At 28.4% G+C, this 144179-nt stretch overlaps 3 protein-coding genes across 7 annotated transcripts; 2 read left to right on the top strand and 1 right to left on the bottom strand.

Moving 5' to 3' along the window:
• Positions 1 to 13629: 13629 nt before the first annotated feature.
• On the top strand, positions 13630 to 42898 carry LOC129957132 (integrator complex subunit 6-like). Of its 2 annotated transcripts, none has more exons than XM_056069297.1 (15): positions 13630 to 13695; positions 16067 to 16144; positions 16612 to 16851; positions 20925 to 21108; positions 23016 to 23147; positions 27929 to 28164; positions 29246 to 29398; positions 31277 to 31409; positions 34213 to 34307; positions 35880 to 35990; positions 36221 to 36566; positions 37942 to 38078; positions 38488 to 38746; positions 39258 to 39503; positions 42595 to 42898. In XM_056069297.1, the coding sequence occupies exons 2-15, from the start codon at positions 16106 to 16108 to the stop codon at positions 42789 to 42791; spliced, it is 2508 nt and encodes an 835-aa protein (XP_055925272.1). In that variant the 5' UTR covers positions 13630 to 13695; positions 16067 to 16105; the 3' UTR covers positions 42792 to 42898. The 2 variants fall into 2 exon arrangements, with proteins under 2 accessions (XP_055925272.1, XP_055925271.1); XM_056069296.1 differs by lacking the exon at positions 13630 to 13695 and adding an exon at positions 15080 to 15308.
• Positions 42899 to 63488: 20590 nt separating this feature from the next.
• On the bottom strand, positions 63489 to 73022 carry LOC129957115 (ER membrane protein complex subunit 7-like). The gene is made up of 4 exons (XM_056069267.1): positions 72771 to 73022; positions 69914 to 70172; positions 65956 to 66036; positions 63489 to 63667 (listed from the first exon to the last, which is right to left on the bottom strand). Exons 1-4 carry the CDS (start codon positions 72950 to 72952, stop codon positions 63545 to 63547), a joined length of 645 nt encoding a protein of 214 aa, XP_055925242.1. The 5' UTR covers positions 72953 to 73022; the 3' UTR covers positions 63489 to 63544.
• A 393-nt stretch (positions 73023 to 73415) lies between these two features.
• Positions 73416 to 119928, top strand: LOC129957128 (ribonucleoside-diphosphate reductase large subunit-like). Of its 4 annotated transcripts, none has more exons than XM_056069288.1 (19): positions 73416 to 73532; positions 78568 to 78627; positions 83583 to 83668; positions 84363 to 84540; positions 88143 to 88243; positions 88762 to 88821; positions 88914 to 88953; positions 90730 to 90892; positions 93765 to 93906; positions 94943 to 95026; positions 95754 to 95995; positions 98387 to 98588; positions 99514 to 99663; positions 102073 to 102294; positions 107436 to 107512; positions 113813 to 113948; positions 114411 to 114506; positions 115509 to 115697; positions 119586 to 119928. In XM_056069288.1, exons 1-19 carry the CDS (start codon positions 73514 to 73516, stop codon positions 119760 to 119762), a joined length of 2424 nt encoding a protein of 807 aa, XP_055925263.1. In that variant the 5' UTR covers positions 73416 to 73513; the 3' UTR covers positions 119763 to 119928. The 4 variants fall into 4 exon arrangements, with proteins under 4 accessions (XP_055925263.1, XP_055925264.1, XP_055925265.1 ...); XM_056069289.1 differs by having other exon boundaries at positions 73445 to 73532; positions 78568 to 78632; XM_056069290.1 differs by lacking the exon at positions 73416 to 73532 and having other exon boundaries at positions 78568 to 78698.
• The last annotated feature ends 24251 nt before the right edge of the window (positions 119929 to 144179 follow it).

Here is a 144179-nt window from a genome sequence, read left to right as displayed (position 1 = left end):
AATATAAGTTATTTTGCCTTGCAAAGTCTGGAAGCCAGCCTGTCTTTGTTTGGTATAAGCGAGTTCATAAATTGAAATTTTTAATTAATGTTGCCTTGATTCTTCATAAATTCAGCATTAATATTGATCATGTATATATTTATACTTAATAAGTTCTTGAAAACCAAAGAAAAAAAATTTTAATTGAAAAAGAAAAGATTATAAAATATATCGTATTTCTTTTTCTGAACATACTAGAATGCTGTACAATATTTTACAGTCATGCTCCAGATTTACCATTTTCTTGTTTTTCTGCAGTTTCTTCATTCCAAATCTTTTTATTTATTTTCATGTTGATGTTTTGAATTGAAGCAAACTTTTATGCAGAATGTTTGCTTATTCTTCAGCTTGCATCAAAATACATCACATTTTAGATTAAACTTTTAAAAGAGAAGTACAGGGAAAAAAACCCAATCATTTTATTCAATAAAAGGGGAAGACAGGGCTGTTTATAAGTGTGATTTATGACAATATTTTTTCCTCTTATAAATTCTTTTTCATAGTCATTTATTGTTAAGGTTTTTAAATAGTATTTGAAAATGTATTCTTATTTATTTATAATTTTTTTTAAGCTTTGCAACTTAATTGAATTTATAATAGGAATTATTCTGTTGCTTTATATTTAATGTTTATGCTTGAATGATTTATATTAACTCCCTTTTTTCAGTTCTCAGCAATACAATTTCTGTAAAAAAATAAAAAAAAATTATAAAATTACAATTCCTTGGTACTTCATGTTCATTTGATAACAGCTTCAAAATGATAAAAACGTTGAATTTTGATTGTAAGAATTTTATATGGGTTATTATTAATGGCAATCAAGATTCTAAAGAAACAATTTTTATCTATCAATATTTGAACTGACACTATTTTATTGTGCATTCTATAGAGAATTTATAAAATTACTTCACAAATTATCTTATCTGAAATCAAGAATGAATCAATTTATGTAGTATGCTTCCAATCTTATATTAAGTGTGAACCCCTATCTATCAAGATTCTCTATATATTAATCTTCTTTGCTTTCTTCTGAAATCTTGGATTTTCCAAAAAAAAAAATGTTTCTTCATAATAGGTAAAATTTCTATACATAAAAAAATGCATTAAAAAGTATGCCTGTCTTTGCAATAAAAAAATAATGAACAATTTGTTCTGTTTATTTATTTTTTTGCCAAAATTTATATGCGTCGAATTTTTTCATGGAATCTTTATGTTCGATATATACTGTAATTACAAGCGAACTACTCCCGACTTGCTAAATGTGTTAGGGATGACCTGAATGACCAGCCTCCACAACAATAAATTGGGTTCTCTTCTCTGGTGGACACAAAATAGCTGCCATGCATCCAGCATACTTAAAAGGGACATTCCATCATTGGTTGTACCTTTGCATGATCCTCTACAGAAGAATCAAGAATCTGCTGAGTTATACAGCAACTTCTCAGCCCCATATTGGAGGTACCCCCCCCCCTCCCCCCTCTCTGTTGGAGTATGGAGGTTCAACTGCATTTTTGCATTATTTTTGCCTTCTCTTTACTGAAGTAATAACTTAAAGTTTACAAAAAATTTTAAATTATTTTCTAAGCATTCATGTGAAAACATGTCATTTGCAAAGCATCTTATACTTAACAGATAGCTACTAATAAGTTTTCTCAAGTCTATTCATTGAAGTAAACTGGTTGAAATAAACATCTTTGCATATGCTCAACTTTATTGTAATGTGCAAATTATAATATCAGCTGATTATTACGTACTTATTTATTTTTTTTCATAACTCACAAATGCACAATACTTCCATTTTTGTTGACACTCTAAGCGATTCTTGAATTGTAACAATCTTAACTGAGATTCTTTAACTATTTTTAGATGGTTTTTGTTTTAAGACTGAGAAAGGGACTTCTTTCTATAAAATATTACTTAAAAATCAGACAATATAATCTTAATAATGTTGTTCCATGTTCTGTTAAAGCAAGAATTCTAATTTTATAAGCTTTTTGTAAAATTGTATTGAAAATAATGTATGAAAAGTTATTATCATTATGAAAAATTGCTAATTTAATTCATATTTTGATTTTATTAAAATTATGTGAAATATATAAAGTCAGCATACAATTTAGCAATTCATTTGAGAATATTCTAAAATAGTAACAAAAGATATTGATCTATTTGGAGTGCTTTTCCCCCCTCCTCCAATAGAATTTCTTTGCTTTTATTGTATTAGATTTAACTACTAGTGAGTGTATATGTGCAGTTTACATATTTCTGTTAAAAATTATTGCTGATATTTATTTTATCTTGTGTAATATGTGTTTCAGTTCTTTTCAAGTTCGGTTTTTCATTTTTTTTTTTTTTTTTTGATGGTGTCAGATATTTAAGTACTTAATTTCTGGATTATTGCATTCATTTTCAGAGCTGGAAAAATAATTCTAGTGCAGTTTTCATTAAATCATGCAGCTTTATGACCATAAAGAAATTCACTTGTTGCAGCATATCACTAAAATTTCCTTCATTTTGCAAACAGTTATATTTAATCTACTTCATTTTTTTTTTCATTGACTGCAGTATAGTCAGTCTGGTCAATGAAAAATCAATTGACATTATATGAAACAAAACAACATGAATGTTCAAACAATCCTTTTGCCTTCTCAGTATGCATTAGCATATAAAATGTAAAAATCTGTAAAGATCTCATTAAAGATACTTTTTAACAATTCAGTGTGTCTTCCTTATGTTTACCTTTCTTTTGTGTATTTGTTAGCTGTATAATTAAATTATTCGTGAGGCATTTCTTTATTTTAAAGCAAAACTAAACGTTTATTAGATATTAAAAACATACTCATAAACTTAATAATTTGCATTTCACAGATTTTTTCGCAATTTGCATTTCACAGTATTATTATTTTTAATTCCAAAACATCTGACTGCTGTCATTCCGTTAGATGCCGTAGGCATTCTTTCTCTAATAACAATAAATATGAATCAGTATTGTTTTTGCTTGTTACAGATAAAATATGATCTGATTCGGGCATCCTGGAGTGTCAATTGTCTTCAATTAAACTAAATATTAGCATACATTATGTATACAGTGAGAATCAAAAGAAAGTAAACACCCATGATTGCTTTAGAAAATGTGTTATTTCAAATATATTATTGACTTATAAAATAAATTAAATAATATTATATATATATATAATATTATTTAAGAAGAATCGAATAACTTGTAAACGTTAAAATAAAATAAAATTTATAGAGAAATAACTCAACTTGAACTTAAGATCATCCAATTTTAGGTGTCAAAAAAAAAAAAAGTAAACATTCATAACTCTGCCTCCTACAAATGTTTGAATTTTATAGATATCAGCGCTTTTTTCTTAGAGGATCTTGATATAAGTTAAAGTCTTATATTTTGACTGAATTTATATGCATTTCTAGAAAAATCTTAAGAGATTTCGCGATGGGGAAACAAGCTGCACTAGAAACAAGAAAATTGATAGTAAACTTGAAGGGAAATGCTGAATCCTTACGTGAAATAGGAGCCACTGCACAATGAAGAACATTCTTGACAAATATTTTAAGTATAGATAGATAAATGATTTTCAGAAAACAGGAAAACTATGACTTCTTACTGATACAGAAGTGAGAGCAATTGTACGAAAGGCTAATCCAGCTGCAAGCACTGCTAAAATATCTCAAAACATCTTGCAAAGATCAGAGAAGTGTAAGCACTGTAAGAAGGACTCTTCATGAATGGGTTACTTGGCACGATTGCACGTAAGAAATCATTCATCATGAAGTCGAGTCAGAAAAAACGTCTGCTATATTTGCCAAAAAGTGCCTTAGTAAGGATTTAGATTTTTGGAATAATATTTTGTTTAATGATGAGAAAAATAATTTAATTGGCACACAGAAACTCGCAAAAATATGGAGCCCAAAGAATGAAAAATCCGGTAATAAGTATTCAGTTAAACATGGGGTGGAGGTCTGTTATGATCTGGGGATGTATAACGGCAGCAGGAGTCGGTAATTCAATATTTGTCGAATCCACAATGAACAAAATGGACTACCTAAATATTTTAAAAGATAATGTTGCCCCTAGTGTTGTGAATTTGGGATTGTCACGAACTTGGAACTTCCAACATGATAACGGTCCCAAACACACATCAACGATTGTGAAAGAATTGTTATTCTGTCTTGTTGAGAAGACTTTGGACCACCCTCCACAGTCACCATATCTGAATTCCACTGAAAATTTATGGGCATATCTTGAGAAAAATGGACGCCAAAGAATCATTTTTAATAAAAAAAAAAGAGTTGAAACAAATTGTCATAGAAGATTGGCAAAAAAAACTTACAAAACAATCTGATTACATTTATCCCTAGACGATTAAAGGCGGTGATAAAATCTAAAGGACTGCAGACAAAATATTAATGTTTTACCGCTTTCATTGCTTTTGTCGGTACTAGTATTATCTGTTTACGTTTTTTTTATGCTTTTCTGTGTTAGTTGAATTATTATTATCATTATTATTTTGCATTTCGATTTAATTAAACTTTTAAAAGTTGCTGCATCCTACATAAATAAGTTAATAATTGTAAATATCTACTTTATATTACAAGTCAATACTATATTAGAAATAAAACCTTTTCTTTATCAATCATGAAAGTTTACTTTCTTTTGACTCTCACTGTTTGTGTGTGTATATCTCTCTCTATATATATGTATCCCCTGCCGATCCCGCCAATTTATCTATATACTTATAATAAAGCTCAATGTGTGTGTGTGTGTGTTGGTGCTCTACAGGCCAGGTCATTTGACATACAGCTATCAAATTTGGTACATGTATACCTTAGAGGTCGGGAATGTGCACCTGGGATCTCTTTTTTTGAAATTTTAATTAGAATTTTAATTATTAATTAAAAACTAACTTTCCCGCCAAAAAAATCTTCCATTTTCCCCACCGCCAACTTTTCCGCCAAAAAAATCTTCCATTTTCCGCACCGCCAAATGAGTAAGGCTTCAGTTTTTTTTTTTTTCTCCCAACAGTAATGAGGCTAGGGTTAAAATTTTTCGGCGCATTATTTCAAACGATTCTGTTTATTTTCTTAATGTTTTATGCATTTAAAATTAAACATTGTTAATTAATCCATGTTTCAGATTCATTCTGAAGTACTTTTGATTTAAAATAACACAGAATAAAGGAAATTAAAAATGTCTAATGTACATAGCGCCAACTGGCGTAGAAAAATTCACGTATTTGCGTTAACGTAACTGGTGAAGAAAATTCACGCATGAGCATTGTGTTCTGATTGTTGACATGGCAACCAACGGATGATTTTTAGGTTAGTTGCATGCTTTTGTAAGTAAATTGTATTTATGTTAGTTATATATTTTTTGTATATGCTTATAGTTTTAAGTACATCTTTTTTAAGTAGTTTTTTTTAACCTGTTTTCGACCGATTATTTTAAACGATTCATTTTATTTTCTTAGTGTTTGATGCATTTAAAATTAAACATTGCTAATGAATCGATCTGTTCATGATGAATCTGAGAAATTTTTGTTGACAAATTCTTGAGATATTACATAAATTAAGAAAGATATTCTTTAGTGCCCATAAAGTTTAAACGCTCAGTGACTCTATTATCAGTAATCATATTATTAAAAAAAAATACTTTGTTTCAGTAAAAAATATTTTTACATTAATTGCAGATTAATCATTTACACTTTAATTTAAAGCATAATTTCTACGAGGGGTAACAGAAAATTAGAGAGATACATATCACGTTATGACTGAAGGCCTTTATAATATTATGAGTGAATTATATGACTATCAAAATTTGAAGTTTTAAAATATTTTGCTGAAGAATCTATTAAAGTTGGAATTGCGTAAAATATTTAATGGTACGACCGGAGTTTAACCCCCTGCTTGGCAAAATTTTTAAAAATCGCCACCAATGGTCTTGCGAAATGCTCAAAAGCAAAGGAGCAGATGTTCAATTATAGTGCTTAATAAAGATTGCCAGCTTTGGCGCGTTATCGCAACTTGGCGAAGCAGGGGGTTAAACTCCGGTTCAACCTATTTAATTATTAAAATTTAAACGAGCATTAAGATTGGCGAACCGGCTGGTTGCCAAAGGCGGCTAGTATTATATATATAAATCGGTGAGAAGGTCTCCTCCAACTTTCTCGGGTACTCTCTAATAAAGGCGTTACCCCCCCCCCCTTCCGCATAAAATTGTGAACCTTGGGTAAGGCTGCATATGCCTTGCAATAGCATTATTGAACAATAATTACTGAATATTGAGCTTGGATGTGAATTCGACATTTTTACTGAATCTATCGTATAATTATTGGCGATTAATTCCTAGCATTTAGCAACAGACAAAGGAATTTGTGTTTAAGATATTTGTTACCAACCGATTGAAATCAAAAGTTGGCTTAGAAATACATTTGTAAAATCACTTATCAAACATACAATCGTATACAAATTGCAAAATCACATAACGAATTTCATATATTTAAGTTATTGCGCTTGTGTGCCTGTGAAAGAGCAGACCGACAGAAAATCAATCTCTTGATAGTAATAAATATGAAAAATATCTACACTTCAGATGTTAAATTTGTGAACCAAATGTTGCCTATCTGGCTATGTTCATTTTGTCATTACCGTGTTAACTTGCATTCGGACAGACAGATTTCTTCTGAATGAATTTCGCTCAAAATTTGATAAAAATCTGTACATTTTGTGTAAAGATCGCATTTTAGTTGTCTAGTTACAAAGCGTTTTTTTACTTGTTTTTGTTATATACAAAACTAATGCGAAAAATATGTTTTTCAAATTCGAGGAGTTCAAAAACACGGAGATTCGTCAAAATCTTGAATTCGAATGTTTTAATAATGGGAACGCTTTTTCTGTGCTTAGTCTGCGAAAAAGTAAAAAAACAGTTCTGTCAATCCTACATGAAATGTCTTATTTGAAACTTATGGGAAGGGAGACAGGCAACGATCTGATGTTATAGGATTCGGTAATCACGATTTTTAAATCAGTGATGAATTTTCAATAAAATTCCTCACTGATTTAAAAAAATTCTTAGATGTTGTGATACAGGCATAAAAATCTGGTCATATGTTATATAATAACTAGTAATTGTTTCTTTTAGAACTTGCTTAGATGATTTATAATAGCAAATGGTCTCCGTCCTTGTCGTGAAAGGCGGACGATGATGGAGAAGACTTTACCTCTCTCCACTTGGAACTTCATTGACCAGACATTCAAATGACACGAATGAATTACGAAATCTTTAAAAAAATATCAAATAAACTTTATTCGAAATTCAACGCAAAGAAAAATGCAACTTACATAGTTAAGATCCAAACGAGAATTATCTAAAAAAAATGATTAAATGAACAGAAACACAAGACACCCGTGCCTGAAAAACGTGAAGGATACAGTTACAATCATAGTTGCATTATAATTCATATATGACGAAAAACAGTGGTGGTTTTCTGCACAGGCGATTGAGACGGTTGTTTCGTACCTTGAGATTTATAGGGGCTTCAAAATCTATTTCGGCGTACATCACAGAGCTAAGTCGGCGGTTTTCCCTTCAACCTAAACATAAAATTTTCTTCCCTTACTTTTTCTTTGGGGAAAAAAAAAAAGTGAATAACAAGAGCCAAATGGAATGTTGGAAGGAATAAACATTGACGGAGTGAAAAAAAAAAAAAAAAACGTATCACTAAATAATTCCGAAATTCACGTTATTCAGGATGTTTCTAAGATACAAGTATGACAAAAAAGAAACAATTATTATTAAATCAACAATCTAAATATTCTTTAAACCAAATTTGCAAATTAAAAAAAAATTAGTTTTCAAATCATAAGAGGACAATGTATTAATAGAATTAGATTATACAGAAATAAAAAAATAAATAAAAACGAATCATGGACTCATTTTATCAACAGCCTAAAGAATTTCCAGGGCAGTTTAGGTTTGAGAACTTTGAATCATTTGATATCAAAACACGATAAGAGAATAGACTTATTTAGTCAACGACGATGTCGAGTATACATCTGCCTTACCACTGTTGTCGAATTACCACAGAGCTGCGTAATTTACAAAATGGAAGAGCTTATTTACACCACGTTGATTCGTTAAATGAAGTTATATCTTTTGTTCTAAAAAGTTCGTTGAACGTTCTAAAGTTACATTTATCTAATTACCTCTGTATTCAATCAATATTTGGTTATGGTCAGAATTTTCTAGGAATGCAGAACTCCACATTTAATTTCTAAAGTCGCAAAATTTAGCTTTTTTAGAAATTACTGAGGAAGTATTAAATGTAATTTGGAATATAATTCTAGATAGGCTTTCAAGCCCTAACGGAATCTATCACAAAATGTTTCAATTAAAATTCAGAAATTCTTCAAAAAACCTTTTTTTTTTTCCTTTGTCCTTTCTGGTATTATTCATATATAAAACCGAAATATTGAACATTTTTACTTGATGTTACCAATTTCAGGGCATACTTCACGAATTAAATGCGGGGAGAGCCTTAGTATCTAGGCACTTCTACTCAGTTTAAGATAGCTAGTAGCAGAGGGAAAAACATAAGTAATATACTATTGATGCATCAGTTGAGTAGAAAAAAATATTGCTTAAAATAGCGCTTAAGGTGAAAATCGAAGCAGTTCTTGAGATGCTATTTAAATTTCGAATGATGCTATGGAGGTTAAAGTAACAAAGTCTATTTAGTAGTAGAGTAAGGAAAGGTGTCATTTTCCATTGCAGTGGGCATAGTTAATTTATTCCTTGATTGTGGGAATTTCATGAGCTTTGAGTTGATTAAAAAAACTTCTTGACAGTTCTTTGAAGAAATCAGCGAACTTTGGAGTTTAAAGATCTCTGTGTAAAATAGCATTTCGGATTAAAAAGAAAAGAAAAAGGGGGAGCATTCGTCAATGCGTACAAACATCAAAACTTTTCTATATTGCTTTGGCAGAAGTTAGTTTAGTGGTTTTATTTTTAAATAAAGCACTTACAGTATTTTAAGACTTATTACAATATGCAATATAATGTTCAGAAATATTACTGATATTTCATGGTCCCGCATTCCTCTTCGAATTCAAGCCTCTACTAAAAATTAACTGCCCGGTGGATACCAGCTTGTCTATAATTTTCTAAATTCCCTTTCATATCTCCCTTGACTGAATGCATCCCTACTGCAATGTTTTGATATTTGTAATCATAAATTATCAAAACGAAATTTTTTAACTCGTGGGAGCTTAGTTGATTGACGTCTGAGGGATGTACGAGAGAATCAGTTTTTCCTCACACACGTCGGGGCAAAGAAATGTATCATTGATCAGAACTGATAATGATAGATATTTTAAGGTCAAGAAAGGAAAACCTAAAATGCTGAAAACGGAGGTCAGCAATCGCACTCCTTCGGGACCAAACGTTCTCCCACCGGTGTGTTATGGAAGTTTGGAGAGAGGGTACAAGCTCAAGTGTCGTCCTTGTCATCTGACCGCTGTTCAAAATTACGAGGGCCATCCCAAAATAGACCTAGTGCTGCTTTAAAACGGGACGTTAATATAACTAAATTAAACTAAACTAGTCTTTGCTGTTAAGAACTTTCTTAACAATGAGAATTGTTTCGATTTAGTTAATAGCAAATTTAAAATCTTCAAAAATGCTTGGTTATAATATTATCAATTGTTCTCACAGCCATTTAGAGAGTTTTCCTGAAAATTCTGGCGTACTTACTTGTATTCGATTATGAATGGACAAAACTAATGATTTCACCAGGACATAAAACTCATGACGGAACCAATACCATAGCAAATGGGACACAGATACAATAACATTCGGAGCAAAAGAAGCTTTTAATACGGAACAAAATGAGTATTTCGTTTTTTCTTTATTGTTCTCATTTGCAATTTTTAATTAAGCTGATGGAGGTTTATAAGAGAGTTATTCCATTTCTTCTCAATGAAAGAAAATACTTTATAAAATTTATTAAGGAAAAGCTTTTAAAAAAATTTAAAGCCCATAGCCTACGCACAGCCATTTGCACTGTTCCTCTGAAAATAGATCTGCAATATTAGAGGAGTACAAGGAAAATCACTGAACATAGACATACAAAAATGGAAGCCCAATATCAGGGCAGATGGAATATTCCATTGATTGCAGATTATTATTGAAATCTACAGAGACACTGACTGCATTAACAAAATTCATCCAATAATGTCAAACAAAAGAAGCTTCCGGAGTGGAACAAAACAACTTTTTCCTTTTGTTTGTTGTGATTTGATTCTCCTTATTTGTCCTTTTTGATAAAACTCCTGTAGATTTACAGGAGTTGCCGTGTCTTTACCATTGAGTTAAATCATTCTGTATAATTTATTAAGGAAAATATTTTTTAATTTAAAGGCAAAACTTTAAATTTAATTTAATGTATTAACTTAAATCACACTACCATCATAACTTGCAAAAAGAGCTTTTCTTGTGTATGTCCGACCACTCCGATACCACTGAACAAAGCAGTATTGACAGAATACAAACAAGAGCTGATGGGAAAAAGCTCGTCATGTTAGTTTTCAGCACAAGAAATATACATAAAACCAATTAAACAGTGCGGCGGAAAAATTTGTGTTGATTTATGTGAAATACTTATTCAGAATTATATAAATATTTTCTTTTGAACCAAAATTTACATTAACAATCTTTATTAAATTCATTCAAGAGATGTATAAAAACTAATTATTTTATAAAACAAAATATTGCGTAGCAAATCTCCAAAAGGGAAAAACGGATGTCTTACACGACTTTCTTTTTTTTTTTTAATTTTGAGGAAAGTAGTGAGAGCCTTAATAGCATATAGTCAATGTGGATCCCACTATAAATATTGATTTAAGAAGAGAACACACGCACACACATATGCAATTGCGGATTTCGACAACTTGAGGCCACAGGCGCTAAATTATTCTGAGCTCCCCCCCCACCCCTCTAGATAAATTGCACAAAATAATTTTTTTGATAATATAAAACGATAACGTGATAGAGATTTATTTATAACGTAATAGTTATTATTTATTAGAAATCTATTTTGCTCTGTTTGCCAAACTAGTAACTAATTTTTCTAAAATAATCGCTTTTAAAAGATTCCCTGGAATTTAATTTATTAAAAAGAGGAAGAGTTAATGTGTATCAAGATTACATGATTAATGAACGAATATTTTGCTGATTTATTCCATCACCATAGTCATTGTTTTAATGACCATGTGGTAAAGAGTAAAATCCCATTAATTCTGATAATCGAAATTGTTATAACAAACTGCTTTGAAATTCAACTCAAGCTGAATTTCTATTTCTTATTATAAATTTCACTACAGTCAAATAGAATGAATGCTCTTTTTTATTTTATTATGAACATTTATTAATAGTTTATACTTGCTGAACTTGCTTAAAAAATAATAAATTTATAAATAAAAATTTATACAAAAAAGCTTAATATAATAAAATAAGAATTTTGCTCGCCTCTTTTAAAGCAGCTCTTACTGTGCAAGTTGCAGTATTTTTTCAGCTTCTCATAACTACTTGGATTGGAGGAAAAAAAAAAAAAAGCGTCTTTGTTCTTACCCGCGTCTTGAACCGTTGGTAACAGTTAGGGATAATTGACTTTCTCTGACATAAATTTATGAGAGTCAGCTTACTTTTACTCTTTTTTTCACAAGATGTGGAGACATTATCAAATTATGTGCCCCAGTGAATAAAAAAGAAATCCCTCAACCTCAGCATCGTTTACTCTCAATGCTTTTGAACATTATTAAAAAAAAAAAAAGATTTTATTCGCCACGTGCGCACATTTTACTTAGGAGAACGAACACTCAGGAAAGTCAGAACTATATATTTTTTCTAGCGTTACATAGCATTGAATTATAATTTTTTAAAATTAACTAAAATAAAGAATTAAATTTTGCAACATAATAAAATAACAAAAATAAAAAGCATATTTTTAACGGCAACAAAAGCAACAACTGATGATTGTACAGCACAGAAAAGGTTAAATTACTCTTTTAATTAAAGGATTGATTAAAAGAGTTATATAATTATCAACTCTTTCGTTTTAATAAATGTTAGTATTCCCATAACTGAGTTCACTTTAATAAAAATTCCACCATTTAGTTGATAGTAATTCTTTCGATAATAAATACTATTCACATGATTTTTTTTTTCCCAAAATAATGAAATTTTCAGAACATATGTGTTGATGAAAGTCATTGCACGAAATGTATTTTTTCATTGCTTTTTTTTCTATGTTGGAAATAAATCCTAAGAATGTCGCAAGATTTTATTTTTGTTGCTTCATTAAGTATGTTTTTAGAAAATTTCAACTGCGATAATTCAAACAGTTATATATCCCTTATTTATTATGGAAATTTTTTAAAGTAAGAATTCACAAATGATTTTTTTCATTTAAAAATATTAAATTAAATACAAAAATTCATTTTTTATTTATTATTTTTATTATAAATTATGTTTAGTTTTTAAAAATTAACATATACAGAAAATAATAGAATGAATTCACATTGAATCATTCAAAAATGGCAGTGAATAAATATTTCTGATAGTTGAGAAAAGTATTTTCTGTTTTTAAATACTGCATTTGTTTGTCTCTACACATAAAAAAATGGCCGCATATTTAAAAACTAACATCTTCAAAAATGCAGCAACAAAAATATCTCGTGAGAGTAAAATGCTTTAATGGAAATATAGACTGCAGGTTACGAAAATACACAGAAATCTCTACAAAACCATGTCATTCCCTAGGCCTAAGGTCAAGTGTGAGGTCAATATTATACCCTTTTATCGGTGCACGGAATGGCATAAAAATTTCTTTTGAAAGGGGGCTCTCTTTTTTTCTTTCCTTTTTTCTTATCTTATGTTAGTTGAGAATTGTTGACTAAAATCAATTAGCCAACAAAAAGAGGGGGGGGGGAGGATCTCATGGATTTGAAAGCAAATTTGAAATAAATAAATTCTATGCGATATTCTGAAATTTGACAGAAAATTCATTTTAATTATAATGTATTCGAATACACTATCTTTGTAAATTAAATAAATAAAACACAGTTGATTATTTATTCGCGTAAAAAAATCATTTAGATCGTCCAGGTATATTCCTCAGTTAATAATATTCAAATCATATAATTTTGCCAATCATATTGAAATTTATTTGGAACAAATGTTTTTGATATTTTGAGGGTTTTTTTTTTGTCCAATATTTTATAGTTTTTTTTTTATATTTTAGAAATTTTTCGCATATCAGTACTTTTGAAATTATTTATTTTTGGTTTTTCTATTCTTAATTATCCTTCCCCCCCCCATGTTTTGTTTGACTTCATTTTCATTGACTTTCTTTTCATTCTTTTCTTCTTCTTCTTTTATTTTTTCTGAGTAAAGAAGGAAAAAAAATTGTATGCAAGACTGCTATGAAAAAATATAAAAATTCTGTAAATTCAGAACTACGAAATAGATTTTGAGGCCCCCCAGATCTGAAGTCACGAGACGACTGCCTCCAATGTCTGTCGGAAATCCGCCACTGTATATATGACTTTGCTATTTACATAACGGACTGAATTTATTATGAGGTAAATAAAATTAGACTTGAAACATTAACTTTCTTTCTTCATTTTCTTTATTCCAATTCTGGTCTTCTTACTGTGGTGCAACTTGTTCTCAGAAAGTTAGCATTCGAATGTTTGAAATATAAAGGGGAATTGTTTGTTTGTTTTTTTAAAGAAAACACGGTGACGTCGCCGTATCTCTTGAGTTGTTCTCAATTCAAAGAAAAGAAATATTTATTGATTTGTCTTACCTCTATAAAAAATTCCAACATTTAATAAAAAAAGTTAAATTTGTTTGAATATTTTATCTAATCGAGTTTCCTTTAAATCCATTTTTTGGTAGCTGTTAACTTGCATAATATGCCCCATTCTTTCATAAAAGCTCAACGGGAACAATCTAGTCGGATGTGCTCTAGATATCGTACTGCGCAGCCTCCTCCAAGCAATTGTGTCTATTTCCATGAATACGTATTACCACATGATATAAGTTATCTTTTTATATGTAGATAATTTGGAAATAGATTCCAACATGCGAATATTCTCTGCTACCGAGAATTTATGTTTTTGTCCATGGATACTTCATTATGGTTGAATTAAATTCCGACTTACGAGCATTTTCTGCCATCGGAAACAATTAATAAAAAACAATTGAAACTATTTTACGAATACTAATTTTTTCCATAACTATTTTACTAAACTTTTATTTAAAAATTTAATTTGCAAGCCCTCAACATAAAGACATAATTAAATAATGTTGAATGAATCAGAAAAATGGTTTTCATTTCCTAAATGTGGTCATTTATTAACATTCAATAGAAATACTTAAGTAGGATAAAGGATTGTTAATTATTTTAAAATAGATAAAAAAATTATCTCGGTTTTAAATATAATTCAATAATACATATTAAATATAATATCAGAACATTTATAAGTTTCTATCATATTAAAATAATAAATGTTCCTTATTTCAAAATACTAATTTAAGCGGTTTAAAAGCTCTAATACAAACATATTCCATTTTTCCTTTCTTATTATAATTATATTTCATTTTCGAATTTTGTATCACGAAGTGAGGCCAAAATTTTCAAATATTAACTTCATACAAACAAAAGATATTCGCACGCATTCAGACAGGCGAAAAAAATATAAATTATTGCGTATAATTTAGCTTCAGACAAGAATGTTTAAAAATATTACTAAATAACTCAATGAAAAATTAACTATTATAATCTTTATCTTAACCTGTATCTAATTTATCTAATATTCTTCAAATGAATTTAGGTTATCTACCTTTCACTAAGCAGAGCGCCAACTCCATAAACATGTGTAGCCAAGTAACAGCTAAATTTGGCGCTTTTGGCGAATTCTTCAATAGAGCAACCATAGTTTGCTCGAACATCGAAGTGAAACGCAAGGAGCCGTTTTGGCCTCAGTCAGTGTTGTTAGGATTATGTAAAGAGAGTGTGTATTATTTTTCGTCGCTGTTTTAGAAACTTTTACGTTTTTTGTTGATCGATAAAATGACTATAATATTATTTTTGATAGACACTAGTGCTTCTATGAATCAGAGAACTTACTTGGGAGCCAGACCAACTTTGTTAGATGTTGCTAAAGACGCAGTTGAAAAATTTATAAAGGTTGTGTATAAATTGCCCGACTCATTATCTCTCATACTCTTCGTTATTGAAGTCTTCTCCCCTCCTTTTCCCTTTGTGATGTGGATGGCTGGGCTCTGCGCTTCCCTTGATTTAAGGCTTTTTTTTAAAAATTATTTTCTCTCTTAAAAAAAAAAAAAGAAACTTGTTTCGAAGTGATACTATTTATTCTGAAGAGATTTTGAATGCAGGTGTCTTATTAGCGAGTAAAATATAAAATTTTCTAAAAATAATATTTTGTGTAGGTTTTGTGTATTTCAAGTATTATATGAAAGAATAATCATGATTTATGTATAAAAGGATAAATAGTTCCAAGTTTTTATTAAAATTTTTATTAATTGAAAAAATAAAATAATTTGCTTTTCTTTCTTTTATGTGGATTTATTTTCTTTTTTGTTCCAAGTAGTATCTTGAAATTTACATTAATCCCCTTATTCATCATTATAGCTCTGGTCCATTGTAAAGTATGGACAAAGAATAATATTGTATTTAAATTTTAAGTAATATTCATTTGATATTTCTAAAAAATATGGTAATTAAAAAATCCCATTTATTTGAAGAAGATCAAATTTCTGTATTTTGAAAAAAATCATCAATAAATTATAGGTTTAACAATATAAAAAAACAGATTTTAAGAATTGGTAAATTATATTAATCTGTATTTCTAGATATATTTTTTTGAGTTAAATGTACATGATATATATATATATAGTACATTAATAAATCTGTTTTTTTAACAGATTAGGCAAAGAGACTCGGCCAGTAGAGGAGATAGATACATGCTTTTAACGTTTGAAGAGCCTCCAGGAAACATAAAAGTAAGAAAATTAGAATTATTTTTATTCATTTCTAGTTTACCTTCTAAAATTTCAATTAGTTAATTTTTAGCAGACTACCTTATCTCTCCCTTCTGATGTATTAATGTTGCTACATGAATATAATTGAAATTATAATGCTATCTAATTGTTTCTGCAATTAGTATTTTGCTTGGAATGATAATAAAATTATAATAAAAGAAGTCTTAGAACATTTATGCTAGTAGGCCTTGTCAAAAATATGGCTAATCTTAGCTTTTTTAGCAATGAATGGGAAACTAATGGAGCCTTCTCAATATGCTCGAGCTTGTTAATTACTAGAATATTCCTAACAGAAAAATTCCAAGAGTTTTTGTTTAAATATTTAATAGCAATTTTAGTAACTAGTGTCAATCAAGTATATATATATATATATATATATATATATAATATAATATAATTTTAATAGGATTTGTCTATTTTGTACTTAGGCTGGATGGAAGGAGAGTTTAGCTACTTTCATGACAGAACTGAAGAATCTACAGGCTGTGGGCATGAGCACTCTTGGAGCAGCCCTTAAATCTGCACTCGATCTCCTCAACATCAATCGCATGCAGACAGGTATAGATACCTATGGCCAGGGCAGGTGCCCTTTTTATCTAGAACCTTCCATTATTATACTTATCACTGATGGAGGACGACTCACTACCACATTAGGAGTGCAGGATGAGGTAAGAGAAACAAAAATATGATGTTCTGCAAATTTTTCAGGGCTTTTATTTTTATAGTAGTCATCAAATATGCTATCAGAATTGTGAAATAGTGAAAATATATTTCCTATGAATTGTTCTTGTAGATTATTATAATAAAGAGAAGTATCAATCATCTTTTAGTTTACAGCTTTTGTATCAGGACTTCATACTTGTGTATTAACTCATTCTAGCAATCTTTTGACAATTTTATCAGCAACATGTTGTTAATGCATTAAAAGTTTACCAGTAGATGCAATTCAAACAAAAGCAATTAACGTTTGTACATGGCATATAGTTAATATACAAGTACTGCTGTATATTTTTGTTTCATTATATTTAATAGAAAATGAATTATTGGATGAATGTTTTTATCTTTGCCTTTTTTATCATAAACAAATCTTTGAAAAAATTAAATAAAAATTATTGGAATTTCAGACAATAACATCTTGAAAAGATTATCAATTGTGTGTATGATGTAACAAATCAATTTTGTTTTCTCTTAAATTTGTATAAAATAATGTGTATAGAATATCAAGATTTTTTAATGCTTAACAATTTATTATATAATCTCAGTAAAATTTTATTAATATTAGAAACTTCAAAATTAAATTAACTAAAAGATAAAATTTCATTCTTATTGGGTTTCTTTTTCAGTTTTAATTAGAAAATCATTAAAAAAAAATTTATTATATACATTTATATATGTATATATATATATATATAGAGAGAGAGAAATAAAAGAAAAAATAATGATTTCTTTCAAATTCCTTTGATCAACTCAAAAATAAATAGAAAAAAAAAATGCTTCAAATTGATTATGCTTTGATTTCAAAATTTGGCTAATGGTTGAAATCTGTTTAAAAGCTTGGGAGTGCATATTCATTTAAATAAATAAATTAAAAAAAAGAGGGGGAATGCAGCATGACTGTTTAATAAGCAGTGTACTGGCCACTGATAGTTAAAAAATAAATAAATTAGATCTTAAATATTTGAAAAGATTGTGTTATTATTTGACAATTTATGCATTAGTTATCATATTATCATACAATGTATTGTGCTTACGAATTATCAGTTAGAAATATAGCTTTACATTCAATGGAATACAATAATATTATTCGTTTCCATATTTATTTTATAGATCATTGAATAAAAATAGCACTGTATTTTTGTTTTCCAATTTTATAATCTATACTTTAATGAAAGTTTTCTTAATTTTTATTCTCTATAAATGAATATTTTTAACATTAGTTTACTGTTGGTTCATGACAAATCACTTTTAATATTGGGATTCTCATTATAAATTGTATTAACAGGTTTGCCATACCACTGGAAAAACACAGGGAATTTTTAGTTTCTTAGTTTTTTTTTCCCATTTAAAAAATGCTGATATCTAAAGATTGCAAGAATGAAAGGTCATAGTTGAATGAAATACCATTCGGGATTGTCTAACATAGAAACATGCATCTTTTTCTCTATAGATCCTTTCGGTTTCGATTTGTGAGCAGTTGGAATGCAGATAATCAGCATGTGGGAGATTTTTGTTACTCCATATTTCTCTGACAGGATTAGCAACATTCAATCTGGGAATCAGTGCTGTGATATTTAGTCTACCAAACTTAAGTTTATTGAATGGTTTGTTTATTATTTTTAAAATTGTGAGCTGATTCAAAGTAGATTAGAGGATATTTTTAAATCAATGAGCTGCTAAAAATCTGTATGCGATTTGAATTGGACAGATAAAATTAAATCCAATCCTGAGTTTGCTGAATGGGTTCGAGAAATTTCACTAAATCGATTTTTTTTGCATACTGCTTGCTTTGTAAAAAGATTATAAGCCTAAATAATATGGGAAAACAGGCACTTATTATTAGTCATGTCAAAAGAGGAAAGCATAAACTCCTGCCAGTTCGAAAGAGTCATCATTGATGTTGGACTTAGTATGACACATCAAATTTAATGTCTGAAAATAAGCTATTTTCAAACTTTTTAGTTCAAGAGCAATAATTTAAAGCTAAATTTTTATGGGCATTAAAACTTGTTGCACCACATTTGTCCTTTAATTCATTCAATGATATATCGTAACTGTTTCCACATATGTTCACTGAAAGTGAAATAGCTAAAAAAGGTATGTTGGACCATACAAAAACGTTGTACCTTATTTTTTATGGATAGGTCCATTTGCTCCATGAAACTGATGGCTGAAAAATCTGTAAAAGTTGATTCCCAAATGCTTAAATTGGCAAAAATGAATAAATAAAAACTTTTTGCTTTAATGTTTTTTGTTAAGCATCCATTAAATGATTTGTATCATGTATTTGTCTTGTTAAATTCTAGATAATAAAGATTTTTTTTTCTGTAAGCATATTAAAAGAAGGTATATATTTACAATTATTTCAAATAACGTAAAATAATTGATTTTTTTCCTTGCTTTTTCCACTCTTTAAAACCATATTCCATGCACATGAGTGCTATTTGCACATTTTTTTGCATCTTGAATATATGCACAGGAAAAACATAGGGATTTTTTTTCTTCCAGATTTGAATGGCTACCTTGATTAAGTATATCAAACTTCAGCTGTGTTTGAGAAATTACATTTTGCTTTATAATATTTACATATTTAACTAAAGTTACTTGAGCTGTGCTATAGTAAGCAATTTGTTTTCCTAATGCAGCTTAATTATGCATTCCATTTTCTTTTTCCTCAAATTTTTAAAAACAGTTTTTTTGGTTGTTATGAAGCTTATTAACTCACTATTAATTCTACTGAATTTGTGCTTATTATTTAATATCATATCATTACTCGCAGAATGAGTTTTTGGAGTTGTGGTAGATAGGGCATGTACTTTTATTTGCATGTAGAAAAGAGAATTGTTGCTTAGTGAAACTTTTAACAGTTGATTGCATACTTGCCATTGTATTTCCGGTCTATTTGGATAGTATAGAAAATTTTATTCCTTAAGTTTTTTTAGAACCACCATGTATTGCTGATATCCATAATTTTATTTATAAAAGATGGTACAGAAGTTTTTAAGTAATATATTTTGGTATTTTTCTTATGTTAACTGTCACTATTCATGCCAAGCATGCAAGCCTAAAATAAAATATTTTTGACTTTCACTGTTATTTTTTTTAAAACTTCATTTTACACTTAGTACATGTATAAAAATATGTTATATAAACTAAATGCCTTTAGCAACCAGCTGGCTTGCTGGGAGCATTGGTTATATTTAGTTTCAGTGGAATCATTTAGATAAAACTTTTTGTTCATGATTTTGCTGTATTTTTGTACATTGAAGTCATATAAGCTCTGCTCAGTGTGTACATGAACCTTTCTAATGTAGATCATTCTCTTCACATCGTAACTGTATTAAAAACCTGAAGATCCTCTTCATCTATGTACTAAATTTCATGAAATTATAATGTCATTGCTTTTGTCTTATAAACAGAATTCGTTTTTAGCATTCAATAATAGAATAAAATACGATAGAATATACTATAAAATAATATAGAATATACAATAAAATTATTGAAACAATGAAAACAATTTAATCGAGTAATGTAATCTATTGTTGGAAAGTAAGCAAAAAATTAAAAATTGTCGAAGTTCTGGAAAAATTTACATGATTTTTAAATTGGTATAATTCAAAAGGCAACATTAAAAAAAAATTTTTTTGAAGCAGTGTAAATTTTATTTTTGTGTATTATTATTATTTTGAAAATTATCATGGGGGAAACAAAATTCAGCTTAATTTTTAATTATTTAAAATTTCAGGAAACTCCCTTGAAGGTGCACATTGTTACCTTCCAAAATATATATGTGCAAAATTCGATTGCTGTAATCAAATAGTCTGCTCTGTAAAATGCCAATTCACATACATACATTAATCTTTATTATTAATGGAAATGAATTTTAAATTTTTTTTTTAAATCAGTGCTAATGATTATTTCAAATTAAATAACATATTCTTTAATAATCTTATATATCTTAGAAATGGAAAAGCTGTTTTAAGTTAATATCCTTATATTTTGTTTACATTATTTATTTATATAGTTGAATCTTCCAATGCATTCTTCTGTCCCTGGTTCAGAGTTAACAAAGGAACCATTTCGTTGGGACCAGCGTCTGTTTTCATTGGTGCTGAGATTAACTGGAATCCCGCCAGCCGATAGGGAACCCAGCACTGTGGTGCCCTCAGACCATTCCCCCGTTGATGTCATGTGCGAAGTCACAGGAGGTAAGAAGTAATAACTCGTTTGTATATTTTGTGTATTCAATTCACTTACTTTTTTTATTCTTTCAAGATATGTTAATACACACAGTACTTCAAAATATATCTTAACGAACTTTAAAAGATTGAAATTGTTCTCATTTTAATGCACATGAAATTTAAAAATTGATTCCAGGATATAATTTTTTTAATGTGTATTTTCTATTAACTTGGTGGCTGTTTGTCAAGTACAAATGCAGATAAGTTTTCTGTTCATTTTTAGTTGGCTAGTTACAGGTAAAATCAAAAACATCTTTGTATATTAATTTAGATGAAAGAACTGTAAAGTTTTATTTCCCCTTCTTTTCAAACTATATTCAGCCTAAATTGAATGTTTGCTTATTCCAGCCTTGTGCTATTCCACTCTTTGAAGAATTTGAACAAAGTTTCTACACATGTAGTACTTAAAATGATTAATTCTCTTATTAAAAAGAAATTGTCTCACTCTCCCATAGAAGGTAGAAATCCTGCACTTCGTAAAAACTTCTCAAATTTTATTTTGATAAACTCGGGGCATGGAAAAATATTTTATCGGTTTCTTAAAATATTCCTTGGGAAAATGGTGAAATGCACATCTATTATATTATGGAACAGAAAAGTGAAGCAGATTTTGACTTGGTTTTATTTTGAGAATTCTGTCAATGGTAAAAGATGAATATGGGGAAATAAATACTATTGTGGTATTTATTATCTTTATAGTGCTTAAATGTAAAACAGAAATGGCATTTAAAGTATATGGAAATTATTCATATAACTCTTGCAAAGCTTACCATTCAGCAGAAAGAGAGAAAAAAAAATGAGATAGCCTTGATACATGAAACATAGAATTTTGCATCTGCCTTCATTTGTAAACTTTTGGAGAAGTCTCTTCTCAACTATATAATTGCCTGGAATGTGAATAGATTAGATTATCTGGAAATTGGCCAAACAAAATCTTTTTTGCTGCAAGTTGTTCTTGTTAATTGTAGGTTACTACAAGATGAAGAATGTGAATCTATTATCAAAAAGTTGTTAATAGAATTAAACAACTTTTTGAAGTGACTTGCAATTCAGTAGAATGTTAAAAATTTGAAATATCCCCAATTCAATTTTTTATAAAATATTTAAAAGATCAGAAATTAAAAAAAAAAAAAAATGAGAAAATAATTTAAGAATTTTGGCGATATTCCCGGACCTGATTTGAAAGGGAATTGTCTTAAAATATTGAATTTGAAAAACTTATACAAGGTGCACAGCATTATTAAAAGTTCTTAAAAACTGCAATGTTTTTAATGTTATTATAGAGTCTTGAGTGTTTTTCTCATCCAGATGCTTATGTTTCTTTCTGAAGATAAAAAATAAACAGAATCCTTGCCCCCCCCTCCTTTCGTTAGATCTGCAGAATTATGTTTTTTTTTTCGGTGTCTCCGATCTTTCATCTCTAGCACAATGAAAAAGAATTTGGATTCTGCTAGAGTAGAGATTGGACAGTAGATTTTCCCTCAGTTTAGGAAAATGTTGACTATGTGGAGGAAACGTATCTTTTCTTTTTTAAGTGAATCTTTCAATTCCTTTTGATTATCTAGGTTTGGGAAAAAATATTGTTCCTTTTGAGTGATAATTTTATGTATTTCTGGAATGTCTGTGCAAAATGCATGAAATTTTGAATTGTATTCTCTTAGAAATGCTTTTTAATTTTTAAATAATATATAGTATAAAAATAATATAAAATTATATAAAAATATTTTAAATTTTAAAGTAATTCTTAATATTTTTATATTTTCCATATCTTCTGTTGTTACTTGAAATTAGAAATTAACTATTTAATCAGTCAATTAATATTACCTATCAAAAAGGTATTTTTAATATAAATTTTTGTTATTAAACTTTTATAGGACGCTCTTATGCAGTTATTTCGCAAAGGATGTTAATGCAGTGTTTAGAATCTCTTGTACAAAAACTTCAAGGTGGTGTGGTGATAAACTTTGAAAAAATAGGTCCTGATCCTCCTCCTGTTAATGGTGAAGGTAAGTTCATTTTTAGATAGATTCCTATAGATAGACTACCTATTACAATTGTTCTCATAACAAAATTTCAGGAAAATTTCTGCTGTTCTTCACCGATTAGGGTCTCTAGAACCCAAAACCACCTTTCATTCAAAAGTTATATATATTCTTTTTAACTTGATTTTTATTACTAATTAGTCTCTCTCTCTCTGTTTATATATATATATATATATATATGTGTGTGTGTGTGTGTGTGTGTGTTTAATGGTATTTTAAACTCTTAATTTAAACCAAATTAATTTCCAAAGCTTTATCTTAATTTAGCCCATAGTAATTTCATTCTCTTATTTCCTGATACAATTCCACTTTCTGTTTAATTAATTCAACTGAAGCCGTGTTAAAATACGTATCAAATGAAAGTGATCCCTTCGGAGTCTTTGTCAAAGGTCACCATGTGTATTGAATTGGCGTGTGGTCGGAAGTCTCCTGTTATATAACACTAGAGATCATTTGTTTCATTCCCGCTTCTTTACTTCTGCTTTTGTGCCACACTGTGCCTTCTTGTAAGTATTTGTGCCTGCCTCCTGAGAGAGAATAAAACAAAATTAAAAATACAAATTCTCTTCACTGCTTCGAACCTGCATTCTGCTTCAACCAAAATAATGTTATATAATATGCATATAACACTTTGCTCATGTTATTTTGTGAATTTGGATTTTAACTGGCTTGGAATATTTTGTTAGAGATGTAAAAACATTTGAGTTTATAAATGGTCTATCTAGCACAAAGAGGGTGGAAATGGTGGGACTCAAATTTTTATTTCACTATAGCTTTTTTAATATTGAAGATTGAAAAATAAATTAACCAAATTAGTGCCTCATTAAGACGAGCAACTTTTGTACTTAAAGATTTTAATAACTATTAGAAGTTAGGGACTGAAAAGTTATTTTCAAGCTCTAATTTTGATTCATCAACATCATAACATCAACAATTTATTTTGCCAGTTTGAAAAAAAAATGAAATAAAACTTTTCTTTTATTTCCATAGTTTGACATTGTATAAATGCACATGGAATAAAAATAAAAAGCTTTTGTAAATTTAATTAGATAAAAATAAGGGAGGAGAAAGATTTAATAGCAACATTATGTAAAATTAATAAGCTTAATTTCCAGAAGTTGCATTTTTTTATATGTATTTATTTTTTCAATAAACCTCCTTAGCTTTTAGTTTTTAAATTTTTAGCTTTTGTTAATTTGGTCTTTTGGTTTGGTATCTGCCGCATTACTGAGAGAAAAAAATATTGTAATAATAAAAGACTACTATTATAGCTTTAACCTAAGTATGGGTGTTTTTATTAACTGACCAATAGTAATTAATCACCAAAAAAAAAAAAAAATTCGCAAAGATATGATAGTCTATTGACTATGACATGTAGTTGACAAGTTTGCCAATGGCATGCAGTTAATACAAAAGAATATATATTTTTTAAAACTGAAGATGCATTTCTTTTTGTTTCAATTAATAGTTTTAATTCGAATATTTAAATACACCCAAGATAAGATCTTAGTTCCAATATTAATTAAGGAAAGCAGGCGATTTCCCTTCCCCCTCCAATATAAAGGAAAAATCAAATAATAAATTTGTACTTTTTATCATAAAATGTTATTGTTTGCATTTAGTTGGAAAAAAAAAAATATTTGCAAGCATTATTTCTCCATATGTGTTTAAAATACAGAGATAAACTTTTAGTTCTTGCAGACTAAAACAAAATTTTGGTATTTGTTAAAAACTTCAAAACTTTTCAATAATATAAACTTTGTAATAAGCCTAGATTTATATATTTTGTTTATAATATTTATACTTAGATATTTATTTTTCAATAAGTACTGAATTATTCAATAGCAATATAAACATTACAATGGCTGCTTCTACATGTAATATTTCATTTTTACTTTTCATAAACGAAGCAACATTATGTATTACAATAGTCAAAAAATTGAAACTCTTTTGATAAAATTCTTCACTTCAGATTTTCCTGAGTCTGAAAAACATATTTTGGCATTATGGCTATCTGTGAGTCTGTAACAGAGATAGCTCAAAAACGTTTTAAGGAATGCAATTTCAAATGAATTTCAATTTATTTGGCATTAGTGAATGATATTCAAGAAATTCACAGCTTTATTGAAGATCCACAATGTTATGCAGAAAGGAGGAGGAGGCATTAATTGGAGAGCATGAGAGGATGTTTCTGGCAGATCATTTCCATTGTTTATTTGTCTAGGGATCGAAAGCAATTTGAAAATAGGGTACTTGTTGGTTGTAATGCCAACCAAAAAAACAAGAAAAAATGTCTCCAATTTGGCGATTTTCATATTCAAACTATATAGCATCGAATTTGCATGTTCAAAATTTTTCATAGTAAATAATAATGATTTTTGTATATTTTTTATAATTTGACAATTTTTTCTTGGTGTTTTTTGGTCGCCTTAAACCCAAATTGTTACAAAAATAGTTATTTAAATAAAAAGGAATCTATCTTTGTTGAGAGGAATTTTTTGGATAAATGCATAATTTCCCTCTCCAATATTTGCTTGTATAAAATACATTTCTAAATATATTTTTAACTTATATATAATGATATCTCTTAATTTAAATCTTTTAATTTCCTGTTTTTTTTTTTAAATCTTAAGTTAGCCCTTGTTGTTTTCATTCTAAATGTTCTCTTACTTCTTGATCTAAATCCTCTTTTTATTCAAATATTTCTAACACATGCTCTAAAAAAATTACTGAGTTTAGAATTTCCCACGTCATGAGTGAAGGGATAAAATTCCCTAACCCCTAAGGTATTCTTTTAAAGATATGCGAGATTTCCTTTCCAACATTTGTCAAAGAAATCCTTATGAAAATCTCATAATCTAATCATTGAAGGGAAAAAATTTTTTTGTGTCTCTGCTCTTGTGTTCTGGTGTAAACAAATATGTTGCCTTTCATCCCTTTATATAAGTAGGCGTTACCCCAACTGGCGTAGAAAATTCACGCATTTGTGTTACCATAACTGGTGTTGAAAATTCAAGCATGCGCATTGTGTTCTGATTGTTGACAACTATTTTCAACCGATGCGAACTTGATTTAAATTATTTTTAGGTTAGTTATATGCTTTTGTAATTAAATTGAATTTGTTAGTCATATATTTTTTTGTTTATGCTTATAGTTTTAAGTACATCGCTTTTTAAGTAGTTTTTTAACCTGTTTTCGACCGATTATTTTAATCAATTCTGTTTATTTTCTTAGTGTTTGATGCATTTAAAACTAAACATTGTTAATTAATCGATCTGTTCATGATGAATCTGAGAAATTTTTGTTGACTAATTCTTGAGATATTACATAAATTAAGAAAGATATTCTTCAGTGCCTATAAGGTTTAAATGCTCAGTGACTGTTTTCAGCAATCATTTTATAAAAAAAAATGCTTTGTTTTAGTAAAAAATATTATTATATTAATTGCAGATTAATCATTTCCACTTTAATTTAAAGCATAAATTCTACAGGAACTAACAGAAAATTAGAGAGATACATATTACGTTATGACTGAAGGCCTTTATAATATTATGAGTGAATTTATATGACTGTCAAAATTTGAAGTTTTAAAATATTTTGATAAAGAAGCTATTAAAGTAGGAATTGCATAAAATATTTAATTATTTAAATTTTAATGAGCATTAAGATTGGCAAACCGGCTGGTCGCCAAAAGCGTCTAGTATAAAATAAAGATGGAAATGAGAATCTTATTTCATGATTTGTCCAAAGAAAGTAAATTATCGTAATATTAACATTGGCAAAAGCATATGATTGATTAGCGATGAAACAATGAAAATAAGTTGAAGATAATTATGATGATAACAATTGTTAAAAATTGCATTTCAAAATAAATTAAAAAAAAAATTTATATGAAGAGGAAAACTTGTAAAGAAAAGAAATTAGTATTATTATATGGATGAATTTCATGATCATGTAAAAAATATTTTTTGGGTGAATATTTTCACGAGATATAATTGAAAAACATAAAACTGTTTCATAGTATTTAATTAACTTTTGAACTTGGAAACCTGTTAGTTTTCTTTGGCTTGTTTTGAAGGGTATGCCTACCAGATTTCATCAAGGATGATCAAAAACTATAGCTTTGTATTAGAGAGGCAAACAGCAATTTTTTTTATATAAAAATTGCTACATTAATAGTTTTAGTGAATTGATAAATGCTTGTTTATACATTATTTTAGTTTTCTATTTTGGCTTATTTAGCATTATTTATTTTCTTCTTTATCTGTTCATTTCCCTATAGTTCTTATCTCTTAAATAAATTGGTGAAATTTTAATTTGTTAAAGTTTATTAACATCAGTAGGGATATAACATTAATCTTTTATAATCGAATATTGCTAAAGCAGTTCTCTAGCAATACTTTATAATTTTTTAGATTTTCTTCGCATATCCATAAAGTAGTTAACAGTTTTTTTTAATTAAAATTATTAGTGAGTTCTTATATTAAAATAGATGAACTGTTTAAATTTGAAATTTCCCTTATATTCTCATTGATTTTATTTTCTGTTAAAAGTTCAAAGTAATGGTCTTGGAAAATAATCTGAAGCACATAATATAATTATTATAATTTTATTATGTGCTTCACTTATAATTCATTATAATTTTTTAAAATAATTTTTTAGAAAGCTTTCTTGTAAGTCTTTACATGATCTGTTATTTTTCAATAAATAAAATTTAATTCTTAATTTTAATTATTTTTATCTAGAAGTTTCAGCTCCAGAAGAAAGGAGCAGCCATAAGCCTGCTTCTCCTAGTCTGCATCCTACTCAGCCCAACCTGAACAATGGCACAGCAAGTCCTCCATTATATCCACCAAATAATAACACATGGCAATCGTGTCGCAAACTTATTTATGTGCAAAGGTCAGCCCAGAAAGGATACACTGTTGGACATTGGCCAATACCTGAATCATTCTGGCCAGATCCAGGAAGTCCAGCTTTAGTAAATTTTATTTCATTTTTTAAAAACTAATAAGAGTGTTCTTAATACATAAAAAAATGACTATATTCTAAATCAAATATGTTTGTCTATTGATATTAATAAATTAATTCTAACAAATTTCTATCATAATAATTATTACTTTTTGCATTTTTAAAAATTTTCTATTTTAAATTTTAAAAAAAAGTAGCTGAGGTCTATCATTTGAAACATAGTATTTATACATCTTGTCATAGCTATGCTTTCCTCATTATCCTTCATTTTTTAGAACAATATTATTTTTTAAAATTAATTTATTATTTAGTTTATCATACATTAGTTATAAGCACAGAGCAATTCAGTATATTTGACATCTCATTTAATATTTGACTAAGTTAAGCTGCATTTCAAGATTGATTTAATTTTATATAAATTAGGTGGTTTGATTTAACATTTATTTGATGTAATATCTGGTATATTTTCTTTGTTATTTTATTATTTTTAAAATCAAGAAATAAGAATATAATTTTAATGTAAATCAAAGCAAATAGTTGTAAAATAATCAATTGTAAATTGATAACAAATAAAAAAATTTTTTAAGGGAATAACTATTTCTTGTTAGAAGCAATTGAATTATTTTTAAGTATTAAATTTCTATTATTGAGAAATATTTTTAATTAGAAAAGAGTTCATAAATTTTTGTGCATTTTGTTTGATTTTCAACAATTGCCCAGTTTTAACATTTTTCTAAATTAAAAAGGCTGAGGTTAATTTATGTGCAACTATAATTGTTTTTAACAAAATCTCATAAAGGAAATTTTAATATTAGCATGATTTAATTTGTTTTATAAGTCTTTTTGATAATTTTGAGTATAAATTCATTTTTCATTTCTATTTAAGTAAAATCATAAATCTAATTGGTATAATGTACTTATTTCATTGCATTGCCTATTTTTAGTTGAAGCTTCTATAATCAAGTTAAAACCTGACAATTTAGATTAATATAATTTTTAACTGTATTTTTTTCTTTGAATTATCTCAATGTTAGACAATAAATTCTGCTAATTTGAATGAAAAATAAATTAATTTATTTTTCTTCCAATAGCCTCCAAGAACAGCCCATCCAATAGTGAAATTCAATTGTGCAAACAGTGAACCAATGGTTATAGATAACCTTCCATTTGATAAATATGAGCTAGAACCCAGTCCTCTCACACAGTTCATTCTTTCTCGCAAGCAGCCAACGATTGCATGGCAGGTGAGAGATGATTTCAATTTTTAAGTTATTACAGAATCGTTGTCTTAGAGAAATTGAAGTATTAATAATAAACATCCGTTTTCCATATAAAGTAACAAAGCATGATAATATAAATATTTTTAATATCATATAGAATTGAACAAGCTATTTAAAATTTGAAAAGAATAAATTTGTAAATAATAACTGAAATATTCAATTAAATGATGTAAAATTGCTACAATACTGAATATATCAATGTAACAAACAAGCTGCATATTGAAATTTGCAGTGTCATTGTATGTTTGTAATGTGTATATGTCATAAAAAATTAATCAAAGGTTTTTTAATATATATGTGCTTGAAATACATAAAATTGCATGCATATTATAGAATATATATAAAATGTTCTTGCATTGACTAGTTTTAATTTTTATTTAAATAATATGCAATATTTTATGAAAAAAATTGAAATTTGGATTAAATTAAAAAAGAACATTTAAGTTATAACTATGACAATAAAAATTAATAAATTCAATAATAAAGATAATTTTTAAATGTATATGCACATGCATATATTTAATTAATGAAGCATGTTTTTCAAACAGAATAATATTCATCTATATCCTGGATTTTCCATTTATATCTTACATTAAAATCCTTTTGTTCTTTTGGATTATTCTGATATTTCTGGAGTTTTAAATTGTTGAAAGTTTTGTTTTCACTGAAATCTGTAGATGGTTAGTTATGTTTTGTGGTATCTTTTGCGAAAAATCTTTTAAATCAATATCAGTATTATGAAGAATTTGCTAGCCTTGTCTATTGAAAATTTTAAGTAATGTTATTTCAACATTATTAATGTAGCATAATGTGTGTGGCATTTTCCTTTTTTTTTTTTTTTTTTTTGAATACCGTATATGTAAATGTTGTATACATTCCACTAAAATTGATTGTGCTTTCAAGCTTCAAATGTTCTTTTATCATAAAGACATTAAATTATCATATTCTTAAGACTATAAGCTAAAATCAAATGGGCATAATTTTTGCATCGAATTGTAAAGTGGAATGTATATGTATTTATATTATTAACTGAATCAGAATAATTTCATATTCTCTATACAAATTATGTTACCTACTTAGATAGTGAAGAAAGGTGAACAGTTAGAGTTTAAAAAATTTTCAGAGCGTTTTTAAATTTAATTTTTTGAATTCAATCGCATTTTTTTTTTTTTCAAATTGTATATTTTATTCTATTGCAATATTCAGTAATTTGTTAAAAAATACCAATCAATTTAGTGAAAGAAATTGTTTATGATATGTAGCAAGAGAATAAAATATCATCAGACATATTGTTTTAGGCTAGAGTGTTTCTTTAGTAATATTATTATTAAATTAACTATGTTTGTAGATATTGTACATATTTTTTAATTGAAGTAGATGTGTATTCTTTCAAACACCAATTTTCTTTGACACATGATATTGAGATTTCATTCATCTTCAAATTTCTCTAATAAAGAACTGCAACTGTTTTTAGGTAAAGTCTGCATAGTGAATTATGAAATTTTAATTTTGAAAATTTGAACTTGAGGTTTTTTTTTTTTTTTTTTTTTTTTTTTTTTTTTTTTAGAAAGCAGTAAATGATACAGAAAAATACATAAGTTTGTACTCTATGTATAAAACTAAAAAATCCTTAGTCAGTAATTGTATAGACGCATAATTACATTTTATTAATTCTTTTATGATAAAGATGCATACAACTTAAAGTAGATTTATCCAACATAATATGCTGCATTATCTGGTCCTTTTCTCATTAAAATTTTGAGGAAGACAGAAAAAGGAACAATTTTATAACTTAATAATAAATATTAAATAATAATTATTATAATCATTTTCATGCTTCAGGTTTTTGTGAGCAACAGTTACAAGAACAGTGAAGTGGATTATCCATTTGGTTACTTGAAGGCCAGTACAAGTCTCACATGTGTCAATTTGTTTGTCATGCCTTATAATTATCCAGTTTTATTACCTTTACTAGGTATGTATTATGAGACTTGATTTACAATTGTTTAAAATAGATTTTAATATTGTAATTTCTTTTGCTTGCTTTTAATTTCATTCTACCTCAACTAACAATTTTCAAAAGCAAAAGGAAGTATTTTTATTTTATATAAATTTAAAATCTAACCTATCGAAAGAACTCAGTTTGCTGTAAATTAAGATTATACTGTTAGTATAAAGAATTACCTTGGGTAAAAGGTTTAAAAAAAATTTGTGAATAGAATTTAACATATTTGTTATTTATTATACATTTTCTTTGTAAAATACTGTTGGGAATTAAATGTAGTATTTAATAATGTTGGTAATTAAATGTATTCACCATTTTATCTGTATTTATTTCTAAATATTTAATTTTTTAGATATATTTTATTTATTTTTTGTACTGGATTTGTATTTATTTTTTGTACTGGATTTGTATTTATTTTTTGTACTTGCATATTTATTATCTAAAAATTAATTATCTAATGTATTTTGTTATGTGTGCATGATGTTTAATTAGTTGTATGTCCAAAAAAAATAAAAATGTTTGGGTAAAAAAAGAACTCTTACATGTAAATAATAACATTGGAATACCTACCAAAGTAGACAATGGAAGGGTTGTCTCAACCTTTAACATCCAGCATCGTTTTTGCTCTTTCTAACAAGTCCATGTGTATTCTGAAATTTCTAAAAAAATTTCAATTATATTACAATACCTATTAATGAGATTTGGAGATAAAGTGTTTCTTTTAAAACATCTTATTTTTGAGGTAAAAGATTATATAAGAACAAATATTTATTTGAAATGAATATTTATAAATATTTTTGATATTGACTTCACTGTTACAATATCAAACATATATATGTACATTATACATAATATAATTATAAAAAGTATTAAGTTTTCCTAATTTTTCAGTTAGTTTTTTTAAATCACTGTACAGTTACTTTAATATTCATTTTTTAAAAAAATTACTGGAATCAAAGTTTTAAATTAACTGGATGTAGCAAGTTAATTTGGTAGCTTTATTAAAAAAAAAAAAATGGTAATAATTGGAGTTGTAAGATCAGTAAAAAGAGTGAGCAATATGAAATTTGTTACTTTTTTTGCTAAGTGCATTCAGAAACAAGATACAGAAATGAAGCAGATGATTGTTTTTATAATATTTAGTGCATGGTGATTTTACTGACTATTCAGCAGTTGCTGCTCATTTCATCTGTATTTTAAGCTGTCTAGCAATTAAGTGAATCCTATGCTGACACATGGGATTTATTTCTACCAGATTTACTTTATTCTATAGAAATGGTTATTTGAAGGTATTTTTTTATAAATGTATAAAATTTCATCTTTAATGTTGCCATATTCAATTTTGGTACTTGAATTTATGAAATTTCTTATTACACTTGAGACCAGATTTTTGAATAGACAAATATTTTAGGAGAGATCCCATGATTTAGAGATTTTTTGCTATGTCCAATGTTATCTTAATTTTTTATTATTATTTCCCTTCATTTAATTTACACATCAAGCATATTCAAGTTAATCAGATTTCAGCATTTTATCTGCATTGTTATTATTGTAATTTTTTTAATGTTTTTATTTTTGCTTGCTTTTCAGTGTAACTGAATGTTTTTGTACCTTACTGCTTAATTCATAAGTCAACAGCTCTGGCAAATTTCATATTTGAAGATAGATTGAAAATGTGTTTTGTAGTTCTGTATTTTTTATAAATTTAAAATTGTATTAAAAATTTTTTTTCCTTGAGTTATTCTTGAATCCATTTCACTTGAAAGTATCAGGCGATTAAGTACTTTGTTATTCCTGTTTGTCATAATATTTGTTGCTAAGAAATTGTTTACATAAACATAAAGTCAATAAAAAATACCTAGTTTTATCTTATGATTTATCAATATTCAGTAGATACTTTTACCAGATTTTTTTATGCCCTTATTGAGCCTGATATTTGGTGTAATGTTCAGCATATTCTTGCAAGCTTGCGATGTTTTTAATTTCTGCTTAACATGGTATCCTATTCTGAATGGCCTTTAATATGCCAGAGGCAATGTACTTATAGAATTTTTCAGTGAGAAAATTGCACCCCTTAGCAATCTATCCATAAAAACTAAATCTTAAATTTGTAGCCTAAAAGATATTTCATCATTCAGAAATTTAAGGAATTTGTATCTGGTAGAGATCTAAAATCTAAAGTTTAAAAACTTAAATCTACAAATGTTCTTTTTGGCAAATTCAAATTTTCATTGATACTATATTGAATTAGCTGCTGTTAAATTTTAAACGAAGAAATTGAGTAAATATTTCCTTGCAATTTGGCTTAGCTGATCAGATACTATTTGACATTCTGCTATGGGTTTGTTCTTACCCTGGCCATCAGGTCTTTTTTCCTTTTGCTGTTGCAGAACTAATTGATTATTTTAATTGTTTTTGTTTATTATGTGTGTCCATAATTTTGGAATCCAATTTTTAAAATTTCTTATTGAATTTTAATTCCCATATTACATTAATGATTGTATTAATGATCTTATCTTCTAATCCCCCACCCTATATATATTTAAAAATATTCTTAATTAAAAAAAAATATATATTCATAAATATTCTTTTAAGAACTCCTACAAAAAAAAAAAAAAATGTAGCATATTTATTTATAACTATAGATACTAAACATTTTAAGGTAGTTTAACTGTAGGTACAATAACTGCAAATAACATTTTATTCATGGGTAATGCTCTATTTATAAATAAGGTACCTGCAAATAATACTACTTTTTAAAATTATTTTTTAGATGATTTGTTCAAAGTACACAGATGCAAAGCTACTAGGGAATGGAAACAACAGTTTGATAATTATTTAAAAAATATGCCATTGTATTATGCAGCAGTGAGTATTGCATTGATTTTATTGCATTGGTTAGTAGAGGTTTCAAACTAATGTAATAGGATTTATTGATCTGTTTTAAATAGAAAGGAATATTTAAATCTGAGCTTAACTGCATACAAGTTTATACCTCATAATGAAAAAAAAAAAAAAAAAAATGTAATAAAAAGCATCATTTTTATCAAATAACTATTCCTCTCTTTTCTTTATAGCAATGGGAGGACTTCTTTCTCTCTAAATATCATTATATAGTATAATGTAATTTATTTTTTAAAATGCATGTTTTAATTAAATCATTCAATCTACAATCATTCAGATCTATTTATTATATTAGTGTGCTGAAGTATAAATTAGTCTGTCTATTCTACTGGTTACTTTTTTTAAAAAAAAATTTAGTTATGTATTCATATAGCTTTAAAATTTTGCCAACCAAATGTTTATATGAATTTAACTAAATATTTTCATATATTTAGAATCCTAAAGATGTTTATCACTTTAAAAGTGTATAGTCAGAATTGTTGTCGAGATAAGTTACTTTTGTTTAGGTATGTCTGTAGCTAGTTCCACTAAACAGAGTTTTATTTTTTTATATTCAAGTTATCAATGATTGTAAAAGGCTATATATAAGGCTATATCATGATAAAATAGCTGTTAGAAATTGCAGTATTTTACCATTTAATTTTAGTACTACTTTCAAAATTTCATTTAAAATCACCACTTACTATTCAATTAAAAATTTCTCAATTATTTTGGAAAAGTTTCCTCAATGCTGTATATATAAGAAAGCAAATTTAATTGTGAGAGCTAAGAAAATTAAATTTACAAGAGTAATAATTAATTTTTAATCTTAAACTTGTATGCATTTTCTTGCTTATTAGGGAACTAGTTTGTATGATTAGTATACTGAAAAGTACTCCTTCCTCAAAAAAAGTTGCAACCATTGAAATAGTGATCAGCATTCCCTTGTGCAATGAATTCTAAGGAAAAGATTCTTTTAATATTATTTCCATAACAGGTTCTGTATTGTGCATCACATATGTTCCTTTTGGCCAAGAGATAGATTTATGGTCCACATATATTGCACAAATGACATCAAGAGAAAAGGAGATTGGCATACAAATATAGTGTCAATTCCAGGATTTTTAAAACCTTAGAAAATACAATCTGATGGGTAATATTTCTTTTAACATTATTTCTTGATGATTATTAATACCATTTTTTTGTTGCTATTTTAAAATTAAAATAAAGAAATCTGAATACAATAGTAAAAAGCATGTAAATATGCTGTAATTGACAAATATAAAAATACACATGTCATGGGAAAAACAAAGTGAAATGTTTTTAGCTTTGGGAAATAAGCAGTTGGTACCATCAAAAATGCTGATCACTGTACACAGCAGAGTACTTGTTTCAAAAAGTGTTTATTTTATACAAATAAAGCATTATTATTGTTTGTTTTATTATTTTGGAAACTGTAACATCATCATTTACGATATTTATTTACAGAAGACATTTCAATTTATGTGTATATGTAATCATTTTTTTATATTTATCTTTATAAAAATTACTTTCCAGCCCTTGAAGCGAGCGCTGCAAAGAATGGGTGCACCTAATCTTGTACCAGACACGATGGAAAACTGTCTTAGCTATAGTGTCCTTAATTATTTAAAGAGGCTAAAAAATCAGGTCAGCATGACTCTTTCTCCTTTTTAATTCTATTTCATGGAACTCAGCTTCGCATTTTCTTGTCTTCAGTCAGTGAAAATCCTTTTCACTGCTTCTTTGTTGGGCTGGGATCCTTTCGTATTTGTTCCCAAAAACGAATATTTTTAACAGTCTTAATTTTGAGTATTGCATGTTTCTTTCCTTTTTTCCAAAGCGATTCTAATGATGACATTTTATATCTATTCTTTTAGGCTAAAACTGAGTTCGAAAAACTTATCTCAACTGTGGGAACCAAAAAGAACATGTCTGAAGGGATTCGCGTGAATCCCGCGCCGCAGCGGCCTTTTGGCCCAGCCACTAAACTCACCGAAATGAATCTGACTCCTCACTTAGTAATGAATGACAGATTTGCCGCCTTGAAAAATGATCTTAATGATTTTAACCTCTTTGTTTTATTCGTTAAAGACAAAGAAATTAAACATGAAAGTTATCGTAATGCATATGATATTCCTCGGAATAGCATTCTGGATCAATTAGCCAGGATGAGATCTAACTATCTACAGTGTTCACTGAGCCACACACGACTGCAAGATGAAGGTTAGCTTGATTTATTTTGATAACAACGGTTTCCTCTAAGAAAATAAAACCATTTTTCAGCTAAAATGGTCCTATTTGAAACCCATGAATCTTTTTTTTAGTAAGAATGGTTCCAAATTAATGTTTAAATTTCAGTTATGAGACACTTGGCGATTGTATTAATTTTATCCAGATAGTATATTAATTAGCTGTTGAAATTCTAGACTTAGTAATTAATCTTGGATGTAGGGATTAAAAAAAAATGTTTAGAATCCATCTTAGAACATTTTTTTGAGGGGAGGACTTAAAACATTTTAGAAAGTTTTTTGTAATATTTCAAAGTCTAATGGTGATTTATGGTATATAAAATTGTTTTTGAATTCCATTTGTTCTTTCTCATTTTCAATTAAATATTAAGATTTTTTCTTGCAAGCAAACTTACTTTCTGAAATTTTTTTAGGATCAGATAATATTTTTGACAAATGCTATTATATTTGATGAGTTTGAAGCATAATACCCTCCCCATTATCCTTAGGAGAGTTAAATCTAATTTATTAAAAAAAAAATCAAACGTTTTTTCTTTAAATATTTTTGATTTGATTACTGTTAATAAGTTATCAGCTACTGGAAATTTATATCAGTGATTTTTTCCCCCCTTAAAAGTCAGTCTTTTCTTAATAAGAAAACATGAATTTGCTGAATGATGCAATATATTTTGCAGATCTTTTGTTTGATACATCTATTGCTTGATATGAAATTGTTGAATTATTTTTTTTTATCCTTAGCAGAGACAAGTGTTGTAGGTAAAAATTTAGTTGATGAAGTTAATACTGAAATGTGAAAATATACATTTTTTGTAATGTTTATATATTTGAAAGTATTACTTTATAATGTAATGTCAAATGTGTCATGTAACATAAATTCTTTAAAACAGTATGTAAATAAATCAGAAAAAAACTTAAGATTCCCCAAGTTTTTTTTTTGTTTTTTTTGATAGGTGGAGACATGTTTTGTGAACCATTCTTATGTTAAAAGATTTATGGTACTTTTAATTCCTCAACTGCATTGAGAATCATTGATAGCAATTTATATTTTCCTAAAAATTATACGTAAATAAAACTGTTAAATACATGAAGCCTGTTTTGTTGAAATGTATAATAAATCTAATGTTCCTGATAATCCAATTTCACATTCAAAGATAATTGTTTGGAAATTTATTTATAATCAAGTTCATATGTAAGCCAGTTTTAAGATTCTATTCTTAAAAATCTATTAGAAAATGCAGTTAATTTTGTCAGTTTACTTTTGCTCTTCATTGAAAACTGGAATGTATTTTTCTCTTTCCATAAATGTATCAATTTAAAATTTTTGATTCATGCAAAGCTTTTTCTCGTAGATCAAATTCACAGCCTACCGGTTGGACAGATGGGTAACTATCAAGAGTACTTAAAGCGTTTCACTCCTCCATTGAGGGAAATAGAATCTATACCTGTTCGACAACATATGTTTGGAAATCCATTCAAAATAGACAAGGTGAGCAATTGAAACATTTCAAACATCCCTTGAAATAAACATAGTGATTTTTATTGTACGTTATTCCTTTATCATTAAACTATAAATATATGTATTATATAAAATAATATACAAATAAGAGATAAAAATTAAAAAATATGTATATAACAAAAATTGCAAATAAAAGTAAAAACAGAAGGTAAGCCAAAGAAAAGAAGAAACAAAATTGATGAGCAAATTAATGCATTTTTTCAAGTTTTGCATTTTGTTTCGACTTTTAATAGTAATTTACTATTTATATAAATAGTAATGATTCCTTGGATGTTGCAGGTATGAATTGGCATATACTAACCTTCTTTAAGAAAAAAAATCTATAAATATCAATATAAACTTTAAAATATGGCATTTCAAAGAAAATTTATATTTTCAGAGGATGATGGTAGATGAGGCTGACATTGATCTTGTGGGTGGAGGTAGCAGCTCTCCTATGAGGGGTCAAAAGCGTATGTTAGATTCTCCTGTAGGTTCTCCCAGAACAAAACGGAAACCTGGACCCCTTCCCAAAGACTTTCCTGTCTGGAGACCTCAAAGTCCTATTCCGTTATCCCCTGCTTTGCCACTCAGTCCTACGAGTGACACTGATGATGAGTTATATATAATTGAGAAGGAAAGACAAGCCCCCACCCTTAGTAAGTTATGCATTTGGCTTATATTTTTAGCTTGCAATGTTTTATATTTGACAAAAGTGCACTTCAATTTTTTTCTAGAAGCATTGTTTATGATCTGAGAGCAATAAGATTTAGAGTCAAGACATAAACTCAGCTTTATGCATTTATTTATTGAATTCAGCAATCTAAAAATCATATAATTATCTGCTACTTAATGATGTATAGAAGCTGTTTTATCATGATTATAAAATTAAAAAGGATCTTTTAACTTTTATTATACAGTTACTCTAAATACTATGTCTAAATTCTTATTATATGCATTTATGCTGAAAATAATCAGATTACTATATATGGTATATTACTATATTGTGTATAGTATTAAGAAATTCATTAGAAAGAATGTAAAAAGGACTATTATTTGTTTCTGCCTTTAATTCTTTATGAGATAGATTAGAAAATTAATACAATTTATTTTGAGTGCTGTACAAATTTTTAACTTGCTTTGTAAACATTTTTTTCTTCCTTCCTTCAGCTCATGTTGATGATGGTCTCTTTAACTGGAACAGCAGCTCTGATATGCAGGGCATGAATCATATGAATTCTAGAAATGCCACAAATCATGTTGACTTGTGGGATAATCAAGAGACAGAACTCGAAATGCCCCCCCTTGTCCTAAATTGTTCAAATGAAATGAAATTTTTGCAGGACTCGGGCTGTAGAGCTGAAGTAATTCGCATTCGAAGTGCCTTTTTTAAAGAAGTACGAAAACCCGGGAGGAGTATGTAGAAATTCATTTTATTTCACCCTTTTTTTGTCTAATATTTAATGAAAAAAAGACTAGATATTTAGTATTGTAAATATGTGAAATGACTTATGCATTAGAATAGAAATCATTTATTTGATTAAATATTAAGGAATATTTTATTTTCTTTATTTAAGTATAAGTGTTGTTCATAACTAAGAAATTTGTAATTTTATTTTAATAAATATATTAAAGGAGAGTATCTTAAATTGTGGTTTGCACCTCTTTTAGAGAATTTGTGAAATCTCTTCTGAAGTGATCATATGCTTCTGGTTTTATATAAAATATGAGAGTTGGAATTTTAACTGCAGCAACTCTACTTACAGATAATACAAGACATACATGTTACTAAGTTTTTCTGTCCTTCAATGTAGTCATCAGTATCATTGTTAACCTGTTGCCAATGCTGTGGAAATTTTAGGATACCTATAACAGTCCCTATTCTGTTGGTGTTTTGAATGAAATGATCTACTGCCTGAAGAATCTCTGCTTCAGTTCTGAAGTGAATGCCACTAAGTGGTTCCTTCATCTTAGGAATCAAGTCAAAGTTTGAGGAGTATGATATAACACTTCCCAACCCCATTGATTGACTAAACCAACCACAGCTTTTCCTGTGTATGGCTGAACATTGTCATGCAATATGATAATTCTGCAGAAAATGTCGAAGCTTTTTTCTCAAAGCTTGTCTCAGCTTGTGCTACTTTTCATCTTCTTGGTGACATGTAATGATGACATTATTTCATCGATGCTTCAGTTGTTGCTCATAAGATTTGGCCCTTCTCCTCCAGTGTAATGATATGGCACAAGACTTTCATTCCCTCTCCTAGCACTCCAAATGGATATGAGAGGTATTGTATTGTAGCTATTTTTGTCAAATCGTACGGGACCCATCATGAAGCAATTTTTCTCATGCCTTCAGAATGTGCTTCACATTTTGAAGACATCTAATCCTGTTTCCGAGGCCAGTTCATGCATCTTATAGCAGTGATCACTGTCAATTAGGGCACAACAACATCCACTCCATCTTCACCTGGCCAACATGTCTGCCATATTTCGGTGTCTTTCACTGAAGGCCTTTAACCACCTTGCCACTTGTTCTGTAAGACAATGCAGATTTCCCTCAAGCCTCCTGAAGACCTTGATGGCACAGTCATGCTGTGTGATCTCTGGCACATTCAATCTTTATCTAACTTTGTTGTTCTTGTTTAAAAAAATTGTGAGAACACTACATTAGACCACAAATGTACACAAGGTTCAGTTCTTATCATTCGATAAGCTCATGATGTAGGAAGATAGACTTTTTCCTCTGAAGTAAGATAGGTATGTAACTAATGTGTGGTGTAAGCAACATTATTTGGTTTCATTGTGTGGTATTTCTACAGCAGTGTTGCCACTATTAAAATTCCAGCCCTCATATATATTAATACAAAAATTATTTTGATTAATGAATATTTTCTTAACAATTTTTATTGGATACATTGTGGGTAGTTGGTGAATCGTCAGCTTTCATCTGTAAAATTGTGTTTTATCAAAAAGGTGGCCTATATTAAAAATATTACAGTTAAATATCAGTACATAGTTGGAATATTCTTCGTTTATTAGGCAATATTCTTGAAATATACATTTGCAAGCAAGATTTCAACATTTTAGAAACAATTGCCATTTTTAGCTGGGTAATTATCTAGTAATTTTTAACTATTCATTAATATATTTTCCTTAATAGTAGATGATTAATATTCCTTTTTCTCTAGATAACTCTGTAAACATATGTATGTTTTTCGTTTAAGAAGTATTTGCTTAATCTGAAGAATAGAATCTGAATCTATATTTTTGCATTAATTACTCAAAATGCAAAGAATAATTGTGTATTTAAATGTGTGAGTCCTACTTATTTAAATAGAATAGAATCCAATAATTTAAGGAGATAAAAGTTGCAAATTGTTTGATATAGAAATTGTACAAATGTAGAAAGTGTTTGGTATTAAGTATGCAATTTAAATTTTTTGGCTTTTTATTAAAAAAAATGCCAAATTTGTTACTGAATAAAAAACAATACTGCATGTTTAAAATTATTTATTCGTTGCTGCTTAATTTATTGAAATTAAACATTCAGCAAGCATTTAATATATTTTTTGACAGTTTTTAAAAATTTGATAAGAATTAATAGGTGTATTATCTTTCAAATGTATAAAAGATTAAAACACCAGCCTGAGGCATGAAAAACAGTCTTGCGAATAAATTTGCCTTTTAATATATTTGCAAATTTTGCAGGTATAATCATGAAACTTTGTGTGCTTATGGATGAGTATTAAAGGAATATTTTACTCATTGATTTTTAGGTATCATATAAAAATCTTAATAGTCTGGAAACAAGTGTTTTCAAGCAATTGCTGACTTTATTTAATGATACTTTTTCAACTGAAAATATAATGCTTAATTGCAATATTTAAATAAATGCTTTTTCCATTATGCTAGGACATTGTGTATAATCATTTTTTTTAAAGGGCGTGCTTAAAATAATACGGATAAAATCTTTTATCCAAATTATTTGTACTTCTTGCATATATTATGGTTCTGATTTCTTAATCTGAATAACAATTTTTGTTTTTTATATCTTTAATAACAGTAAATTTTTTTCATGTTAAATCAGTAATGTATTTTGTATTTCTTTTTTTACAAATGATTCCATGTACTGAAATGTGAGAATTTATTAATGAATGTAGGAGAATGTATAGTGTAGAAATCTTGCATCTTGTAGAAATTTCTATGCTTACATATCTTGTATTCTTGGAGCTTGACATGTTTATGAATTCTAAATTTCACAAATGAAAATTTCATGATTATATTTAAAATTTATATAATATTCATTAATAGTTTCTAAATTAATTTTGATTAAAAAGTGAAATCACAATTTTTTGACTGTCAATTCCCCACTTTTTAAAAAGTAAATAATCATTTTGCAAATTCAAATACAAATGTATTAGGATATTATTTTCTTATTAGAAAATGAATAAAAATTACATGAAATTTATATTTTTAACCATGCTATCTTCCCTTCTTTTTACAGATTTTCGTCAACTCTTTAAGCAGTTGAAAGCTGTTGAAGGTAACCTAGACTTTCAAATGTATATGGTTCGAGAGGTGATAAATGAAGCGCTTAGGTTTAAAAGAAAGTATCTTATTAAGTTGCTAGAAGATTTCCAACAAAGGCTGTTGCAGAATAATAGGATAGCACACATTGAACCTCCAACTTATTCTAGGTAGTGCAAAGAACAACAAAAAACCCTTTTTTTATACCTGTAATTTTATGTATGAAATTTTGCACAGTTTTAATGTATAGTGGCTTTTTTAAAAACTGATTATGTAGTGTATCCACCTTTTGTTCTATTTTTAGCTGACTGGTTGATACCAGGTACAGTTCTTAGAGATTGGTAACAAACTTTTATTTTTCGGAAACTTGTGGAATTTCTTAGTGTACATAAAAACATCTGCAAAATAGCAAGAAAAAATCATCATTTGGTGAGACTGAATGTTTTTGTAAATAGTTCAGACTTGTGATATGCATTTTTCATTGTTTTTCTAAAAGAATCAATATTCTAGTTAAAAAAAATATATTTTTAAAGTAAAAAGTGGTGGGAGATAGATGTTGGGAAATGCTACGTCTCATATTATAAACAAGTGTCTTTTGTGTTCCACTGAGATTCTTGCATATTTGAGAAATGATTCAACATTTTTATATCCATTGCATTAAAAAAATGTCAGTCCTTACTAAATTTATATATATTTTTTTATTATTATATTGTCTAGAAATATTTTTTTTTCAAAAGTGTACAAAAACACACATGCATGTTTATCAAAAATGTATTTTAAAACTTCCAAGAATACATGCTTTTCTTTAAAAATAAAACTGGCAGAGTGTACACACTTAGAAGGACAATATGTATTTTTAAAAACTAAATCAAAATCTATAATTATTAATTTTTGCTTGACAAGAACCGATTTAAAAAACAACAACAATTGTTTTCAAAATTTATTTTAAGGAATATTTTTCAAATGTATATTTTTAAATATATTACAGCAAACTTGGGAAGCTCACTCATAATTCTTATGATGAAGATTGCCGAATTCTTTTATAAAATAATTTCATTTTAGTTAGAGCTACTGTTAAAAAAAAAAAAAAAAAGCAACTCTTGGTTCCTGAAATATAATTTACTACTTTTGGAGAAAGAATGATGAATTGAAACTAATAAATACATTTATTAATTGATAATTCATGGGGTGAGATAATTAATTAATGGATAATTGAATTAATTCATGGGGTGAGAAGAATTTCACATTGAAAAGATTTTAAGTGCATTTTAAGAAGGTAGTGCTGTAATTGGGTTAGAACACAGATAATTTATTCTGTTGTTTTTTCCCCTGTAAGATTTATAGAATAAGAAACTCGAAGATATATAGAATAAAATATTGCACATAAATAATTTACTAATATTGAAGTTGATATAATTTATCTAAACAGAGCAACTTGAATATCTGCTGAAACAAGCTTTGTTATTTTCGGAAATGTAAAAATATTTTACACAAGCTTTTATTAAATATCTTCATACTGACTTTGAGAATCTTCTCAAGAAGCATTTTCATTTAAAGAGCTGTAACAGATATTTAAAATGTCTTCTGTCAAGCTTCTTTATGAATTTGTGATGTAATAGAAAAGATACATTTTATTATAAAATGCTCGTTAAATTTTGTTACAATGACTTGATTTCATCCTGAATAGCTGAAAAAAAATATTGATATTTTTAATGAATTAAAAAGTTGAATAATATTATTAAAATATGTTATCATGAACTATTCATTTAGTTGTATGAATGTTTTTAGTCACGAATACAAGAAAGACTATTATTCCATTCACTATCTTTTTTATTTCTTGCAAATTTAATGATTTATTTTAATCTTTTGAAATAACTTGAAAATCAAAGATAATTATGTTTCTTAAAAAGGAGTGTAGCAATTATTAAAAATATAATACTTACTGTAATGTTAAATTGAAATATTTTCTGAGAAATTTGAAGAATTCAAGGAATGGAATTGTTGGAACTTAAGTTAACTTTACTTGACCATTAAACTACTACAGATAGAATGCATCACATATTAGTTAGTAGAACACATCACATAAATTTTTTGAAAGAAAATCAGACTTTGATGCAGTGAATAAAAATTACAAAAATGAACAGCATAGAAACAACATAAAAAGTTCAAATGTGTATGCATGTAAACCATATTAAAGGGCATAAATTATTTCTGTTCATATGTCGAAATATCATAAAATGTGTTTTCTTAAAGTTGTTTGAAAATTGTTATTACAAGCCCACTTTTAAAGTGGTGGTGTCAAGATTCTATGAGAATGAATACAATGTCATTTTCATTCTTGAATATCGATCATGTGTTTTGCACAACATGACTAAATACAGTTTTTGCACTATAAAACCATTCTTAAGTATTTTAATTTTTTAAGTACCCCTTAAATATTGCAGTAAAATGTTTTCCTTACAATTAACATCTTCAGAGTGGTAAGTCTAAACGATTCAGTAGGTATAGGTATTTTAGTAAATTTTTAAAGAAAATTATTTAAAATAATTGAACACATTTTAATCCCCTTGGAACACTTTTGCAAATTTTCAATGAAAATGAATTATGTTTCATTTATACAAATCTTTATGAATAAAAGCTAATGAAGACGGTCAATAAATTCAAATTGTTCTACAGAATGATGAATTGAAATTTTTTGAATAGATTTGCTTTGATTTTTTTTTCAATAGGCCATAGCAATATTATTATTTCGATTCAGGTATTTTTAGAAACATTCTGCTTCAGAAATAAGATTCCTAAAAGAAGAAAATTTCTTTGTCTGCAAAATGATTTCAGCATTTTGACACTATATAAAAAAATTAAGTATCAAAATATTCTAACAGAAATTATCTAATGAATTATTGGATACATAATGAAAGTGATGAAAGTTGAAAGCTTTATCATATATATAAGATATGTTTAGTAAAGGATTATTCAAAATACTTTGAATAAATTTGAGAAATATTGCTGTTAAAATTTTCTAACTTTATTTGAATTACAAATTAATGCAGTACAAAAAAAAGGGGGAGGAGGGGGAATCATATTACTGAAGTTTCTATTTTTTTAGAATTAGTTGATGGTTAATTAATAAGTCACATTTGTAGAACTATGGAAAATGCAAGAATTTGTAGTGAAAAAGGATATAATTAAGAGGTAAGTTTTTTTTCCCCCTTCCTATCTTTTAAAATATGATTAAAAGTATATTTTGTTTTGGGAAAATCAATAACATTACAGTTTTCTATAGTATGGCATAAATTTGATTCGTTAAATCCAGAATACAGTATATTTAGTCATGGTAGCAAAAAATGAGTGCTGAAGTCATGCTCAGAAATCATAAATTCTTATTTGGAAATAGGAGGTTTTCGTGGTATGTTTTCCTTTTTCCATTCAGAAAGGGTTCTCTAAAGTTTTGAGGATATTGTAAAGTTACCCTCCTTCCATGGTTCCTATTCTTCTTATTTTTTTTTAAATTAAGAATTTTTTTTTAACAAAATTAGGTTTTTTTAAAGGATTATAAAATAAGATTTTATAATTTAAGTAATAACAAGATTTTATGCATAAGAATGCAAATAATAAATGAAATATTTTCAACAAATACACCATTATTTTTTTGCTTACTATTTTTATATAGTACTTAAGTGAAGAGCAATAAAGGCAACCATTATGCTCATCTTGGAAATAATAAACCAAAACTTACAATCCAAAATGGATTTTGAAATCAATGCAAATAACCTTATTTTAATCATTGTACAGCTATTATTTAATGCTCGCTTCACAAACACATTTACAATTAACTGAAACAAAATGCTACTCCGATTTAATTTAATTTGAACAGTGTTTGGAAGAATAAACAAGAAGATATAAAAGACAAATATAAATCAGCAAACTCGTATTTGGATATAAACAAGTGAAATGCAGACTGAAATATTTTATATTTTAAGATGCTTTGTTAAAACCTTTATTCCTAAAATTATTTGTTTCCGCTATGCATTCAAAATCTATTCCTTTCTGGTTTTTTGGTTAGTCTGCAGACTACTATAGTATAGAAATCAGGTCTTTTATTTAACCCAACTGCAGTGTATTTCCTTTTCTTTTCATTGTTTTGAGATTGCTCATTCATTTATCAGACATTTAGATATGGCATTTTTTGTATATAATCTAAGTTCTTTTGTGATTTTCAAATTTCTCTACTCCCAAATTTTTTTCAATTAATTGAAAATGAAAACATTTTGCAACCTGTTTTCAAGATTTTCAATTCCGATGTTTTTATTGAAAGAAAATCAACCTTTTAACTATTGCCTGGTCTTGAAATAGTTCTTAATCTGAATCGTAAGTTAATTCCAACAATTTCTGACAAAACTTCTGACCATCTAAATATTTTGATAAAATCTTATTAATTCCATTTTTGTGTTTTTCAAATTTCTGACATTTATTGAATTGCAGCTACATTTCTCAATTTTTTAAAAAATTCTATTAAAATAGAATCGCATTTAAAAAAAATACTTGCAACTTATCAGAACAGAAAGAAGGGTTTTCATGTTATAGCAGGAGTGGCTTGTTTGGCCTCACATCTCGAATACAAGTTAGTTATGGGCAAGTAAGTAAGAGGGGAAGTGTCCACAACTTCAAATGAAAGCTAAGCTTTTGTCAGATTTGTAAAAACTCTGTTTCTAAAGAATTTCGCACTAAATTTACTGATATCGACATGCGAATCTTCGTTTGATAAATCAAACAATTTACAGTTGGAAGATTTTAAAAAACATCTTTCATGACACTGAAAATTTTCAACTCTTAAATATTTTTTTATATCCCATCCTAAAAATGACAAATATAATGTTAAAAATGCTTGGATAAGTTTGATCAGTAATAAGAAAAATCTCAGTTTGGTAGGTAGAATTGGAATTTTGCTATACTTTTAACCAATTTACGATTAACTTCCCCTTTCGAACACCATACAACACCAAATCATCATACATTTCGACTGCTGAGTCAACAAGGCTGCATTGTCTGAAACCTTATTTGGAAAAAATTCTTTGAGCGTTTTCCCATTCTTGGGAAATTTAATGCAATCTCGCCTTCTCGCCGGTGAATCCTAGAACAAGTCAGTGGCGGATTTAAGACGACGCAAGTAGGTTTATTAAAAATTTTATTTTCCAACTTGCCAAGCAATTAAGCTTGTAAAAAGTACAGGTTTTATGCTGGATAAAATATTGGGATAATTGGACCGAGGATACTTAATCGAGTAGAATTGCTCGGATTCCTATGTTTTATTACGTTTACTTATTAGAATATTTATAAAATCGAATATCGACTTTAATACAAACGTGAATGTCGTACAGTCTGGAGTCATAGTAAACAAATAAAAAAATATATATTCAGAGATAATAATAATAAAAAATAAACGTTAAAAAAATTATTCGCATTTCGAAAAATGTGTTGAAATATTAAACTAAATGGACCGTTTTATTAAAAGATGCTCCTTATAAAGAGCAAGAACTAGGGGCGCAAAATACTCAAGTCCGTCATTCGAGCAAATAATGTACGAGGGAGAGTCGAAAAATAAAGGGACATTTGAGAAAGATGCATTTATTCTAATTAGGGATTGCAATACCGGACCAAAAGTTCAATACCGGTATTCGGTATTTTTTAAATCTTAATACCGGGATACCGGTTTTAATACCGGTATTAGAAATTTTAGAAAAAGAAAGAAAACACAGGTGTTTTTTTGTTTTATTTGCCAGTTTTGTTAGAGAGTGTAAATATCACAAAAAATAATTTGTAACTTATAAATTATAACAGTATATAATCACAAAAAAGTATTTATTTAAATCACAAAAAAGTGTAAATATCACTATTCAGTCTGGGGTACTATTACACCTTTTTGAAATGTGATCTTAAAATTGTACTGTCATTAAGCCTGAAAAGTAATTTTGTGTAAAATGATCTTCAAATAAATCTGATCTTCAGATAAATAAATCAATCAATCGATTTTTCGTCGGATGGTTTTAGATATAGCTGATTTCTGTATTGTATTTTTGTTTGTTGATTTTTTTTATCGCTAATTTTAATTTTTGTTCAAGAGACAATTCCTTTCACATTAGTGCCATCAAAATCTCCGATAACTGTACCGAATTCTTCTGAATGAGGATAGGTTTGTGGGTAAAAAATTTTAAGAAAATTTTCTCTAAACTTAATCAGATTTGAATTGGTTATTTTCTTTTCTTCTTTTTAATTTTTAAAATAATTATAATTATGTAAATACCATAAGACATTTTCTATTTCGGTATGCCTATCTTCTGTGCGATTTTTCAATATAATATATAATTCTTCAGATAATGATGTGTACTGTTCTTTCAGTGACTGTAACATGAAATTTATTGTTGCATTAGCTGTTAATAAATTAGAATCTCTCTGACATAATGCCTTAATAGTCAGTTTTATTGGAAGTAGAGCTGATATAGTTCTGGATATTAAGTCGAATTCCTTATCTGAAAAATTAATTTACAGGTTTAAGTCGATTATTGCTTTTTGGATTGGATTTCTCAGTTTCAAAAATCGTTCCATCATTATGAATAAACTGTTCCAACTTGTTTTAGAATCTAATATTAACATATATTCTGTTTTATTTTCAGTTAGTATATATTTTAGTAATATATCCTTTTTATAGGGGAACGTTTAAATATCTTAACAATTTTTCGAACTTTATAAATTATAGGAAGCAATTTTTGATAGGTTAATATTTCATCCTCATTAGCAGTATCTTCTTCAAGAATTACATTGTCATTATCTTCATTGTCAATCTTACTCTCTTCAAAGTTGGAATCTGAAATTTCTATATCCACAATATTTGGATTCTTCTATTCTTTATTTTTTTGGTATAATACATCTATTACTCCTAATTGAATTCCATGTGCATAGCACATCTGCTGATTTGCACCAATCAACTTTCCTCCTTTTTTCATAATTGTTGCTCCATCAGTCGTTAAGGATACAATATTTTCTTTCAGGGATAATCCATGTTTTGATAATTTAGATTTAAGCAATTAATTAAGCCATTAATTAGCTAATTTCGCCTGTTATGGAGACATAAAAACAAAAACGCAGGCTATTTTGTTATGTCCGCGATACCTGAACATTTAGTGGAGAAATTTAAAAAATTTTTAGTAAATACCGTAAAACCGGTATTTAAACTTGTGAATACCGGTATTACAAAATTGTAAAAATGGCTCCAAATACCGGTATTCGGTATCCCGGTATTGCAATCCCTAATTCTAATGATGAAAAACTGAAACATAAGTTATTTTTTTACAAAACCTCTCTGGAATTCAACGCATGTTTCACAAGTTTTATTTTTTAATGTTGCTAAATGCTTTTAAACTGCTACATCGGTTGCAAATCTTCTTCCCCTTAGCACTTTCTTCAATGGTCCAAACATATGAAAATCGCTTGGAGCCAGTTTTGGATTGTATGGCGGATATTCCAGCACTTCGAAACGAAACTTTTTTTAAAATTATTATTTCGGCCGAGCGTTATCTTTCTGCTGAATGACACCTTTTTGGAGTTTTCCGCGACGTTTGGATCTGATTGCAGGTTTAAATTTAGTTCGCAATCACTGTATCTTCAACGACTTTCAAATTGTCCTCAGTGGTTGACGTCGATGGCCTGCCCAATGTTTCGTCGCCACATAAAGAAGTTCTGTCCTGCTTGAAGCGCTCTATCCATTCTTGGATCTTGCTTCGCGCAAAACAGCTGTCACCATACTGGCTTGCATTCGACGAAATATTTCCAGCAGGTTTAACACATTCCGCAAACAAAAGGCGAATCGCTGCTTTCATTTCCTTGTTCCATTGCAAATCGTCAATGGAGCTGCCATATTTAACGGTTTGCTACACTCCAACAACTAACGTGGGCATAAGAGTGACACGTTGCGTAGAAGTATTGCTAATGCAGCACTATCAGATAATAGCAGTGTTACCAAACCCTGGAAAAAGAAATTGCAAAAGTCGCTTTACTTTTTGACTTACCCTTGTATCTATATTTATATAAAGCTCAATGAGTGTGTGTTGGCGCTCTACAGGCCAGATCGTTCGACCTACAGCTATCAAATTTGGCACATGCATACCTTGGAGGTCCAGAATGTGCACTTGGGGTCTCTTATTTTGAATTTTTAATTAGAATTTTAACTATTAACTAGAAACTAACTTTCCCGACAAAAAAATCTTTTTATTTCACCATCGCCAAATGAGTAAGGCTTCAGTTTTTCCCCCGCGCTAACAAGGATTGGCTTAACATATTTTCGGCCGATTATTTCAAATGATTCTGGTTATTTTATTAGTGCTTGATGCATTTAAAATTAAACATTGTTAATGAATCGATCTTTCAAATTCATTCTGAAGTACTTTTGAATTAAAATAAAACAGAATAAAGGAAATTAAAAATTTCTAATCTTCGTAGCGTTACCCGAACTGGCTTAGAAAATTCACGCATTTGCGTTACCATAACTGGCTTAGAAAATTCACGCAGGCGCATTGTGTTCTGATTGTTGACAACTATTTTCAACGGATGCGGACTTGATTTAAATTATTTTTAGGTTAGTTTTATACTTTTGTAATTAAATTGTATTTATTTTAGTCATATATTTTTTGTTTATGCTTATAGTTTTAAGTACATCGTTTTTTTAAGTAGTTTTTTAACCTGTTTTCGACCGATTATTTTAAACGATCCTGTTTATTTCCTTAGTGTCTGATGAATTTAAAATTAAACATTCTTAATTAATCAATCTGCTCATGATGAATCTGAGAAAATTTTGTTGACAAATTCTTGAGATATTACATAAATTAAGAAAGATATTCTTCAGTGCCCTTAAGGTTTAAATGCTCAGTTACTGTTTTCAGTAATCATATTATTAAAAAAAATTGTTTCAGTAAAAAATATTATTATATTAATTGCAGATTAATCATTTCCACTTTAATTTAAAGCATAAATTCTACGGGAGCTAACGGAAAATTAGAGATACATATCACGTTATGGCTGAAGGCCTTTAAAATATTATGAATGAATTATATGACTATCAAAATTTGAAGCTTTAAAATATTTTGATGAAGAAACTATTAAAATAGGAGTTACATAAAATATTTAATTATTAAAATTTTAACGGGCATTAAGATTTGGCGAACCGGCTGGTCGCCAAAGGCGGCTAACATTAAATAGGTTCATCATCCCATGTCGATACTAGTTTAAATGAATTATTGACAACATGTAAACAACAATTGCCCTCATAACTAATCGCCTCAAGCGACTAGCTGGTTTGTCAAAAATAGTTTTCAGATAAGTCATTTAAAATTTCTCCAAATTGTTTCATATTATTTTAATTGTCTCGCAATGATGCAAATGATTTTTTCCAATGGAGGCAGTCCCACAACATCAGCGCTATCAGGAGTGTAAATATCTTCTAAGTTTCGCGGTATAGTAACTTTGCTTCTTTTTTTTTTTTATTTGTCTTGTGAACTCTGCAGATATGAAACAGAATCCATCTTCCTTGGCTTTCAACAATGGAAGAAAAACACGCGATTACTTGATGAAAATGGTTTGAATCTCAGTGCTGAAATATATTATTAAATACCGGCCAAAACGATGATTTTAAACCAGCTGGGGTGGTCTCCCCAAAATTTTCTCGCATACTCTGTAATAAATTTGTCATGTCAGAGAACGCCCTGTGTGGCACTAGCGTTATGAAATATTAACTTTTGGCCAGATTGTAGCATTTTTACTGAACCTGTCATGTGATCCTTGGCCAGTGTTTTGACGGCATGCTTTTATAGTATCCCAAAATAGAATTTGTCCGTTAGACGCTTTTTTCACAATCGATTGAAAAAAAAAAAAATGACACGAAATGCACTTGCAATCACAAAATTCCACACTAAATTTTATATTGCGTTTTTGAATTATCGCATTTACGTGTTAATGAAAATACTGACAAACGGTCAACCCTGGATTTCGCTTAAAATTTGACAGTTTTTTACACTATAGATGTTAAATTTGTACGAGTCTTATCTATCTAGCTTCCTACTTTTTGCAATTAGTTACGTTAATGACTAGGTTATCTAGCTACGTTTTGTAATTACCACGTCATCTAGCCCCCTACGTTATTGTGTTATCCTATATTCGGACAGACAGACAGACTTCTGAACAGATTTTACTCAGAATATGATAAAGATCGGCAAATTTGATGCTAAGATCGTATACCAAATTTCAACCGTCTAGTTCAAAGCGTTTTTGAGTTATCTTTTTCACAGACGGACATTTTCCAAAAATGCGTTTTTTGAACTCAAGAAGGTCTAAAACGTGGAGATACGACAAAATCTGGAGTTAAAATTTTTTGATGATTATTATACTTTCTCTATACTACATATATGAGAAAGTAAAAGTTGTCCATATTCAGCAGAAGTTCGCACGACTATTAAATTTGTATCATTAGAAAGAACAATTTTTTAAAATCTGAAACAGTGCAAAATTTTTGTGCAATAATATTTTTAGAAATTATCAGAAAAACGTCAAAATTCAGCTTAATTTTTAATTAAAATTAAAAACACACACACCCTTCTCCGATGTGCACATTCTCACTTTCCAAGGAATGGATGTGCCAAATGGGTAGCTGTAAGTCAAACGATCTGCCCTGCAGAGCGCGAACACACACATATTCATCTTTATTATTAATATCTATATTGAAGATTCTTTTGGTTTTCTTCAATTCGCAAGTTAAAAAAAAATCGCATTTTCTAATGGATAAAAAAAATAGAGATAGATGATAACATGTTTCTCAATTCGGTTATTCCGTAAAATTATGAAAATTTCATAAAATATCTCCAACTGTGGGATCAACCATGATAATTGAAGTCGCATATCATAATCACACCACTATTTCAAAACCGAAAGTGTGAAACGGCCATTTGCTTCGTTTCGGAAATGTTGAATGCCTCGACAAATATTAGATTATAAGCGTTAAAGAACAAATATGAAATCTTTCTATATAAAAAAAAAAGGTAAGGTTTCACACATTTCAGTTCAGTATTTTGAAAACAAAATGGATGACGTTGTCCAGAGGTGTGATGTCTGTTGGATTCCTTGTCAATAGTGGTGGTAATCTTTTCTTTGTCGTCGTTCGCCTTCTTCCATTCCGTGTAGATCGGTGATTGACATCACTCTCATTTATACCCTCCCCCCCCCCGTTTGTGGGATTTGTGACTTGGCAAAAACCCAATCATTGGCTTTGTTCTCTCTCCCTAGAAGTAATGGACGTACATTTCGCGCACTTTTCAAGCTCCCAAAGTAAAACTAACGTTAATTGAAAAATGAATTCATGAACTAACTAAATTTACTTTTCGCTTCTTTTTTTAATATTCCTTTCTGTATATTTCGTCATTGAATAATATTAATCGGAGTGGGAAATTCAAGTAAGTACTAAAGAAAAAAAAAATTAAAGATGAAAAAAATCCATTTCGTTTATTCTCAAAAATTTAAACGCATCTTCTAGCTAAATTATCACCTTGCCTGAAATCCTATCGACCCACTCCAATCACTTATGAAATTTTCCTTGCGGATTTTAAAATATTAATTTCAATCAAAGATAGAATTTTAACTATTTTAAAGGATTTATTCGAAATGTCTTTCTTGGTCATTTTATTATTGCTACTGATGCTCCAAAACACTCAAACGCACCTCAATTGCTGGTTTCGCTCTATTCGAATTCATCCTGTTAATTCCATTTTTACTGCAGAAAGTTTAGCCATTACTGAAGCACTAGATGTTCTCGTCGTCCTTGCACAAGATTGCCTGATTATTAAAGATTGCTACTCTGCGCTTACATTCTTGAAAAATATCTCCATCCAACTGCCAAAAATGACTCAAAGTATGGCCACCAAAGCAGAAACTTGAACTAAGTCAAAAAATATCCTTCCTTTCGGTATCTGGTCATTCGAATGTAGTCTGGAACGAGCCTGCAGATCGTTAGCCAAAGAAGTTACAGAAAATACATCTTGGATTGAATGGCTCTCCTGAAGGTATTATTTCAAGCATCAAAAAAGCGACGCAACAGATTAATAATTATTGAAACAGCAAATAGTTCATCATCTTAGTAGACTTTTCTAGCATTGAAGAACTCTTTCCCCGGTCCAAATATCGGAGGGAAGATGTTTTGGCAGAATAATCAGCAAAATAATTATAACATTAGGACTTTTGAATAATTTTAATCTTCACAATGATCCCATTTATCCTGACTCTTAACAGCATTAATGTTATTGAGCACATGATTCTTTCGTGCAAAAAAGCATACTTGTTACAGGGAAAAGCTGTAGACTTTTCTATAATTAGATAGATATTTAGTTCAAAAATTTTTTGGTTTTGTTTGCAGTTATTTTTCTCAATCTCCAAGTTTCTCTTCAAGCAATTAAGCACTTCAGTATTTACCAAATTCATTGATCACATTCTGTAGTCTATGGGCCTCTTTTACCTACGCATCATTCCGTGGGCATGAAGTCTCTTTATTGTACCTCTTCATTTTTGATGTATGTGTGTATGCTCGCGCTCTTGTTTTTGTTAATAAATTACTTGCTCCCAAAATTTGGAATCGGGGGATAACAGTCATTGTTGCTATAAATCTCTTATTTCTTTCAAGTACTATGTACATTATCTAAAGCAATAAATAAATTAAGTATAATCATATTTTTTACGACTGAAGCTCTAGCAAAATTTTTGGTGGTTGTATAGCATACTTTTTTTTGGGGGGGGAGGATGGATTTTTAATGAATTTATTCAAACTTTCAATGAATTTCACTAATATTTTTAAAGAATATTTTAGTCGAATATTAATAATTCAAATACACATAAGTGTATATTTCATGCAGTTCATTACATATAGGATTTGAAACAAAAATCAACTATACAATGTCATATAATATATAAACCATAAACAAACAAATACTTAATTGCACAATCAATATAAAATAAAGATAAAAGGGAAAGAATTTGAAATTCAACAACTGACAGTATGCCAAACAAATTTTTTAAAGTCTTTTCATGCAGTTATTTTATCTCAAATATAAATAATTTTTAATGCATTTTTTTTATTATTATTTGGTTTCTCCTGTACGATATTATTTTGATTTCTCCCGTAAGGTTCGAAAAGGACCATATAAATTTCTTTCATTTATTTAATTTTTGTGGCAACAGTTTTGTAAAATAAAATTCAGCTAATTGAGGGGGGGGGGAAACACCCTTCGCATTTTTTAAAAAAAAATTTGGATTTGAATTATATTATTTCGAAGCTTAATGAATGGATTAAATTTCTTGAAAGCAAATCCTATTGTGCTCACCCTGCACCTGATCAAGGATTTACGGTAAGAAATGTTCGCATTGACTTATTGATATTACGGACATTTTAATTAAGAAGCGATGCCTAGTCAGAACAAACTTAACAAAGCGTTATAATGAATTAATAACGGTTTTAAATAAAAATGAAATAAATAGTGAAAGACACTGAAATTTTCTGCATGTGAAATGCCAACATCAGTGAATGCTGATGCAACAAAACTGAAACTCGTAAAATAAAATGAGCTAGATTCAGCAAGGAAAATAAAAGACTAGCCAGCTTTTGGGTCAATTTAGCAGGATTCACGAGGATGTTAGCATCGACGATAAAGATAATTTCAATATCGCATACAGAGTATAACAATTGGCAACACGACAAATCGTTGAAAGTTACCCTCCAACTGCTTCAAGTTACGCCTAGGTTGTCCATAGCTTGAAAACGAGATTGCTATCTTTATTAAATCTAAATTGGATTTTACGCAATTTTGTGATAAATTGGAGTCGCATTTAAGATCATTGGAATTAATTGGCATAACTGCAGAGAGAAATACTGTAATGCTATTTCGGAAATGTATTCCCAAGAATTTATTGAGTCTGGTTACGAAATCCGGTGATTAATAAAGAAAACAAAAACAGTACAATTCGGGTTTAACGGTGACCAAAAAAGTGCCAAGAAAATTTTTTGCAAATAAATATAAATATCAAATCACGTGCGGATCATATGCTATATAGTTTGACGATTGAAAATCGATGTTGGGGAAATTTGGTCGCCGTTATAACCGACAAGTATCATAAAAACTGTTATAAATTATCGCAGTTTCTCCATGCAGAAATTGAAGCTGGAGGAGAAGAAAGGATTTCTGTAGCAAAATCTGAGTTCAAATCAAATCAATCTTTGAATCGAAAACAAAAATATAAAGAAATCGAAATTGTCAACTCCGAAAGCTAATTATCTTGAACATAAACAGTGAGGGATATAGCGACAAAGACTGTTAGGAGTAGGATAGGGAGGATCCCATACAGGGCCGGCCATCTGGGGGGTAGTATGCACCCGAGCCCCGCGACGGAGGGGGGGGGGCACACAGTGATTAAGAATTAAAATAGTGTTTTGAACAATAATAGCGTTTACACATACTGAAAGTATACAAGTTTGTGTCTACGTGGTTTTCTGAACTTCGACTGACGCCGTTAATAAGCAATGGTCGCAGTGATACCTATTAAGGGGGGGGGAGGAAATTGATTTATGAATAAGGAAATCCCCTTCCGACATGTTAAGAGAGAGCGGCGCGACTTCTGTGCGCTAGCGGCGGCCAGAAGTCGAGGCGGGTTTCAAATGGGTTTGTAAATCATCAGCTATATACTTTTTTCTGCATATAATGTAATATTTTTATGCGTGCATCTATTATGTTTGTTTATATTAAGTTGCTCAAACAAAAAGTAAAACGAAGATAAATTAAACTATCAACTCCTAGCAATGCACATTGCATTATTGCTTGACTGGAATGGAAAGAATTACGGGAGAAGTTTAAATGTAGCAGTCGGCGGATTTGGATATATATGAAGTTCATAGTATATATTACAGTCTTGTGCAAAATATTGTTAATTTAAGGTAAATACATTTACAATCACTTACCTCACCTACTAGGTAATAGCTTATAGTATAGCATATAATAATTTGATCATTCATTCTATAAACTACTTAATACTGTTAAATATAACCATGTCCACGCCCAGGAAATATCCCTCAGTGCCAAAAAAGAAAATTACCAGAAAAGAAAAAAGAGGAAAAGCTAAACTTCAAGAAGTCACAAATAGATATGTTTTCTTGGCTACGAAGTAATTCTGGCAAAGAAATTGCTTCAACTTCAGAAATTACAATTCATATTTCAACTGGAGAAGAAAGTTCAGCGAAAAGTACGCAGTCTAGCAAAGAAAATGTTGATTCTTCAATTAATTTCACCGTTTCATGTGTTTTATACAAATGTGACCGAATCGGAAAATAATGACGAAAATGACAATAACAAATATGATCAAGAGAGTATAAATGATCCCAATTCATGGCCAACTGATTATAACTGATAAATTTAGAATGTTTTTGTTAAAGTCGGACCTGTGCAACACAAAGGAGTTTTTACTAAAAATGCTGAAGGTAGATCATTTTCCACTACATACTACTTTAACTAAATGCCAAATGGTGAAACTCAACTTCGCAGCTGGTTAATTTATTCAAAGACGCAAAGATTCCGTATTTTGTTGTATATTATTTTTCAAAAGAAGAGGAAATGACCAAACTATACGATTTATAGGTGGTTATAATAACTGGAGAAAGCTGTCAAATGTAATTCAAAATCATGAACGTTCTAGTTGTCATATTAATTTGTTTATTGCTTGGAAAAGAATTATTAAAGCTACTAAATTTATGTACGAGTATTAATAAAACAAATCAAGTTAATATAAGTAAGGAAACGGCACTACTCAAATTACTATTTCAAAGAATTGTAGATGTGATTCTATTTTTAGCGTGTAATAATCTTCCACTTCGAGGAATCGACGAAATAATAGGCAAGTCTAATAATGGAAGTTTTTAAAGTTTAATCGAATAATTAAGTAAATACGATCTAATGGATCATATAAACAAAATAATAAATTCTAAAAATAGAATTGTTCATGATTTAGCACATAAGTCACAGGAACAAATTATTTCTGCGTTAGGAAATGAAGTCCTTAACAAAATTAAACACGATATAAGAGCATCCATATACTATAGTATTCAAAGGGATTATACTCCCGATATTTCCCATAAAGAACAATCATTATTAGATATGTAAATTTTGAAGGGAAAAGGTTAACTATAAATGAGTCATTTATAGGGTTTATTGAAATAACTGATCTGACTGGTGAAGGACTAGCAAAAACTATTTCAAAGATTAAGTGAACTTGATTTAGATATTATGAATTGTAGAGGGCAAGCATACGACAACGGTAGCAACACGAAAGGGAAATATAAAGGTGTACAGTCTAGAATACTTTCTCTAAACCTGCATGCAATTTATGTGCCTTGTCTATCACACTCCTTTAATTTATTAATTTATGATGCCGCTTCCAGCAGTATATATTGTAAAAAAAATTTTGGGATATTTCATCGCTTATATTCTGCATCTACAAAAAGATGAGAAATTCTATAAAAGCATTTAGACATTACTCTTAAACCTTTATGTGACACTCGTTGGGAAGCCAAAACAGATTCCGTTAAAACGGTGTACACACAGTTTGAACAAATGCCCTAAAAGGATTTATTGATGCAAGTAACGATAATACAACGGTATTCGAAGCTAAAATTTATATTAGATGCAATACAAGAAATGCCGTTTATTTTATGTTTAATAATATGGTTTGCAATATTTTGCAAAATTAACACTATTAATAAACTATTTCAAACAAAAAAAAATTGCTCTTGATTCTGCTTTCAATTTAGTCAATAAAATTAAAATTGAAATCCAAAATTTAGCACATTTTTAGACGAAGTAAAAATGTTTAATTTGAATATTTCAGAACATTTTCATGTAAAACGAATCCGAGAAAGATTATTTCCGAATTAGCAGAAAACGAAGTTATAAAAAACCCGGTAGAGGAATTTAAGTTTATTTTTTTTTAATACTGTAATTGATACTGTTATTGTACAAATAGAAGATAGATTTAAAAGTATACCAAATATTATTTCTAATTTCAAATTAGTCATCGATATAAAAATTTTAGAGAAATGTTTTATAAACTTTGTAAAGTTTAATAACAAAGATGTAAATGAAAACCTAATCCAAGAAATTTGTTTGCTACGGGATTTAATTTTGAATGAAAGGGATGTAAATAACGCACAAGACATATTGGAATATATATTAATAATTATAATGAGTAATATCTAAATGAATTAACTGTGTTAAAACTATTCTTTACGTTACCAGTTACTATAGCAAGTGCTGAGCGCTCTTTCAGTAAATTAATAAAGAATTATCTTGAGTCAAGCATGAGTTCTTGAATTCTTAAATGCACTTACTATTTTAAGCAGCGAAAAAGAAATTGCAAACAATTATAATTTTTCTGAAGTAATTAATGTATTAGCAAAAACAAAAACATGCATTAACATATGTTCGTATTTTTTTTTTTTTTTTTTTTTACTTCACAAAAAATTAGAGCCTCAAATAGTTTCTTGCACCTGGGCCACTTCATAGAGAAAGCCGGCTCTGATCCCATAGGAGCGAAAAAGTTACAGTTAATGGATATCAAAGTATTTGAGGGCTTGAATAAAGATACTTAGATGATACGATGTTTGCTTGCGAGAGCCTGAGACAAAAGAAATGTTCCATGTTAAGTTTTTTCCAGAGCACATCTGGAGAGCATCATCTATAGACTATATATTTTGCACATTTTAACAAGATGTAAAAAATGTCATTGTTTTCATTACATTTGATACACATAGGGTTGCCTGAGAGATTGAACCTGTGAAGAAGACTTGAAGTAATGATCATTTTACAAATCACCCATGCAATAAGTATCTTTTGTACTCTACTCTAATCCAATTAGTGATTGTGCTGATGTCTGAGAAATCCTTGATCAAAGCTACATATTTGCTCCTGCGATAATTATTTGAGGCGATTTGGGTAGAGTTCTTTCTCGGATTGGAGATCATATCCTCTGGGGAGATAAACTTTATGAATGGTGTGGATTCCTGGATTGATTTAAGAGCGTATGCTTTTTCATTCCATACGCTACCAGAGTAGCCAGGTACCCATAAATGAGATTTTTTTTTTGTTCAGAATTTTCTTTGCGTAAATTTTTGAGGCTAAACATTGAATAATTGTAGGTGAATGGAAATTGATGTTTTTTTAATAGCAATCAAAGCAGAATAACTGTTCGAAAGAATCGGAATATCTTTATTTGTGACTGTGAGTTCATCTAGAGCTTAGCAGATAGCTAAAACTTCAGCTGTAAAAATGGAGTTTATGGCATGAATGTGATAAATTTCTGTATAAAAGAAATACCAGCAATTGAGATGAGGTGCTGCGATTTTGAAACATCAATGGCTAAGATGAAATGTGTTCAGGATGGATTCAGTGAAGTTTGCAGTGAAAGACAGAAGACTGATTTGGAAACTGAAACCAGACAGAAAAATTTCACTAAGATCGGGGCTAGAATAGGGAAGAATTGGTATTTTTATTACATGCTCCAGAGCACAATTAAGGTTTTGAAACATAACTTTGAGAAACTAAAAACGTAATTTCATCCTTTTCAGTCAGGAGAACATTTAGTTCATCGGAACTGTTGGTTAAAGGCGAGAAAAAAAAATTAGCCATACACAGAAATAAAATTGAGCGTTTTCTCGAAAGATGAATAATAGCACTTTTTTCAGGGTTAATAGGAAATTTTATAATAAGACCACCATTCATAAATGTTTTCCAATGTATTTTGCAATTTTGTATTAATGCAATTCATTGAAGGATGAGAACAATAAACAAAAATATCCTCGACATTTGCGTCCACTTTTTCAAAGAGATCATTCATGAAAATGACAAAAAGAATAGGAGAGAGAACAATTCCCAAAGGAAGGCCTTTATGAAGGAGACCTTTTCCCCCCCTTATATACATTAAAAAAAAATGCATTAACGCACTAGTGCTTTGTCTTCTTGGCACTCCTAAGACTGGCACACCTATACCCCCGCATTAAATTTTAAATTTTTTTCCACAACGAAGAGAAATGAAAAGATGGATAAAGAAATTAGGTTTTTTTGCCACAGTTTTTCCCTGTATTTTACATAAAGACTGAAAACGTTTAATGTAAAACTGTTAAATTGTTGATTGATTACAATATGAAACAGCAGCTTGTCTACAAGCTGTTCCTGGCTATACCCATTTATAAATTTAAAAAATAATAATAAAACTAAAGAACTAACCTAATCCCACCCAATTTCACCAATCTTGTTTTATTTGAAACTTCAAGACCTCTCAGATACATCATCTAGTCAATTTCCACAACCTTTTTACGAGCAAAATTAAAAAAAAAAAAACATTGTACATTTTCTACAGCAAAAAACTGATATATCCCCAACCAAAGTACTAGTTTTTTTATAATCTTTATTTAATTTGAAAGCTCATGGAGTTAAAATAAGTCATCAACAATCCAATAATTTACAAGATCTCAAAATCAAAATTTGGCATAACTCCAGCTCAGTAACTGCACTAATTGTACCCATTTTATTCGCCATTTTGTGCCCATTATTAACAAATCAAAATACTCTGTGTATTGTGTACTACACGCCTCTCAACCAACTGGTTCACTGGAGATATTGGTTATATTTAATTTCAGTTAAATCATTTAGTTAGACTTCACGTCCATGATTCTATCAAACTGTCAGACATTGTGCAATTAATTTATTTTGAAATTTTACAGTACTGTAATTTTATTTGTTTGTCTTGAAAAATACATAAATATTAGGCAGAATCCTTCTTTAGTTTTCAACAATAGAAGAAAATCACTTGATTAAATATTTGATGAAACAATGGAAACAGTTTGAATTTAGGGCCAAATTGCAATACTGTTGAAAACTAGGGAAAAAAAAAAAATAATAATTTGCACAACCATTAATATCTATCAAAACACAATTTTTGTAAATTTTTCAAATTGTGTAAATTTTATTTTGGTGCGATATTTTTGGAAATTTCTGCAGAAAAGTTCATTTCAAAAATTTACCTCAGTTTTTAATTAAAATGCAAAAACAAAGCACTCCAAAATACATATTCCTCCTTTTCACAACATTATATATATATATATATTATTTGGGCAACAATCATCCTTGTCATTAGAAAAGAAGTATAATTTAACATTGTGTTTTCATTTGGTGTCTTAAAATGTCATGCAATAAAGATAGTTGATATTATTAAATTAAAGCTATTAATATGACGGGAAAACATGTATTAGACATTAGTAAGTTTAGTTAAGAGCGATAGAAGTTACTACAGACAAAAGTTACTGAAAATATTATTATGCTTGGGGAGGGGGGGGGGGCATTTCTATTTTTATTTAAATCTACTTTTAATTTTAATAAATTCTTTTAAGCTAGAAATTGTCACAATGTAATAAAACTACAAAAGAATTTAATATTTTTATAAATTAATATATTTTCTAGTTACGCTTATTCCATTTTGCTTTAATACTGACAGTCTAAACCAGATATTTTTGTGTGTGCAATAACATACTTATGAAATGGAAAAAAAAATTACATAATATCATCCTACCTAAACCTTACATTTCAACACAATTACTATATATAGTTACATTTCTTAATTATATAATAATTTTGTAGATTCCAATTTAATTTTAAATAAAACTTGGTTATATGTTTTATTAATTAGAGTTTTGTTAAAATTAAAAAGTAGTCCATGTAAAGATTGGTGAAATATATATTATTAAAAAAATACAATGGACAACACTCATTTAATTTACATAATACCTACAAACATACAAAAAGGAATTATTGTCTCTTTTTTATGGCTCTGTTGCGGGATGGGGCTCGCTTTCCTCCTGTAAAGAAGGAAGTCATCACTTCCGATAGTTCCGGAACATCATATTTAGGGATCTGCATTTGTTGCATCTCCTGTAACAGCAGAAAATACTCATATAATATGCAATGGTTTTTAAAAAGGTAAATTTTAATTAACTACCATAGAGAAAAACACTCAATATTTTACACATTCTTTAAAAATTATTTAATCTTTGGAATAAGATGCATGCTTTGTAATATTTAAGCATAATTTTCATACAAATTCTGCTAATTATTAAATAGTTTAAACCAAAATCTCAGAACCAAGTTTAGATACAGATTTTTTAAATTACAAATGCTATATATAGCAGGAATAGCATTTCTTTAAAATGAAGAAAACTGATTGTTAATGCATTTGTACTAACATAGATCAGAAGTGGTACGAGGAAGATCAAATCAGTTTTCAGTTTGAATAATAATCTACTTTTGAGAATGATAACTTAATTTTTGGAATATGATGTATTTTTAAGAGTTCAAAAGCAGGTTTATTTACTTTTTGATTTTTAATGAACTTTATTTTTAGGTATTCCATTGGTTCTCATGACACAAATTCAGGGAAATTTCTAGACAGTTTCTCTGATTACTATATCATAATTTGCATACATTATCTTGCAAACACAATAAGTAAGCCAGTAAGGAACACGTTGTTGGACTGATAAAAGAAAGTTGTAGATGAGCCATCTACAACTTTCAAAAATGGTCTTCATAATAATTCCCTTCTAAGCAAATTACCCTTCCCATTATAAAGATTGAAGTACTAAAAGCATTTCGATAAACTGTAACATCTTAGAAATTAGACACCGAAAAATGATTTTAAAATCAAAGCAAAAGTTAAGATTATAAAAAGCAATGAAAAAGGATTAAAAAGTAGTTTCCTATTAAATGTTGAATAACAGATTCCAATTTGTGATTTGTTGGGATTTCTTAACATTTTTCTTCAGTGCACGGTTATATGTGATGAGAACTTTTTTTTTTTTTTTCATCGATAAATAATTTTCATGCCCTGTTTATGCTGCCCTTAATTGTTTTTCTTTTTGTAAATAGAAGTGGCCCAGCTGTTTCTTGGTGGGATTGTTGGGAACATCCATCATCTGAAATATTTCCAAACAGAACCATAATCTGCAGTTTCTTCATCTCTGTCACTTTACATACATTGGATATGTCTTACTCATTCCCAAATTCTGTTTGATTGGTTTGGATTATTTTCTATAGTTTTAATACTACTATTGATTTCACTTCTAAAAACTGCACTAGAAGATGGCAATAAAATGATTAAAATTTTTATCTTCATTTGTTGCTGCGTAAATAGTTGTTACAGATGACTCAGATTCACTTGTTACAATATTTGAAGCTATCCAGATTGTTTCAGATAAATTGGGTGTATTTTTAATTTGAAACTCTTAATCAGATTAAATTTCTGAACCAGAACCATCATCATAAAGACTTACAAAAGCTTTCAGTATTTCTTTTTTCAATAGATATTTTCTACCAATCTCTATGAGACACGATATCCATTTCTTCTATGAGACACGATATCCAGGTCATAAAATATTCAGGTTAGAACATTGAAATAATTCAAAATGAAATGAAGTAAGGCATATCTATAATTCTTCAAAGCCAAAATTATTAATACAAAAGAAATTTGCAATTGAATGGTGCTTGAAATTTCCAAACAGACATTTTACTTCTTTGCCCCTCTCCTCACCTCCCCATCCATTTCCACTTCAATCAAATACACAAACCCTCATCTAAACAATTGCACCTGTTTTCTATTAGCATACGGAAAGAGAAAGGAAAAAAAAAAGCCATTAAAATAATGTGAAAAAATTTCTTTTGGTACAGTCAAAATGACAAAGTGGCCATAATTGTAATATACACAGTAATATGGGCAAAAATAATTATTTAAAATTAACAAAAATATATTTATGTAATATTTATAAGGTTTTTAAAAAAAGTAAAAAATAAATTTTTAATAAGGGAATAAAAAAAAGTTAAATTCAATGAAAGAGAGTTTCGAGTCAAAACGACCATTATCATAATTCCAATGTTAATGAGGATTAAATTAACTTTAACAGTGCAAGAGATATTAAACTGAAAAGTTAAGCGATCAATTTTAAAAACAAAAAAAGATAAATACAGATTATCTTTTCTAAGCGCATTTGAGAAAATACTTAAAAACAGAAAAACTTATTCACTTTTAAAGTATCAAAAATATTATATTTGATTCATCATCATCATCAAAAAAAAAAAAAAAAAAAAAAAAAGGAAGATATCATGCTAACCTCTAAATTTAAATGTGTGCTATACAAAGAAATAAATTCAGAGAAAAGAAAAAAACTTACCCTTTGAGTTTCAGGATCAGCAGCGTTCATCATTTTAGGCAAGATCATAATAAGCAAAAGTGGGAGAACCATCATCAATATCTAGAACATATAATTTTATTAGCATATATTTAGTAGTAAAGTGTAGTTTAATATTAAAATATCATGAAATAAAAATTTAAATATTAATAATGAATTATTATAAAATGTTCCATTTTCAAATGTATATACAGTCAGTGACAACTGACAACTCAATTTAACACATTTTCAAAAGCCACATCAATACTAAATACAGAATTTAAATACATATCATATAATATTTATACATTTTTTTTCTTATATAATCTGATTCTACAAAAGACATTTTGAAACTAAATTTTATTCAAATATATTAATTATAATTTCACATTAGAATCACAGTTGAGACTGTTTATCTGAATTTTTTCTCTGTCTGTTAACTTGCATTGTTCCTTATTTACAATCATAGTAATAAAAGAAATTAAACAATACCAATATTTGTATTACAATTTTTTTTAACATAAGCGAATATAGTTGGAAACATTTTGTACAAAAATGCAACTAAATAATTCCTTTTATCAAATAACATACCTGTTTATTAAAATCAAATAATTAATTTATTTTTATTTTGTTTACCTTATTACAGTGTTATTTAAGTATATCTATCCTAATTAGTGTTACATAAAATTAACTGAAAGAACACACGTATTATTTCAGAAAATAACTTTATATAACAACAAATATATGAACAAAACAACAATCCTACCAACAAAATGGAGGATAAAAATACAGCTTTTTTTTTTTTTTTTTTTTTTTTTTGTTGTTGTTGTTTAGGTTAAGTTTAGTATAAAACTTGCATGCATTTTATTACAGCAATTTAGCAATGTAGTAGCTTTCATGAGATATAGAAAATAGATTTAAAGACATAAAAAGATTATCTTATTTATGATTAGAAAAGAATTAAATATATTAAAAATATTTTATATCTTTAGTTTTTGTTTAGTTAGAAAATATTTTAAATAATTCATAAACACACAAAAGAATATAGCTATTAAAATTGAATATTAGAGGGAATCAGTTTTATAAAATACTTTAAGATTATATATAGTCAACATATTCATCTAGAATTTTTTTTTCAGTTTATTTCACACTTCTCAAATATAATGCTAAAATTTATTGCTATAAAAATAAACATTTCTTACTAAAAAAGGGATGAAAGATTTTTAGAGAATTAATAGAAAAGAAGTGCCTTTTTGATTTGTTGTATTTTCTAACTTTAAACAATAATAAGTTATCAAAATTTTACATTCTTAGTCATGGTTTATCAATTCACAGATTAAGCAACAACTTTATGTTGAGCTAATACAAAAATTCATGTAAAAAAAAAAAAAAAAGACAAAGAGGATTTTTTATGGAAGGAATCTATAATTTTAATATTTTTTTAATTGAAAATAGATTGATTGTAGTGACAACATTTCTAAAAAAATGATCCAAAATTACATTTTATATCATTACATTAGAGAATAAAGAGTTCCTTGAGATAATAATCTCAAACTATTTTCAAACTATGATAGTTACAGTAAAGTTGAAATATAAACTTTTTATACATCATAATACTAATATGTGTGTAACATAGTTCATATTGAAAAAGAAATAATTACAGTTGATGCTTATGTAATAGATAGACATAGTTCAAGGGACACTAGAAAATAGTATATATATATATATATATAAATTTTATATAGTATAAAGATATAAGTATAAGTATATATATAAATATTTATACTATATAAAATATTATATAGTATAAATATATAAATTTTCAAATGAGAGGAGTTTTTGATTGGAAACTATAACTATATATAAGGGAACTATAGCAATAGATAACCTTTCTAATTATGATCTAACATCCCCACCAATAAAAATAATAAAAGTATTATTTTTTTAAAAATCATTCTCATGTTTTTATACAATAATCCTCCTCCCAAGTCAACAAGTAAATACTCAGATGAAAGTTATGAACATTCACTGAGATATTACCTTAATGTCAAAATTTCAGGGGGAAAAAACAAAATAAACATAAGTAACAAAAAGGTAGTGGTGGGATTACATGAATGTCCTTGTTTTTTGATAATCTATCAAAAATTAATCAGCTACTGAATATGAACTTCTATAATTGATTCTTAATTTGTTTGTATTCAAAATCTGAGTTTTGAAGGGGGGGGGGGATTATTTTTAATACTTCTATGGTTCAGTTAACACTTACAATTAGCATATACCCAATTAACCCAAAATAAATCTGTATTTCATCATCTATCTATACTTATATAAAGCTCAATATGTGTGCATTGGCGCTCAACAGGTCAGACCATTTGACATACAACTACAAAATTTGGTACATGTATACCTTGGAGGCCGGGAATGTGCACCTGGGGACCCTTTCAATTTTTTAAATTAGAATTTTAATTATTAATTAAAAAACTATTTTAATTAAAATTTTAATTATTAATTAAATCTATTTTTAATTATAATTTTAATTATTAATTAAAAACTAACTTTCCCGCCAAAGAAAAAAAAAACCCTTCATTTCCTCACAGCCAAATGAGTAAGGCTTCGGTTTCCCCCCACGCTAATGAGGTTAGGCTTAACATTTTTCGACTGATTATTTCAAACGATTCTGCTTATTTTGTTAATGTTTGATGCATTTAAAATTAAACATAGTTAATTAATCGATTTTTCAGATTCATTTTGAAGTACTTTTGAATTAAAATAAAGCAGATTACAGGAAATTACAAATTTCTAATCTGCATAACATAAACCCAAATGCGTGAATTTTTCTACGTCATTTGCATTACCATAACTGGTGTTGAAAATTCAAGCATGCGTATTGTGTTCTGATTGTTGACAACTATTTTCAACAGATGCGGACTTGATTTAAATTATTTTTAGGTTAGTTGTATGCTTTTGTAATTAAATTGTATTTATGTTAATTATATATTTTTTGTATATGCTTATAGTTTTAAGTACATTGTTTTTTTAAGTACTTTTTTTTTAAACCTGTTTTCAACCAATTATTTTAAACGATTCTGTTTATTTTCTTAGTGTTTGATGGGTTTAAAATTAAAAATTGTTAATTAATCAATCTGCTCATGATGAAACTGAGAAAATTTTGTTGACAAATTCTTGAGATATTGCATAAATTAAGAAATGTATTCTTTAGTGCAAATAAGGTTTAAATGCTCAGCGACTCTGTTTTCAGTAATCATATTATAAAAAAATGCTTGGTTTCAGTAGAAATTATTACTATACTAATTGCAGATTAATAATTTCATTAATTAATTTAATGAAATTAAATTTAATTATTAATTTAAAGCACAAATTCTACAGGAGCTAACAGAAAATTAGAGAGATACATATTATGTTATGACTGAAGGCCTTTACAATATTATGAGTGAATTATATGACTATCAAAATTTGAAGTTTTACAATATTTTGATGAAGAAGCTATTAAAGTAGGAGTGACATAAAATATTTAATCATTAAAATTTTAACGAGCATTAAGATTGGCGAACCAGCTGGTTGCCAAAGGTGGCTAGTGTAGAATAAATATAGAAAACTTAATAAACTTTGTTAAAATAAATTTTGACATAATTACCATCTCCAATTTTTCTGAAATATCATGACAACATTAATTCTATTTAATGAGTCTCTTCATAAACAGAAAGACTTATAAGCAGGAAAATGTTATTAAAAATCTAAAGTTTCAAAGTTTTAATAAGATAATGCAGATCCACTTAAAAAAATACAAGAATAAAAAGTATATTAAAAAAAATTAAATATTAGAAAATATAATATTAATAAAACCCATACAAACTGGCAAAATTAACAATTCCGATATCAAATATTCATTTCTATGTTTAGAAATATGCAAACAAAAAGAGATTATTCAAATGTCACTCACCATTGGGTTCATAAGAAAGTCAGTAATTCTCCATGCTTCCCTGACTTGAAAATATTTATAAGGTGCTCTGACTTTGAATTTCAAAGGGTAAGGCACATGTTGTACCAGATTTGTTTGAACATAGTTCAGCTTACGGGCCCGAAACTTGCCTTTTGAGTTAATGTCTACTCTGGCAGGTTCATAGATGTGATTAGGATTAATCACTTCAACAACATAGGAGCCAGGTTCAACATTGCTAACATGAAAACTGCCATCATTCCTAAATATATAAAAAAAGGAACATATATATGGGATGAAATTAGAACAGAAACATTGTTTCAGAATACTTTTTTTGTTTCTAAGAATTAAAATTTATATTAAGTTTCATTTTATCAATCTTACAATAAACAAAGAATTCCAACAGTCATAAAACACTCTTTATATTTGGTTGCACACATGAATAAAATAAATTAGGGAAAATTAATCTGTACAATTACGATGACCTGGACAGGAGCTACAGGAGTCACACGAATAAATGACATTATAATATCTCTATTTCAATTCATAATCATATTCCCATATTTTGTCCTCAAAACTTCCACTCCAATAATAGTGTTATTGAAATTTTATTCTTACAGAAGATTTTATGCATCTTAAATCTCAATACCATCCTCTTGAATATATATAACCTTGACACAGCTTGAAATATTCATTTATAATGGCCTTCCAACTACTTTCTCTCAAATCCATGACTCAACTCCCCACATCCCAATTTCAAAACAGGAGGATGCAATGACAAATCATTCATGTTGCTTTAAATGGAGAGGAGGGGAAGTCACCTTGCGTTTGCTCTTGGCTTCTCATAATCCTCAACATGCAACACTAAATCATCCATCCGTTCCAGTTGTTGAAGTTGAAGGCTTTAATATAGTACCAATTTGCAATATTTTTTTAAATGGAAGGGGTAGACAACATGTATATTAGGGTAGAACAAAAATTGCCTTTTAGGTTCAAAAACAATGTTTAAAAATTTGGTTGCAATATTACATTATCTTAAGGTACCACAAAAAGCTCAAAATCTGTGAAAAAATGGCCTTTAATTTTTTTTTTTTTTTAGATTTCAGTTTGGCAATAGTAGAGAAAAGTTAGCTTTTAGGTTCAAAAAGAATTTTAAAAAATTCTGGTTGCAATACAACAATATCTCAAGGTGTCGCAAATAGCTCAAAGTTTGTAAAAGCATTTTAAAATTACAAATTTTGATAAAATATTTTATGAATTTTTCATTCATATAAAGTTATAAAAGATCATTTTAAATAAATATATAAGCCTTACAATTCGAAAAAATTATTAATTACAAAGTATAATTATAAAATAATATCTTTACGTTCAATTTTGTGTTTCTTACTTCTGTATCCTTAATGGTTACAATTGTTACAGCTGCGAAATATATGTTTCTACTTCATTGCCATTATTAAATTGTTTTTTTTTTCTGCATTAAATTTTGGCATATTCGCACACAAGTCAATTTTTGCTCTTACGTATCCTTCTCTCGCGTTTGAACCACAGACATTTTGAATCGATTCAGTCACCAGTTTCACAATTCTTTCCACTGATCACTGGAAAAATGATAAGTAATGAATTGATTAGTTCATTCGAAACAGGCAGTACAATTTGAAAGTAAGTCCATTGTAAACTAGATGCTTGATAGCTGTACTTCAGAATTGCAGGAATATTTTATATACAATGCTGATGATCCTTATTAAGTGAAATTTTGGTCTTCTTTTAATTTAAATATCTTATCATCAGGCATATGCACAGAAATGTGATTGATCTTCATTTTGATTGTCAGTAAATAACTGATTTTCATTGATTGTTTACATTATTCCATAACTTATAAAATGAGAACCAAAAATTTTCATGTCTGATATGAATTATTAAAAAAAGAAAGGGAGAAAAAAAACCCTTGCCAGTTTAAGAATAAATTTCTCAAATTTTTTCTGATTTTAAGGAATTATATTTAACTGCAGATAAATCATTTAAATATAACTTCTATGTCTATATTTCCACCAAATTATCAGACATAAAAGCCATATTATTTTAATTATCTTAAGTTCCAAGGTGAACATGATATTTTAATGCAGAAAAGTCCAGTGAGAGAAAATCAAGCCATTAAATATTTGAGGGAACATTGAAAAGGGTTGGAATCAATAATATAATTGATTGTAGGGAATTAAGCAATAAATAAATAAAAATTACTAAAATTCAGAAAGCAATTTGCACAAATATCAAACTGGTACCACTGAAGAGATAATTTTTAAAATTTTAATAGGATGTGCTGTAACATTCCAAATGTTATATTGCAAAAATATTAAAATTTCATTTAGTTTTTAATTAATTTAAACATGTTGTAAACATAATTTTGTTAACCTTTTTTTTAAAACAAAATTTCTTTAAAAAAATCCCCTAAGGTGTAGACTCCCACCCTCCCAGATATATATGTTTCAAAATTGGTGGCTCTAGTACAAACGGTCAGCCTATAAATCGTCAACACATATATTCATCTTAATTATTAGTAGAAAATTTTTTTATAATTCGTAATAAATATTCATTGTACAGTCAAAAATATTAAATGCATTTATATAAGAGGAAAACCATACATGGATTTAGATTTCATAAAACCAAATCATTACCACTAAACACTGATAATTTAAGGTTTAAAATACTACTATATTATTAAAAAGCTAACATCGTTATGCGGGCCATATAAAGGTAACTTTTCTTTAAACAAATGCATGCTTCATCTATGCAAAACAAATAAATTAACTCTTAAAATATAGAAAATTCTCAAATCTAAACAAAACATTTATAAATATTTTACCTTAAGAAACCCAATCTCTCTCCACCATTTACTAAAACTTTTGTTGATAATAACCATTCTGGCGTAATTACATCTGGAGGAATAACAGTACCATCAATTGCATATTTATCTGGATTATCTGAAGAATCGAGTTCATCAGCAAACGCTAATGTAACGCAAATTAATAAAATAGTATAATACATATTTCGTTTTATATAAATTACATCACACTATAAACACAGTATCTCCAAAACAGAACGGATTTATAAGAACGAATCTAAGTAATGAACGAATCATAAGTTCTAAATAAAATTTTTGAATAATAAATAATGAAAATTGAAAAAAAATATTTTTAGATGTTTTGCATTACTTAAAATTTTTAATAATCATAAAAATGGTATATATATATATCATCTAGAACACAAGTGAATGAATATTGTATTGTCAATAAGGAGGCCAAATTTTCATGCTCCCGTTATGAAACTTCTCCCTTCAACAGATAATAAAATATCGCCAGTATGGTTAACATTTGTACGATTCTGTTTCTACTTCGCCTTATAATGATTCGCATTCTTAATTTTTTTTTTTTTGTATTATGAAAGTATTACTAGCAAAACCTGAATTGTGAAGTACCATGAGCTTTTCTCTTTTGGCATTATGGTCTTTGTTGTCAAAAATCCCATTCTCATCACAATTCAATCAATCAATCATTCTTTTTGGAAAGCATTATTTTGCGCACTCTATTCAAATATATAAATAAAATCATGATTACCAGCCCAAGAGGTATGTTCACTATGTATTTATTTATTTTTATAGGGCCCTTTCTCTAATAAAATTAATACTTAGATTATAAATCTGTTAAACTGTGTATTGTTGTAGAAAAGTGTCATGTTATTATATTTAGAAAGAAAAAAAAAAAAGTTTCAGGCAATTTGAAAGTACTTTATATACATTTTATTATTTTCCTCATTAGCATATAAATAATATTTGGAATTTAGTTTACTATATAATTAGAAAAGAAAATATATAGGAAAGAATTTGTATTTAGTGTATCAAACATTTCATTTTATTTTTTTCATATTTTTTTATGATGCGTTTTAATTCTCAACTCTATCATAATTTATGCAGTAACAAATTAATATAATGCTGTTACATTTGTGGCCTGTTCTTGTAAAGTTTTTACTAGCACAAATTCTTCATCTTTATTACAAAATGAAAAGAAAACAAGCACCTGTTTATGCTGTTTGTATAAAATATATCAAAATTATTGATGCTAAGGATAAAAGAAAAAAAAATAAAGGTGTCAAAATTATCGTCATTCCTGCATCGTTAATTAATAAGTGCCAAATTATGCATTTAATTTCAGAAACATTAAACTTTGCTGGGATAATTGGTATCATATTCAATTTATGACTGTACTACTAACTTCTAATTATTCTTTTGTCTTTAGATTGAGTTATGGCTCAGTTTCAATAAATTGTAATATTCTAAATAAGTGACATGCATTTTCAAGACATACATTTGAATTTTTAGATATTTGTATATTAATCACATGTTTGTGAATAATTGCCAAAGATATGCTTAATTTATCCAAAGATTAGCTTTTAGTTTCTGGTATAAAATACAAAACAATTTCTTTATATGTCAGCCTGCATTGCGAGAAACTTAAATATTTTCCTTTTTTTTTATAATTACATTTGTTGAAAACAACGATTTCGACAACCTGTCAACGATTTCAACAACGAGTCATCTGGCTCCTCATATTGAGCATATTGCTTTTTTGCAAATTTGACCCTGCCTAAATGTTAGAAGTTACTTTCTATTACAGTTTAATTAATTTTCCTCTTCCTAAAATTGTATTTCATTAATTTTACAGAATACATTACTAAATTCAATATTATTATTAAAATAAATTATGATAAATTTTTTGCTGATAGTTATTTAGTACATTAAATAAAATTTCACTGATTTTATAATCATTTTTATAGATAATTTGAATAAAAAATCTGCACTACAATTATTTTAAAATGTGAAAATTAATTGAAATATAGTAAATTTTTCAATGATTGCTTAAACTATGAATTTTATTTTTTAAAAGTTTGTACATTGCAATGTAAATTTTATTTTATGTTTCCAGCACATAAATTGTTTTATAAACAAAGTATTGATTTATCTGTACTTATAATCAAGATGAATATGTGTGTTTGTTTCTATGGCATTGTAAAAGCCTGCCTGTTTGACTTAGAGCTATAAAATTTGGTGCATGCATAGTTTAGAGAATCGGAAAGTGCACTTGAAGCAGGTTTTTTTTCAATTTAAATTATAATTTTAATTAAAAATTAAGTAAAATTTTAGCATTTTTTTCCATGATAACACTTTAAAGAATACTCCTCAGAAATTATTTTTACATTTTAAAATTTAAAAAGGATGATAAAAATTCCAATGATATCAATTTTTTAATATATGAATTAATTTTCAGTTTTTAATCACGTTTTTTTAAAAAAAAATAATTTAATCATATTTTCTAACATTTTATTTTGCGCAAAATAAAGATAAAATTTAATCTATATGAGCATGTTAAATATATATAGAAAAAATTAGCTTTTATTAATGCATTATCATGTTGACAATTTAAACTAAAAGCAACTAAGCCTAAAAAAGTATAATTGTCAGTATATATATCTAAATGAAATGAAATAAATATAAAATGGGATATATATATATATATATATATATATATATATATATATATATATATATATATATATATATATATATATATATATATATATAAAATAATAAGTGTAAGAAAAAAAAATTCTGTTATCCTTTAAAATATTTATATTAATTATTCAGTGTTATTCAAGACAAACATGTTTTTGCATGTATAATATACCCACTGTAATTAGGGCTCTACTGCTAATTTTTAAATTCCTAATAATTTGCACATATTTTTTAATAAAATCAGTGTGTGATCTCCTGAAAACTTTCTGGTGATTCTTTAATTAAGGTTATCTTTCTCCACCTGCAAAAAATTGTTGACCTTTGATAAAGCAAATGATGTCTTGCATGGTAATATTTAAAGAAATGCTAAACTACAGCATGGCATTTTTACAAGTTGGCATTTTTACTGAATCTATCATGTGATCCTTGGTAAGATTTTTGGTAGTCATCACTGGATGCAATTAAACGGATCCAAAAATCACACCTGCATTATAGATGTGTTTTTCCCAACAAAATTTTGACACAGATCTGTAATTGTAGTCACAAAATCGCATACCAAATTTGATATATTTATGTCATTGTGTTTTTGAGTTATTGCATTTACATTAGGTTTTTGAAAGTGCAGAGTGATAGATATTCAATCCCTTGCTGGATTTAGCTCAAGTTTTGATAGGTATCTGCAGTATAGATGTTAAATCTGTCTACCATACAGCTCTTTTTGTTCTGTCATTATCATGTTAACTTATATTTGAATCACCACACAGACAGACTTCATTTGAACCGATTTTGGTCAAAATTTGACAGAAATCTACAAATTTAGTATAAAGACCAAATTTCATGCATCTACTCAAAGTATTTTTGTGTCATCTTTGTCACAGACAAGTGGACAAATACAGATGCAATGCCAAAAATGTGTTTTTCAAATTTGTCAAGGAAATGATATTTGACAGAATTTCATAGTTGAATTTTTTCATGATTGCAATATTTTTTCTATGTTTCATACATAAGATAGTAAAAATGAAGTAAATAATTTTATTTTATGTAGTTTGAGTCTATAAATGTTCTGATGAATTTTAAATTCTTATATAGATATTCTATCCTATCATATTTAATAATCAGTCGTGAGACACTAATATTTTAAATTAAAAAAAAAAATGTTCCACGATTTTTTGACTAAAACTGATTGAGTTATGAAAATTTGAATATCACTTTTTTGTTTAAATGCATGATTTTAGAGTTCTTCATGGACTGTCTTAAAGAAAATATGCCAATCAGCACCCATTGAAATAAAATTCAACCAATATTCTTAACAAATCAGTAGATCACTGAAGAGAATTTGTAAAAAATATGAAGCATTTTGATGATTATTACTTTTGGCGAGCAAGTAGTTTGTTAGGAATATTAAATGTATTTAATTTCAATTAATCTCTTAGACATAACTTCATGCTCTGATTCCACCTACAAATTATTTTTAGCCATCAAATTGTCAGTTATTAAAGCTGTATTATTTTAATAGTCTTGCATACATTGTGTTCATGAACCTTCCCAATGGAGACCAATCCCAAGATATCATGGAGCTAATAGATCTTGCACTATGAATTAATTGGAGGAAGTATATATAGTTACATACTTAACACATCATTATAACTCAAGAAGTTAAAAATGTAATGGTGGAATTTATTTAACTTCATTTAACTTTTTTTTCATTTTGTAAACTACACTTGCATTAAACAGAATCAATCTTCATTAGTTTTAAACAGTGGAAGAAAGTCATGCTATTAAATATTTAATGGAATATTTAAAAGGATTTATATTTCTGGGTAACAATGCAGTCTATTGAAAAAAGGTAAATTAAAAAAAAATGCCTAAATTCAAGAAAAATTTGCATTACTAAAAAATTGATATCTTAAAAAAAATAATTTGCAAATGTAAGAATAATTTTCAGACAGCAATTCTGAAGTTACTGTGGAAAGCCCCTAAAATAGAGCTTAATTTTTGATTTATTAAAATTTTCAAAAAATAAATAAATAGAGCATTCTAAGAGTCACATTTCTACTCTCTGAGGTATATATGTAGCAAATTTGGTAGATGTTGGTATTTTACAGGCTAGATCTATGGTCAATAGAGACATACACATACTGTCTCCTTTATTATCAATTTAAATTTATTTCAGATTTGTTTGGTAGTAAGCTCTTTGTAGTAGACTTGTATGCAGAGGATCAAAATATTTTGGTACATATACATACCACTAGCAGGACAATGTTCCTTAACCTCTGAAATGCTACCTATTAGAAGGCATAGAAAAAAGGATGCTATGGAAGATTTTCACAACATATTTTTATTGTGATCCATCTATCAGCTTCCAGTTTATCAATTTTTTTTTTCTGTACTGATTTTAGTAATAAATTTAGCCATAGCAGTATTAAAAAAATTGACTTCAAAGTACTAATCTTAAATAAATGGGTAGTGTCCTTCTGAATTTAAGTTTTGAAGGAGAAACATAATATATTTCATTAGTATGTGAAATATTAAATCTAATATTTGAAATTTGCAAATTTGATTGCAATTTTGATTAATTCTTTCTAAACAATTCACAAATATAAAGATTTTTTTTTAACATTAACTAATAGTTTTAAAAGGCATCAAATTTTGAGGATAATGAAAACTCATCATGCAAATGGTTCAAAATTGGGAGAAATTGAATGAACAAATTTAATGGAGAAATTGAATGAACGTTTTTAGCTTCTTTTATTTTATAACAACTTAATAGCTTCCGTTTTACTCATAAAACATTTTTGAGAATTTCAAAGACAGGGAAACTGATTCTATTTAAATATTTCAATTTTTTCTGATATTTATATAATTTATTTAGTATTAGCTTTTACTATAAAGTTTTTTTTTTATTATTAAGCATTTGATTATTTGGTTAGCATAATCATCTATGGAATATAGATGACTATATTTTTTTAGATGTTAAGTAAATGGTAAATATTAAAATGTTATATAATGTGACTGTTTCTATTTTTATGTATTTAAAACTTTCCTTTATAAAATAAGATATTTGATTTGCTTAATGATGTTTTCTTTTTTTTAGCCCTTATATTTCTACATGCTAAGAATCTTGCCAGCCAGCTGAAGCATAATCTGTCTTCATGTAAAGTAACCATTTTTTTTTTCTTTTTTTTTTTTTTTCAAGGTTTGGGTAGGAGTCTAACTTTTATGAAGGTAAAATGATTGAAGATGAAAATTTATTAATTCTTTTTCAATTTCTTTTGGAAACGGATATTATCTTCTTAATTTTTTTGTTAACTTTAAAATTTTGATATGTATATGTATATGTGTATGTAAGCATATCTTAACAGAGTATGACTGAAATGATGGAACTTTTGGAATTTTAACTTCGATTTATTTCACTACAGGAGTCATATTAAGTACAGAAAAAAGGCAGTAGGAGATGTGTCAGGCGGCATCACAATACAAGAGCAAAAGAAACATGAATTTTTCCTTTCAGTAATCTTACTATGAGAGTTTGATAAGGATTTCTTTGGCATATATAGTCTTAGGAAAGGGAATCTTAAGTATCTTTAAAAGAATGTTGTAAGCATTAGGGATTTTTATCCCTTCGATATGAGTGTGGGAAATGCAGGAGTTCTCAGTTTTCTAGAGCACATCTAGTGTCAATTAAATAAAGAAGTAGGAATTGGATCAGGAAATTAGAGAACATTTTAGAATGAAGTTAACATTATCTAATTTATGATAAAAATTAGAGAATTAATTAAGATTTAAATTAGATTTTAAAATATCATTACATATATATGCATATAAATTTTTATATTATATATTTTTGTTTAAATGAATTTGATGTATTGAATGATGTACTACAGTATTGAAATTGAGAAATCTGTATATTGAATTCTTTCTTTAATATATATTATGATATCAAAAGAATCATATTCATCTCTAAAGCAATTATCTCATATTTACTTGCATATGTCTTTAAAATATTGTAAATTCTGAACATTTAATATATATTTTGAAAAATTTAGTTTAAATATTTTAAAGGATTGAATTTCATGTATTAAAAATGCAGTTTATTTATTTTGAAAGCTGTAACTGGTAAAATCATCATGTTATTTAATAACTAGTAACATCAAGCAATATCATATGTTGAATTTTCAGGCATTTTGAATTTAACCTCCATGTTTTCAAAATAGCATTAAATGTTTTGAAATAATGTATCATTAAGTTCCCAATCTAACTAAGAAAAGCAATCTTTTTTTTTTAGAAATTAACTTTATTCATTACATATTCTTCTTCAAAAGTGATACATTCATTCTAACACTGCTTTTTGATGCCTTTTTTGTAGAATGTTTTGTCTTTGTTCTCAAAATAAACCTCAGTTTTGACAATCACTTCTACATTTGAGCCAAATTTCTTTTTTTAGGATATCCTTTTGATATCTTCAAAAGCCAATAATTGCTGTGGGTTAGATCTGAAGGGTATGGTAGATATGAAAGCAATTCAAAGCATATTTCATTCAGTTTAACTATTGTTTTCATCAACTTGTAACATAAATAATCTTATTGGAACAGCACTTTTCCTTTCATATGTGAGGCTATTTTTTCTTGATTTCTACACTCTGTGAATTCAATAATGCCATGTAATATTCACCATTGATAGTTTTGCCTTACTTAAGATAGTTGATGAGCAAAATACAATGTGCATCCCAAAATACAGATGTCATGACCTTGCCAGCTGACTTTTGAGTCTTTGATTGCTTCGAATAAATTTAACCAGCTGCTGTCCTCTCAACTGAAGATCTTTTTGGTTTAGATGTGCAGTTATGGTTCCTTGATTCCTCCATTGTTGCATCCAATGCAAGAAATCCTTTTTATCTTGCTCAAACAGCTTCAAACAGAGCTTTGAATCATCAACATGTTTTTCAATTTGATATAAAAAAATGACATCCATTTCAAAAGCAACCTGCGTATGATCAAATTTTCATGTAAAATTGTGAATGCACCTCCTTCTGATGTTTTTAATGTGTCAGCTATCTCATATAACTTCACTTTATGGTTTTTCAAAGTTATTTTGTGGACTTTTTTTGTTTTCCAAAGTAATTGCTGATTTTAGGGGAGCACAGCATTCAGCATTATTGGTGTCTGTGCAACTGCATTTAAATTCAATATATTAATCAATAATAGTTGATATTCCTCATGCAAAATCTTCACAACACTTATCAAGGCACTGTTTGCCTTTAGCAGTATTTTTCCCTCATAAAAAAAAACAGTGTTTAATCAACACATGAGATTCTTTTTTTATCCATTGTTTTGAAAATTAAAAAGCTGGTTGACTAAAATCACTATAACCTGTCATATGTCATGAAATGAATGATTATTAAATAATAATTACCAGATGTCATAAAATTTTGTCATGTATCATTTGAAAGATGGTTCTGTTCAGAAATCAATATGGGTCGGTCAACAATGTTGAAATATATGTGTCCAACCGAAGACTTATTGTATGATGTACTATGGTTAATGGTAAGTTTTAAGCAATATATACAATTTAATGGGTATTGCAATTTCTGAGTAAATTATTTATTTGCATTATAGGTAAACTATTTCTACATTTACTTTTAGCTTGGTAATATACTAACATTACGCACACACACATCTGTTAATATGACCTTTGTAGGTTAAGCTTTATTTTTTAGTTATGTGAAACATTCAATAAAAAAGTGAATAAATCTACAATCTAATTGTTTTTAAAGTACTAATACATGTATAGAAGTATTCACTTTTATGTTTATAAAGCTTATTTTTATATTTTTCATTGGTTATTCTTACAATAAATACATATAATATGCTTCAAATTATAATTATCATATATGATGGTTAAATGCTATAATTATAATATTAAAAAAAATAAAAATGTGTTTAATATTGATAACTGCTTGAATACTAGAGCACATACAAATAAAAAAGATTTTAAATAAGCCTTATTTTTGTTTTGTGTATCATCTTCCACTTGTGCAAGCAGATACAAATGATGACTAAGTTTCCTTGGATTAAAATAATTTACAAATGTAATTCAAAACTCAATCTTAATAGAGAACAAACTAAATAATTACTCAAATCACATACTGTAAAGCTCACTAAGATTCACCACATTGAAATCTGAAACTGAATTCCAGAGCAGATGCTTATAATCTGAAGAAGTACGATATTGAACTTTCTAGAAATTTCTCTGTATTTAAGAACCAAGCTTGTTGAGCCTCTAGATCTTGCTTTAAACAAAATCTTATTATCTGCAACTTATTTTTTTTTATTACCTAAAATGCAACTTTTAGTTGTTTCAAAGGATTTTTTTAAAAACTGCTGAGAGGTAATTTTTGCATAAGTTATTAATTTTTATAGAATATTACAAAATTTGATTAAACATTGTAAGAGGTAACTGTAAGCAAATAAAAAATTATTTAAAATGTGTGATATTTTCATTCAGTATAAATAACAGCAAATTGTATTTTATTTTTAAGAACTACAATTTTTAAATAATAAATTATTATTTAATTATTATAAAATCCATATTAAAACCTCCCTTATGTTCCATCATATTTATTGGAAATATTTGAATAGTTTATTCTCAATATATAAACATAATACTCTGATGGTCAAAATAAATATAGAAATCAAATCGAACTGAGCTGAAAATTAAATTGTTTCGGTATGGAAAAGATTAATCTTATACATATTATAGTTTCACTTAAAAAACACTAGGATATGTATTTCTTTGATTGTTCACTTTTATTTTTGAAAAGCATTCTATATGTTTGCATAAAAAAAGTAGAAAAGTTGTAAAAATATTGTGAAATATCAAAGTATTTAATAATTGTTGTATTGTGCAGCTTGCATATACAGGGTGTCTCAAAAACCTTGACCGCATCTTTTATTCCTTAAATATTTATCATAGACATATACTGTAAATTACAAAGTTGTATAAAAAATGGTGCAAAATATTATGAAATCGATTAAAAATTTCAGGTATTTTTATTCGGATCCCGTACAAAAAAATTGCCAATGAGTAAAATGTGCCTCATCCTTTAATTAGGTCATGTACAAAATTTCAGCAATTTTTCACAAAAAGTCTCAAAAATATGAAACTACATAAATGCTGATTTAAATGACTTTTCGATGCCTGGATATGAGTTGGCAAAGAGGAAAAAAATTATGTCGGATGTTCGTGTTTTAGGGGTCGTACACAAATTAACAAAGAAAGTGATGACTGAATAAATAAATAATAATTTTACGATTTATTGGTTCAAAAATATTAAACATTTGTAGAAATAATAACAACTTAAAGGAAAGATTACATAAAGGAAAGATTACTTAAAGGAAAGATTACATAAGTTTTTTTGCAAGTTCATTGCTGTGCTATTTTTAAGTTATATTCTGTAATTCATGATATAAAATTTTTAAGTATTTTTCAGGAAGCATAGATTTTAAAATTTGTATTTAAAACTAAAGATATGAAGCATATTTTATTTCCTTATGATGCATTTTTGTGTCGTGTCATCTGCACTGAAGTTGTAAACATTTGCATTTTAATTTGTGATTGACCCTTCACCAACTTTGTTTTAACATATCTTTGAGAGTTTCCATGTTAAAATTCTGTAATTTTGGCATATTTTACTCCCTGGGAATTTTTTTGTACAGGGTCCGTATAAAAATTTAAATTTGGTATTTTTTAAAGTTTAATCCACTGAAAATTTTAATTGATTTCATAACCTTTTACACCTTTTTTCACACAACTTTGTAATTTACAGTATATGTCTATGATCAATATTTAATAAATAAAAGCCGCAATCTAGGTTTTTGAGACACCCTGTATGCATGTAAGAGATTTAGGATTACATTTATTTATCTTGGGAATCAGTGCATTATTTATGAAAAATTTTTGATAAAAGTTCCTGTTGGAGTAAGGCATTAAAAATTCTTTTAATGATAAAAAAAACTTATGCATATAAAAGAATTTATTTTTATATTATTGATTTGATATTGAATTATATTTTTACTTTGCATCTATATTACTATATTTATCCTCTTCTAGATGGATCACAAGCGAATGCAATTGCCAGACTGACATCTCGATTAAAAAAATTTTCTTATGGACTGAATATGGATTATGTTAATCCTGTGAGTCTGACTTTTAATATTTTTCCCTTATTACAATTTTTTCCCTTTATTTTGTTGATTTTTATATTCTCTATTATTCAAATAATCTGTATATTGAGGAATGTGTTGCAAATTAAGAAAATAGCAACACAGCACAATGATCTGCAGTTGAGTTTGTAGGTTGCAAATAAACTCTTCAATTTGTATTGAAACTTGCATTTATTTTGAAGAGTTACAGCATTAAAAGTTATACTTTATATTTTTGTGTTTTTATATAGAATTGATCTGCTTTGATGTAAATCATCATTTTTTTTCTTTTCTTATTTACGTTACAATCCAGGCAATTGTTTTGATATTTCATATAATATTATTGGGAATAATATGCATGGTAACTTTGCTTGCTACGTGAATTTTTCTAATAAAAAAAAAGCAAAAGCAGTTAAAATTGAAACTAAGTTTAAGAAATTAAAAGTTGTTTTATTATATTGCTTTTAGCTTTTAAAAGTTCAGCTGTTTGGTATTTTTTGACGAACCAGACAATGATATGAGATTTGTATTATGCAATACATTTTTCATTACTTCATTTCTATACAATTTATTTTTTCTACGACAAACATAAGAATTGGTTAAAAAATTTTAAATTTGAGTGTTTAAATATATTAGCCAAAATTTATTTTTCAGTTTACTGTATTCATTTTGGAAATTTATTTTTCAGTCTACTGTAGTTAAAAAAGTCATGAGTGGATTAACTCCAAGCATGAAGACATCAGAATTGGACTGCTTGGCTGCGGAAATCTGTGCAACTATGACAACATTTCATCCTGATTATGCTATATTGGCTGGACGTATTGCTATCTCTAAGCTTCATAATGAAACAAAAGAATCCTTTAGTAGTAAGTATTTAAAGTGGTGTGTAAAATTTGTTGGAAATTTTCAGTTAGGATTCTGAAACTCTTTCAGTATGCAGTATTATTTTTCCAAAATTTTGGTAAAATTGAAGAGGGAGAATTTTATTTTCCATATCAAATAGATCATTTTACTTCCTTGCATACAAATTATAGATAAAGTATTGTAATCATCAAAAAATTCAAACCCAATATTTTGAAGAATCTCCATATTTTAGACCTCTCTGTGTTTGAAAAATACATTTTAAAATATTGTCTCTCTGTCTGTCTGTGACAAAGATAACTCAAAAACACTTTAACTTAGACTACTGAAATTTTATAAATGGTTTTTACTCTAAATTGGTAGATTTTTTATCAAATTTTGCACAAAATCAAAGCTATCTGTAATCTACCTGTATGATTGTTCAAATATAAATTAACATGATAATTATAAAACAAAGAGAGCTAGATGGCTAAAATTCGGCTGTACAGTTTTTAAGATATATATTGTAGGCTGCTATTACACTTAAAACCAAATCCAACAAATAGTTGAATGTATGTCAATCTGTATTTTCAGAAGTATGTAAAAGCAATAACTCAAAAACACGATGACTTAAATTTAGTATATGATTTTGTGACTACAATTGTAGTTCTGTGCCAAATTTTGGCTTCAATCAGTTGGCAAAAACACATCTAAAACACAGTTATGATTTTTGGTTACTTTGAACTGCATGCCAGAGATTTATTGCAAAAAACAAACACCTCTCCATATGATGGATGCAGTAAAAATGCTAAATTCATGCTGAAGGTTAATATTTCATAACTCTTGTACATCAGCTTGCCTTATGTAAAACAATTTTTTTGCAGGAGGTGGAAGATAATCTTAATTAGAGGGTATGTGAGAAAATTTTGAGGAGACTAGTTTTATTAAATGTATATTCCGATTATTAAAAGTTTACATATTAGCTATTGAGCTGTAATTAGAGTGGATATCTGTATATACTAAAAATTGTTTTCCTCAAATAAAACTGAATTATTAAATAGTTAATTTTATTAATTATTATAAATAATTAATATAGAAATTTTTTTCTTGTATTTTTTTTAGAAAATATTACATTTTATATTTATTTCATTTCATATGGATACACACTGATTCATATTTTTTTTAATTTGATTTTTGGATATTATTTACTGAATGCCAGGGATTAATTTTGAAGAATAATACCATAGGTTTAATAAAAATGTTAAATTCATGCTAAAGGTTAACATTTTATAAATATTGTATGTCAATGCCATGCAGGACATTCCATACCTAACTGAAGGTTCACAATTTTTTGAAAAGTGGGGGAGGGGATAAAACTTTTCTTAGAGAGTGTGAAAAAGTTTCCGGAAGATCGCTCCCACTGTAAAAAACTGTTGGGTTGAAAATAAAAACAAACATAGGTGATTTCTTTAGTCTATATTACTGAGTTTAAATTATTTGAGAAATTAATTGCTAAGTTTAAATGCTTATATTAAACAAATTTTATTATTGTGTTTTATGTGTATTTATGTGTTCAATTTTTTTCATTTAAATTAAAGAATCAGTGTGACAAAATTTTTTTGCACTAGAAATGTTTTATAATTTGCATTATACATGTCAATTTCAAATATTCTAATGTTGGAGAATTGTTTAGTATTTTTTTTGAACTACAAAGATTGGCACTTGTAAATAATTTTTTAGATAAAGTATCACATATTAATTTTTTTTCTCGTTATTAGTCATAATTTTTATTCTTAAATATAGTTAGTAATTTTAAAATTGATTAGTTTTAAATTTTGGAAGTTATAAAACAAAAGCTATAACTTTTTTTTATAAGTTCGCATATTAGGTAGACATCCTTTCAAAGTTGGAATGCAATTCTTTTTGTATTTTCTCAGTTGATTTCAATTATATCAATGGCAATTTAATAAAAGAAAAATTTTCCCATACATTTTGAACCCTTGTGTGCCATATATAAAAACTATATAAATCTGTATGCATGTTTTTTGGAATAAAATTTTTCAAATTTGCCATGTTAAATTTTTTTAACTACAAAAATTAAATTAACCATTTTATTCAATAAAAATGTTTTAAAAATAAATTTTGAATCAAATTTTCAACTTTGACCATTACTAAAAAGTATTAGTTATTTAAAATGAAAAATAGATTTCTCTCCGCAACTGTGTATACTACATGCAATGATTTTTTTTTCTATAAATATTAAGAATAATCTGCAGATAACCTTTTATAAACAAAATACTAACTGTTTCTGTCAATTATTTAAAAATTTCTACTGTATACATTGGTATGGATTTAAAATAATTTTTAAACTCTACTTTCATTCTTACATGGAAAGGAAATATTTATAATTGTGTTAAATTTCAGTGAATATTAGTGAATATGCATTTCATAACAAGACAAAAAAAAATACTAATAAAGAAAGAATAGAGTATTTACAATATTTTAATATTTACAAATTTTGTTATATCACTCTTTCTATGATAATGCACAATGCCCATCACTCATGTAATTTTGATTCAGAATAAAAAACAACAACATAAACTATTAAAAAATGTTGCTATAATGAGAAAAAGAGCATGGAAAGTGAAGTGAAGAATATTGAGAAAAATAACATATTAGATGATAGTTGCTGAATACTAATTTTGAATAATTTAAAAACTTCTATTAAAAACTTATTAAAAATTAAAGCTGCCTGGCATTTATTGATAGTTGCTAATTGCTGGTTATATATATTTTTTTCATTCACATTTGTGCTAGTTTACAATAAACTCTTATTGCCGATAAATTTATATTAAAAGATTTTCAATTTGTAAATGCTGAATTTTTTTTATGTTTGTTTAAATTAAAGAAATAATTGTACCTGAGTAAATGCTAATTTCTTTGCTGGAGCGAAAAATTATTAGTAATTGAATGAAATAATTTCTTTAAAAAAAGTCTTAAATCTGGATAAAACAATGTTAGTCTTTTTTTTTGTGTGTGTGATTATTTAAATATATATTGAATTTCACTTTTACACAGATAAATTTATTTTTCAAGTTAGCATTTTAAAAGTAATTATTATGATTTTTTTTTCATGCAATTGGTTTTTTTCAGTTTCTATTAATATCCTGTTTCTTTAACTTCTTCTTAATGCTGTAGTTTATATTTATGCTAATATTTAATGTCTTTGAGTTTTAAATTCATTTGTGCATGAAGTCTACAACTATTGAACAGTGTATATTTTTCTGAAGATAAACTTGCAATCAATAACAATTTAAAAGCATAAAATTGTAAATATAATAAGCAATGTAAATAGGAAATTTATTCAAAGAATGTTTGAAAAACATTACGTAATTATTTTATTTTTGTGATGTTTGGAAAACTCATCAATTTTTATTCTGTATTTGGTAGGATATTGAAATTTTTGCATTCATGTGTTATATTATATAAGCTTGTTAAAGTTGCTTAACTAAAAAATTGGAATGCACAGTTAGTTTTTCACTCTGTCAATGCAAAGGAATGAAATTTACTATTGGCATAATGATTCAAAATCCTAATGGCTGCATTAATATATTGCAATTTTGTTTAGGTGTAATTGAGGACTTGTATACATTGGTGAATAAAAAAACTGGGAAACATGCCCCACTAATATCAGATTATAATTTCAATGTGATTATGAAGAATGCTGAGGTAATTTTTTTAATTTCAAAGTTATATTTTATAAGTATTTAATAAATGTTTTTTTAAAAATTTATTTATCATCTCTTTTAAAATGAATATTGTAAAAATTGCAAACATGCATTATCACAAAACGTAAATTATCTTATGTTCAAATAGTTTTAAAATTATTTAATGCTTGTAATTTTCATATTTTTTTTTTTTTTTTTTTTGAAAATTGTCACAAAATAATACTGTTTTTGGATTGTCACATAAATTGATTTCACTGTTTTAATACTTTTTTTTTTACTGCAAATAAAAACATAGATTTGTGTGCTACTTTCATCAAAAATCTAGGAATTATCAATTGCTTAGCTTTCACAGCATATTATACAACATTTTAAGGGATTTTGTTTAATGTTTTGTTTATTCTTTCCCCCCTTTCAATTTTTTTTCTTTAAGTATATTGTTGACGATTTACATCAGTTGAATTTTTTAAACAGAATTAAAGAATTTCTTTTTTAAAATTAAAACTCATTTTTTTTCTATAGAAACTGAATTCTATCATTGACCACAAAAGAGATTACAATTATAACTATTTTGGATTTAAGGTGAGTATGAAAATGCATCTTAAAAACAAATGTGACAATGAATGTTTTTCTATGTACATCATTTAATGACTTTTGATTTTCTCCTTCTTTAGACTCTGGAACGATCATATTTGTTAAAAATAGATGATAAAGGTACAATTATTTAATCATTATTTCTACAGTTCCTTTTTGAGTTGTATCACTGTTAACTGAACTCAAAGTGCAATTATAATTATTTATAACTGGACCCTTTTCACCTTCATTTTGCTTAAACTGTGAATATTTAATGGCATCTATTATTTGAAATTAATACTAAACTGATAATAGCATAATAAAAGCTTAAAAGCTTTTTACCATTTGTCTGACTATTTATAAAAACTGTCTTCTCAATATATATGTATAGTTACTATAATGCCATATTAATTTATACATGAAATTAATTTATTTTGTTATTGATTAATTTATCCTGAACATAGGACAAAGAAATCAAATAAAAATTGAATTTCAGATTTATAGAAAATAATTTTCAAATTCTATATAAATATTATGTAAACAATATATATATATTTGAAAATACAATTGCAATAAATGAAATTTAAAAAAAATCACTGATGTTACAGAGCTCACAAAGCACCATTTTATTTATTAACTGATAAAAGTTTTAGTTATAAAACTTTTATACAGTTGTCTGCTTTGTATGGTGTGAGGAAGAGAGGGATAAAATTTTTTGAAAATTTCTCTGTATCTTGAGATTCAAACAATAATGAACCTCAAGAAGTTGCACTCACTTAACAAGCAGTTTAGCCCAAAATCTGGTTAAAAAGTCATCAGTATCACTGTAATATGAAGCATATGAGATTTTTCCATGAAATTTTTATTGGTCATTGTGTTCAATATTTAAAATTTCAATTTAAGTTTGTATTCCTATTTTATGAAAACTTTGTTTCTACTTTAAAACAAGATTAAAAAAAAAATTTTTTTTTTTAATATTATACTTTTTGTATACATAAAAATTAGATGCATACAAAAAAATGTAAAAGAAAAAAAGAATATTTTAATAGTTTTAATAGTTAGTTAGTAATAATAGAAAGAAAAATATTTTAATAGTTTTTGATTCTCATATATGGAAAAGAATCTTAAAAACTATTTTAATTCACTGCAGTTTTATTATTTTATTTAAATGACATTGTTTTAAAATTAGCAAATGTTTTTAGCTTTGCAAAATTTAATTTCCAGAAGAATTTGAAAAAAAAAAAATGACTATATAATGTGAAAATAATTTATTGAGGATTCTTGGCTGGTTGGTACCATTTACTAATACGATTGTTTTAGTTTTTAAAAAATGATTACATGTAACAAATCATTGCTTTGAATAAATTTTATTTTAAATTATATTTGATTTTTTTTTTTTTGTTTCAATTCATTTAAACAAGTTGAAAAAGTTTGAATATCCAAAGTTATGAAAAAAAAAAAAAAAGATTAATAGCCCAGAGCTTATTTACTAAAAATCAACAATATTGTCCTTAATATTTGTGATACTCTATTAAGTTGAAAATAAGTTTAATTGAAGAAGGACAAACCATTTATTACTTATTTTTATATGTATGTTTCTTTGAGTTATACAGACAAACTAATTTTAAAACATGGGAGAATTAAATTCATGGTTTAATATAATTTACCTACAAAAAAAAATTCTTTTTATCTTCACCAGAATTTGTAATTATACTTGTGAATAGAATGGAAGTTCAAATTTTTTGAATGGTTAATAATTGGTTTGAAAAGTTCATAATTGAAGAAATTGATAAAATTCAAAGTTGCTTTCTTGTTTTATCTCTTCTTTTAAAAGTCACTCCATAATTGTTTTGGAATAATCTTAGAATAAAATTTTTTTTTTCATAATGGTGGCATTCAAGCTTGAATTAATTTCAGTGGTTGAAAGACCCCAACATATGTTGATGCGAGTTGCTATTGGGATTCATGGTGAAGACATTGGTAAGGCTATTGAGACTTATCATCTAATGTCTGAGAAATGGTTCACTCATGCATCTCCAACTCTTTTCAATGCTGGCACTCCAAGACCTCAGTTATCAAGGTATGCAATTTTGGATTAAAAGTACTCTTTTATACACTCGCATTTTGGTATGATTATTATTTAGTTATTATTTTTAAGTAAATATTAAGAATTCTGATTGGATGACTATGCTTGCAGAGTTATTCTGGGTTGCCAAGGCACTAAGGAAGGCACTAAGGCACCAGGAAATTTAAAAAAAGCGATTTCTGTGTACTGATTTGTAAGAAGATAATAATCTTAAGTAATATGGAAAAACAGACTCATATTAGTCATGCTAAAATAAGAAAACATACAAAATTTCATGTCAGTTAAAAAAAATCATCTTTGATATTAGACTTTGTGTCAGGAGAAGATAACATTCCAGGCCCCAAAACCTCAAATTTGATATCTGAAAATAAGCTGAGTTCATGAATAGTCATTTAAAGCTGAACTTTCATAAGCATTAAAACTTGTTGCATCGCATTTGTTCTTTAATACATTTAATGATACTTTGAAATATTTTCATATATGTTCATTGATAGTGGAATAGCCAAAAATGTACATTAAGTCCTACAAAAGTGTCATATATTATTTGTTATGGATTAGCCCATTTGTACTACAATCTCTTAAGAAACCTTTAAAAATAAAAAAAAATTGTTATACACTTTTAATGAAGCTTTGAATTACATTTCACAAAAAATGCCAAATGGATCTAAAAATATTGATGCAAATCAATCAATAGAATCTCCACAAGATATTAGAATTCAGTATTTTTAAGGCATACCATTACTCAAGAACTGTTTGAGAATTTTAAAGAAGCTATATCAAGTCTGGACATACAATTACTTTTACAAATGAGTACAATTGAACCAAATGTAAATTTAAAAATTTTAAAATATGTCAAAGAACTGTCATGTGTAAATGACTTAAATGTTTTAGATCTAGATGTTTTTGAACTATGGAGCATTTCAGTATGGACATTTTCTCAATGGGAAGTGGATGTTACTATAAGAGAAATGTTTAGAATATTTAAAAATAGTCGTTGGACATGTTAATTTCTTAAAAGTTATTAGTTTTTCTGAATTTCCACTGAAGTTTTATTCTATTCATTGGGTAGAAAAAGTCAACGTTTGGGAACATGCTTTAAAAGTTTTTGACAACATAAAGAAATATATAGTTTCCTTAACAATTTTTTGCCTGGATCTGTCATGAGTGATAATATTATAAATGCTTGTCAGGATAAATTGATTCTAGCTAAAATTAGCTTCTCTTATACAGCTAATATTCCTCAGATCTTCCTTAAAATTTCTTGAAGAAAAAATTCTGAGTCTGAACCAATGGTACATTTCTTATATGATAATCTATTTATACTTGACAAACAGTTAATGAAAAATATTATCAAAAGAAGCATAATCAAAGAAGCAAAAACATTAGACAGCTTGTTTTTGATAGAGCTTGATGATGCTAAAAATGTGAGGCTACAAGTCACTCGATTACTATTGGAGTTATTGAAACTGAAAAAAGACGGTTTTAAGTAGAGTGTTTAATAATTGTGTAGAATACTATTAAAAAATTGAATACATGTCCAAAACTTTTATTATTTTAAATGCTGCACCATGTTTAAATCCACATTTATTGAAAAACAATGCATTATTATGTAAAATATGAATGGTTGATTTGCTACAATTTCTTTATTCCAAAGCACAAATTTCCCTGGCATGTTCAGGATGTGAAAAGATCCGATTTGAGATATTCTTGAAAAACTAAAAAGTGTTTACAAAGAATAGTTGAATTTATTTATTGAGAAAATTCGTTTAGATGATTTCTATTCTAATATTTGAAAGCTGAGGTATTTCCTGATTTTTTTGGGAAATTGCAAAATTAATTCTTGTGTTGCTCATGGCAATGTGGCTATAGCAAACTGATTTAGTGTCAACTAAAGTATGCTTGTTGAAAATCTGAAAGAAATCTAAGAACTGTGTATGATGTCATAAACTTTTATCGATGTGTTTTAAATGTTCCAATTTCCAAAAGATTAGTATGCTAAATTGACACTGCAAAATATTATAAAGGTTTAGAAAATTCATTAAATGGTTTGTATCATGATTGTAAAAATATTATTTTGTGTTTTATTTCATCTTAATTTTGTGTGACTTACAATTAAAAGAGCATGAGAGGTGATCAATATACCAAATTTTGTGTTGCTAAATTCTTGGTAATTAATAAATTATTTATTCTATATGTAAATAGAAACATTCTTTAGTATACTATTATTTCCAGTGATGTTGAATTGTTGCTTCCTTTCCTTGCTTTTTCCACTCATTGAAACTATGGAATATTGATATTCTATTAACTATCTATAATAAGTGATATTTGAGCATTTCCTCTTGTATTACATATATGTACAGATTTTTTTTAATACTTAGATTTGAGTGGCAATCTTGTTATTTGACCAAGCTGGTCCTTGTTTTGAAGTTGAGAGCTCTGCCAGACTTTTATTTTGCATTATCTCTCAATAAAGGATATGGTAATGGTGGGACATGTGGTTTTTTTTTTAAAGACCACAGGCTTTTATATAAAATATGCTGTAAAAATCAAACTAATGGCTGATGAACTTTTTTTTTTTTTGCCAATTATTGTATAATAGAGATTATGCATTTTAGAATCAATTTTTACATGCAGAAAACTTTTAAATTATAAGAAATAGAAAATTTCAATTTCAATTAAGAGTTCTATGAAGATAATGAAATTTATATTGTATTTTTCATACTGTGAAAGATTTTGCTTCTTTTTATATGAAATAAAAACCATTTACTCAGCAGGCAATTTACAGACTTCTTAACCTAAAACAAACATAACTTAAATATACATTTTTTTATATAAATATATATTGATTTTTTTTTTGATATTGCAGTTGTTTTTTGCTTGATATGGAATCTGATAGTATTGATGGCATCTTCAACACTTTAAAAAGATGTGCCATTATTTCGAAATATGCTGGTGGTATTGGATTAAATGTTCATAAAATACGAGCAAAGGGCTCATACATAAATGGTGTAAGTTTCAAATTCTGAAATACATTATATATTTATTATTATTATATGCTATTCACATGCTTAAAGTACATTTAAAATTTGTTAATGTTTTTATAAATATATCTTTGGGGATATGAATAATTCATTTATTTCAATTTAATCATATGCTTGGCACAGGTTTGAAAAAAAGTGACTGTTATGCGGAAAAGATTAAAATCACACTACTTGTTACTGAATATCTGGTAGTATTTTATGTGTATATTTGTATAAAATTGGACCCTTGCTTATTAATATCCAATTTAATTTATTTCATTCGAATTCTATAATTAAAAAAATATTAAGTTATGGTTGGTTTTTACTTTTTCTTTAAAGGTGCTTAAAAAATATTTATAAAGTGCTTGTTTTTTAAGATAAAATTAATCAACACACCCTATTAAAAATTCTCATTCGAATAATTATTTTGACAAAAATATAAACGTTTTTAAAACTTGAGATATTAAATAATTTTTTATTTTTATTATTGACATTTGAAGTTAATGCATTTGGGGATAACTGAAAATTCACTTATTTATATTAGATTTCAGATTCTTCTTCTTAGTTGTTAATACAATAGAAATTTGTTTTTCTAATGTTTTATAATCTTTTGCATTGCAGAATTTGAGTATATATTGAATAGAAAAAAAATATATAATCTATGTTTTAAAATTTAATGCCTTGTTCTATGATTGATTGACTTTGAAATGTTTTTCATTCACTAAGAACCCTTTGAGTGAAAATATAAGCATTTCATTGTCAACTATAATATTCATTCTGATTTATTAAAAATGATGCTGATAAAAAAAATTACATTACAGGTTTATGTTCATTATGTACCTATTTTTGAGTTTGATAAAAATGAAATCTTATTTTGTCATATTAATTGAATATTCTTCAGTGAATTTAATTTAATTAATATTTCTATTTATAAAAAAATTGGGAAGTTATTAATGTAATTAGATGAAATGAGTCTTGTTTATTTTTGGTCAAATTACGTAATTGTTTATAAACACAATTTCAGACGAATGGTACAGCAAGTGGACTTGTACCTATGCTGAGGGTCTTCAACAACACAGCTCGATATATAGGCCAGGGAGGAAATAAGGTAATTTTATTTTTACAAATTCATATTCAATTAAAAACAATTATTTATGAATATTATAATTTGCAATTAAAAATAAATTTAAGGTTTGTTGATCACTAAATATCTCACATACATGCACATACACGAAAAAGAACCCTCTATTTTTGGTTTTTTTCCCAACTCCACGTTAAAAAAAAAAAAAAAATTATTTTATATTGATCTTTCATATTTGGAAGGGCCTACCTGAAATATAATAAAAAATAAATATATAATTAAATTTTATACAATATTTTTTAATATTGTTGCAAATAATTTTTCTTAAAGAATATCAGCTATTAAATGAATGGCAGTTTTATAATTCAGTACATGCTTACTTGAAATATGATTTTAAAATTCCCTCAGTTTTATAATTAATTATTTAGTTTTTGTTGTAAAACATAACTATTTTATTGTACATTAAGTTCAGTAATTGCTGAAATATTAGATGAGAGAAATATCAAACTCTCCATGAATAGGAGATGCAATAGATGAATCTGAGCAATTTTCATTAGTTCATATTTAGCTGACTAATTTTTCTTTTTAAAGTTAATATTTAACTTTTATAATTCATTTGACATTTTCAAAGCAGTTTTTGACATCAAGTCATATGTCAAATAACATTAAAGGATGAGGTTAATTATTTTTCGTGTATTTGTGCATGATTAAAAACATTGTTCAAGAATATACATATGGGATGTTTTTTGTGTAGAGGCCTGCTGCCTTTGCCATTTATTTAGAACCATGGCACGCTGATATTTTTGAATTCCTTAACTTGAAAAAAAATATTGGCAAAGAAGAGCAGAGGGCTCGAGATCTGTTTTATGCTTTATGGATACCCGATCTGTTCATGAGAAGGGTGCGGGAGGATGGAGTTTGGTGCTTAATGTGCCCTCAAGAGTCACCAGGACTTCAGGATTGTTGGGGTGATGAATTTGAACAATTGTATGAAAAGTAAGTTGCAGTTTTATGCTCTAAAATATTTGCAACTATTTAATTTCTTTTAATTTTTTCTGTTTCAATGAATTCCATAATGCTCTTTGTTTGTGGGCAAATAATTTTTTAAATTTTTTAATATCATCTGTATTAAAGTGTAAAGATTTTATTAATCATCTATTTGCTCACTGTGTATCAAAACTTCATTAATTAAATCTATTAAGGAGATACTTATAGTAACAGCATTCTAAAAATATAATCATGTTTTTAAGTACATATGGTTGCATTGATATCAAAATGTTGTTTATCAAAAATTACATAGTAAAATATGCAAAATTTTGATGTAACTGATACATGTGGTATTTTGATTCAATCTAGAATTATTTTAGAGCAGATATAGCAAACATACATAAGTGATTTGCATCAATAAATTGTTTCAATAAGTTTTACATACAAAATCACGCCTAAGCTATAATGGCATTTATAGTGATTCATATTAAATAAAATGTTTGAATCTTGCTGCTGATTAAACTGCTTTAGGAACTACACTGCAGTTCTTTCCTGATTATATAATTTTGATTTCTGGATTTTTTTTTAAAACCAGTTTTTTGTTGCGATTGCTAGGGAGAGTGTGGCATTGTACATGCATATGAGTTTTAAACTGACAAAAATAGGTCATTTATTACCAAGTTAATTATTAATATATTATATATGAAATAAAATGAAATGGATTAGCAATGGCATCATTGAAGATAATCAAATAGCAAATAAAAGTAAAATCTGGTGAAAAAAATGATGTGCAATATTTTTGTGATTACATGTAAAAGATAATAATGCTAATATGACTCAACATTTGCTTCATCACCTCACTCCAAAAATTACATTTGATGCATAACATGACATAAATAATTTGAGATGAGAAGGGAAATTTGTTGCTATGTTTTAAGGGAATTATTTCTTTCATAAATGCTGCAATTAAATGCCTTTTTTGCTGAAATTCATCATCCAAGATATTGGAAAGAATCTAATAATCACTTGTCATTTTTCTCAGTAAGGTTTAATAATGAAAAGGGCATGCCTCGTATTGCATAAAGACTGTTTATGTGTTGAATGGAGGGAAATGCAAAATTCCAGAACTTATTTCAAAAAAATTATATATAGTGAGGCATATGTTGCTGTAATTTATTTTAAAAACTGAACAGTTAGTGAACAAGTATATAATATTACACCATGCATTAGTTTAGAGCTACGTAATAGAATTTTTTAATGATTATAGAGATTGGTTTGTGCACTTTTCAAAACCAAATGACTTTTACAAAAATTTATAGCAAATGCATTGGTATTTTGTTGGTCTATCAATTTATTTTTCAGGTAATGGATGATGTACTTCCCCTGATAAATAATCTTGGGATTATGCAAATTTTTTGCAGTCAAATGCTATTCTCCTCATATTTATTACATGGTGAACTAATTATGTTTCAGAAATTGAAATGACATGTTTATGAAATAGTGTGCATGAAATTTGATTGTAATTTGGCAAATATTTTTACTGCAGAACTTTTCAAACACCTGTTTGAATTTGATTGCCACATATATGTCATAAATATAAACATTGACATTATAATATGAGTTTAAATTATGGAGCTAAAAAGTGTAAAAGGCTTATTCTCGGATTAATGAAAAAAAATGTGTGTGCGTGTGTGTACATATATATATATATATATATATATATATATATATATATATATATGTATATATAAAGAGGGGGGTGGAGGTGGTTATATTTTATTTTAGCATGGATTTGACTTCATTATAAAAAGCAAATTGATTAAGTCCATATATTTTTAAGTGAATGATAACACATCCTGGGGAAGCAGTTATATTATTAATATTATTCTAAATGATCTGACCATTCGTTCAAAATAAGTTACAAAACATTAAAATGAGAAAGAAATTCATTCTATTACGCATTAGTAAGACAGAAGAGAAATTATTTATTTACATGTGTATAATTAGACACAGATGAACAACAGTGCACAAAACAGCACTTTCTGAGGTAGGAGAAACAAATCACTACAAGTTTCAGCAAGGTTTGCAAATATTCTGGACTATTATAAGGACTGAATGATTGCAAGAACTTCTTGAATCAGGTTTTACTGACTCTAGAGATATTATGATTTTTAAGCTCAAAAATTAAAGTATTAATGCATATAAGGTATAAATGGAATAATGAACTCTGAATCTTTATACTTTTCATTGAAATTATTTATTTTAAATTCTGTTGCTGGATTTCTTTAGCATGCAATATTTTTCTTTGTTATTTTTATTTTTCAATAAATCATTAGATCAATTTTCAAACCTTTATTTAATTATTATACCGATATTTGTTCAATTATTATTTTTTTGTAGGTATGAAAAAGAAAATAAATTTAGAAGAAAAGTGAAAGCTCGAGATCTCTGGTATGCAGTTGTAGAGTCACAAATTGAAACAGGAATACCATATATGCTCTACAAAGACACTTGCAATCGTAAATCAAACCAAAAGAACTTAGGCACAATGAAAGGGAGCAATTTATGTACAGAAGTTATTCAGTTCAGCTCTCCAAATGAGGTTTGTTTATAATTCAGTTCCAAGATGTGATAATTTCTTTGTGAATTTGTTTAAGGTTTGAGAGGAAAAGTTTATAATGTATATGTACAATGACATCCTGTAAATGAGCACTAGTCAGTGGAATAATGTAATAGGATGGCAAGCATAAAATTAATATATAAGTGTTGTGTATGTATCAATGGATTTGCAGGTCATAAAAGCCAAATATACTATAAATTCATGAATTTCAATTTCAGTCAAAAGTAATAAGAAAGACGTGCTTTTCATTAAGATTAATTTTTAATGTGTTTCTCTAGATATATTTCAAATCTGAAAAGGGGGGTAAAATTAGCATTAACTTTCTATTGGTGCAAAATTTTCATTTACTTTTCATCTGAAATTTAAAAATAAAGCTAAATAATTTTTTTTTGTTATTTAAGTGCAATTAATTTGAATTTAGTTACAAGTTATTTGAACTTGAGAATTATCTATAATTTTGGTTATTTCAAAATATTTTTTACTAGGGGAAAAAATGTGGATATCTTTAATTTGCTTAAAAAAACTGTGCTTCAAATGATTTATTTCATCCACTTATACAAATAATGCAACTTTGAAAATGATGTCTTTTTTTTATATCGCCTTCTTTGCAATTTTTAAAAAGTTTTTCATTAATAGTTAATTTAACTTTAATGAATGAAAGAGAAAGATTTTTAAAGTAACCAAAAATAAATATTTTAACAAACATATTTTAATGTATGCTACTAGTATTTTAGCTTTTTATCTAATCCATCAAACATGGATATCTTTCTGTGTGATAATTTAAAAGCATCAATTTAGTATTTTCTATGTGATACAGTATATCTTCATAAAAAATATTGTCTATTAATTCATATATCTTTCAATGATGATAAGCTCTATGAAAGTTAATGCAATGATCTCTTGACAGGTTGCTGTTTGCAATTTAGCTTCCATCTCACTCCCTAGATGTGTTTTAAACAATAGTTTGTATGATTTTGAGAAGTTGAGAGAAATCACAAAAGTTGTTACTTACAATCTTAACAAAGTGATTGATATCAATTACTACCCTATTCCTGAGGTAATTGAATATTACTTTTTCTTTTATATTTAGATTTCCTATTTTCTGGCAATTGTTATTTTATATTAATTTTTAATATTTGTTATAACTTTTAGCTAATGCAATATATTTTACTTTCATTTAACTTGAATTTTAGTCCTATTAAATACTTTAGGAAATCTTTTCCATGATTGTTTTGATGATACTTTAGATTTTAGAAATCTAAACTTCGTTTCCTCTTGCAGCACTTTGGGAGAAAAAAAAAATTAATTAGAAAATGTGAATTTCAATTATTTAGCATTTGCTAAAAGATAATTTTTTTTTTTATCATTATATATCTGGTGTGTTTGTTTAAAATGTGGTAATTAAAGTAAAATCGTCTTCATCAAAATTCCAGCTTCAATTGTATTATGATGCAACAGATTATGGTGTAGGAAGTTTTGTAACTCAGGAAGATTCTAAAAGAAACTATAAGCCAATTGCATTTTCTAGTAAAAAGTTAAATTCCACTCTCAAGAATTGGGCATGCTACTATTGGACATGAAAATAAAAGCATGGACAGTATTATTTGGGTTAAACAAATTTGATAAATGAATCTATGGACTAGAGTTGAAACTATTTTGGATCATAAATCCAATGAAATAGTTAAATCAAATTACATCAAAAAGTCCTAAATTAGCCCATTCAAGTCTGGCTTTGCAAAAATGGAATCAGTTTGTTACTAATAGACCAAATGCTGCAGAGCAGAGGTCTAATGCTTTATCAAGATTAAATTAAGAGTTATATTAATTGTTTTTTATTTTTTATATTAATGTTTTGTGTGAATATTGTCGGAGATTGTTTTCTTTTGTGTATATGCCTACTATTTATATGTATACGCCTATATTCATGTGTATATGCCTATTATTTATATGTATACACCTATATTCATGTGTATATGCCTATATTTAGACATTCAGTATTTTCTGAGTAATGAAACATATGTAGTACATACTTGCTTTTGAATTTAATGATCAATATTAGAATTCTGAATTTGCTGTTTCCCTTTGGACAATATATTTTTTCATTGTGTTTTATATAAATGTGCACAAATAGAATAAAATAAGCCAAATTATGAAATTAAGCATTTTTATTACATGATTTGATTTGCCATACTTAATGTTTAATATTTACCATTGTTACATTTATTTTGTTAATACTAATGGATAATTTATGTGGATTTAAAAATGATCAGTGTGGGGGAGGGGTGGATTACATTAAATGTTTTTCCTTTTTATACCTATGAGAAAGCAAATGTAAGTAATATTACTGGGCAAGTAAAGAATGGCCTCTGAGAGAAAACAGGTTTATTAGAGTTAAAAAAAAAAACTTTTAAAATTTATAGTAAGATAAGTTACGATCATGGCGCCTCTATATAAATGTTCATATTGATATATCATGTTGCTTTTATATAAAGTTTGAATTAATGAAATAAGTCATAAACGATTTTGATGAGAATGGCATTTGCTTTGCATATAAAGGATAGAAAGTACCTAGAATAAGTACAGAAAAAATAGAACTGGAATTTTTGATAATCTCAAAATAGATAGCTATATCACATTAGCTTTTAAACTATGCTACAATATCACATTCTGCATAATATGAAACAGGGTGAAAAATGTGGATCTCATTTTCCCTTGTTGTCGAGAATTTTCTGACCAAACAGGGCTGAAAATTATATTGATTTTATAATGTTTACAACTTGCTTAACATTTTCAAACATCTGCTTCTAATATGAACATAAATGTTCATTACTTGCACAGCCATTTGAATCATTTCCCTAGTAATGGTGGCTATACTAGTAAAGATCTTCAATGACTGATTTAACAAGGATATAAAGGGAATTGGGGTTAGATACCAGAACATATGGAATACTTTTATGATGGCAGAGGGAATTTGCTAAGAACTAAGTCAATAAAGTTTATTTAAGAATGTCAAAAAAATTACCCTAAGTCTATTTTAACATATTGACATAAATAATATTACTCAATCTCACAAAAAAGTAACAAACAAAAATATATGTAATTATTGTCTTCAGTATATGAAATAACTTTAAAAAATTTCCGTTGTCAGAATATGTGTAGACCTGTGTAATTATGAAACAAAACACATGGACTGATGACTAGCCTTTACTAACAAAATATTTCTTTTTCAGTTCATTGGTTATTTTAGAACCTTGTTGGTGATTTTTAAAGTAATCTACCATTTCAAAATTTGGTTTGTGAAAATATTTTTGTTATTAGTTAAAAAGATTTCCCCCCCTTTTTTATTGCCTTGACAGCTTGCAGAAATATTAGGAGTTTTTTTATGTTTTCATTTCATGTATATATTTTATGTAATGTGATTGCATGTATATTTTATTAAAGATGAAATTCATTTTTTTTTATTTAGGCCGAACTGTCTAATAAAAGGCATAGACCCATTGGAATTGGAGTCCAAGGACTGGCTGATGCATTCATTTTGATGCGTTTTCCATTTGATAGCGATGAAGCACAGAAGCTGAATGTAGAAATTTTTGAAACAATTTATTTTTCTGCTCTGGAAGCTAGCTGCGAATTGGCTCAAAAGTTTGGACCATATGAAACTTACTTTGGTTCTCCTGCATCTAAATTGGTAAATAAAACTTTACTGTAGTCAATTCGATCATTTGAAAAAATATGGAATTCTTCTGTATTTAAAAATAATTTATATATTTGAAAAGAATTCATTTCGTTTTATGAAAGATGATATTCAAAATCAAAATTTTTTTATTTTGTAGTGCCATATAATGGCATATGCATTGTCATCTATCGTTATGATGCTGCTTATAACTTTTAATGCATTTCAATTTGATTTCTTTTTGTTAGTGATGAAGCAAAATTCTTGTGTACTGTAAATGTGACTGTTTGTGATTCTGTTATATCTATGACTTGCATTTATTTTCTGTCTGTGTATATATATGCACAGTACTCTTCCGAGTATCTGGTTCGCGACTGTCCGGCTTCCGCACTATCCGGTTTTCCTTTTATCATAATTACATGTGGAAGGCAAGGCATTGCATTGGGAACATTGCCAAGGCTTTGGAAGCGGGCGTCTGTTACTATTCTTTTACATGTCGTATGTAAAATATAAGTTGTGACAGGAAAAGAGTTACGCTCTATTCATTGTTAATTGTTTCGTCAGTGTGTAACGGACCTCAATTGTTGGCGCTATTAAAAGTGTTAAAAATCGTTAAAATATGAACAGTTTATATAACTTATCTTTTCTCTAATAGAATTCTTGGTGCAGTATATAAACTACTAGTACTGAGTCTTCTATTTTATTACACGTTACCGGCAATTGCTTCTATGATTGACCGGGTCGCATTCATATTCTACGTAGCTTGAGATAAATGAAGGGCCAGTACTCAATAAGAAGTGAGAAAATGAGAGTTATAACAGCAAGTTTTGGTATAAAAGCTTTGTCTTCTGGTTTTGGTGGCCGAAGAAACTAGTTTATAAAAATCCTGCTTTTTTGTTATCTGGCCTGTCCTTCTGCCACATTAGGCCAAATGCTCTTGAGTTGTACTGTGTGTGTACATAATAGTTTCTAATCAATTTATGTTCTAAAAATCTATAAGTATAAGAATTGTATTGAAAGTTCTTTGTTTTTATCATCATTACTAACGTTGGTTTCTCTTTCGTTTTGTAGTTTCAAACCCACCTTTTTCACTAAATTGCTCTTAACAACCATTTACTTTCAAATTAAGGTTGGTAAGGCATTGCAAGTTTTCTGTATTGCTTTGCCAAACGACAAATCAATCAAATGATCAAATAATATGATTATATTATATAAATAATAATTTAGAATTTTGTGTCAATTTAATGACATAGGAAACAAACAAACAAACAAAAACATGCAGAAATGGTCATGTTTCTAATTCCCCACAACCTTTATAAGTTTTGATTGTTTAAGGAGTACCAAATTTGCATTATTTTGTTATTTTTTATATTTTCTTGTTAAAAATATATTATTAATTGAAAATTAAAATATAATTGGTGATAATGAAAAACTGTATTATTATAAGTGAAAGAATTATATTAGCCTATATTAAAAGTGAAAGAACCGTAAAGGCTTTAAAGAAATACATTCAAGAAACCGAAAATTTGGAATTTTTGACATATGTCATGAAATATTCTATTTATGGTGAGGTTAATATTTTTAAACAAAAAAGTAAACTACAAGAAAGATCAGATATTATTCATTAAAAATATGTGTCACAATCATGTTAATTGAGAAAAAAAATTTCTTTTTGACCATTGGTTTTAAAATCTGTAGAATGAGGCATATAATTTTAAACTATACAGTTTCTAAAATTGAACACATGAATTCTAAAATTCAATGCTTTAAGCTATTTTAGAACCCTCAATCCTAATTTAAGTATACAGGGAGAGTCGAAAATCATGGGACAATCTTTAAGGGGTAGTAGAGCTCATATTACAAACAATCATTGTATAGGAATATATGACCGGAAGTGACGCATTGAAGCACAAATAGAAAAAAAGTAACACATTAACGGAATCATAAAATGTTCATTAACAGGAAACTTAACAAGTGATTCCGTACAGAAAATGATAAAACAATTGCTGGAAATTTCGTCCAATAGCAGTCACACATGATTGGCAACCTGTATGGCGTGATTGGCTGACCATAGTTGTGGGCAGTAAAGTGGTGCATCTGCTGCATCAGCATAAAACAGCATTTGCGATAAAGATTTTGGCCTTGAAGCGTTATTTTAATAATAGCGAAAAGGCAGACATGCGTCTGATGTATGGTGCTGCTACAAGAACGATTTCCAAGTAGACGCATGTCAAACCACAAAATGTTTGAACGATTACATCAGCAACTTTGTAAAAATGGTTCATTTAACGCCAGTACTAATGGAAGGGATCGAGCAAGAACTCTACACATGGAAGAAGCCATCTTGGACCATGCGAACAAAACACCCGGCACAAGTACAAGAGCTGTAGCATGTCATCTACATGTCAGTCAAAAAACCGTTTGGAGAGTTTTACACGCAGAAGGTTTTCACCCATTCCACATACAGAGAGTCCAAGCTTTGCAGACGTGTGATTATCCTTTGTGCGTGGCTTTCTGTCAATGGTTCTTGCAGCAGAGTGCATTGCTGCCGGCTTTTTCAGCTCATGTATTATTCACAGATGAGGCGTTTTTTACAAACGAAGGCGTTTTCAGTGCTCACAGTTCTCATGTGTGGGTAACAGGAAATCCCCCCGCCACACGCATTCCAACAACGCTTCTCTGTGAACGTTTGGGCGGGTATTGTGAATGATACCCTCATAGGCTCATATTTCCTACCAACCCGAATCAATGACCGCTGTGATCGGATTTTTCTGTAAGTGGTTTTAACAAAATTGCTGCAAGAAGTTCCGACTGGCGTTCGCAAACAAATTTGGTTTCAGCATGATGGTGCGCCAGCACATTTCAGTATAGAAGTCCGCAATTACCTGGATGCTACTTTTTGGGTGATCTGGATTGGGCCCGTCCGATTGCCACCATGATCGCCAGATTTATCGAGTCTTGATTTTTTCCTATGGGGGCATTTGTAAGCTCTCATTTACGAGACTTCAGTTGACTCTATTGAAGAACTCGTTGCTCGACTATCCTGTTCGGCTGCATGCGTACGTGAAATTCCCGGGGTATGGGAATTTGTTCGCCAATCACTCCTCCGACGCTACCAAACTTACATTACTGTCGGTGGCTGCAATATTGAGAATTTTTTGTAGACATTGCTGTAAAAAAAAAATCATTTAGCGGCGACGTTGTAAATAAACAATGTTTTACATTTCATGTGTTATTTTTTGTGTTTGTGCCACAACGCGTCACTTCCGGTCATATATTCCTATACAATAATTGTTTCTTATAGTGAGCTCTACTACCCCTCATAGTTTGTCCCATTATGTTAGACTCACCCTGTGTATAATATGTATTAATGAGACTCTTTGCATATATATCTTTTATATATAAGGAATATATCTTTGCATAAAAGTTTTGAAAAATTGATTAAAATAAACAATATAGATGCACTGAAAATGTAATTTCAAAAAAAAAAAAAAAAAAAAAAAAAAGATGGTGTGAAAATAATTTTTTTGGAATGATATGTTTTGAAATCCTGTTGGAAAAATGTAATATTGTTATGCTCTCATTTCACCTTCTTTAAGAAGCCATGGAATTTCTTTAATACCACAATTATTCATTCTTGTTTGTTTGTTTGTTGTTTCTTATGGCACTTGCCACTGACAAGCCCGCTGTTACGAAGACAGCGATTTAAGCCTGAGGGGGAACGTCTCTTGTTTTTTATAGCAGCGCCAACTAGGGCCAAGAGTACGACTTTGCCACTCACGCATCATTCATTCGCTTGCACAACCCCTTTTTACAGGAGGGCACATTCACACATCTCACAGATAGAACAACAGAAGAACAACCATGCCCAAACCGGGACTCGAACCCGGGACGCCCAGATCACGGGGAAGACGCGCTACCCCTATGCCAGGACGCCGGCTATTCATTCTTAATATTGAGGAACATATATGCAAATTTTTGTTTAATTCTTGTATGGAATTGTATAAGGTTCAAATAAGCTAACATTCATTAATATATAGAGATCTGTGCTATTTATATGTTTTCAGTGAATTATCTTAATATTTTTTTAGCTCATACATTAATTGCAATGTTTAAATGCTTCAATAAGAAAATATACATAATTTTTTTAAAAATTCCTTCATTCTCCATTACTAGTGTACAATCAACCTCTGTATGTTTACAATCCCAAATGTTTTATTAACTTAGCTCTAAAGATATATTTTTTTAAATTGGTCTTTTGAAATACCTAGCATATTCACCTAAAATGGTTTTCCTTTTGTATATGTGGAGATTATTTGTTTCCTTGTATAATTAACTGTCATAAATAAATTCTCCTAAACAGGCAATGCACTTTCTATGAAAGAATTTGTAGAGATATTAAAATTAACCTAATTTGCATTAACATTTTTTATGAAGTATATGTAGATTCTATATTTCAGGATATAATGTAAGACTTCATAAAAAGTTGATTAACCATAACAGTTTGGTAACGAAATGTTTGTAACAGCAAGTTTATATCAAAGTCTAATTGCATGTAACAGTGGCAGGGGGGGGGACAGGCATTTCCAACATAAAAGTAGATTTACATTCGGCCAGTTATAAGATGGCCAATAGGCGTAGAAAAGTTGAAAAATGCTGTTTGGCCCATGCCAAGTACTTCTCCTGACATGATAATAATATGCCACTGTATTGCATTTTTTTTTACTGCACATGCATATGTAGAATATGGCTTTTTTTTGGCATGAAAAAATTGATCACTTGTCATAGATTAATTCCAATATTTTTTTGCTCTTTGTTCTTTCTGATGTGAGGTTTTCCATTTTTCTTTCTATAGTTTTCAAATTTAGATATGTTGACTTTTTTTGCTATGTTTCTTTGTGTAAATATCCATCATTTTAATACGATATACAGAGAAAAAGAAAAATTCAGGGATGCTAAAATGGCAGTTTATAACAAGCATGGAATGCCTGAATCTATCTTCTGAAATTGTGGCAAACATAAATCAGTTTCTTTCTGCACACGTGTTGCCTTACTATCCATCTTATAACTGGCTGAGTGTATTTTTCTTGGATCATCCAAAAATGTTCATTACATTATTTATTGACTATAACTAATTTTTTATAATCATTATTTAGATACTGCAGTATGACATGTGGGATGTGATTCCATCACAAAGGTGGAATTGGAAAGCCTTGAAGCAAAACATTGCCAAGTAATATATCTTTTCTTTGCATTCCCATGATTAGACCTTTCCTTTTATTAAAACTCTAATGTCATAAATAAGCTTAAGGGATTTTCATTTTAAAAATTACATCCATAGATGATAAGTATAGAGATGTTACCAAGAATATATTTTTATGTAAGTATTGTCTTTCTGCAAATTTCTTAATATAAATTCACAGTAAATATAATGATTGAAGAACTTAATATTTCCATTTATAATCACAAGCAATAATGTGTCTGCTGTTTTGTTGAAATAATTATCTTAATTTTTAATGCTTTTAGAACAATTTTATTTTGTGCAGTGAATATTTATCTCTAAAATCCCTGCTTACAACTTCTTTCTGATATGTATTACCAATTGCTATTGGTATAAAAAGCAAGAGTATATAATTGCTTACCATCTCATGCTTCATTATGAAAGAGCAAAATTAATTGCTTGAGTTGCCTTATAATTTGGAAACAGATGTGCATTAAAGGAATTGCACTTGAACAGTTTCAATTGTTTGCTGTTGTTTTGAAAAAAGCATTGATTTTTTTTTTGTCTGAAAGGATTGAAAATGCTTAGTTAGAAACAAAGGATTGTATTACTACATAATTTAAAGTGCAGAATAATTAAGTAATTTAAAATTTTAATAACATAAAAAAATAAGAGACAGAAAAGATTTTTTAAATATAAATATTTTTAGTATAGTGCTAAAGTAATCAAGTTGAAAGGAAAAGGAAATTGAGTTAGTGTGCTTTTGTTTATTTAAAATTGCCATCTCTGAAATATAAAAAATCATGTTTGTAAATGAAGCATCGTCATAAATACTGCACATTAGGGTGGAACGGAAAAACGAACTTTTGATTTTTAATTTGGAATAGCGTGGAAAAGTTGTCTTTTGGTGTAGATAAAATAAATTATAAATATGAGCAATATTAGAGTACGTCTTGAGATGCTGCAAGAGCGTTAAAGTTTCATAAAATTGAAATGTTTGCTACATTTTAAAGTTTTTTTAATGAAATAATCAACTTTTGATCTTTAATTTGTAATAGCGTGGAAAAGATGTCTTTTAATATAGATAAGATAAATAAAATTTATAAAAAATATTAGAGTACATCTTGTAGTGCTACAAGGATGTTAAACTTCCATAAAAACACACTTTTTGCAACTTTTTAAAGATTTTTGTGAGCCTTGATTAGGAAATAAAAAGCTTTAAATAGGCCTTGTAATATGAATAGAAATATAAAAACAATTTTACTCTTGCATTGTTATGGCATCCTGGAAGCTGAGTCATCACTGAAGTCGATGCTATTGAGGGGGAGACGGAGTTAGGTCTGCGTTTGGTGATGAAATCAGAGTTGGTGTCAAGTTCAGTTGAGTTTGAGACTCCGCTCCGTCTGTTGTGTAATGATTAACGTAACTGATTTGTGAATTTATGCGCTGTGTACTTTGTAGTTAGTAAAAATGGCTCAAGTTAAGTTAGTGAAGACAAGACAAATGTCAGAATGTCCTATTTTTAAGAAATTTAGTGATTTGCTTGAAGTTGAACTGCCTACTCACGAATCTGTTATGAAGTGCTATTGTTATATTAGACATAACCTCAAAATTGCTTCAGAGAAGGATCTTTCTGTAAATGAAATATGTGACACTTTAATTTGCAAAATAAAACAAATATGGTAAAGAGCTTCTATTCCCGTTATTTCTAGTAAAAGAATTTTACGAATGATTGAAGCTTATCATGATAAATACAGGAATTTATTAAAGTCTAAAAGCAGAAAAGGTTCAAATAAGTTTGATTCCAGCCTGAGAAAATTTAGAGAAGGAGATAAACGTTTAGTTGATATTGCTCCCTGTAAATATGTAAATTTTAATATTTGCACTTGCATAAAAGAAAACAAAGCAATAGTTATGAAACAAGAGTTTCTAAACGCTGTAACAGGAAAATGATTATAATGTAACATTGATGTAGCTACCACAAGCGCTTTACGGAAGAGAGAAGGAAGAAAAAGTAAACAACTACCGAGAATAGTTAAATTTAATCAAGAACGGGCAAAAAACACTAGTGTGCCAGAAATGGTTATTGAAGAGCTGAAGAACAACTGTGTTCTTTAAAAAAATAACAACAGTAACAAAAGAATAACAACAGAATTTCACAGTGTTCTTTAATAGAATAAAAATTAGAAGAGCAAGATCAACAAATCGAAGAGTTCTCATTAAAGACAATCGTTATACTCAGATAACCGAAAATACAGGATTGTTTTTTGATAGGAGAAAAGACATAACAATTGTTGAAGGAAAGAGAGGTAGTCAGTTGTATAAAAAAGTTATTTCAGAAGTGCATGTTCCACTAATAGAGGAACCAAACTCAAATTTTTGGGCCATGTGCCACCTAAATCTGGCACCGGGAAAGACATAGCAGACAGTATACTGGAATTCCTTAAAGATATAGAACACAACAAACTTGTGAATTTCACTGCTGTTGGATGTGGTGGAACCGTTGTAAACACTGGTTATAATAATAGTGTGTTTCTTTGATGGAAAAGGAAATAGGAAGACCTTTACAATGGTTAATCTGTTTGTTCCATTGTAATGATCTATCATTGCGATATATTTTTTGTCATTTAGATGGTAAAACGAAAAGACCCAATGAAATTAAAGGCGAAATAAGTCAGCAGCTAGAAAACTGTGCTAGTCTTCCTGTGGTTACCTTCTTGCCAATTGAAAATAACCTTCCTCTTCTGGAAGACAAAAATGATTTAAATACAGATCAAAAATATTTATTGGATATGTGTATCGCTGCATCAAGTGGAAATTGCTCACTAGATTTATCTTTAAGAAACCCTGGAAAACTTGCTCATTCCAGGTGTTTGACATTAGCCAATCACTTGCTTCGATTGTATGTGGCAACTGAAAATCCAATTGAAAATCTTAAGACCCTGGCTGAGTACATTGTGAAAGTGTATGTGCCTGTATAGTTTAATATTAACTATCATGTACGTATGGTTCCAAACATCTGTTTAATCTTATCTCATATGCACGCTATCTCTCTGACGATCTCAAGAACGTTATAGACCCGATTATTCAAAGAAATGGGTTCTTTGCGTCCCCAGAAAATATCCTTTTATCCATGCAAAGTGATGAATGTAAAATTCAAAGAGAACTTGGTTTACAACGTGTTTCAAAGCAAGACCAGAAAGTAGAGACATATTTAGGAAGTTCAAAGTTCCAAAGATAAACTTCGATGCAAAGTATTACATGGACATGATCTTATGGTCTAAAAATTTTCACGGTCTGAACCCCCCCCCCCTAGTTAAAACATATTTCCAGTGACTCTCTCAAAGACTTTATACTAAAGACATCTGAAGTTGAACCAAATAATATAGTTGACTCGGTTATTGACTTTCTCCGGCTTCCTTGTCACACGCAAGCTGTGGAAAGAACTGTAAAACTGGTGACCGAATCGGCCCAAAATGTCTGTGGTTCATTCTCAAGAGAAGAATACATAAGAGCAAAAATTGACTCACGTGTGAATATGCCAAAATTTACGGTTTAATGTGGCATTGAAGTAGAAGAAAAGATTTTGAACTGTAGCATTTGTAATCATTAAGGATACAAAAAGTAAGAAATAAAATTTAACATTCAATATTCTTTTATTATTATTATATTTTGTAATTAAGAACTTTTCAAATTGTAGTGCTTATATATGTATTTAAAACCATCTTTTGTAACATCATATTCACGAAAAATTCATAAAATTCTTTTTATCAACCTTTATAATTTTTCAATTTTTTACAAACTTTAAGTTTTTTGTGGCATCTCAAGATGTTATAGTATTGCAACCAAATTAAAAAAAATTTTTTGAACCTAAAAGACACATTTTTTGCTCTATTACAAAACTGAAATCGAAAAAATAATTTAAAAATTTGTCATTTTTTTTTTCTTCAATTTTATTCAAATTTCAAGCTCTTTGCGGCACTTCGAGATGTTGCAATATTGCAACCAAATTTTCTTTTATTCTTTATGAACCTAAAAGGCAACTTTTCCCTTCTATTACCAAACTAAAATCGAAAAAAAATTTTTAAGACCGTTTTCATTCCACTCTACTGCACATGTATTGATATGCACACAGGGATAACATTTTAAAATAAGAGTAAATTAACTCTAATTGCTTTTATCTTCAACCTAATTACTTTTAACAGTTTAGTAACTATATTCAAAATTTAATTACGATCAGACATACTTGTATTCCATTTTGATGTTAAGATTATATTTCAAAAATTGTTTGACAAAAGTCAGTCAATCTAATCACAAAACTTGGGATTGAATTTTTTTTGTTTGTTCTTACGATAATTTCTATTAGTATTTGAAAAAGTAATTAAAAAAATTTATGATTTTAGAGCATCAAATTAATTATAAAAAATGACTGTCATATATGTATTTTAAAAAAATTTAAAAACAAACAAATTACATACATTATTAATATATCAGTGATAAATTGATAATAACTTTAATAAGATAAATAACTATTTTACTCAAAGCCATTTAATTTAGAAAGTTGTGTTACTTAGGAGCACCATTGACCCTAAAAATTTATCATACTGATTTTAATTTTTAATAATTTAAAATTAAGAATGTGATTTGGGCTTGTAACAAGACACTGATAGGAATCTTGACATTAAACAGGATAAAGAATGGTATAAAATGTCTTTTAAAAAATATAAATTATATGGCTTAAGTATTTTATTCATAGAATATGATATTTTAGAAAATATGAAATTTTGTTCAAACCAAAATTATTGATGAATTTGATGCAATTGAATGCTGAAAAATATATGAAATTTAAGATAAACATATTTATATCAAGCAAATAAGTAATCATAAAAATGTAAAACTAAGAGGCAGAATCTTTATATATAAATATACTCATATTATTGTTATATTAATTTACATTAATTAAATATTTAATTTATTTGAATGATACTTTTCTTATATTATAAATTAAAGTTATATTGTTGTATAAATTAAGTAATTTTTATAATCTCTGATACTAATGAAGATGAATGTGTGTGATGGCACTCTGCAAGACAGATCATTTGAGATAGATTGCTAAATTTGATACAGATATACTTTAGAAGGTAGGAAGGAATATGCATCTTTAGAGTTATTTTTTTAAAAAAAGAAATTGTTAGAATTTTAATTAATTAAAATTAAAATTAAGTCAAATTCTAATGTTCATTCTTTATATTTTCTAAAAATATTACTGCACAAAAACTGATTTATAGAGTATTTTAAAAGTAAAATGCCATAGTTAATTTCCTTGAAATTTTGAAATTAAAAGAAAAGTTGTATCGTTTTCTACAATAGATTTCATTTTTGAATGGAAGTTCAAATGGTTTTCATCGTTCTGTCAGATATTTAATCACATAATTTTCTTTCCATTGCTGAAACATAAAGGAGATGATTTCTGTATAATAATTAACTAAAGAAGTAAGAAAGTGAAGTTACTGTTCTGTGAAAGTGAGAAGATGCATTATCCCAATAATTATGTTTTTAATAATACTAATGAAGTTGATGATGACTCTAAGATACTTCATAGAGTGAATGATGATACAACATTGGCTCTATAAGGATGGTTCACACACACAATGAACAGAATAGGTGTAAGGATATTAAAATAACATGGTTTTATATTTGTCACAAATTAATGCATAAAATTTTTTTTCTTGGGTGAATCATGAACATTAAATTTTGCATAAAAATTTAATTTAAAGTAAGTATAATCAATATTTCTGACAAACTGTCTAGTTCCCAAAGATAGTGTATATGGAATAAAATAAACTTTATATATATGTTTTATTATATTAATTAAAATATTTAATATATTACTGTATTTTAAAATTAAATAAATGTATTGTATAAAACATGAAAAATACTTTTGTAATGATATTGCCATTAAAATTTATCCTGTGTTTGTTCAGGGAGTAAGGATGGAAACTGAATTGCAAAATCCAGTTTTGAAAAGGTTTCAAAATTTTAAATCTTTAGTAAGAAAATATATTTCCTGCTCCTCAGTTATTTTGTTATGTAGGTATTTTTGTTTGGCTATAGGTGCTAAAATTCTTGCAATTCTTATAGGTAAGCAAAATTTCTTAGTCTACAAGACTTAGTTTTATTATTAAGAGACTCTCTTCTTATTTAAGGGAACTTAACTGAGGAAGATATTAATAAAAATTGAACTGAAATGCAGTTAAAACAATCTGCATACAAACATACTTTTTGATTTGCTTAAATTCCTTTTATCTTCAGATATGGTTTGAGAAACAGTCTTCTAGTTGCCCCCATGCCTACAGCATCTACAGCTCAGATTCTTGGAAATAATGAATCAATAGAACCCTACACAAGCAATATTTATTCCAGAAGGGTCCTATCAGGGGAATTTCAGGTAATGCATTAATTTAAAATCCAATATTCTAATACCTCTTTCTTTGTGTTATTGTAATCCCAGTTTCAGAGTTGCTGCACTGCTTGGAAATTTTTATGTTCTCTTTCTCTTTCTTTATGGTTTTTATAAACTTCAAACTAAACAAATCAAAAAATTTGCTAATCACATCCCATAACTGCAATTACAATGGGAAAGAAAAAGAAACATTTTGGCATAGCATGAAAATCCAGCTACAGATTATCATTAATATTTTATCAGTAATTCCCAAAAATTGATAAAATGACTGCTCTAAACTTGAACCTTTCTTATAATAAGATTGTCTCATCTCTCTTTCTGGATGAATTAGGCTTCTATTGACAAAATTAATATTTTTAGCTTTTCTTGTATAGTGTAGTTGGTCTGTACAAAAAAAAGTCATATTTGCACACATTTTTAATAATATTCTTAATTTGCTCATTTTAGGTTGTGAACCATCATTTAGTGAATGATTTGACTAAATTAGGTCTTTGGGATCAAAATATGAAGAATAAAATCATAGCTAATCATGGTTCCATACAGGTATCTTAAATAAATTCAAAATTTATTTTAATTATTAATGTGTGTATAGATTTTCTCATGGAATTATTTTAATTCTTTTATATGTTATCATGCAAGTTTTATTTTGATGATCGAATTTTGTCTCTATCCCTCTTTTTTTTTTTTTTTTTTTTACAATAGCAATAGTAAACTCTTATTTTCAGCTTTTAGTATAATTTTTTTCGATTTAAATTTGGCTGAAAAATATGTTTAAATTATTGGAATGAAATTTATTATACTTAGGGCTATATATGATTATAAAATCTCACTATTATTAAATTATTGTGGCATATTCTATAGTAATTTTAATAGAGCCAAAAATTATGTTTAAATTATAAATAATTAAATGTTCTGATTATATACTTATTCACATTCTCATTTAATTCTACTGGAATTTTTTAAGATCAAATCTGGATAAGTTATCAACTATATTTGAAATATGGCATTTTTTTTTATAGAGAGACTTTTATGCTTACCTTACAGTTTGACTTTTCTCAAATACTTACTACTTGGCATTCTATGATATAGAATCAAAATTTCATTAAACTAAATTAATTAATTGATAATTAATTTCTGAAAATATTTGGATACTATATTACAAATGGAAATATACAGCCATAAAAAAATTTCATTACTGTTCACATTAAAGAAGTAGTGGAATATTGATTACAATCCTCCCCTTCAAATATGATAGAATTCTAGTTAAATAAAAGTATGTAAAATGCGTCATCATAATTATAGAGTTGAATTTTAAAAAAAGAATTTATTTAGTTTTGTATTTAATACAGTATTTATTATATGGCTTGCAGATGATTTTAAGTAATTTGGGCTTCATGTGTTATCAGAATGTAATTAGTAATAAAAACAGGTATTATTTATTTTGACCTTTAAATATACAAGAAATAAATGTGCAGTTTTTAATTTTTTTAATCTAGCATTTTGTTACAAAATATATGAATTCCGGTTCATTTATTTCCCTTTCAGAACATTAACAAGATTCCTGATGACCTTAAGAGGTTGTACTGCACTGTATGGGAGATACCTCAGAAAACCATCCTAAAGATGGCGGCTGACAGAGGCGCTTTCATTGATCACAGCCAATCCTTGAATATTCATATAGCCCAGCCAAGTTATGGAAAAATGACTAGCATGCATTTCTATGGGTGGAAGTTGGTAAATAATGGTTATTCAAATACTTTCAAATTTTATGTTTAGGAAAAAAATCTAATTATTAAAAGTTAAATATAATAGAATAACTTAAAAACAGATCAAATGGTGTAAAACATAAAAAAGTTATTAGAAATTTCCACATGTCTATATTAATAATAGCCAATTCACATGGTGCCAGTTATGCAGCAAGCATATTACAGACGGCATTTAATACCTTGCACTTTGATTTTGCTTTCTGTCTTTGAGAGGCTTAGTAGTTACAATATTGAATGGAAGCAATTTATTTTGAATACATTGTGATCATAAATTTTCTACAGTTAAATAACAAAAAAAATTGTAAAATTGAGTATACATAAATTAATTCAATTAACTTGTTGAGGAGACTCAGATGCTTGATAATTACAATATTGAATGGGAGCAATTCATTTTGAATACATTGTGATCATAAATTTTCTACAGTTAATTAACAAAAACAATTGTAATATTAAGTATACATAGATTAATTCAATTAACTTATTGAGGAAACTGTACTGTGCAATAAAATGAATGTCGTGAAAATACCCTGATATAAATAATTTGATTTAATGGTTTTTACTTAGGTATTGAAGTTTTATTATGCTATGCATAGTTGATAATTTTTAAAATTTCACCATAAATTTTAGTCATATGCCTGTAAAAATCTGAAGAATTCAAATCAAGAGATTAAATTATGTGTCTATAATATCATTATGAGGATAATTTTTGCCAAATTGTATTGAGGATTTTGTTTGAAAAATGTACTAATTGAGCCCACTTGGAAAAAGCAGACTTCCATAATCAAATGCTTTTATGTAATGGTTCTTAAGCTATTAAATTTAAATACATTAGAAAGCAAACTTGTAAAAGCAAGAAGATATCAGAAATATCATTTTAAAGTTATTAGAACTAAGTTTCCTGTGTTAATATCATAAAAGTAAACTTTAAACTTCTAATTTTTTATTTTTACATCACCAGGCTAATAAACGAATCGCATTTTGTGCTATTTTTTTCATTAAATTCATATATAATTGCTTTATTTAAAAAAACTGCTTAAAAATAAATAATCTCTTTTAAGAATTGGTTTAGAAAATTATAAAATCTGTTGAAAATATGTATGTTCTCAGTAAAGTAAAGTAAATAATTTATAAAAAAGTAAATAAATATTTGATTAATTTTAAACTTTTGTGTCATACAAATAAAATGTTTATCTTTTCATACAATTGCATCAGTGAATCCAGCCCTCCCACAGAAGCTCATTGACTGAGAATAACTGACCTTTTCATTAATTTTATGATATCAAATGTGGCGAAAGGTTTTAAGTAGTTTAGCATTGCAGGTAAACAGAAGGTTACAGAAGTAATGATTACCTTACTGGTCCTTTTTTTTATTTTTCAAGAACTGTGTTGCTTAGATGTTGAGAATGAATAATCATATAACATAAATAAAAAATGGACAATAAAATAAATTAGCAATAAAAATATCTAAACTCATTCGCTTTTAGATTTTAGAATATTGCTATTTGAAGTATTTTCAGGTAAGATCAAATAAAATTAATTTGACTGAAATTTTTCTATTGAAAAAGGAGGAGAATTGTCATAAAATAAATCTACATTCAAGAGAAAAATAAATTAGTAATTATTTATTAACTAATATTGATTTATAGAGATTTCATTTCATGCAGGGATGAAAAAAAAATTACAAATAAGAAAAACGGCTATTCAGTGTAATATTACAATTATTACATTACTTATACTAAATATGCCATTTTATATTATTTAATCAGATCCAAAATAGTTACCTAGCTGTAAAATTTAGTTTTGCTTAATTGTTTTATCTGTGTTACTATTTGCTTAATTGTTTTACTTTTGCTTAGTTAAATTCTGTTCCAAAATATACTTATTTCTTTGCAAAAAAATATTTACAAATATGTATAACTAAGCATACTTAGAAAAGATAGACTGACATCTTCATACTCAATTCTTCACGAATCTAGTTCAGTTTCACTATGGTTGAACTGTGTTTTTTTAAGTATTTACATTTCAGAAAATTTTTATATGGGTGAAAATATTCATTCATTTACTATTATTTTATTATTATATTCAAAATTAGAAATATTTTTTGAAAATACTTAACTTTAAAGGGAAGAATTAAAATTATAGTGGGAAACATTATAAATATTCATCTAAAGTATTATGCTTTTGATTGGGAGAATATATTTTTTATATCTAACATTATTACTCTTATTTTTTAATGTCTGCTAAGTAATAAAAGTGTATGTTTATTGTGAAGTAAGAAGTAGCATTAACATTTTTTTTTTATTGAATTGCTAGCAATTTTGGGAATAAAATATAACATTCAAACGACTATTTTTTTTAATCAAAGTGAACCAAAAGAAAAAATTCACCCTGCAAAGTTCTATGTAAAAAATGAATTAACTCATAGTTTCAGCAATCTTGAAGAAATTAATCAAAATTAATATACCTTGCATATTAAAAAAATTGCCATGCAATTTTGTATTTGTAACATAAATAAAAAAGATTCATTTTCATATTTTGTTTAAAGAAATCAAATAGCTTTACAGCAGATGCAAATGAATGAAAAAAATTAAATATGGCTGATTATAAGAAATTAATTTTTTTTTTAAAAGAAAAATGACCGAACTTTTTATGAGAAGGTAATACAATGAAATTATGATATAAAGCTATTTCTGATATTTAAGAGTTAAAAAAATAATCGATAGAATAGCTTACTTATCAAACCTATTGCATACTTAAGGATTGAAACACCACTAACTTAGTCACACCAATAACTAAACTACTAACACCACTAACTAAATGTAGCCACCAATTTATTTAATTTTGCATGTAATATATCTAACATCACCAAAAATTAAGCTTTCAGTATTCAGATAAATAGTAGAAAAAATTAGTATACTTCTTTTTGCAGAGATAAAACTTCTAGTTTCTATTGCTATGCATCTATAGTTACAAAGTACATTTATTTGGAAGGAAGGTACAATCCTCAAAACAACACCTCTATTTTCAGGGATATTAGATGTTATAAAGGTTATTTTACTGCAAAATTTCTTTTGCCAGTTTTATATATTTGAACATAATTAAAAAAAAAGATGATTATTGATAAGAAAAAAAAATTGTGCCATTAAATTTCTTGTAAATTAATAGAAAAGTAATCTGTGTATTCATTTCAATCTTAAATTTTCCTTCCAACTATTGAGTAAACCTTTATAAATGAGAGAAAGGAATAAAAAATTATTAACATTAATTTTCAATTAAAACTAATTAAAAATACCTTATTTTGTTGTTAAAATATATTTAAATTTTTTAACCAAAATTAGAAATAAATATGGATTGATAGTTTCTTTAAGTTCTTAAGTTTAGTTTCTTTACTTATGGATTGATAGTTTCTTTAAATTTTTTACTGACAAATAACTAGTTAGAAAAAGCAAAATTTAAGTTATATTGAAGGACTCTTCTACAAATAAAGAATTGGATGGGACCTACCTTCCTTGCTCAAACCACCGTTAGTTCTTAAAAGATAGGTGTTAAGACCCGTTACATTACAAAGTTGAATCAGTTTTATTCCTGCTGTAATTGCTCAGAAAATGTGGAAAGAATATTTCTATTATTCTCATGGAAAATGCACATTGACAGGAATTTGCCAGATTTTTAAACCATGAACTAAAGATTACTGTTTCTGCTTGGAATTAACAAAACTGCTGTTGCTTCTATTTCAGGAAGCTTAAGAGATGTCTTTGCAGTGGTAAAAAATGTCTAATTACACCTGTTCCTCTCCCAAAAATAATTTCCTTATTTTTATTATTAGTTTGGTATACGTAAGCTTGTTTCTCTTTAGGGACTGAAGACTGGAATGTATTACTTACGATGTCAACCTGCAGCCAATGCCATTCAATTTACAGTTGATAAAAATTCACTGACAGAAAATTCTTCAAGGCAAAATGTACAAAGAAATCAAGCAGCTGAAATATTTCCTTCACTAGATAATAATGTCTGCAATAGTTGCAGTGGATAGATTTTTTTAAGAATTTTTTTTCCCCTGGTAAATGAATAATGCATCATAATTTTCAATTTTGTGTAATTTTAAAATGTTTATTTTGATGTCTAAATTTTTAAAGTGAGAATCATATTTTTATTTCGATGTTTTAATAATTATAATTTAATTTATTGTCATGTCATATTTGGAACAAGATGCTATCAATATTCTAAATGATTTCCTTAGTAATATATATATATATATATATATATATATATATATATATATATATATATATATATATATATTCAAAAGTAGCTTCTCAAATACATAAAATAGCATTTCTTCATATTTTTGTTGCATTTTATTTTTATTCGAAAATTCTATAATTCACGTGAACATTTAAAACTATTTCACATGGCTGTATAATTTTTTAATTTTTTTAATATTCGATCAAAAGTTTGATTTACTTGTGGAAAAAATGACCTGAAATAACTTATATTTGAAATATTTTTTAGATAATAAGTATCTTTATGCAAATGAAAATATTCAGCTAGTCGTAATGCTTTCTTTTCCTAATATAAAAAACTGCTCAACATATATAATTTTAAGAACTTTTGTGTAATGAAATTCAATTGTAGATAATCAATGTATATACCATATTTATTTACTGTAAATAAAATCTTTTAAAATCAGCTTGCACACTGTTATTCTTTTCAGTGAAAATTATATTGATTGCCAAGCAAAAGGCAACACCAACACATACAAATTTTTTTTTAAAAAATTAGAAGTTCAGTTGCATTTTCATTTCTAAGCACTGAGATTTCTCATTCATTTAATTCTAAGTAACTAGAGTGGCAAGAATTAATAATTAATTGTTCTAAAATTACTACATATTTTTTAGCTCTTGGTGTTATGCTTAAAAATTAACTGAAAAAAGATGTGAATAATTCATCTGTAACCATTTTGGAATATTCAGCATGAAACGAGCACATTTCCCAGAAATCCAGATTGTTAAAAAAAAGTATCAAAATAGTGATGGAATTTTTTAAAAACTTCCTAATGCATGTATTATGTATAATGGGTTATTATATTTTACCCATTGCATTGCAATGGGTAAAAAATTATTAATTCTTCCTAAAAACTTTCTAATGCATGTATTATGTATAATGGGTTATTATATTTTACCCATTGCATTGCAATGGGTAAAAAATTATTAATTCTTCCTAAAAACTTCCTAATGCATGTATTATGTATAATGGGTTATTATATTTTACCCATTGCAATGCAATGGGTAAAAAATTATTAATTCAGCTTTCTAAAGAGGCTTTCAAAGCTTATGGAGACAATAGATGAAACAAAAGCAATGGAAGTTTTAATTTATATTATATGTTATATTTAATTATTACAAGATTTGAAAAAGATTTATTATTGGTAAAAGTATATCTAAATTCCATTTTTTGTTTTGTTTTTTGTATAAGATAAGTGCTTCTTAAATTACTTCATTTTCTTGTGCAAAGCGGACAAAAAAATGTCTGCATTTAGAATAATGAGAAAAATGAAGGGGGAAAATGCAGCAGGCGTGTTTGCATTACAATTCTTTTTTTTAAAATTTAATTTCAAAATTAAATAAAAGCCTTTTGATTTAAAAGACTGGCAAACTTTCAATTTTCACAAGCTTCATTAAAATTGCTGCACTAGTGATTTCTTTATTTTCACTTTGAAAAAGAGGAGGTTCCCTTATTTTTCAGCTTTCTGATGTTTTTTTCACCCCCCTCATTCTTGTTTTATTTGTATGCCTCATTGAATATTAGAAAAATATTCTCTCTTTAGAATTGTCTCTAAATAGAAACTTCGTCCGAATCACCTCCAATTTTAATTTGAAAACTTTGAATAAGTGTTTTCTGTCTTTTAATAATGATTAAACTTAAATAAAAAAGTATTACACTATATACTTTGTTTACTTCATTTCTCAGACTTTTAATTAAAAATGTGCTTGTCATATTTCAAAATAATCATTTTCTACTTGTAATAATTTAGTTTAATATTAGTGTTTGCTGATAATGAAAAAAATTCTTTTCTTCCAATATGTGAAATCAAGATTAAAACTTCTTGAAGTTTTCATCTCACAGCATGATCAACATCAATGCATGTGAAGAAATTAAAGCAGCTGTATCTCTAGTCAAATTCTGCTATTTTGTTATTGAAAGGCTTTGATGAATTGAATCTCCGAGAGACATTTCCTTTCATTGCATAATTTCCAGAAATTTAAATTTGGCTTATTGCATCAGAGAGAACACTATAAATATTCTTCTGATAAAATAGATCAAGTTCTCTCTGAGGAAATTTGAATTCTGAGGATATACTGAAAACACTATAAACAACCTACTAATGTTGAACTAGTTAAGTTCAGTAATTTCAACATGTCTTTAAGGACATGCTGAATATATTGCTAACATTTACCACTATTTCATCATTTTTTAAATTACACATTTTTTGAGGACATGCTGAAAATATTACAAGTATCATTTGCCTGTTCTGGATCAGTTATGATGTTTAATAATCTTCTATAAGGGTATGCTGAAAGCTTTGTTAATATCTGTGTTGAATTAATTTTTTTCAAAGGAATTAAAAAATTATTTGCTTATAATTATTTTCTAGTTGGGTTCATGAACTAACTATTCCACGTGTAAGAATAAATTGATGTTGTTAATGGCAAGTCATGTAAGTCACAGTATTACAATTTGAAAAAGAATTAGCATGCAACATTTCACAACTATTTGAAGAAGCATATAATTTTTACATTTTTTTATCATTCATATAATGGCTTTTCTAATTAACATTTTGAATTTAAATATGTTAAATTGAAGGATTTGGAACAAATAATCACATTTTAAAGTAATTTCTGAATTTGCTTTTCTTCTTGGTTATATATTTTCTTCTTTTATGCTTGATGAAAATTTGCATCCAAATATATACTGTTATAAAAGATGGAGTGGAGATACTAAATACATCGACTAACAATCTGAAATTCCTTTCTGTTGTAATTCTTGTTATAGCCAGTATATTTTGTGCAAATTATTTTTTCATAAGTTCATATTATGGCTCATTTGTATTTTATCAGTGTTTGAGAGCCTTTCTACAGAAGAAGTTGATGGCTTGTGTTTTCGAATTATTCTCTTTCACATCATTACAAATTTGTAATATGCTCACATTTAGAAGACTTAAGATTTTGTTTGTGTGTGTAATCAACAATATATATTATAAATATTTGTTCATTTGATATTTGCTATATTTTTTATGGCTCATAGGAATATCTTTTACATTTCTGATGTGAGAATTAAAGTCAATTGTGTATATGGTGATTAAGTTTCTATTGTCTGGCAGCATTTTTTTAAAAAAAGTTTTTCATAGTATTTACTTAGCCTTTTTAAAATTTTAGAAACTGTGACCATAAGTCATTTCATCTTCAATCACATTGTTGATTGAACTGCCAGGATTATTTCTTAAAGCCATCAGCTTGTCTTATTTTTTTTTTAACTGTGTTGCAATTTTTGTGCTTCAAAGGAATTCTATATATAATGATATTTATAATCGATGAGATTCATTGTTTGATACATATTAGAACAAGTTAGAATGTAATCTTGGGGGTAATTACTTTTTGTAGAAATGAGGGGGAGTTTCAGAAACATGTGAATTATTTTACAAAACTGGAAAGAAGATTTATGCATGTGCTACAAATATTGTCTATAGCTTATGCACATTTCATTTGTTAAAAAAAACCCTGATAAATGTAGTCCATTAATTGTAGCATAGCATATTGTGTTTTCCCACTGCATCATCCAATTTAAAATCTATAAGGTAAAGAATTTGGATTTTTTTTAGCTGTACACAAAAATAAAAAATAAATTTTGATATTTATAATAAATGTTTATAATAAACAAATGAGTATATAGTAAACAAATAGTAATAGTAAAAACAATAGTAAATAAATTAAAATTTAAAATACTAATTCGATTTTCTGATACTATTCACTGTATGCTAGGGATTAATCGCGAAAATACTCCACAACGATAACACGATAAATTTAGTAGAAAGACTAAATACTAACTCCAAATTCTAATATTTCATAACAATTGTGAGAAAATGCCCACCAGGCATTCTTTGCTATGGTGTCTTTATTAGAGAATATGCAAGAAAGTTTGGGAAAGAAAACTCCACTTGGCTCATTTCTCCGTAAAGTAATGTTATGTATTATTTTAAAATCGGTGAATTGAATAAGACTTCTAAGTGAACGGTTATTTGTTCATCATTATCTTAAACCTTTTGATTAGATATTACGAAAATTTCCTCTGTGTTTCTGAACATTTCTCCCTATTTTTCCCAGAATTTCTCCTATTTTTCTCTATAATTTCCCCTATTTTTTCCTAAAAGTTTCAGAATTTTTTCCAGTTTTACAGAAAATTTTTGACTATTTCTGTCTAAAATTTCCTCTATGTTTCTGAACATTTCTCCCCATTTTCCCTACTATTTCTCCTATTTTTCTCTAAAATTTCCCCTGCTTTTTGATAAATGTTCAGAATTTTTTCCAATTTTACACTAAAATTTTCACTATTTCTCTGGAGAATTTCCCCTATGATTCTGAACATTTTTCCTTATTTTCCCCAGCATTTCTCCTATTTTTCTCTAAAATTTCCCCATATTTTTCTAAAATTTTAAGAATTTTTTGCAGTTTTAAACGAAAATTTCCTCTCTGTTTCAAAACATTTCTCTCTATTTTCCCCAGCATTTCTCCTATTTTTCTCAAAAATTTCCCCTATTTTTTTCTAAAATGTTAAGAATTTTTTCCAGTTTTACACTAAAATTTTCACTTTTTCTCTCGAAAATTTCCTCTATGTTTCTGAACATTTTCCCTATTTTCCAGAGGCGGCGGTAGCAGGGGTCAATTGCCCCCCTGTCGGCAGACTCTTGCCCCCCCCGTCGGTGAGAGATTGCGAGTTTTGTCGGCAAAGGTCTTCACCACTTCAGGATGATTGTAGAGAGTTGCGCATCATCGAATATGATTACTTAAAAACCACCTTTAAGTTAATATATTGTAAACTTTTCAAATATTCAAGTAATGGTTAAAGCTATTTGAATATATTTGGCAAAATAATCGACAGGGTGCCAGGTCAATAAGACGACTTATTTTTCAAACAATTTTTGATAAACCGACTAAGAACTAAATGCAATTGAGACCTTAATTTCGCAGATTTTCAGGCATCTGATTCAAATATCGTTCATTCAGCTTATAATTTGCACTACTTTTGGAAATACAACCGACAAGGTAACAAGTGAATAAGATATCAACAAGGTTATAGGCTCATTTTGCGGGCAATTTTTGGTCTGTCGATTATGAATTCAATGCGGTGATTGTTGATGTAAGTCTGCAGACTTTCAAATATTTGATTAAAATATCCAACTAGTTAATAATTTGTCCGACAAAGTGAAAAAGATATTTGCATTCCGCTAACAATTTTTGGACGGCCGACTATGAATTGAATGCAATGAATGTTGAACATTATATCCACAGATTTTCAGACACCTGATTCAAATGCCGTTCATCAAACTTTTAATTTGCACTACTTTTGGCAATATAACCGACAAGGCGACATGTGAGCAATATATTACATTTTACCAAACATTTTTAATCGGTCGACTAAGAATTCAATGCGAGGGATGTCGATGATGTGAAGTCCGCAAATTTTCAGTTATCTGATTTAAATGCCGTTCATTTAATTTATAATTTGTACTATATTTAGTAGAATAATCAATAAACTGGCAAGTGAATAAGTTATCCCATTTTTTTCTACTAATTTTTATCTTTCGGCTAAGATGTTATCATAGTTTATGGAGAAAAAAATTGTTTTCATCGAGCAGTCCGATTACCTGCCAGTGGAATTATCGTGGGAAGTTGAAGCTTTTACATAACACATGAATGCGGCGATAGAGTTGGTTTTCCTGACTCATCATTCAAGTTCTAAAATAAATCGTCCTCTTTTTCATCTTATTGTTATTTCCTCTGTTACGAACTAGTGATTTTTTTTTTAAATCTATTTCTCCATGAGAATTTTCTGACAAAAATCTAGTTAATGGTTAAATTAAACTTCATAAAGCACTCTTTTCTTTCGACACTCTTGCGCATATGCATGTTAAGAAGAGTTACTTAATTGTAGCCAAATTATGTGAATTCGATATAAATCCCTGGAATAAGTAAATTGCTTAAGTGTAAATGAAGTTAATTCAACAATAAAATATCTGTTTAATGCAGTCTAATTTATCAGGATGCAATTATTACACTAAAGAAATTAAACCGACCGCAATTGGCGGCAAAAATAAATATATGTGGTATGATAGCTTTTTAGCTACACTAAAAAATTTATTCAATTGTGCATTAATTTTGTTAAATAAATTAGTACCTAAATTCTACAGATTTTGCATTCAGTATTATAACTATGTAATTGGGAATCGTATCTTAAATTTTTTTTCTCCAATTTTTTTTGCCTTCGTGGCAAAGATTATATAATTACATGTTCTTCTAAATTTTTAATAGACTTTGGATAAAGATGTCTTGATAAAAAATGATTAAAATAGTCATTCATATAATATTTATATATAACATAACCCCTTGATATATGAATTTACTTAACTTCTTAATTAAATGGTACATCGTTTTTGGAACAATTATTATTATTTTAATCCCTAGAATAATATAAAGGTATTTGAGGTAATACCGGATTTTCAAGTGATTTGTGCATTTTCAATTACTTAATACTTTCATTTAATTGCTGATTTAAAATTAAAAATTTAGCAATTCTATGCGCGTCAGACTTGTCATTGTATATGAAGGGATTAAGAAAAATCAACACATGTAACTGAGGGGATAAAACTAACTTTTTGAGAGGCTTATGGGCTCACTTGCAAAACTTCGGGGGAAGAAAGTACTGAACCATAAGAATGCATGACTAAAAATGAAGATAGGGGAGTTCTATTCAAGATACAATTGTTTCCTAATAAAATGCATTGGTTTGTTAAGCCTGAATATACACTGACGAATAAATGGATGAAGAATCTAATGTTTAAGTAGTTAATTTTTCACAAGAACCTTTCTTATTTCTTATATAAAATATTTCGTTCATATATGTGCAAAACATTTTTTCCAATCTTCATAAGAAACAACACCATTGTATCTTTTCCGCATTCTAAATTGTTCATGTCCGAATTAGAAAAATTTTTTGTTGAGCCCACGCACTAATTCAAAATACATCGAACGGATTCGAAATGCATCTGAATTCCTGCTCGTTGTTCCATTCCTTATTTAAAAATTATTTTAGATAGAGGGCTATGTTAACAAAAAACAATTTTTTGCGAAAACATCAAATATTTTTTTTTAAATTATTATTCTGCATTTCTAAAAAAGTTTCTTTTATAAAACTTTTTGAATTAGTTTCAATAATCATTTCACACTGCTTCTGATATAAAATGATAAGAGTATGCATTTGTTCATTAATCGTGACATGTCATTCTGGCACAATTTGTATTTCTATCTATATACAAAATCTAGAATGAAATAAATTAGATCTCAGAGAAATTAAATCTTAGAGTCTCATAAGAAATAGATTCAAATATTGATAGTTTTATATACTTTCTTTTTTTATTTAATTTTAGCTATTTTACTCCATTCTTCCTACAGTTACTATGAATTATTCGAAATCATATGTCTCAAAAATAAAATTTAATCTCAAAATATTTCTATATTTAATCGAAATTTTACGAGTCAAGTTCACGCACATGCGCAGATATCATTAATATCCTGAGCATTGTGCTTTTTGACCATATTGACACCGTATTTAAAACATTTAGTGGATAGCCGTGAGGAGAATCTTAGGCCCTTCCGGCGCTGTCAGGGTACGAGGCTTGGTGGCAAGATCGGCAGGGTGTGACACTATTTTTGCAGGACTTCAGTTCGATTCCCGAAACTTTGCAAATAGTTTTATATACTTTATTTTTTAAATTTATTTTAGCTATTTTTCTCCATTATTCCTACAAATACTATGAATTATTCCAAATCATATGTCTCAAAAATAAAATTTAATCTCCAAATATTTCTATATTTAATCGAAATTTTACGATTCAAGTTCACGCACAAGCGCAGATATCATTAATATTCTTAGCATTGTGCTTTTTGACTAGATTGACACCGTATTTAAAACTTTTAGTGGATAGCCGTGAGGAGAATCTTAGGCCCTTCCGGCGCTCTCAGGGTACGAGGCTTGGTGGCAAGATCGGCAGGGTGTGACATTCATTTTTGCAGGACTTCAGTTCGATTCCCGAAACTTTGCAAATAGTTTTATATACTTTAAATTTTTATTTTATTTTAGCTATTTTTCACTATTCTTCCTACAGTTACTATGAATTATTCCAAATCATATGTCTCAAAAATAAAATTTAATCTCAAAATATTTCTATATTTAATCGAAATTTTAAGATTCAAGTTCACGCACATGCGCAGATATCATTAATATTCTTAGAATTGTGCTTTTAGATAAGATTGACACCGTATTTAAAACTTTTAGTGGATAGTCGTGAGGAGAATCTTAATCCCTTCCGGCGCTCTCAGGGTAAGAGGCTTGGTGACAAGATCGGAAGGGTGTGACACATTTTTGCAGGACTTCAGTTCAAATCCCGAAACTTTGCAAATAGTTTTATTTATTTTATTTTAGCTATTTTTCTCCATTCTTCCTACAGTTACTTTGAATTATTCGAAATCCTATGTCTCAAAAATAAAATTTATTCTCCAAATATTTGTATATTTAATCGAAATTTTACGATTCAAGTTCACGCACATGCGCAGATATCATTAATATTCTGAGCATTGTGCTTTTTGACCATATTGACACCGTATTTAAAACTTTTAGTGGATAGCCGTGAGGAGAATCTTAGGCCCTTCCGGAGCTCTCAGTGTACGAGGCTTGGTGGCAAGATCGGCAGGGTGTGACAGTCATTTTTGCAGGACTTCAGTTCGATTCCCGAAACTTTGCAAATAGTTTTATATACTTTATTTTTTTTATTTTATTTTTGCTATTTTTCTCCATTCTTCCTACAGTTACTATGAATTATTCAAAATCATATGTCTCAAAAATAAAATTTAATCTCAAAATATTTCTATATTTAATCGAAATTTTACGATTCAAGTTCACGCACATGCGCAAATATCATTAATATTCTTAGCATTGTGCTTTTAGACCAGATTCACACCGTATTTAAAACTTTTAAATGATAGCCGTGAGGTGAATCTTAGGCTCTTCCGGCGCTCTCACGGTACGAGGCTTGGTGGCAAGATCGGCAGGGTGTGACACTCATTTTTGCAGGACTTCAGTTCGATTCCCGAAACTTTGCAAATAGTTTTATATACTTTATTTTTTTTATTTTATTTTTGCTATTTTTCACTATTCTTCCTACAGTTACTATGAATTATTCCAAATCATGTGTCTCAAAAATAAAATTTAATCTCAAAATATTTCGATATTTAATCGAAATTTTAAGATTCAAGTTCACGCACATGCGCAGATATCATTAATATTCTTAGAATTGTGCTTTTAGATAATATTGACACCGTATTTAAAACTTTTAGTGGATAGCCGTGAGGAGAATCTTAGGCCCTTCCGGCGCTCTCAGGGTACGAGGCCTGGTGGCAAGATCGGCAGGGTGTTTCACTCATTTTTGCAGGACTTCAGTTCGATTCCCGAAACTTTGCAAATAGTTTTATATACTTTATTTTTTAAATTTATTTTAGCTATTTTTCTCCATTCTTCCTACAGTTACTATGAATTATTCCAAATCATATGTCTCAAAAATAAAATTTAATCTCAAAATATTTCTATATTTAATCGAAATTTTACGATTACTGTTCACGCACATGCGCAGATATCATTAATATTCTTAGCACTGTGCACTTAGACCAGATTCACACCGTATTTAAAACTTTTAGTGGATAGCCATGAAGAGAATCTTAGGCCCTTCCGGCGCTCTCAAGGTGCGAGGCTTGGTGGCAAGATCAGCAGGGTGTGACACTCATTTTTGCAGGAATTCAGTTCGATTCCCGAAACTTTGTAAATAGTTTTATATACTTTTTTTTATTTTTTTTTTATTTTAGCTATTTTTCTCCATTCATCCTACAGTTACTATGAATTATTAAAAATCATATGTCTCAAATATAAAATTTAATCTCAAAATATTTCTATATTTAATCGAAATTTTACGATTCAAGTTCACGCACATGCGCAGATATCATTAATATTCTTAGCATTGTGCTTTTAGACCAGATTGACACCGTATTTAAAACTTTTAGTGGATAGTCGTGAGGAGAATCTTAGGCCCTTCCGGCGCACTCAGGGTATGAGGCTTGGTGGCAAGATCGACAGGGTGTGACACTCATTTTTGCAGGACTTCAGTTCGATTCCCGAAACTTTGCAAATAGTTTTATATACTTTATTTTTTAAATTTAATTTAGCTATTTTTCTCCAATATTCCTACAGTTACTATGAATTATTCCAAATTATATGTCTCAAATATAAAATTTAATCTCAAAATATTTCTATATTTAATCGAAATTTTACGATTCAAGTTCACGCACATGCGCAGATATCATTAATATTCTTAGCATTGTGCTTTTTGACCAGATTCACACCGTATTTAAAACTTTTAGTGGATAGCCGTGAGGAGAATCTTAGGCCCTTCCGGAGCTCTCAGTGTACGAGGCTTGGTGGCAAGATCGGCAGGGTGTGACAGTCATTTTTGCAGGACTTCAGTTCGATTCCCGAAACTTTGCAAATAGTTTTATATACTTTATTTTTTTTATTTTATTTTTGCTATTTTTCTCCATTCTTCCTACAGTTACTATGAATTATTCAAAATCATATGTCTCAAAAATAAAATTTAATCTCAAAATATTTCTATATTTAATCGAAATTTTACGATTCAAGTTCACGCACATGCGCAAATATCATTAATATTCTTAGAATTGTGCTTTTAGATAATATTGACACCGTATTTAAAACTTTTAGTGGATAGTCGTGAGGAGAATCTTAGGCCCTTCCGGCGCACTCAGGGTATGAGGCTTGGTGGCAAGATCGACAGGGTGTGACACTCATTTTTGCAGGACTTCAGTTCGATTCCCGAAACTTTGCAAATAGTTTTATATACTTTATTTTTTAAATTTAATTTAGCTATTTTTCTCCAATATTCCTACAGTTACTATGAATTATTCCAAATCATATGTCTCAAATATAAAATTTAATCTCAAAATATTTCTATATTTAATCGAAATTTTACGATTCAAGTTCACGCACATGCGCAGATATCATTAATATTCTTAGCATTGTGCTTTTTGACCAGATTGACACCGTATTTAAAACTTTTAGTGGATAGTCGTGAGGAGAATCTTAATCCCTTCCGGCGCTCTCAGGGTAAGAGGCTTGGTGACAAGATCGGCAGGGTGTGACACATTTTTGCAGGACTTCATTTCAAATCCCGAAACTTTGCAAATAGTTTTATTTATTTTATTTTAGCTATTTTTCTCCATTCTTCCTACAGTTACTTTGAATTATTCGAAATCCTATGTCTCAAAAATAAAATTTATTCTCCAAATATTTGTATATTTAATCGAAATTTTACGATTCAAGTTCACGCACATGCGCAGATATCATTAATATTCTGAGCATTGTGCTTTTTGACCATATTTAAAACTTTTAGTGGATAGCCGTGAGGAGAATCTTATGCCCTTCCGGCGCTGTCAGGGTACGAGGCTTGGTGTCAAGATCGGCAGGTTGTGACACTCATTTTTGCAGGACTTCCGTTCGATTCCCGAAACTTTGCAAATAGTTTTATATACTTTATTTTTTTATTTAATTTTAGCTATTTTTCTCCATTCTTCCTACAGTTACTATGAATTACTCGAAATCATATGTCTCAAAAATAAAATTTAATCTTCAAATATTTCTATATTTAATCGAAATTTTACGATTCAAGTTCACGCACATGCGCAGATATCATTAATATTCTTAGCATTGAGCTTTTTGACCAGATTGACACCGTATTTAAAACTTTTAGTGGATAGCCGTGAGGAGAATCTTAGGCCCTTCCAGCGCTCTCAGGGTACGAGGCTTGGTGGCAAGATCGGCAGGGTGTGACACTCATTTTTGCAGGACTTCAGTTCGATTCCCGAAACTTTGCAAATAGTTTTATATACTTTATTTTTTTATTTTATTTTAGCTATTTTTCTCCATTCTTCCTACAGTTACTATGAATTATTCCAAATCATATGTCTCAAAAATAAAATTTAATCTCAAAATATTTCTATATTTAATCGAAATTTTACGATTCAAGTTCACGCACATGCGCAGATATCATTAATATTCTTAGCATTGTGCGTTTTGACCAGATTCACACAGTATTTAAAACTTTTAGTGGATAGCCGTGAGGAGAATCTTAGGCCCTTCCGGCGCTCTCAGTGTACGAGGCTTGGTGGCAAGATCGGCAGGGTGTGACAGTCATTTTTGCAGAACTTCAGTTCGATTCCCGAAACTTTGCAAATAGTTTTATATACTTTTTTTTTATTTTTTTTTTATTTTAGCTATTTTTCTCCATTCATCCTACAGTTACTATGAATTATTAAAAATCATATGTCTCAAATATAAAATTTAATCTCAAAATATTTCTATATTTAATCGAAATTTGACGATTACTGTTCACGCACATGCGCAGATATCATTAATATTCTTAGCATTGTGCTTTTTGACCAGATTGACACCGTATTTAAAACTTTTAGTGGATAGTCGTGAGGAGAATCTTAATCCCTTCCGGCGCTCTCAGGGTAAGAGGCTTGGTGACAAGATCGGCAGGGTGTGACACATTTTTGCAGGACTTCATTTCAAATCCCGAAACTTTGCAAATAGTTTTATTTATTTTATTTTAGCTATTTTTCTCCATTCTTCCTACAGTTACTTTGAATTATTCGAAATCCTATGTCTCAAAAATAAAATTTATTCTCCAAATATTTGTATATTTAATCGAAATTTTACGATTCAAGTTCACGCACATGCGCAGATATCATTAATATTCTTAGCACTGTGCTTTTAGACCAGATTCACACCGTATTTAAAACTTTTAGTGGATAGCCATGAAGAGAATCTTAGGCCCTTCCGGCGCTCTCAAGGTGCGAGGCTTGGTGGCAAGATCGGCAGGGTGTGACACTCATTTTTGCAGGAATTCAGTTCGATTCCCGAAACTTTGTAAATAGTTTTATATACTTTTTTTTATTTTTTTTTTATTTTAGCTATTTTTCTCCATTCATCCTACAGTTACTATGAATTATTAAAAATCATATGTCTCAAATATAAAATTTAATCTCAAAATATTTCTATATTTAATCGAAATTTTACGATTCAAGTTCACGCACATGCGCAGATATCATTAATATTCTTAGCATTGTGCTTTTAGACCAGATTGACACCGTATTTAAAACTTTTAGTGGATAGTCGTGAGGAGAATCTTAGGCCCTTCCGGCGCACTCAGGGTATGAGGCTTGGTGGCAAGATCGACAGGGTGTGACACTCATTTTTGCAGGACTTCAGTTCGATTCCCGAAACTTTGCAAATAGTTTTATATACTTTATTTTTTAAATTTAATTTAGCTATTTTTCTCCAATATTCCTACAGTTACTATGAATTATTCCAAATCATATGTCTCAAATATAAAATTTAATCTCAAAATATTTCTATATTTAATCGAAATTTTACGATTCAAGTTCACGCACATGCGCAGATATCATTAATATTCTTAGCATTGTGCTTTTTGACCAGATTGACACCGTATTTAAAACTTTTAGTGGATAGTCGTGAGGAGAATCTTAATCCCTTCCGGCGCTCTCAGGGTAAGAGGCTTGGTGACAAGATCGGCAGGGTGTGACACATTTTTGCAGGACTTCATTTCAAATCCCGAAACTTTGCAAATAGTTTTATTTATTTTATTTTAGCTATTTTTCTCCATTCTTCCTACAGTTACTTTGAATTATTCGAAATCCTATGTCTCAAAAATAAAATTTATTCTCCAAATATTTGTATATTTAATCGAAATTTTACGATTCAAGTTCACGCACATGCGCAGATATCATTAATATTCTGAGCATTGTGCTTTTTGACCATATTTAAAACTTTTAGTGGATAGCCGTGAGGAGAATCTTATGCCCTTCCGGCGCTGTCAGGGTACGAGGCTTGGTGTCAAGATCGGCAGGTTGTGACACTCATTTTTGCAGGACTTCCGTTCGATTCCCGAAACTTTGCAAATAGTTTTATATACTTTATTTTTTTATTTAATTTTAGCTATTTTTCTCCATTCTTCCTACAGTTACTATGAATTACTCGAAATCATATGTCTCAAAAATAAAATTTAATCTTCAAATATTTCTATATTTAATCGAAATTTTACGATTCAAGTTCACGCACATGCGCAGATATCATTAATATTCTTAGCATTGTGCGTTTTGACCAGATTCACACAGTATTTAAAACTTTTAGTGGATAGCCGTGAGGAGAATCTTAGGCCCTTCCGGCGCTCTCAGTGTACGAGGCTTGGTGGCAAGATCGGCAGGGTGTGACAGTCATTTTTGCAGAACTTCAGTTCGATTCCCGAAACTTTGCAAATAGTTTTATATACTTTTTTTTTATTTTAGCTATTTTTCTCCATTCATCCTACAGTTACTATGAATTATTAAAAATCATATGTCTCAAATATAAAATTTAATCTGAAAATATTTCTATATTTAATCGAAATTTGACGATTACTGTTCACGCACATGCGCAGATATCATTAATATTCTTAGCATTGTGCTTTTTGACCAGATTGACACCGTATTTAAAACTTTTAGTGGATAGTCGTGAGGAGAATCTTAATCCCTTCCGGCGCTCTCAGGGTAAGAGGCTTGGTGACAAGATCGGCAGGGTGTGACACATTTTTGCAGGACTTCATTTCAAATCCCGAAACTTTGCAAATAGTTTTATTTATTTTATTTTAGCTATTTTTCTCCATTCTTCCTACAGTTACTTTGAATTATTCGAAATCCTATGTCTCAAAAATAAAATTTATTCTCCAAATATTTGTATATTTAATCGAAATTTTACGATTCAAGTTCACGCACATGCGCAGATATCATTAATATTCTGAGCATTGTGCTTTTTGACCATATTGACACCGTATTTAAAACTTTTAGTGGATAGCCGTGAGGAGAATCTTATGCCCTTCCGGCGCTGTCAGGGTACGAGGCTTGGTGTCAAGATCGGCAGGGTGTGACACTCATTTTTGCAGGACTTCCGTTCGATTCCCGAAACTTTGCAAATAGTTTTATATACTTTATTTTTTTTATTTAATTTTAGCTATTTTTCTCCATTCTTCCTACAGTTACTATGAATTACTCGAAATCATATGTCTCAAAAATAAAATTTAATCTTCAAATATTTCTATATTTAATCGAAATTTTACGATTCAAGTTCACGCACATGCGCAAATATCATTAATATTCTGAGCATTGTGCTTTTTGACCATATTGACACCGTATTTAAAACTTTTAGTGGATAGCCGTGAGGAGAATCTTAGGCCCTTCCGGCGCTGTCAGGGTCCGAGGCTTGGTGGCAAGATCGGCGGGGTGTGACACTCATTTTTGCAGGACTTCCGTTCGATTCCCGAAACTTTGCAAATAGTTTTATATACTTTATTTTTTTATTTTATTTTAGCTATTTTTCACTATTCTTCCTACAGTTACTATGAATTATTCCAAATCATATGTCTCAAAAATAAAATTTAATCTCAAAATATTTCTATATTTAATCGAAATTTTACGATTCAAGTTCACGCACATGCGCAGATATCATTAATATTCTTAGCATTGTGCTTTTATATCAGATTCACACCGTATTTACAACTTTTAGTGGATAGCCATGAAGAGAATCTTAGGCCCTTCCGGCGCTCTCAGGGTACGAGGCTTGGTGGCAAGATCAGCAGGGTGTGACACTCATTTTTGCAGGACTTCAGTTCGATTCCCGAAACTTTGTAAATAGTTTTATATACTTTTTTTTAAATTTTTTTTTTATTTTAGCTATTTTTCTCCATTCATCCTACAGTTACTATGAATTATTCCAAATCATATGTCTCAAAAATAAAATTTAATCTCAAAATATTTCTATGTTTAATCGAAATTTTACGATTCAAGCTCACGCACATGCGCAGATATCATTAATATTCTTAGCATTGAGCTTTTTGACCAGATTGACACCGTATTTAAAACTTTTAGTGGATAGCCGTGAGGAGAATCTTAGGCCCTTCCAGCGCTCTCAGGGTACGAGGCTTGGTGGCAAGATCGGCAGGGTGTGACACTCATTTTTGCAGGACTTCAGTTCGATTCCCGAAACTTTGCAAATAGTTTTATATACTTTATTTTTTTATTTTATTTTAGCTATTTTTCACCATTCTTCCTACAGTTACTATGAATTATTCCAAATCATATGTCTCAAAAATAAAATTTAATCTCAAAATATTTCTATATTTAATCGAAATTTTACGATTCAAGTTCACGCACATGCGCAGATATCATTAATATTCTTAGCATTGTGCTTTTTGACCAGATTCACACCGTATTTAAAACTTTTAGTGGATAGCCGTGAGGAGAATCTTAGGCCCTTCCGGCGCTCTCAGTGTACGAGGCTTGGTGGCAAGATCGGCAGGGTGTGACAGTCATTTTTGCAGGACTTCAGTTCGATTCCCGAAACTTTGCAAATAGTTTTATATACTTTATTTTTTTTATTTTATTTTTGCTATTTTTCTCCATTCTTCCTACAGTTACTATGAATTATTCAAAATCATATGTCTCAAAAATAAAATTTAATCTCAAAATATTTCTATATTTAATCGAAATTTTACGATTCAAGTTCACGCACATGCGCAAATATCATTAATATTCTTAGCATTGTGCGTTTTGACCAGATTCACACCGTATTTAAAACTTTTAGTGGATAGCCGTGAGGAGAATCTTAGGCCCTTCCGGCGCTCTCAGTGTACGAGGCTTGGTGGCAAGATCGGCAGGGTGTGACAGTCATTTTTGCAGAACTTCAGTTCGATTCCCGAAACTTTGCAAATAGTTTTATATACTTTTTTTTTTATTTTTTTTTTATTTTAGCTATTTTTCTCCATTCATCCTACAGTTACTATGAATTATTAAAAATCATATGTCTCAAATATAAAATTTAATCTCAAAATATTTCTATATTTAATCGAAATTTGACGATTAGTGTTCACGCACATGCGCAGATATCATTAATATTCTTAGCATTGTGCTTTTTGACCAGATTGACACCGTATTTAAAACTTTTAGTGGATAGTCGTGAGGAGAATCTTAATCCCTTCCGGCGCTCTCAGGGTAAGAGGCTTGGTGACAAGATCGGCAGGGTGTGACACATTTTTGCAGGACTTCATTTCAAATCCCGAAACTTTGCAAATGGTTTTATTTATTTTATTTTAGCTATTTTTCTCCATTCTTCCTACAGTTACTTTGAATTATTCGAAATCCTATGTCTCAAAAATAAAATTTATTCTCCAAATATTTGTATATTTAATCGAAATTTTACGATTCAAGTTCACGCACATGCGCAGATATCATTAATATTCTGAGCATTGTGCTTTTTGACCATATTGACACCGTATTTAAAACTTTTAGTGGATAGCCGTGAGGAGAATCTTATGCCCTTCCGGCGCTGTCAGGGTACGAGGCTTGGTGTCAAGATCGGCAGGGTGTGACACTCATTTTTGCAGGACTTCCGTTCGATTCCCGAAACTTTGCAAATAGTTTTATATACTTTATTTTTTTTATTTAATTTTAGCTATTTTTCTCCATTCTTCCTACAGTTACTATGAATTACTCGAAATCATATGTCTCAAAAATAAAATTTAATCTTCAAATATTTCTATATTTAATCGAAATTTTACGATTCAAGTTCACGCACATGCGCAAATATCATTAATATTCTGAGCATTGTGCTTTTTGACCATATTGACACCGTATTTAAAACTTTTAGTGGATAGCCGTGAGGAGAATCTTAGGCCCTTCCGGCGCTGCCAGGGTCCGAGGCTTGGTGGCAAGATCGGCGGGGTGTGACACTCATTTTTGCAGGACTTCCGTTCGATTCCCGAAACTTTGCAAATAGTTTTATATACTTTATTTTTTTATTTTATTTTAGCTATTTTTCACTATTCTTCCTACAGTTACTATGAATTATTCCAAATCATATGTCTCAAAAATAAAATTTAATCTCAAAATATTTCTATATTTAATCGAAATTTTACGATTCAAGCTCACGCACATGCGCAGATATCATTAATATTCTTAGCATTGAGCTTTTTGACCAGATTGACACCGTATTTAAAACTTTTAGTGGATAGCCGTGAGGAGAATCTTAGGCCCTTCCAGCGCTCTCAGGGTACGAGGCTTGGTGGCAAGATCGGCAGGGTGTGACACTCATTTTTGCAGGACTTCAGTTCGATTCCCGAAACTTTGCAAATAGTTTTATATACTTTATTTTTTTATTTTATTTTAGCTATTTTTCACCATTCTTCCTACAGTTACTATGAATTATTCCAAATCATATGTCTCAAAAATAAAATTTAATCTCAAAATATTTCTATATTTAATCGAAATTTTACGATTCAAGTTCACGCACATGCGCAGATATCATTAATATTCTTAGCATTGTGCTTTTTGACCAGATTCACACCGTATTTAAAACTTTTAGTGGATAGCCGTGAGGAGAATCTTAGGCCCTTCCGGCGCTCTCAGTGTACGAGGCTTGGTGGCAAGATCGGCAGGGTGTGACAGTCATTTTTGCAGGACTTCAGTTCGATTCCCGAAACTTTGCAAATAGTTTTATATACTTTATTTTTTTTATTTTATTTTTGCTATTTTTCTCCATTCTTCCTACAGTTACTATGAATTATTCAAAATCATATGTCTCAAAAATAAAATTTAATCTCAAAATATTTCTATATTTAATCGAAATTTTACGATTCAAGTTCACGCACATGCGCAAATATCATTAATATTCTTAGCATTGTGCGTTTTGACCAGATTCACACCGTATTTAAAACTTTTAGTGGATAGCCGTGAGGAGAATCTTAGGCCCTTCCGGCGCTCTCAGTGTACGAGGCTTGGTGGCAAGATCGGCAGGGTGTGACAGTCATTTTTGCAGAACTTCAGTTCGATTCCCGAAACTTTGCAAATAGTTTTATATACTTTTTTTTTATTTTTTTTTTATTTTAGCTATTTTTCTCCATTCATCCTACAGTTACTATGAATTATTAAAAATCATATGTCTCAAATATAAAATTTAATCTCAAAATATTTCTATATTTAATCGAAATTTGACGATTAGTGTTCACGCACATGCGCAGATATCATTAATATTCTTAGCATTGTGCTTTTTGACCAGATTGACACCGTATTTAAAACTTTTAGTGGATAGTCGTGAGGAGAATCTTAATCCCTTCCGGCGCTCTCAGGGTAAGAGGCTTGGTGACAAGATCGGCAGGGTGTGACACATTTTTGCAGGACTTCATTTCAAATCCCGAAACTTTGCAAATAGTTTTATTTATTTTATTTTAGCTATTTTTCTCCATTCTTCCTACAGTTACTTTGAATTATTCGAAATCCTATGTCTCAAAAATAAAATTTATTCTCCAAATATTTGTATATTTAATCGAAATTTTACGATTCAAGTTCACGCACATGCGCAGATATCATTAATATTCTGAGCATTGTGCTTTTTGACCATATTGACACCGTATTTAAAACTTTTAGTGGATAGCCGTGAGGAGAATCTTATGCCCTTCCGGCGCTGTCAGGGTACGAGGCTTGGTGTCAAGATCGGCAGGGTGTGACACTCATTTTTGCAGGACTTCCGTTCGATTCCCGAAACTTTGCAAATAGTTTTATATACTTTATTTTTTTTATTTAATTTTAGCTATTTTTCTCCATTCTTCCTACAGTTACTATGAATTACTCGAAATCATATGTCTCAAAAATAAAATTTAATCTTCAAATATTTCTATATTTAATCGAAATTTTACGATTCAAGTTCACGCACATGCGCAAATATCATTAATATTCTGAGCATTGTGCTTTTTGACCATATTGACACCGTATTTAAAACTTTTAGTGGATAGCCGTGAGGAGAATCTTAGGCCCTTCCGGCGCTGTCAGGGTCCGAGGCTTGGTGGCAAGATCGGCGGGGTGTGACACTCATTTTTGCAGGACTTCCGTTCGATTCCCGAAACTTTGCAAATAGTTTTATATACTTTATTTTTTTATTTTATTTTAGCTATTTTTCACTATTCTTCCTACAGTTACTATGAATTATTCCAAATCATATGTCTCAAAAATAAAATTTAATCTCAAAATATTTCTATGTTTAATCGAAATTTTACGATTCAAGCTCACGCACATGCGCAGATATCATTAATATTCTTAGCATTGTGCTTTTTGACCAGATTCACACCGTATTTAAAACTTTTAGTGGATAGCCGTGAGGAGAATCTTAGGCCCTTCCGGCGCTCTCAGTGTACGAGGCTTGGTGGCAAGATCGGCAGGGTGTGACAGTCATTTTTGCAGGACTTCAGTTCGATTCCCGAAACTTTGCAAATAGTTTTATATACTTTATTTTTTATATTTTATTTTTGCTATTTTTCTCCATTCTTCCTACAGTTACTATGAATTATTCAAAATCATATGTCTCAAAAATAAAATTTAATCTCAAAATATTTCTATATTTAATCGAAATTTTACGATTCAAGTTCACGCACATGCGCAAATATCATTAATATTCTTAGCATTGTGCTTTTAGACCAGATTCACACCGTATTTAAAACTTTTAAATGATAGCCGTGAGGTGAATCTTAGGCTCTTCCGGCGCTCTCACGGTACGAGGCTTGGTGGCAAGATCGGCAGGGTGTGACACTCATTTTTGCAGGACTTCAGTTCGATTCCCGAAACTTGGCAAATAGTTTTATATACTTTATTTTTTTTATTTTATTTTTGCTATTTTTCACTATTCTTCCTACAGTTACTATGAATTATTCCAAATCATATGTCTCAAAAATAAAATTTAATATCAAAATATTTCTATATTTAATCGAAATTTTAAGATTCAAGTTCACGCACATGCGAAGATATCATTAATATTCTTAGAATTGTGCTTTTAGATAATATTGACACCGTATTTAAAACTTTTAGTGGATAGCCGTGAGGAGAATCTTAGGCCCTTCCGGCGCTCTCAGGGTACGAGGCTTGGTGGACAGATCGGCATGGTGTGACACTCATTTTTGCAGGACTTCAGTTCGATTCCCGAAACTTTGCAAATAGTTTTATAAAAATTTTTTTAAATTTTATTTTAGCTATTTTTCTCCATTCTTCCTACAGTTACTATGAATTATTCAAAATCATATGTCTCAAAAATAAAATTTAATCTCAAAATATTTCTATATTTAATCGAAATTTTACGATTACTGTTCACGCACATGCGCAGATATCATTAATATTCTTAGCACTGTGCTTTTAGACCAGATTCACACCGTATTTAAAACTTTTAGTGGATAGCCATGAAGAGAATCTTAGGCCCTTCCGGCGCTCTCAAGGTGCGAGGCTTGGTGGCAAGATCGGCAGGGTGTGACACTCATTTTTGCAGGACTTCAGTTCGATTCCCGAAACTTTGCAAATAGTTTTATAAAAATTTTTTTAAATTTTATTTTAGCTATTTTTCTCCATTCTTCCTACAGTTACTATGAATTATTCAAAATCATATGTCTCAAAAATAAAATTTAATCTCAAAATATTTCTATATTTAATCGAAATTTTACGATTACTGTTCACGCACATGCGCAGATATCATTAATATTCTTAGCACTGTGCTTTTAGACCAGATTCACACCGTATTTAAAACTTTTAGTGGATAGCCATGAAGAGAATCTTAGGCCCTTCCGGCGCTCTCAAGGTGCGAGGCTTGGTGGCAAGATCGGCAGGGTGTGACACTCATTTTTGCAGGAATTCAGTTCGATTCCCGAAACTTTGTAAATAGTTTTATATACTTTTTTTTAAATTTTTTTTTATTTTAGCTATTTTTCTCCATTCATCCTACAGTTACTATGAATTATTCCAAATCATATGTCTTAAAAATAAAATTTAATCTCAAAATATTTCTATGTTTAATCGAAATTTTACGATTCAAGTTCACGCACATGCGCAAATATCATTAATATTCTTAGCATTGTGATTTTAGACCAGATTCACACCGTATTTAAAACTTTTAAATGATAGCCGTGAGGTGAATCTTAGGCTCTTCCGGCGCTCTCTTGGTACGAGGCTTGGTGGCAAGATCGGCAGTTTGTGACACTCATTTTTGCAGGACTTCAGTTCGATTCCCGAAACTTTGCAAATAGTTTTATATACTTTATTTTTTTATTTTATTTTTGCTATTTTTCACTATTCTTCCTACAGTTATTATGAATTATTCCAAATCATGTGTCTCAAAAATAAAATTTAATCTCAAAATATTTCTATATTTAATCGAAATTTTAAGATTCAAGTTCACGCACATGCGCAGATATCATTAATATTCTTAGAATTGTGCTTTTAGATAATATTGACACCGTTTTTAAAACTTTTAGTGGATAGCCGTGAGGAGAATCTTAGGCCCTTCCGGCGCTCTCACGGTACGAGGCCAGGTGGCAAGATCGGCAGGGTGTTTCACTCTTTTTTGCAGGACTTCAGTTCGATTCCCGAAACTTTGCAAATAGTTTTATATACTTTATTTTTTAAATTTATTTTAGCTATTTTTCTCCATTCTTCCTACAGTTACTATGAATTATTCCAAATCATATGTCTCAAAAATAAAATTTAATCTCAAAATATTTCTATATTTAATCGAAATTTTACGATTCAAGTTCACGCACATGCGCAAATATCATTAATATTCTTAGCATTGTGCTTTTAGACCAGATTCACACCGTATTTAAAACTTTTAGTGGATAGCCGTGAGGTGAATCTTAGGCTCTTCCGGCGCTCTCACGGTACGGGGCTTGGTGGCAAGATCGGCAGGGTGTGACACTCATTTTTGCAGGACTTCAGTTCGATACCCGAAACGTTTTTTAATTTTTTTTTTATTTTAGCTATTTTTCTCCATTCATCCTACAGTTACTATGAATTATTAAAAATCATATGTCTCAAATATAAAATTTAATCTCAAAATATTTCTATATTTAATCGAAATTTTACGATTCAAGTTCACGCACATGCGCAGATATCATTAATATTCTTAGCATTGTGCTTTTAGACCAGATTGACACCGTATTTAAAACTTTTAGTTTATAGCCGTGAGGAGAATCTTAGGCCCTTCCAGCGCTCTCAGGGTACGAGGCTTGGTGGCAAGATCGGCAGGGTGTGACAGTCATTTTTGCAGGACTTCAGTTCGATTCCCGAAACTTTGCAAATAGTTTTATATACTTTATTTTTTTTATTTTATTTTTGCTATTTTTCTCCATTCTTCCTACAGTTACTATGAATTATTCAAAATCATATGTCTCAAAAATAAAATTTAATCTCAAAATATTTCTATATTTAATCGAAATTTTACGATTCAAGTTCACGCACATGCGCAAATATCATTAATATTCTTAGCATTGTGCTTTTAGACCAGATTCACACCGTATTTAAAACTTTTAAATGATAGCCGTGAGGTGAATCTTAGGCTCTGCCGGCGCTCTCACGGTACGAGGCTTGGTGGCAAGATCGGCAGGGTGTGACACTCATTTTTGCAGGACTTCAGTTCGATTCCCGAAACTTGGCAAATAGTTTTATATACTTTATTTTTTTTATTTTATTTTTGCTATTTTTCACTATTCTTCCTACAGTTACTATGAATTATTCCAAATCATGTGTCTCAAAAATAAAATTTAATATCAAAATATTTCTATATTTAATCGAAATTTTAAGATTCAAGTTCACGCACATGCGAAGATATCATTAATATTCTTAGAATTGTGCTTTTAGATAATATTGACACCGTATTTAAAACTTTTAGTGGATAGCCGTGAGGAGAATCTTAGGCCCTTCCGGCGCTCTCAGGGTACGAGGCTTGGTGGACAGATCGGCATGGTGTGACACTCATTTTTGCAGGACTTCAGTTCGATTCCCGAAACTTTGCAAATAGTTTTATAAAAATTTTTTTAAATTTTATTTTAGCTATTTTTCTCCATTCTTCCTACAGTTACTATGAATTATTCAAAATCATATGTCTCAAAAATAAAATTTAATCTCAAAATATTTCT

The sequence above is a fragment of the Argiope bruennichi genome, chromosome 11, assembly GCF_947563725.1.
Source record: "Argiope bruennichi chromosome 11, qqArgBrue1.1, whole genome shotgun sequence".
NCBI classification, from domain to species: Eukaryota; Metazoa; Arthropoda; class Arachnida; order Araneae; family Araneidae; genus Argiope; species Argiope bruennichi.
The sequence above is the reverse complement of the archived record's forward strand: the minus strand, read 5'-3'. Positions and strand labels throughout refer to the sequence as shown.

Bases quoted from the DNA above. Each gene is read 5' to 3' on its own strand.
- LOC129957128 (XM_056069288.1), top strand. The intron at 99,664-102,072 runs GTAATTGAATAT...TTTTTTATTTAG, and splicing joins ATTACTACCCTATTCCTGAG to GCCGAACTGTCTAATAAAAG. The intron at 115,698-119,585 runs GTAAATAATGGT...GTTTCTCTTTAG, and splicing joins ATTTCTATGGGTGGAAGTTG to GGACTGAAGACTGGAATGTA.
- LOC129957115 (XM_056069267.1), bottom strand. From the start codon at position 72,952: ATGTATTATACTATTTTATTAATTTGCGTTACATTAGCGTTTGCTGAT. The intron at 70,173-72,770 runs GTAAAATATTTA...TTATATATTTAG, and splicing joins GAGAGATTGGGTTTCTTAAG to GAATGATGGCAGTTTTCATG. The intron at 66,037-69,913 runs GTGAGTGACATT...TATATGTTCTAG, and splicing joins ACTTTCTTATGAACCCAATG to ATATTGATGATGGTTCTCCC.
- LOC129957132 (XM_056069296.1), top strand. From the start codon at position 15,192: ATGACTATAATATTATTTTTGATAGACACTAGTGCTTCTATGAATCAG. The intron at 38,079-38,487 runs GTGAGCAATTGA...TTATATTTTCAG, and splicing joins ATCCATTCAAAATAGACAAG to AGGATGATGGTAGATGAGGC. The intron at 39,504-42,594 runs GTATGTAGAAAT...TTCTTTTTACAG, and splicing joins AGTACGAAAACCCGGGAGGA to ATTTTCGTCAACTCTTTAAG.